General features: G+C 41.6%; 1 protein-coding gene across 1 annotated transcript; it reads right to left on the bottom strand.

The window, feature by feature from the left end:
- Positions 1–51,568: 51,568 nt before the first annotated feature.
- On the bottom strand, positions 51,569–133,544 carry ZNF516 (zinc finger protein 516). The gene is made up of 6 exons (XM_042048743.1): positions 133,523–133,544; positions 108,734–110,755; positions 65,778–67,247; positions 60,787–60,891; positions 59,812–59,879; positions 51,569–53,244 (listed from the first exon to the last, which is right to left on the bottom strand). Exons 2-6 carry the CDS (start codon positions 110,541–110,543, stop codon positions 53,185–53,187), a joined length of 3,513 nt encoding a protein of 1,170 aa, XP_041904677.1. The 5' UTR covers positions 110,544–110,755; positions 133,523–133,544; the 3' UTR covers positions 51,569–53,184.
- Between the last annotated feature and the right edge of the window lie 10,635 nt (positions 133,545–144,179).

Here is a 144,179-nt window from a genome sequence, read left to right as displayed (position 1 = left end):
CAATGTGCTCAGTGCAGCAGGTGCTGGGAAACTTTGCTGTTAGCATTTTGATGGGACTTGAATGGAAATCACCTTGGGATTTCCATGGCTTGAGCTTGAGGACTTTGGTAATAATGCTACCATTGAGAGCTAAATTTGAAACCACAAAAATCTCTGTTTATATGAGAAATGTCCTGTTTACTTTAACATAGAGAACAAGCAGGAAAGGGAGGGGAAAAAAAAAAAGTTGCCCAAATCATGGATTTCTTAAACTCTTTGCTCTAAGACACATCCTAACAATAGAAATCACACCCATCTTCTGGTCTAAGCATAAAAAAGGGGTCACATATCCGATATTCTTCTATGCCAATGATAGGCTAAGTGCTAGAATACCAACCTACATAACAATTTTACTTTCTCTTTATCCTGTTCATACATATACGCAAATACTAAAATAAGTCAAGGTTGCACAGCAAGCACCCAAAAAAGTCCAAATTTGCCTCTCTCATGTATATCATACACTACTACTCCACTCTTGATATCTGTCACCTTTTTCTTTCGTGCCAGTCCACAGCAGACCTTTCCCAACTCACAGAATCTGCTCTCAGCTCATTTTCCCTTCCAGGCCCTTCCTATTGCCCCATTGCTTCCCCCACCTCTGTCTTGCACAACCCATCCATCCCATCTGATGGAGGAAGCATCTCTACTGCCCTGGGCTCTGCTTCTGTGACATTATCTGGTGAGAGGACTGGGTGACAAAGAATGGGTTTTATTTTGCCACAGTCATACATTTTGGGCTCTTGGAACCAAAAACATCTGCACCACTTCCCAAACTCTGAGATTACAATCCTGCCAGAAGTACTTTGGTTCAGTAAAGAGAAGCTTTCAGGTAAGGGGAAGGCAGTACTTCTAAAAGTAGTAGTAATCTACATCTTGTGTATCAGCTCACACCTTGTGCTCTCTTTTGAGCTGATGAGACCATAAACATCAGCATTTAACACTCATTCACCTCATCCATGGACCCCTGCCTACAAGGTACCCCTGAACAGAGTTCAGCCAAGCTGATGCTTGAGTTGGACTGTGCCATACTCCTCTCCCTGCAGCCTGGCCCCAGGCACTTTTGCTTGCTTGTACTTGTGGAAAGGGAAGGAAGAAGCACAAAATGCAGGCAGAAGGTTAAAAAAAATATTAATTTCCACATCCAACAACAAAGCAATTTTGTTTCACTCCTACCACCTCAATCTACTCCATTTCGCATATGGAGGAAGTGAATTAGATTGAGCCAAATTCACTCTTTTAAAAATCATCTAGGCACTGCCTTTCAATTTTCAGTGTCTTTTCCTCTTTGATGTGTTCATATAGTTCCCACTTACACTAGGCAAGAATCTCAGATATTCATGAAGAAGCAGCTGGGCCAACTCGTCTGTCATTTCACTCTCTTTCACGCTGCCCTGACAGCACGAAGCAGATGAACTCTAGTGGGTATCACCCTCTGGAATATTTCTCTTGCCTGATGGGAGCCCTCTGTTGTCATCAGGCTGTTGGCCAAAGCACTGACTTGGGAGGTGTTTGCCTCTTCCCAGCTGGCATCAAATTACTGTTAACAGCCTCTCATGTCTTCTAGAATAAGTAGGAGTTCAGGATTAAACTCCTGCCCTCTTTGTAAAGACTGTATCCAGAACTGCATTTCTTATATTCATCCCACCCCTAGGGTGAGCACTCAGATGGAACCAGGTTGTGACACGCTGTGGGAATTCATCCATCCGAAGTGCTAGCCCTAGGTTCACTGTGCTGCCTGGATGTCTGGGAGCACCTAGCTGAGCAGCCCCATACCCAAAAAAGTGAACATGTGCCTCTCACTCCAAGGAGAAAGTCATTGAAAGGCAACCTCTGACCTTCTGGAACTGTACTTGCACTCTCAATTGCTTCTGCAGACAGAAACATGGTCTATACTGGTCTGTGGACCATTTTACCACTCCGTGGTCTTCTTATGCAGTTCTAAGGGGGCAGAATAGGTGGACAGACCTTGCTCCCAGACCTTGCCCCGAGTGCTGCATGCCAGTTTGTTCAAAGTATTAGGTGGTGAGAGACCAGTTAGGGCTCTAACTATAATTTCCAATTCCTTCATTCCTTTACCTTAGCGGAATCACTCTTAGTTATACTATATTCTAACTCTTTTGCATGGAGAGTAAACCACAAAAATCCAGTCTGGCATTTGTGATTGTTTTGAATTGCCTTTCCAGCATTTTTTAGTCTCAAGTTTATGCTTATTCAAATTCTAGTTAGTCTGTTTATCAAAATCCTATGCAGAAAATATGCTAATTGGCAGATAAGCCCTCTTTTCAGTGTCGGCTTGCTCACACTGGATTCCTTACAAATGGAGCCGCAGTTTATTTTCAGGATACCTCACAGCCCACAACTTCCTCAGGTACCTGATGCAAACCAAGATGCTCACCCAGCTGACATCCTTCTGGGCTCGAGCTGATTCGTGGGGTGAAACCACACTGTGATAAGTGCACTGAAAAGATTACTAAGAAGGAAGCTTCTCAGAACAAGGCTGTAAATCGTCACGTTGCTTTTGTTTTAAAAAAGCTAACAACAGAAAGTTGCCACATTGATATAACTCTTCCGAAAATTGGCGCATGTCTGTTCTTCAGGACCTGTGCCGTTATTGTGTTGCTTGGCTGGTAGCCTGCCTGTGGAGGGCAAGAGAAAGGGAGACAGAGAAAAGCAAAAAAAAAAAAACCCCTAACTTAGGAATCATTTCAAGGCCTGAGATGTGGACAGGTTTGCCGAGAGATATCTTGGAACTGTACAAGGTAAACATGGTCTAAATCACCTGCTTTGGGAAGATAAGTACCACGAGTTCTCTAAGCTAAATGTACACCACTGAAATTTGATTGAAAACTTTGCGATGTGAAGACTGAAAATCACAAGAAGGAGGCAGGCAGCATTTAATCTCCTGTTGGATGACAATTCAAGATAGACTGATAGAGATACCTGCTGCCTGATAAACCAGTCAATATTGTAGATGGTAGATACTTGCAGGAAACAGACACTGCAAAGGGGGAAAAAATTCTCCGTATTTTTATATTTTCATCCTGTTCTCAGCTCCCTGCTAAGCAGGATGAGACTTGTATTTTCCTCTGTTAAGTTATTGCACTTCAAATGCTGTGAGCACCCCCATTTCTTTTCAAGGGAATGTTGTTTAAGGTAGAGTAACATATGTACAAAATGTATGCATGAAATCCAGGGAATTCTAAATGCCTGGAAATCACAGCATGATAGAAACCAAAGGTGACAGATCCAGCTACGATTCTGTACTAATTTTTTATCTTGTCTTTTACAGAAGAATTATTTGCCAACTAACCTACTACGAACTGAGTGGTGGTGTTTAGTATAAGCAGCAGGTCTTTCAGACAAGTTTACCTGGGTGTGAGACCAGAAAGAAAAACATGTGAAGTTTTAAAAAGCGTGGGGAAATCACAGACAAGCAGAAAACACTATTTGCACTTCTCTTTGAAAGGACTTGGACAAGTCACTCTATACATATTCTCACCACAACACTTCAGACTTTGTGTGCACCTATCCTTTGCTTTATGTTTATTACGAGAGCTAAGACAGCAGGCTTTCTAACAGCTCTCTGCTGCTGCTGTCTTACTATGATTTTCCTATCTTTTAATTAAAAGTATATTTCACAGCCAAGCCAAATGTTTCATAATAACAAGAAGGAAATGCAGAGAAACAGCAAGGAAATCTTTTGACCTGCTGTGGACTGAACATACTTCTTCTTGCCATGCAACGAGACTAAATCATCGCATGTGTTGCTGATGGACATTCATCATTATTTCTTCCCAAACTGAAGGCATATTTCATTTTCCTGAAGCCTGGATTTTCTCCAAGTTTTCCAGGGAAATGTTGCTGCCATTGGAGCTTGTTGCTGTGTGTCACCACCTGCTGGCAAACATCAGTTGAGGGTTTCTGTCTTGATTGCGCAGCTAAAACAGTGTAGACAAGGACTTTCATCTTCCTTGATAGAAACAGATAGGTGGCCGCAAACAGAACATATGTTATTTAAACAGATTTTTGGTCTTGAGTGCATATATTCAGACCAAGCTTGTTTGTATAACATGCAATCTGGATCCTGCAAACCATTAGTCAAGTAACTAGCTCTTAATACAGGAGAAAAGATGCAGTTGCATAGAAAAGGTTACCAGTATGGGGAAACATTCACAGACAAACCTGAGCAGAAAAATAAATAACTAAAAAAATTAATATACATGGCAAATGCTGCTGCAATATTTAATTAAAAATAATATCGAGTGAAAACTTACAATAACCTTCTAGAGACAGTCTCAGGCTTAAATTTCCTGATCTATGATATTTATTTTACAGGTTTCATGACCTGAGTTTGGGCTTTTCTCCTTTTTTTCTTTTTCCCCACAGATGTTTTTAAGAAATCAGATCTTTGAATATGAAAGTATATTTTGAAGCATATAATATTTATTCTATCCACTCTAATAGGTAAATGTGTGTTGCAGTGTGGGTTCTAATGCTGATAATTCATATCATTAATCTGATAGATCAGAAGCCATTACGGCCTGTTGTGTAAATTCATATTTTGGCACTCTTTAAAAAGTGGATTATTATTGACCCAATAGACCGTAACAGCTCCAAAGAAGCCATTACTGTCTATTGTGTAAGTCCTTCATGGCGCATGTTTTATTGACCCTTTGGAGCCATCATGGTCTGTCTTGTCAATCCGGATGCCATACGAGCGTATTAAGGCTGCCTGCGTAATATCCGTACAGCGTCGTAGTCGCATTATTGATGCGTGCTCCTACAAAATTACATTTTGAGCCATGTTGGCCAGCCGGTTTCTTCCTCAGGTTTCAAAACACCTATTGTTCTGGTTCGCATCCTGAACTAGAGACAAGGGCTACAAAAATCGCCTGAACGTAATGAAGCCATCACTCTTTTCCCTTTAAAAAAATAAAAAAAAGAAGTGAACATCAGGGTCTCACTCACCATGAAGAAAAGAGAAATGGCTGTGGGTGGTCAGATCATCCCAGTTCTTCTCCATGACCCCTTCTCCTCTCCGACATGTACAGGGCCGCACTGTATAGAGGAAATGTCCTTTCCTCCCTTAGTAGTCCACAAAAGCCACCTCATTGGACAGCAGAGTGTCCAGCTTGCCTGTGCAGGGGGAAGATGACCAGGGTTTGCCTTCTGCAAAAAGATTACCATGCTGCACAAGGGGCAAGCAGGCTTGCACACAGCCCTGGGCAAAAGGGTTCTTATGCACCGTGTGCACTGAGGGGCCTGGATCTGAGTGCTTTAATGAGAAACAGAAGGACAAAAACGAGATCCCAGTGGAAAACCTGTCCTAAGGGAGTGCGTGCCACTGCTTCCAGGCTGGAAGTAACTCCCTGGTCAACCAGGAGCAAACAAAACTCCTGCAAATCCTTCCTCTCTGGCTGACCCTTCCATTAGGGAGTACACAACTCAACCCTGAGCATCGTTGTGCCCAGCACACATCTGTCAAGGCAAACATAGCTCAGTGTCAGAAGCCTGTTACCTGCAGACTGTGTCACTCCTTTTCTTCCAAACAAAAACTATACAAAAACCACACAGCCTGAGCCACCTCCAAAGCAATGTCTTCTGGGGCCAGATCAAATTCAGCTGAACAGCCAGTGGGGTTAAGTTCAACCTGCAGCTGCCTAAATGCTTGAATTATTCCCATGCCTGGCATAATAAAGATCTAGTGTTGGCAGTGCTTGCTTGTCTTATACATTCATAAATATTTATCCAAATATTAATGAGCAGAAAAACAATTTATTTCTTTTTTTCCTAATTGTAACATCAATTCTAATATATTTTGTTACTTAGTCACCCCACAAGTATATTGATTTTCTTATCCACCAATAGGTATTTAAATGTTTTACAAGTGCATGCCAGGATCCTGAAATCAGAACTGTGTTTGGAACTCATAGCAGGGCTGGTACTTTTAGATTTATTTGGGTTTTTTTCCTAGCAGTGGGAGCTATGCAATAAAAATTCAGCATAGACAATGGATAGTGGTTTCATGCAATATACATCTCTGAAGGCTTCTTCAGACAGTGCACAAATGCAATGTACACGTGCACAATGCACACAGTGTTGCAGAAGAGTGTTTGCTCCTACTGCTCTTCTACACATATTTTTTTTCTCCTTTCATGCCAACACACACGTACCCCATTCTTGTGCATAATATTGACATAGTTTACAATCTCTGGTTGCAAGTGTGAGCATCTAATTTCCAAGACAGCATTCAAGAACTTTAGTTGTAATTTAGTTTCAAATTCAGCAGCCTACTAAAGCACACGGCTGGTTGAGTGTAGGCGGAGAGTCCCAGCAAAACCTGCTTAGCCACCTTGCTAAATTGAGGCCTCAGTTTTGATAGATCTCAATGACTTTTCATCACCCCCCTAGATAATGAAAGATGCAGGTAATCTGACCTTGCATAGTAACTGAAAAGTTTTTCAGCAATATTACTTGTGACAGCTATATATTTCCTCAGAGGGGAAGATAAAGCCTTTGGTCTCTGAAATTCACTAAAAGAACACTTTTTAGTCCAGCATTTCCTTGTGTGTGGCTGGAAATTTTATCGGGTGCTCAACAACACCCTACTGTGCATTGATGCAGAGGACCACAGCAAATAACCTCTGGTGCCAATAACAATTAGTCAGGAAACCCTCTTCTTTCTGCATAGGTACCCATAAGCTCTCTAGGTGGCATGTACAAAAGATGGGGATTGTCTGACATTAATGGAGTTGCATTTCTGATCCAGGAGGTTCATCTATTTCAGGCAGTTCAGAAATGACTCTCAGTGCCCTTCCAAATAACAAAAAAAAAAGTGAAAAGTGAAGAGTCTTGTGTGTCTTTTGTATGGACATATTTTGTCAATGACTTTTATCCTGATAGTGGTTTATTTGTCATTATTGTGGCAGAGAGAATAAAAAGGTCTCCTGATTCAGCCAAAGTATGCAAAATCCTTCTGCCTTTTCCTTAATAAGATCAAGAAGAATTTAGGTAGAGCTGGTATCGATAAAGTTCATACACAGGATACAATGTTTACCAAATAAACACATTTATTTTATAAATGGTAGATTTACTTCTTTTCTAATTCGCTTAGTTTTAGAGATAGGAATTGATTTGTTCAGAGGAGGGAATAGCAGCTTCAGCACCAGCTTCAGGGGAGTTACATCCAATACATACTGTTGTAAGCACAGGCAAAATTTCAACCCAGTATCCTTGGTTAAGGCCTCCTTTCCTTCTCCTCACAGGTTGCCGAGACAATTTGTGATGCTGCCAGATGAAGCCCCTACAAAGAGAGGGCATGGGAATCCAGCAGACCTCAAAGTCTATGAGAGAGCCAGGTCTTAGTTTAATTCAGGAATAAGGACTGCATCCTCTGGGCATATCCCTCTGGTCCCCACGTTAGCTACAGGTAAGGGAAACTAGACCAGGCAGCTTCATCTCAACACTGCAAAAAAAAATTGCGCTCATATAATGCCCCTACAGTTCAGATCAGAAAAATGCACAAACACCTTCAGCAACCATTGTCAGTTTTTCATGGGCAATAGTAGGAACTTCCAGAATCTGATCCAGTACATAGCCTTATATATGAAAAAAAAAATGGTCAGGGGTTTTGTATTTCATATTTCCATTGTAGTGTTCCAGTTCTGCTCACAAAGCCATGGACAAGCAAGCCTTTGCCTGGCTTTTTCAGGGCACACAGCTGATGAGCTGCCTAAACAGCAGGGCCACTGAGAAAAAATACAACCAGAATGTTCAGCATCAGGATCACCTCACTCATAAACTCCTGACAGACTGAGTACACCAGGGCTGGAATTACTGGAAAGATGATGATTTACCTTTTTCCCAACTGCAGACAACTCTGAATCCTGCTACAAAAGGCAAACAAAAAACCAAGAAAATATTTGATGACTTTGTGTTTTTCTATGACAACCAACATCATTTATGACCCATTATGTAATGACATGAGCATTATACATTGAAAAGCTGTCTAGAAAGACATTGTAAATAAACATTTCTGGTTTGCAAACAGGAAGCCAGAGATATTACTGTGGAAGCTGAGAGGATGGGGTTAGTTTCTTGAAACATGAGTGATTTGTTTTTTCCTTCCATTTCTCCCAAACTCATGGCACAGTCATATTGTTATTAGCTAATGCATGTCATTTTCTCTCCACTGCTATAGCTAAAATACAACTTGGAGAAAAGATGAACAGCAATAGGAGCACAGACTAGATAGGTACAAGATAAGAAGGAAAAGTGGCAAAAAACTAAAATAGGAGGTATAAAGTATCTGAGGCTACAGGGATTCAAACCAAGTGCTGGAAGAGTCTAATATCCAACAGTGGCTCATTGCAGTGGCTTCAGCCAAGGCACAAAATCACCAAGAATTAATATTCCGATGAGGGAAGCATCTTCAAATTCCACATATTGCATATGAAGGTATGTTCTGCCTTATGGGAGGTGTTTTTCAGACACGAGTAGTCATCATGGCAGCTAGAAGGGTACAAAGAGAGGTAATACTTTATACTAGCCTAAGTTTTTCTGGAAACAAATGCAGAGTTTGGGTCTCAAAAATTTTCTTTGAGGCTAAACCAAGCAACAGATTTCAAGCTAGGCTTTGCTGATTCCTTTTCAGACCTGAAGAAGGGTCTGTACACTCAAAATCCTGTCTGGTTTTTGAGCTATGTTTCTCAGTCCAGTAACAACCTCTCCACAAACCCTGCTTGGCTCCTGTCCTTAAGCCATTACGACAACTACAGCACTACTAACTACCTGCCACTGGCTTGAGTGACCGAGCAAACTCCAGACAGCAATAGGTTTTAGCTGGCCAAAGCACACACTTTTCTAACTGCAGCCCACACAGGGGGTCACACTGCTAGCTCCTGCCCAGCCCTCTGTGTCCAGTGAAACATGGCCTGCCAGTCGACATGGGAGTTGGTGGCAGGCTCGCCACCAGCTTCCACCAAAGCAGGATTAGGCCCTTTCTCCTTCTGACATATTTCAAAACATCCCTTTTTTTCTCTGCTAACTGCTCATAACAGTTGCTCCATCCAGGCATCAAATAAACACCGGGGGTTTTTTTATCCTGGCATTGGTGTTATTGTGAAGGAAGTTTTCAGTCAAACAATACCACTGAATAAAATCTCCTCCTACCGATGTCATGCAACAATTTTTTTTTTTTACTTTAACCTGAATTTCTAACCCATTTTAATCCTGCCACTTTTTCACACATTAATGGGAAGAAATACTTTTTCTTCTTTTTCCTATTTCTCTGTCTTTTTCCCCCCTTCAGTAGATGAACTTTAAATGCAATAGTGCTCATCCTAAGTGACCCTGCCTGCTGGGAGTAATTGTCTAGAGGAGAATAGAAGAATATAAGAGCTTTTGTGCAAGGGAATAGAGAAGACAGACTTTATTATGATTCTGAATTGTAAGCCTGCTTTTTTTTTTTCTTTTCCCCCTCTTTTTTTTTTTTTTGGGGGGGGGGGAGGTTCTAACAGCTGTTTCCCATCACAACCGGTGTTTGAAAGACACAGCAAAATTGAGTGTATCAGTATCACAATTAGTTTCACAGGCGGCTAATAACTTACTTGCCAGCCATGCCTGATTTAATCAGGACAGTCCTGATTTATGGTTGTTTGTCCCAGTGTCCGATTTTCTCTACCAGTTCCAACACACAGAGATGCATGCAGCCTGCTCCTGCACTCCGTCAGGGCCACCAGTTCACTACAGCGGGCTCACTGCACTGGAGGGGAAAAAGGAGGAAGCAGCCGAAATGAGAAGTCTGGAGTCCTCTAACACAACCCAGGAAACATATTCTTCTTCCTGTGATAAACAGAGCAGCTCACACTGGTGCAGGCATGCCAGGCTGACTTGTAGGGGCTTGTACATTTATCAAGGTATCTCACAGTGGCCTGCTACCCCCCTCTTCCCTTGTGACCTGGAGGAACCTCCTGGGTTAAGGTCAAGAGGTGATTTTAGCAGCACATTATCTCGAGCCTGCAAGGCCCTGAGCTGCTGCAAGTGAGTCTTCTGTCAATGGTGCCAAATTACGCGTGGCTCATTTTTGCAAAGTGATCTACTGCTGCTGCTCATTGGGGACAGAACTGAGACCATCCAACTCATTTTTCTTAGGACTGCAAGCTGGTCTGGAGGAAGTCCCAGCAGCAAGAGCCCGCCTCATGCCTTTCTCACTCAGCAACTCTACTCCTTGGAGCTGAAAAAATGTCCATGAGAAGACATTTAATGGATCAGTTGCAGCACTTAAAAGATGAGATCTGAGGCAGTCTTGCCTGTGGCCACAAAAGGGTAGGAAAAAGAAAAGAAGAAAACAGGTTTGTAGGAGGCTTTTGGCTGAGCTGGCTATACCACTGTTCTTCCTGCTTAAAGGAAATAGGCAAATCTTTTCTTTAAAGAATACAGAAAACTAAGAAATGCTGTGTTATAAATAGGCTTCTGAAATAACACCCATAGGGCTCTTCAGGGTAGATTTCTCCAGTCACCTGCAAATTGCTCCAGAGCTCTCCTTCACATCTCTCCTCAGCACTCTCTGCACTGGGACTGTTACAAAACCAGAGCAGTGACTAAGCCGCCACTGAGCTAAGTCCCCTGCCCACTGGTGTCTCACTTTCACCTGGGGCTCCCCAAAGTATGGCAAAGTTAAAGGTCTGTTTATATTCACTGTTGCTCTCTCATCTTTTGGTTTGGTTTGGTTTTGCCCGTATTTCTGAAACAGAGAGAAGGTTGAGACCCAAACCCATAGCTGCAGTTTCTAGATGCCACTACTGAAACAATAACCCTCAGGGATGTCTAATCAGAAGAGCTGGAGCACATTCATGTCAGAGGGAGTCTGTGCACTGTGATTAAGAGTGTTTTCAACCTGCGAACAGAGGGGTTTTGCTTTAGTTTGAAAGATTGTCATGGAAAATCCCTTGTGTCACCTGTTTTAAAAGATGTGCGTTACACTCCTATAGTTAGCTCTGAAACATGTAAGACAAGATGGGCCTTGTCATCACCTTCTAAAGTCAGGGATCCAGAAATCTCAGTCCCCTGGTTCGAAAGGGGAGGTGCAAGCAGATGCTTTGCACCTTCCATGTATGCAATGGGGAATCACACAGCAACGGCACTGCTTATGGGTGCCACACAGTCCTGGTCCTTGCCCTAAAGAGCTTGCAGTTTGGGTAGGGAGGCAACAATCTCATTGGGAGGCTTCTGTTGCGTTGTTTTGTTTTTTTTTTTTTCCTCTTTTAATACCTTATATATGGCATTTGGCAATGTATGACAGAGAACATACATCTTGGTTAGCTGTTACCTGAAGCATAACAGCTAACCAAGCTACAAGGGAGGGTACTGATCAGTTTCCTAGAAGACAAGACACGAGCAGAGGTCACAGTACACGTTTTTCTCCAGCTGAAAAAGCTGAATCTACATTTGCAAGCCCCTATTGCCCCAAGGAGCAAGAATGGGGCATCTCAGTTGCAGATTTCACCTAATTTTAAATAGAGTCAAAATGCAAATTTGTATTCAGGTTTTGTCATTGAGTAAAAGATGTCTTGCACTATGCCTTTTACAGGAGGCATTCACAGTGCTTCACCTGGAACATTCCCGTGCACCTCCTGGGCTTCCTACCAGCTATTTCTAGCTGGCCCTCCCTTGAGTATGGAGACATGCCGACTTGCCCTGTAGCAGGGACCCTTCTCTCTGTAAGGTCCATTTTGGGAGACTTAAGCTTTTCTCAAACGCCTTTAGAGGGGACTCATGCTCTTCTTTGCTTCAACCTAAAGGGGACTTGAGGCAGTCTGGAAATCTTAACTGAGGCAGAAACCTCATTTTTAGGTTTTACACTACTTATCTTAGGTCCTAAAGCAGAACCTAGGTCTAACATGTCCATACAAGCACATGGATTTGAGTCTCCATCGTCTTTCAGAAGGACACACCACTGTTTTCTCATTAAAGGTGGCAGAAAGTGAGACTGGAGCTGCAGTGCCTCCAGTGAGAAATCGAAGCTTGGGATTCCTTCCTGCCATTCTCTTTTCTCTCTCTGTTTACACAAAAGACAGACCACATTCAACAGTATCAGTGCAACCCAACCATGATACTCATTGAGCAGTTAACACACACACAAATACAAAGAGAAAAAGAAAAAGAAAAAGTGGCAGTCTATCCATCTCACTTGGCATGTTTATATGTCCTTCTTAACCATAAAAAAGAAGCCTGTTTACAAAGTGGAGTGTCGGTAACATTGTGTAAAGGAACACTTATCTGAGAAACTTTGATCTCCTTCTGAAGCACCATTACTCTGAGACTGAAGGGCTAATGGCTCTTTGGGTGGGAGAGAAAGTTTTTCAACAGAAAAAGAAGGAAGTTTATTGTGCTATCTAGTGGACACATTTAGAAAATCCTGCTCCTTGGAAATAAGTCGTGGCTGTATCACTGGCAGTCTTATCCCACTTTGCACAGGCTGCTGAATGGGGGGGGGGAAACAAGACATTGAGGCCTCCTGTAATGGGATAGTGGGGAAGTTGTTACTCTAGGGCAGGCCTGCTATCTCACTCATTTAACTAATGGACATATTAATGGAGCTGAGAGCTAAACCAGACACAGAGCCCTGCCTATTGAAGCAAACGTTTTCCATTTACAGACTCCGGGACGCATTTTACCATGCTGATTCACATTTTTAGGTCCTACTTGGGTGAGTAATCATATTGGCTTTGAGAGCACAAGCAGAACATTGGCCTCAACAACAGGAGTGTAACCCACTGCCAGGAGAGTGATGGTGTTGGATCCTAAAACATCTAGTTAGATATCTCTAAAAATAAAAATATGATTTTTTTTTTTTAAAGGGATTGAGGATTCCTGGGATGCAAAAAGCAAGTTGAAAAACATACATAAGACTGAGGTAGATTCAGTTTCAGAGAGGTCTGCAATCCTACAGGAACAGCATCATTCACCCTACTGCCTTTGCAAAAATAGCATAAAATCTTGCCCAATCCTTTTTTTCTTCCTAATTTCAAGTTTTCCAGGTCTCCCTTAAGACACTGAGCTTCACTGCAGTCAGAGATCTGGGTATCTCTAATCTTTCCTGCAAACACATTTCTCTAAAATGTTTGTTAAAACGCACTGTCAAATTGAAACTTAATAGCACAGACCTTCGTCACAAACATAAATAGCACCTCCGGAGGCTCACACATCACTGCTCTTCGCTTTCATCTGTCCTGCTGCTCTCCATTTTATTTCTCCGCGCTGCCGCTTGCACTTTTCAACTTCTTCTATCTGTCGCTGAGTCCTTCATTCAAAGACCACTGAAATCCTTGGGAGCCCATCCAATACCTGCCGCTGGCTTTGAGCCCCACCACAGCAATTCTGCCCTGCCAGCAGTGAACACTTCCTTCGAGGCACTGAACAAACCCATTAACTAATCTCGTTAAAAATACTCCTTCACTAGCCAGCCTTTAAACAGTGGCGTCTATTATATAAACGTGTATTTCTCTTATAAACAGTGCTGGGGAGACAATATAGAGATAGGCTGGAGCTGCCTTTTGCCAGTTGCTTGGCCTGTTGAAACAATTAGCTTGAAAGACAGACTTTAAAAGATGAGGGGTTTGTGCCTGCAAAAGAAAAGCAGCAGCTTCAAAAGAGTGTGATTTATTCGAAAGGGAGAAAAAAATAAAAGGAAGCAGAATAGTTAGGCTCATTGAGTTTCCATCCTGTAGTTTCCTTATTTTGTTAGGCTGTGAAAGACCGCGGCCAGGCTCTATGGAGCGTGCACATTTGAACCCAGATTTACTAATGACTGATACAGCAGTCACGAAAGTTCAATTTATGTCTTTCTTTTCCCCCAAAAACAAGGCATTCATAAGCCACCATATTTTTTGGTTGGAGACAAATAAGGTAACTGTTATTGCAAGGTTTTTAAAATAGATAATACCTCGTTTGGAAACCAAGATGAAGTACCCTTCTATCTGGCATACCCTTGAAACATTTACAGAAAGCCTTTTAATGGAGATTTAGTGCACGTATAATAATAACAACACAGAATTTGATACCCTCTAGGAAAAAGCTGCCTGGCACTCCCTTAACAACCACAATTACTGCACAACTTGTTATACCTAAAGTTAATAAACCAGAATTAAGGTTGTGAATAATCTTTATTAACCAGTAGGAACCTGTGTCTTCTCCCCGTTGTGACTGTCCCACAGGCACCAAAGACCCTATGTGTGTCCTCTAGTTTACCTTTCCTGGGGTGCGTTTACCTTTCTAGCCCTGAAAGCTCTGGCAGTGACTGACACATACTGGGGCTGAGGCAAAAAAACCAACCATAACAAAACAAAACAAACCCCCCCAACAACAACAAAAAACCAAACCAAACCAGCAAAAAACCACACAAAAAATCAAATAAAATATTACAGAAGGAAAATAAAGATAAAAGAACAAAATTAAAGAGGAAAGAGAAAGGGAAAGGGAAAGGGAAAGGGAAAGGGATAAAATAAAATAAAATAAAATAAAATAAAATAAAATAAAATAAAATAAAATAAAATAAAATAAAATAAAATAAAATAAAATAAAGGACAGCGATTCCTTCCCTGCCGCGCGCGGCCCCGCTCCCGCTCCCAGCGCCGGTGCCGCGGGCGCACGGAGCGGCGCGGGTGACACCGTGTGGCCGCCGCCGGGACTGCCCCCGCCGCTCCCGCCCCGGCCCGCGGGGTCGTGAGGCGGCGGCCGGGGGACACCGCCTGTGCCGGCCCTCGGCCGCCCCTCTTGGCACAGCCACACCCGGGCTCTCCAAATGCTCCGGGCGAGGAGCCCGCTTCTTCCTGTTGGAAGTTAAATGAGAGTGGGAGACAGAACTTGCCTTAAGCTAACTCTGGGTGCAGCCGGGGGACGCATCTGCCTTTACGCTCCATTTTAGGCAGCTGCGGGCAGGGGGGGCGGGGTGGAGATTTGCAGGAATGGTGCTCTTCCCTGTGTCAGCAGGCCGGGGAGAGGGAAGGGTTCTCCTTTCTCAGCCCTGGCTCCTCACACCGGCCTCTTTTGGAGCCAAAGTGCCAGAGGAAGGAGACGAGCACAGCGCGCTCCAGCCTGTGCCCGCACATTTCTGGGTTAGACATCCTTGCAGGGAGATGGTTTTATTTAGACAGAGTAGGTGGTGATGAGATACCGTGTGCTGGGCCAGCAGAATTACAATGCATGTGGTTTAGGCCTTTGTGAGTCTGTCCTCAATTATTTTTGTTTGTTTTGGTCCTTCCCCAAGTCTTTCAGATAGTGTCTTCACTCATGTTTTTGTTCTTCCAGGAACAGACACGAGAATCCAAACTCCAGGCCTTGTCTGACAGCACATCCCTGTGCCAAAAAGGCCAAAGGAGTTGTAATTGCTGTCAGAAATGAGCTTTCAACAGGCCCCTGCGAGGAGAGACAGTGAAGAAAAAAACAATCCTTCTTTTCCTTGGCCCCAAAATGCCTGTAAACTTTGACCTCCTGACAGAGAAAGGCCAGTGGTGGAAAGGGCGTGCTGTGGAGTCATGACCTCTGCTAATAGACCTCCTGCTTGTGAAGTTGTTCAGTACTGCCACCTGCTATCCCCAGAGGTATTAAATAAAGCATTAAAAAGTTTTGTAATGTACCAGTTCTCACCGGTAGAAAAAGGGGACTAAATGCTTCATGCTCCTCAGGATGCTGAGGATATTAAATGTAAGGTATATAAACATTTCACGCATAATGGCAAATCTCCCAATTAGCCTTTCCCTCTATTAAACACCATAAGAAAATCTGAGGTTTCTGAACATAGATTTCTATCACTATTTTACATGCTGTGGGATTTCCAAAATATCTTCATGACTCTGAAAGAGATTACAAACGAGTTGCAGAAGATCCATATCTTTCCAGAGAAGTGGCTGATTGCCAGGTAGGTGGTCAAGAGCATAGAATCACAGGATGGTTTGGGAGAGACCTTAGAGATCATCTAGTTCCACCCCCACTGCCATGGGTAGGGACACCTTCCATTAAACCACATTTGTCAGAGCCCAAACCAACCTGGCCTTGAACACTTCCAGGGATGGAGCATTCACAGCTTCTCTGGGCAATCTCTTCCATTGACTCACCACCCTCAAAGTAAAGAATTTCTTCCTAATATCTAATCTAAATATCCCCTCTTTCAGTTTAAAGCCATTACGCCTTGTCCTTTTACTACATGCCCTTGTAAAAAATCCCACTCCTGCTGTCTTGTAGGCCCTCCTTACGAACTGGAAGGCTGCTGTAGGGTGTCCCCAGAGCCTAATATCTAAAATGACACTAGAAATGGATGTTTAGGCAACTTTATCACACCCACGTACCCAACTTCTTTTTCCTCATAACCTCTTTTAGGTACAGACACTCAAGAAATCTGGGTTCTTTTAAACATCTCCAGCACACAGCTGAAAAGAACACATGTGGAAGATCACCAAGAATCAGGTAGTATTTGAATTAGGACAAGTGAGGCCTCTTTGCTCATGCTCCAAGACTTCAGCATGGATTTTGCCTGCAGTGGAAAAGTCTTCTCCACAGATTTATGTCCTGTTCCCATAATCCCTTAACTGACCTTATTCATTGGGTGGGAGGAGCATAGACATTTCATGGCCATCAAAACCCCATCTCAAGCTGTGGACACCAGAAGACTATCCACCTCCAGCTGTAACCAGGTCAAACAAAGCACACACTGTCCATCCAAATCCTGCCTGTTGCCAGACTAACTTTAAAGAAAGGAAATTACTCACACTCCAGCAAAATGTATTTTCACTCCAGCAAAATGTAAGTTGAGATGCTCACAAAATTGGAAACAAGGTCACGAAATAGAGAAATAATGAAGATTATTTATAGGTATGGCTTTTCAGAGCAGAGCTCTTCTCTAACACCCAATGTCTAGGTGTATAATGGGAAAGCCATGTTATCTTTGGATCAACGTAGAGAAACTATCAAAGTATCTTCTAAAGAAACATAGTATAATGCCATATAATACAATATTATAATAAAAGAAGACTAATATAGGAACTTACATTATTATAGTTGAGTTTAAACTGCCTTCCCTGACTGGTGATTGATCTACTTACTGGCACAACAGCAAATGCCTTCAGTTTATGCCATGATGTGAAAGGAGAAGCAAGTGTCGGCTCCTAAAAGTACCACAGAGCCATTGATTTTTGCATTGGTGTTTGTGGATCCATCAGGAACACATTTGCCTGTTCTGTGTGGTGTTTTTTCAGGAGTCTGGTAATTCAGGTGATAGAATTCTTGCAGGAGGACTCCTGTTCTGCTGGACGAACACCTGGAGCTTGTGCTGGTTGCCTGGGAAAGTGATGGTATCCCTGCCATGGGACTTCTTCCCTCCCTTTCTTGACCCCACTGACACTGACTCCATGCCAGACTGGTCTGCTTTGATGTGCTCCTGGGTGGACAGATGAGTGTGGCCAGCTGGAGGAAGACAATCATATTGTCCGTTCATTTTTATCCTCTCTGTCAAAGCAGAGATGTCACAGAGATATGATTACCCCAGCTCTTTGGAGAGAGACTGATGAAGGCCAGGACAGAAAAACAGAACAGTACTACAGATACTGATGTAATATCAGCACTCGACAGCTTTGATATTGCGGACGGAACCATGATGTTACTGATCAATCATATCATGATGAATTGTGATACCAGTTCCTCACCTCCTCCATGTTACTCTCCATCTCAATGGCAAATGTGGGGCGAAAGGCCACTGAATGCAGGGTTCCCAAAAGTGGTTTTTTTTGGCTCACCTGGAAGGTCTCAGAGGAATTGGTTGAGGGCCTAGAGGTCAGTGCCTTCAGAGGGCTGGAGCAACCCTTTTATCTCAGTAATTGGTCTTCTCCTAACTCTTAGCCTGCCTGAATTTGTGCTCTGGGCTAGAAATAATGTCATTGGGCATGAGAGCTTTCAGGAAGTCTGAACGATGAAATCAGCCCCTGTTGATAGATTTGTGGTGAAGGAACTCCTTGATATTTGCTCTTTCCTTCTGTCTGTGTCTCAAAGCAGACAGTTGATAACGTCCAGAGTTATCACAATGTAGCTAGATCACTAAATGGCTTACACTGCTCTTCCAATCCCATTGCTAAGAAACATCTAGAAACCCATCAAAGGAGAGGGCTGCCTATCTAAGCATGGGGAGGGAGTTTCAGATTAGTGAAATCAGAAGCTAGAAAACCAAAGGGGAAAAACTTACAGAAGAAGGACCCTTCAGAAACCTTCCAAGTCTGGACTTGTCTCCCCTTCCTAAAGAGCTGTGGCACCTCCACTGCCAATCCCAAATGTACACCATGGCTATCTTCACACAAGGAAGAGCCTATTCCTTATTAAGGAGCTTTACTTAGCTAAGTAAGCCCCTCAGCTACGGAGATCTGCATCAGTGAAAACCAGAATACTGACTCTAGCTGAAGACTGACTGGATCCCAGCTCAGACACCAGGACTACCAACACATGGTTTAAGACCCCTAGTACTCTGCACTGACTTGACCTTTCTTTGCAAATTCAAATACCATGTATTCCAAAGTGTCATAAACATCAACAGTCATGCCATCTCAGGAAGGAAAAGTGATATGCACTGTGTTTGTCAGATACAAATTAAACCATTATTCTTGATCACAGCCACTACCTTGCAAGTGCAGCCTAGAATTTAGCAGTATGTAAAGGCAGCCCTAGTTCTGTGGCTGACCAGTTCTTCTCCCTCATCTGAGCACTTGGTTTCATGTAATTAAACATGCCAACAGAAAAAAATATAGTCCTTTATCAGATTGACAGCTAAGCCCTGACTTAAAACCATAACCTCGAGTGTGTTCAAAGCTGAAAATCCAATCCGGTTGACATTTTGTCCTTTAACACATGCTGTCGTAATCCCAAATTAACAGCTGTCCTTATATTGTATCAAACTAAATCACACACATTTTGGAAACTTTTGCATGTGAAGGAAGCATAGTGCTACATAAAGATGGTGTCAGACCAAATTTTCAGCCTTCTTTGTTGGTGTTTTGGATTTTTCTCAGATCTTCAAGGTTATATACATTTCATGGTCTAATTTCTGTTATTCCCTAAGGCACTGATGCATATTTACCCACTAAAAAAAAATAATTTGCTTGAAACATGATAATTTATAATAGGCATATTATGATCCTTTCAGATTTATTGTGATCTAATCACTAGGCACGTATTTAGGAAATATAAAATCCTTTCAAGACTTTTACCTTGAGACAGGCTAAGAATGCACAATGCACAAACACACATTCATAACAGCTCCCAGTTTGGTAAGATGATCCATTCTCCAAAGCCATATATATCAAAAAGTTAACTGAACATTAGCCACCTTTCAAACCTTAATTGCACAGCTTGCTTAAAATAGAATAGTTTGCAGAAATGTTTTTGTAAGTCAAAGGCATGTTCAAACTGCACAGAGAGAAATGGAAAAAATTTTGGCCAGATTGTCACTTTGGTATGATTTTATGTTTACATATCTAAGGCAGAATCTAAATGCAATTCAAATAAAAATGATGGCCAAACTTCAGGAATTTTACCTCAAATTAAGAAGACTGCCTTATCACCATATCTGGTATCAAACCTAATTTTTAGTAGTTTGGTTATTTTTCCTGTGAGTTTGGTGAACTCTCAAGCAGCCATAACCCCTGTTCAGTGGAGCTGTACCAGCAGAACAAAGTCCTGGTACACCACATCATTTTTGCTCACAAGATGCTTTCTATAGTAGTGCTACACCAGCCTGAATGTTCCCTGTTCCTGCTAAGGGATTAATGATGATAAATTAGTAACTACAGTAGGGCAAGTAGGTGGTGAGAGCTAGAAAATTTGGTAAAATGATAACATGCAGTTTGATATGATGGATGGCTTTATTCAGTTATTTCATGTTTTGGGATACAGACTTGATTCTTCAGTGGATGAACTTGAGCTGTGACTAGTGTGAGGCAGAGAAACTTTGTGACTGTAACGAGTATGCTTCTTACTGCTAGTAAAATATGTGCTCCCAACATTTCCTTAGTGAAAGAACCTCTTCCGCCAACATCTCATAATTAAACAATACTCATAGGGTGTCACCACCTTTTTTTAAACTTCCAGTTGCAAATATCTGCCAGGATGTCTGGCAGACACATTATTTTTTGAACCTAAATTTCTAATTGTAATGACTATAAGCTAAAGCTTGAAAGCATGAACACTCAAGATTATGATGCCCACAGATAAGTAAAATAAATCCAAATCTTTGCAATTTTAAAACCAGTTCTGTAATCTCTTCCTTATCATCTTAATTAAAATAATTCTTTTAAAACTATTCTTCTCTGAAAACACACCTAGTCCATTATTTTTGTTTGATATTCACTAGAAAAAAAACAAACCCAAAAAACAACAACAAAAAAAAAAACCTGATGGGCTAAAAGGTAGGCATTTCTTATGAAACCAGACAATTCTTTTGCTGGTATTGCCCTTATGTAGTGAAGGTTAAACCAGAGGGATGGGTAATGGTGGTTCTTTAGTCAAAAAACATATCCTAACCAATAGTTTGCTTTTCCAGGTATTTATACTTTTTTCCTATTTAATCCATACTCTGTAGCACATAAGAAAATCCTGAAGCAATATTCCTTTTTGAAAGCATCCCACCAGTCTCACCATCCCTTATTTCTTTATGGATTGACCTGCCCTTGGTGGGTCCATGCCATGCTCAGCAAGGAGAATAAAGCAACTTAGAGAGGGACTTGATAAGTTTTGGTGCTATTCAAAGTTCTCCAGTGCTCTCTAGGGCTATACTAACACTGAGTGCTGGGGAGTAGGAGGGCTGTGAAGGAAACGTGGGAAGAAGAAAAGGCAGAGAACAAGCCACTGGATTAGGTGGGGGGGGTGGAAATTGGAGGAAGAAGGACTGCTCTACAACCCAGCCATGGCTCCAGCTCTGGTTACCTAGATTTCAGATGTAGACATGGTTATGGGTACCCCAGCTGTGTGTGTCCATTTTGAGCTACTTCTTAGTGTCCTAAATAAATACACTGTGTGTAAAGGCTCTTTCTATAGTGTCATCAGATTGTCAGCCTAAAGCTAAGAACATTACTCCTCTTGATACCAGTGAGAGTTGTTCCTGCTGGTTTTTTTTTTCCTGTGGGCAGGAACAGGAACCCCATTAAACTCTAACCAAAGTCCATGGAAACTTAGATGGATGTTGGATAAAACCTTCAGTGACAGAATTAAAGATAGATAGATAGATAGACAGACAGACAGTTATAGACAAAACAGGGCTTTTTTTTCCATAATTTGAACTTCCATTATAGATAGATACTTCCAGGTTAAACACATACACAAATGTCCTCCCCTCCTCCTTCTTCTGTGCAGCCCTGTGGGATAGGGCATAGCCTAACCTTACTCCAATTTCTCTGTTTTCATCTGCTGAGGGACAGTGAACAGATCAGGAAGCCTGTTGTTCCAAATCTGAAATTCCAAGTGCATTACTTGTTCAAATTAAGCCATGTGATACTGTTTTAGTTCATTGATTTGACAACTGTGACATTTAAAACAATGTTTCTGATACAGAAACTGCTGAAAAAGCAAATGAAAAATGTCCCAAAAGCAAACTGTTGTGGAAAGTAAGCACAGCTGGACCTTAATTCTTTAATAAATTGGAATGAATATTCCCAGAACAAATTTTCTGGTTTTAGCTGTGTTTTTAAATTGCAAGACTTCTGAACTTGCATGACACCTGGACAACATACCATCCTCTCTCTCTCTCCACAAACTGAGTATTTCAGGAAATTTTCCTGTCTGTACAAGGAAAAGCCTGTAAGTTCAAGCATGATTATCCCTAATTTTTAGGCATAAAGTTTAAAGCTACAATACACTGAACTTTGAAGTAATTCTATCATCTAATGATAGAAATATTTGTTTACTGAGATGTTTAAAACTACAAAAGCTGCTTAAAACACCGCAAAAGTATGTGGATGTGTCACCTGGGGACATAGTTTAGTGGTGAACATGGTGGTGCTGGGTTAGATATTTATCACACTGACTTAGAGGTCTTTTCCAACCTTAGCAGTTCCATGATTGTATGAAAGTGCATTTTAAAATGTTGTATCTGCTTATCTGCCTTCTGCCTTTCCATCTCTTGTCTTCTCTTGTCCCATTGTCTCCATTGCCAGCCTTTTTCCCTTACTTTCCTCCAAATGCCAGACTAAAAATATTTCCCTTCTGCTTTCCCCACCTAGGTCTCAGCACACTGACCATATCTTTGCCTTGATTCCCAAGACCATTAAAAATGCAGTCACTGAGGGATATTGCTGCACAGCTTGATCATGTAAGCAAATACAATGCTCTAGTGCACCTGTAAGATGCAAAGACATTGTAAAAATAGAGAGGGGCGAAAAAAATGCTGTTCTCATTCCTCCCAAATGAAGTAAGAGGTTGTCATAGGAGCTCAGTTTCCACACTCTCTCCCTACCCAATTTTTTGGCCAGCCTGCTCTTCCTTCCCCACTCATCCGTGAGGAGTTGAAAAGGGCAGAACCGAAAGCAGCATGAAATGGGAGTGAGACTTGTAAAGACAATGAAACAAAATGAATAGACATAAGTAAAATAATCCTAAAACAATGACAGCTCTCTTTATTGTAAAAACCGAGATGATAAAATGGATAGTAAAACTTTTAATCGCCTCTTTACCGCAGTGCAAGACTGCTGCTGTCAGAGTCCTGCAGTCAAGCTGTGGCCAGACTGAGCAGGTTTTTTAGAGTTTCATTCTTCATCTGCAGATTTCAGGAATGAAAGGATTGTTCCTAAGAGAGGAAGTTAAAATTTAAATTGCCCAATTTCTTCCTTAGGCTGGCATAAATCAAAAGTATCAATTGAGTTAGGCTGGTTGGGAAGAGATGAAAATCTGGTCTTCAATGTTTAAAAGAAAATGCATTTCTATTGCATATTATTAGAAAACTAATTTTTGTTGCCTCTATAAGACAACAATAAGAAAGGAAGAGAAAATAAAATGTTTTAAGTACTGTACTATGTCCCATGGACTCTTTTTGGAGTATCAGTCAGTCATCAGTCCTAAAATAAAGTCCTCCAAGGCTGCAAAGAACTCCAGGTTTGCAGGAATCCCGAACTTGTGGCCAAAAGCCCAGGGTGCCAACAACTGACCAGGAAAAAAAGGCAGACTTCCACCACAAATCTGTCACACTTGAAATATTTCTATGAAGCATTTCAAGTTAAACTAATAGTACACCTTTTTGAGTTTTGTCCTGGCTCTACTCAGGGGGCCTGTAGTTGTGCCAGAAGGTTTCTGTAAGAGAAGAACAGGAAAGCCTGAATCAAAACCATCCAATTTTAGATAAAGATGATCTACAAAGTCCTGTCAGAGTCTGGCCTGAGGGGTGTTCCAGCTCTTCATTTACCGTTTATAATTTTTCCGTTACATTTATTTCAAAAATACAATCTCCTCTTTTGGACTCATTTTGTGAACTGAAGGCTGTCTGCCACTCCTGATGACTGACTGATGAAGTCTGCTTCTATTTCTAAAATAAAGCCAGGACTAGACTACAGCATGCCTGAGCCAGGCTAGAACGAGAGGGATGCTTGAATGAGAGGGATGGTTGCAGTAGAGAAGGTACAAGTCAGACATTTAGGCTCTATGTTTCTTGGGCTGGTGATTTAGGACAGACCACTTTGCCCTTTACCAATAAAAGACGAACAAAACTACCACTCTTCCTGCTCTTCTGCTGCTTTATGGCACAGGAAGCGGGGAAAGAGAAGGATGTATTTGTTTGGAGCATCCATCCACCCTATAGATCCTGGAACCCACACCCCAGTGTTATGCCCTGGCCACACTGCTACATCCCAGGAACAGCCCTCTTGGGTGAACAGGAGGCTGCTGGCTGGTGCTGTATGTCTGACAGAGTTGGAGGGCAAACTAAGATGGATTTGAAACTTCTCCTCCTAGCGCAGGAGGGAAAAAGATTAAAACAAATGGGCTACAGGATGGCTAATGGTGCTGGTACAATCACTGGCAATAGCAGCTGTAATAGAGTCAGCCTTGAAGCGAGCTGCAGAGTGGTGATGTTACTTTATTCTTTGTAATGATCATTGTTAACTAATATTTGTCTGCTGAATGCCTACAGATCTTTGTCAAGGATCAGGCCCCACTATGGCTGGTCCTGAATACAACCTAATAAAAAGCTGCCATTCTTCAGAGCTTGAAATTGAAGCACAAGTCAAAAGACAATAAGTGAATTCTGCAAAGAAACAGGTGGGCCCCAGGGTAACAATGAGACAAATGTGTGATGACATGGCCTGAAAGTGGCCAAACAGTTACATGCAAGAGAATGAGAAATGCTGCTATTTCTGTTAATTTGAAGAGTCTCTTGGACAGTCTAAGTTAAAGTTGCCAGGTCTTTTGATGCCTTTTCAGAGCTGAAGTCCGCCTCCTGGTAAGCAGCTGTCAGGAAGGCAGGGAAGAGGTAGCCTCTCTCTCAAGGTGACATGAAGTGAATGTGGGAGCAGCAATGTTGATACCTAAGGCTAATTCTCTGCACACAGTCCATTTGAACTGCATCTTCCAGAAGCCAAACCGGACTTCCCAGGCAGCTAATAAAAGGGATTTGTCTTCTGTACAAACTGGCTGCTGCCAAATGGCCACTGCAGAGTGAGCAGCCGGTCCTTCCCCAGGCTCGCACTCTTCAGAAAATAATGATGGCTTTGCTGTCTCTGCTGACCAGCTCTGTACCGAAATGGGAAAGGTTCCATATGTGTAATAGGAGCTCAGAGACCATGGTAATGAGTATGGTGTAAAAAATGATAGATAGGTGGATGGACAGATACCTCTTTATCATTTTTCCGAGCCATCCAATTTCCCCAGGCACAGAGTACACCCCAGAGATTTGGGTTTAAGGCAGAGAAAGCTTTACACGATGGATTGAGTGTTGTGTAAATATGTAAATAAAGAATAGCTCTTTAATTTTTTATGAGGAGTGCATTTTAAAGCCCTGCTTTGGTCTTCTTACTCAGGCTAAATTGCCACCTAACAAAATGGCAGTCATACCTGAACAAACATAACTATGTTCTGCACAGAAAACACCTGTATTAAGGATTAACTAATGAAAAAGTATTTGGATATTAAGAAAAGCAAAAAACTTGTGCATCAGACAAAAGCTTCCTGGGGTATGAAGTGCATTTGGCTATCAAGATGCTCTTTGTAGGCCACATGCTGCTTGATGACATGCCTGAATCCTAAATAAACAGACTTTATAAAGGGAAGCTAACAGGGTTCAGGGGCAAGTAGAGTGTCACAGGCATCCTAGTGCCATGTGTGACGTGTCTGGAGGCAGTCTGTGCACAGCAGTGTGTAGTGGCAGCACCGTACAGGACTGAGCTGTTCAGCAGCAAGACTGGCACCTGAGCACCCAGAAGATGCAGGGCCCGCAATATGACTCTGGCAGGACTGCCAGGAAAGCCTACAATGGGATTTAAGCACACAAGCCCCCAAACTGCAAGCTGGCAGAGGGAAGTGGAGGGCTAATCAGTGCCCTCTGGCACTGTCTGAGCTGGCTGTAGGGTGCTGGGTCCCAGGCAGGCACACCTGCACCCCGTGTTTCAAACATACAGCCTGTGCCTCAGCACATCAGCTCAGGGACATCTGATGTGACCCCAGTTTTTGTGGTTTCTTTTGTCCCCACAATCCCTCTGCCAGCTGCAGTAAGGAGACCTGCACGGCTCAGCTCCCAACTGCACAGAGAACAGGCATGCTCTTGCCTGCCTGCCTTCCCCTCTCCTGGTCTGCTCTCACTCACGGAAACCAGGAAGGGAGAGGAAGGGAGCTCCCAAAGCAATGCATTGCAAGTGATTTACATGGAGAATGGCTAAGGCAAAGCAATGCGTGCATCTGGGAACAATCCTGAGCTGGTAGGAGCATAGACAACACAGTCCACTCACAATTGCTCTATTCCCCCTCCAGGATCTCCATCAGGATGTGAAAGGTTTCAGCAACTGATCACCTTCACTCAAGGAAAAAAAAATTACAGAACTCTAGTTCTGCATGTATATATGAAAAAAGATCTTAGAACTGTTTTCCCGCAAGAAGTCCAAGTGTAAATATCATCCATGAGAAGCGACTCTGCCATTAAAACCATCCTTGCTTTGTTCATACCACCAAAGACACAGTGTTCTGCCTAACTAAAGGTCACAAAACAGCAGAAATTTGAATTCTTCCATCAATGCTTCTAGCAATCCAGGAGAATTCACATAAAGCCTATAATCCATTCAGTAAACATATCTACATGCATACATATATACAGATGTTTATATACACACACAAACGCACAATGAAGGAGGAAATACTCCCTTTAACAGCATGACCTTGTTGTTTTGTACCACTGTTTAAGAAAGGGATTATTAATGAAGCTAGCAGAAGTGCAGCAGTGTTTGTTAAGGCAGCGAAAACACCCATTCCTCCTTTTTTCAGCCGAACTGAAACCCTCACATACATCCACACTCTTGCAGTGTTTAGGTGTAAATAACACCCGGTGTGTACAAAGCTCCCCCTTTCATATTCATTACTGTCATAGCTTTGAAAGGAAAAAAGCAGAGGTCATTTATTAGAGGTTACTTTTCATGCAAAACACCCTGTGGTTGCTGTCATTCAGAACTACTTAGTCTACGCCCTCAGTCATCTATTAGCAGGGCTTCAGGTCATAACCTTTAGTGGCATTTGGAATCCCAGAACCTCTGATTAGTGCAGGATTTACATATCCTTCAGTAAAAAAATGCTCAGCTATAGAAATGCATGAAGTGTTGTAAATTTGTTTGGCCTTTTGTCTGGAATACATATGAACTCTGCATTCAAAGCAGGGTGCATTAAACTATAATTGTTTATCGTGTTATAGCTCCTCCGTTAATGTGGCGTCCGTTAACCCATTAAAGACAAAGTGTCCTTTCAAAGTGGGCTCATAATTGAGCACAAAGGAGGTGGACGCCAGTGCAATTAATAGGTTCAGATCAAACAAGCCAACTGGTGGTGCTTCTTTAGGCCTGATCTGTTTTTCTCAGAGAAGTAGCCCTGCCTGTATGAAGTTTGATTTAATGGTCTCTGCTGGGATCCGTATCATGAAATTTTACTGGAAGGTGTGAAAGTACTACTGAGTTGCTGCCTTGGCAGATGGTAGCAAGGTGTAACCAATCACACATTTTTGAGTTTCAGTAGCATAGAAACATCATTCCTTTGCAATATAGGATCAATACATATTGGGGGGTTTTGTTGCTAGAATTTAGAACCGAATTACACTGTTCTTCTAACAGAAATGCCATTAACAAGCATTAGCATGACTAATTGGCTCAGCAGAGAGGATTTGTCAAACAATACTAAGCCAGTTTCCCAGATACTTGAGTACTTGGGGTGCTCTTCTATATTCTCATGTATTTTGAGGAAGACATTTTTAAAGGGTATAACATTCATGGCACATGGCTGGAATCAGTCATCTGTGCATTTGAGAGGACCTCAGCTGAACTGAAGTTCTCTAAGTCATGCACAGCGGGACACCATCTATGTTTTATTCAGGTTGGTTATGACTCTCTTGCCTGGATGTGAATTCTAATAGTGATAACAAAAGTGGTACCCTGTGCTGTGGGGGCTTCTGTATACCATCACAGAGCTTCACCTGGACATTCCAACCTTTGAGTCAAAGGAAATTCCAGCCAGAAGACCATTTAGCCTGCAGTCTTCCTCCTGGGAAAGTTAATTTGGATGTCAGTGAGCACCAGTGAGAGCAGAGCAAACAGAATACTTGACAGGAGTATTTTTTACATATACATTATGACTTTGTGTGGTTATATGTCCCCTCTAGGTAAAGCTGGAGATATTTTCACCATGAATTTACAAAAAAAAAATATTTATAAATATTATTAATACCTCCTTACACTAAATGAATACATGGCCATGCATACAGGCTGGTGGACATCTCTGGACCCCAGTTCCTTTCAAATTACAATCCACCTGAGAGGTGACACTTACAAGTCAGTCTCAGAATTCTTTGTTGAAAGAGCAACCTCAGCTGCTTCTCTGCCAAATCCATCCTTATTTCTGCATGTCTTTGTGTTTCATACACTCAGATGTGAGAGGAACTCCTTGATGTCCTGCAAATATCAATGGGAGATACAGTCTGAAGGGACACTCCCCGCATGGATAAGCTTTGGCAGAGTGATCCATGGTCAGCAAAGAGGATATCACCTTTGCATGTCTATCACATGTCAACATCCAAATTCCATCCAAAATCCAATGCTGTCCAGCTCTGTAGCTACTCTTTGACTTGCCTGCAAGTTGAGAACATCAGAATGGCCTGGCCTCTGAGTATGAAACTTGACTTTTGAGGTCACATCTGTGCATTGTTTCATTCAGAGGCTGCATTTCTGGAGGTGTGAGGTCAGGTATTTCAATGTATCTCCTGGTTTAAATTAAACTCAGTGATAAGAGGCAGAGAGACCCCACATTTGGGTGATTTGCTGCAATGGCTTGGAACCAACCCAGCCCCCAGGGGAGCAGAGGGACACAACCTCATCTTTAAATTGGCAGCAGTGGGGAAAGACTGTGAACCTGCATCTCAGGTGATTATAGTGAACTTGACTTTTTCAGTTCAGGAAAGTATTTCAAGGCATACAGGCTGAAATTGAGAGCTCAGATCTAGACACAGCCCAAGAAGAAAACCTGGCCCTTTGTCTCTTTCTTACCACAGAGAAGCAATACCTTTTCAGTTACAAGAGACATCAAAAGGTCTATCTGTAACAGACAGAAGGCTAAAATACTTACCTAGAAAATGTCATTTTCCTGCAACATCAGGTTCTGGCATGGGTATCTTCACTGATCAGGCTTTATAACTCCTCAAGGTTACCACACTCTTCAAGGTGGAATCACGTGTGCGCATCTTATTTTACCTTTCATATTTTCAAACAGACCCAGAGGAAAGGCAGAGAGAAATTTGCCATTCTGCAGGATCAGAAAAGAGAATGACACAGAGCCAACAATCACATGAGCTTAGGAGCAAAGCTGAGGACATTTCCTATGGGAATGTGAGGCGGAGAATGATCAACCCCAAGACACACTGAAACAACATCAAGGTCCAGCCATGTCTATTCATTTTTTGAAAGCCTGAAATGCTACCGATTCTCCAACATTGTACTCAGAAGTTGTAGGAGGCAGGACACTGCCAGGCGAAAGTAACATCTGATACACCTGATCCACACAGAGAGAAATGCACAGGAAAAGCTCTGTGCCACTCATGTCTAGATGTGCCACTACCCCAGTGCACATTAATACCTAGACTAAACAACATATGAAAAAGTTCATTGGTAGGTGTCAAGGTTGTTCTACAGGGACACACATGAGAGATGGTTTTCAGAGCTTTCATGGGATTTCAGAAAAAAACTCATCAGTCAGCGCCTGATGACAAAAGTTTCGTGCCCGGGGCAGTGCTCACCACCCACAGAATAAGAGCCCTGGGGGACATATCAAGGGTAAGGAAGGATTAATAATGGGAAACAATGAAAAGTAATAGAGAATGGCAAGTAAGAAGCAGTAAAAGACATGGAGGAATGGAATCGAAGCAGTAAAATCACTTCGAAAGCAAACTTTCTCACATGGTCGGTTGAAAAGAACAGATGGCACATGGACACCCCTTAACTTATTACAGCTGCTTGTCAGAACAGGTAAGAAGGCGAGCCTACAGATACCTCTGAGCCCAACGACTTCTGCCTGCCTGTGGCATGCGCATTTATTCAAAGTTAAATGGTTAAAGTAGCACTCTAAAACAGAGATTTTTCTGGTCACATGAAGAAAGAAAACTGGAAACCTCTGTTCCACAGTGATAAAAAAGGTGACTAGCTCTAGCAATTCATAAGAGAATTTGCATTCTTCTACTATTTAAGTCGTTAATCTTCATTCATCAAAGCTTTTACACCAACCTTTAGGCTTTTTAACAACAACAGGACTCTAGCCGACCTTTAGTTAAGATGGAATACAAATGTTATGCTAAAATGAGATCCAAGGAAACCATTGTTTACATAGAACTCAGGGAATGCTTTGTGGCCACCTTCAGTGAGAGAAGACTGAATTCCATGTTGCACGGTTACAAATTGTATTTTTAAAAACAAGTTTCATTTAGAAATCATTTCATTAAGATAAATACCATTTTTCCTCAAATAAATCCTCTATCCCTTGTTTTCCTCCAGATCTGGTTATATGAAAGTACAGTATTTGGGAAAATATTTGAAATACTGCCAGTGTTTAAACTGAAGGTGATAAATAAATTCAAGCATTGATCTGTCCCTGCTACTGAACAGGAGGAGCTGCTGTTGAGGTCAGCACTGAGAAGAGTTGTCACCAGATCCCTGCCATGTCCCATCAGTTACTCATGCACTTTTGACGTACCAGACACCCACTGTGGTTTAGTTAAATTAGATGGGTTCAGCTTCTGTTGGACCTTGAATGTGAATCACATATTCTCAACTAAATAAGGAAATAAAATTAAATACAATTTTGGTCAACCCTCTACCACAAATGAAAGTTTTATGTTTGTATATACAGATGCTTAAATCTCCATGCATGCATACAATTTTTAGTGGATTATTCAGATTGTCTGCCTTACAGCTGCAGCACATTTGCTGTGTTTAATAACACTGCGACCTTCCCCTGCATAGGAGACTGTGACTGCAAGAGAAGATACATAGACACATCCATATGTTCTCCCCTCTGCTTCTCCCCTCTGCTTCTCCCTCCTCTGCTTCCATACTCCCACACATCCTGACACTTGCCCAGACAAGAAGGTCTGATAGTTTTCCCACTTCACAGGTTAACTCATTTCATTACTCCACCATTCTCCAAAATTCTCCACCGCTGCCCATGTTTGCAGTGCCCGTGCACTGCAGCACCTCCAAATATAACTCTCCTCGGTCTTTGGGGCTTGTGCACTGACCTTATCAACTTCCCTTGGAAAAATAGCCATAAACAGCACTTTAAACACCAGATTTATTTAAAAGCAAAGTGATCAGGAGAACACAGCACAACCAGAGCTCAGGGAACGTGTTTTTTCCCTCTGGCTCCCCCACTGACTGGCTGTTAAGACTTCAGGCAAGTTACTGAGTCGGTCTGTGCTTAAGTTCAGTGCTCAGACATGTTTCTCTGTAAACTTCATGGTCTCAGAGACAAGGCCTGTCTTTTGCTCCAGATGTGTAAAATGACTGGCACAGTAAGGCCTTGTTAGTAGCTGGGGTCTGTAGTTATCATGGCAATACCACAAATGCTGTTAACATTTCATAATCAAATACTGCACTGCAAATGCATTTAGCACCCGACAGTCAAATAATGTAATAGGTCTCTGCCACATAATCAAGGTTAGATTTCACTTAAAACAATAACACTAAAGAAGTCATCTGGGTGTGGAAATTGCAGCAGACTCAAGATACAGCCTCTGTGACATTTCCCTGGCTTACACAAGAATTTTCTGCCTTCCATCTGAGCTGCCAAGGCCTGACTTGTTTGCTCTCATAAGAGAGGGGGTGGTGGGCTTAGGTTCATGGTGGCCCTAGGGCTTTTTGTCAACCCAGCACATGGGCAGCGTGGATGCCTGAAAAAGGTGTTGTGGAGAAATATCCTTACTCAGCAGATAACTGAGAGAGAAGCTGCTCAGCAGAACACAAGGTGAACAAATGGAAATGGAGGGGGGAGGAAATCACCATCTCCTAAATGACCCTGCAACACCCTGTGCCACGCCAGGACTCTGCTGTCCCCTCCTGCGAAGAGGAAGTTGCAGTAGCTATGCAAACATCTACTGACCTCACTGAAACACGTGGCAATGATAAAGTAGGTGACAAACAGCAAAGGCATCATTTCCTAGACAGCCATATTTATAATTTGTAGGCATACACACACACTGTAGAGCAAAACTGGGATCTAAACAATTTGTGTCCACTGATTTTCGTAGTAGACTCAAGCTGTTCAGTTCACCTCTGACATCTCTTAGCAGAATTTTTTTTTAAACTACCATGTGACACGAAGTGAAAAATCCCTGTTGAGCTGTCTCCATCACAAGTGTCTTCACCTCACTGAACTTTGCCAGTAAAGCATCCAAGAAACACAATGATGCCACTTTTAGTCATTGTCTCATTTTCCAGCTGTTGGTAATGGACACACTGTGCCTTAGCCTGTAATGACAAAACTGAAAGCACACTCTGTGTTTTATAGGCCTCTGCTCTTTTGAATTTGTGACATCTATGCTAAAATGGGTCTTTTTGGACTACAGCTGGGAAAATGCACCAGTAAAGTACTTAGCTGAAACATATTTTGTCGCAAAAAGGTGAGGATTATTTTTAACAAATTTAATTAACAGAATTGTGTATTTTTATGATTTTTAAATACTAGAGATTTATAAAGAAAAACAAAGTAACAGTTCTATAGGGGTTTTGTCTTTCTGTATCACAAGGGAAAATCCTTTGAAATGTTTTAGTTGTAGATGCTGCTCAGTGAAGTATCTCCTAAAGTGGTCAGCTTGAGGATTTTTTTGGAGAGGAGAAGTGCAAACCCAGCAAATCCAGCCAGAACAATGTATTTATATACTGTGTGTGAGCAAACCACAGTGAGCAGGGACAGAGACTGCCTGGTGAAGACTAAAGAAAAGGCTGTAGCCTGGAGTAGGGAGGACACCTCGAGGTCCTCTGTTCTTGGGAGTCTCATGCATTGCCATAAATGACCATCTGAAGGCTTTTTCAGAAAGACAGACAGCTGAGGTAGTGGGTGGCATTTTAAAATCAGCCTGTGGCACATTCCCACCTGAGGGACTCCAGCAACACGGTGCTGATGAGAGAACCCCCTGGGTGACTGGGTCACACTTGTGACTACACCAAATTACAGCAGAAATGAACTCTCACTCACAGTAGGCTGAGATTTGGGGGACCTCAAAAAATATAATGAAGTGGCCAGTGCTGTGCAGCCCCCTGCCCCAGGCTGTATCAAATGGCCTTTGGGATGGAATTCCCCTGCCAGGCAGAATCGTTTTGAAGGTGTGGTACCCACCAGAATTACCCCCCATAAACACTGTCCTACATTTATCCCTCCTTGTTCCACTACCCACAAGAGCAACTGCAACGCATTTGAAGGAAAACTTCCAGCTCTTATTCAAAAGCTACCAGTGATAATATCTAGGAACTGCCCCTTTTGTTTTCCCGTTCTTATATGCATCACAGTGGGGATAACCAGGAGGCGGGGATGGGAAAAGAGAAGAGAGAGCACCAGCTCTTTCCCAGCTGATCTATCTGGAAGATGTTTCACACCTGGGAGGGAAACCGCTGGTGTGTGAATGGCAGTAGTTACTTAATCCCTACACCCACGGAGAACTGGAGCAGAGCATAAAGGCTCAGGCAGTTCTCTGCTTGTTCCTATTGCCAGCCCCCGTTTTGGCAGCCCAACACCATTTCCTCCTTACCTCGCCCCTCTCTCCACTCTCTCACCCCCATTTTAAGCTGGAAACCAGTCAAATGTTTTACTTAGGCCTGCAAGTCTAATTCTTCGTAGGTTTGAGTTGTTGGTTTGTGTTGGGGTTTTTTTCAAATGAAAATGCCTAGTTACATGTAACATATGGATTTTATAAAGGTGGGTATGTATTAAAGGTAAAACAGAAAAAGAAAGAACAAAGTTTATTATTTTACACAGTGGAGCGGACACCTCATATGGCTAATTCTTGAGTTAAATGAGTTTTCCAAGAAAATGTTTAGTCTTCCATTGAACAATTATTTTAAATACTTTGCCACCATGAAGTAAGGCAGTGTAAGTTTTATGAACATACATCTTTTTTTTTTCCTTTCACGGAAACATTTGCTTGACTGATCCCTTATAGTTCCAGAAACAAATACAAGTGCATTTGCTTAGAATAACAAAACCACACACAATACTTAACTCACTAGGATGATTTAGCAGTGGTTCAGTATTTCTTTTGGCTGAGTGCTCTGGATGAGATCCCATGTACACAGTCTTGTATTTTACACTAATACTTTTACTTCAGGTTATACAGTAATCTCTGTCAGGCGCTGTGCCCCAAGTACAGTATTAAAAGCTATCTGCTGATGGAATGTCTCTGTCAAAAGGGCATGTGCAAAATAGCTTCTAAAAATTAAACTTGTTTAATGCATTACACTTCATGGGTGTTAGAGCGGAGAATTAACTGAGATAGTAAACCCATACTCCCCATCACTTAAAAGATAAACACAGTCACTGAGCAAGGGATATATTTGTAACTACGAGGAAAAAAAATTGCCTCAGTTCTAGAAAAACTGTCTCAAACTGTCCTCTTTCCTTTTCATGCCTGACACACATAGAAATTAAACCTGTTAAGTTGTAAATTTAATTAAAAGAAACCTCATAAAATATATTAATACAATCTCTAGGAGGACTCCTCTGTACCAAACTTTTATTGCCTTCCCTTTTTATATGCCAGAACAATCCTTTGTGAAATTTCTCCTTAAATATATTTAATTTATATCTCTCTGGCCGGTGACACTCACACTGAATATCCCTGCAGTATGGAGGCAGCTGGCTGTACCCTACACACTGTGCATCCAGTGTGTGGCACGAGCTTTTCCAGCTGAAACTTGCCAAATGCTGTCCTGTGACCCCACGCTCCACTGCCTGCTGCTTGTGACCACTTAGGTACCAAAAAGTTACTTTGAAGAAGGGTGACAGAATCCTGACCTAAAGAAGACCATGTATTTACAGGTCCCATTCTGCCATCCTTCCACAGGTTTTTAATGTTTCTAGTTTCCTACTGGCTTAATTAGAGCTGCAGGGGAGCTTCTAATTTTTCTGGTCACACTTTATTATCTTCTGATTACTAACCATTAGTCTTCATCTTTCTCTAGGGCTTGAGTTTTTTGGATTTTTTTTTTTTTTTGGGGGGGGGAAGGGGGGTTCTTTGGGGTTTCTTTGCTTTTTTAAAAAACAGGGTTTTTTTAAATGGCCAGGAATGAGATATATGTTGAAAATAAATTTCCTCTTCTCAAAGTAATTGCTAGCTGGGGATGATAATTTCTTTGTTCAGAGCAGATACAGAACTATTGTCTTGGCCTCCTAAATTGGTACGCCATACCCCATGCTGTCTGCAAGCATCAGTGTGGAGCCATGCACAGGAGATGCTGAATATCCGATATAACGGTGGTGTCCCTGTCTAACAAAAACTAACTCCTTCTCCTTTTTTTTTTTTTTAATGGAAGAGAAATAATGAGACAACTGCACAGCATTTTAGTCCACATTTCTCTATTTCCTTCTCATAAAAGGTCTCAAAGAAATGCAAAGCACCATTGAAGAGTTCAAAGACATACCTCAGAATGTGACTGCACATTCAAGGCACACTGACATATTCAAGACTGGATAGCTCTATTGGAGGGGGGGAAAAAAAAGAGAAAGAAAGAGAGAGAGAAAAGAAAGAAAAAGGTTCAGCATACAAAACACAATACACAATATCTACTTCTACTGTGTGAAACTCACTGCATTCATTTTGCTCACTGAGCAAACTAGGTCCCAGAGTATAACACACACAATAAATCGAGCCTTCTTTTTTTCCATAGGAGCTGATTTTAAGAGAAGCTAAAAATTACCCAGTGTAAATGATGCAGAGGCTGATGCAGCTGAATTTATAAATTGGGTTGAAAAGTTTGACATGCTGAATTAGATTATGCTATATAATGCATCACTAAGTAATTGATATGTACATTACGTGCAAAGAAAGCCCCGCTAACTCATGTGTAACTTTCCTTTTTTTTTTTGCATTATTGTGTAACTTGGCCATTGGCTCATTGTCAGTTGAACAAATTTCAAAAGGAGATTTAGTCCCTTATGAGCTGAATAAAATTTTTGTTCCATTCTGGTACTCTAAAAATAGAATACAGGATAAAGATACTTTTTTTTAAAGTAGAAAATACATAGGAATGCATCAGAGCATTTAAAGCCTCTTTTGTGGCCTTTTTTCCATTTTTAGGAAAGTTTTCCTTACATTTGTTCAAGAAATGTAGAAGTCCAGATGAAAGATGTGTAATACCAGCACCAACTGGAGAGGTCATCAGGAATTTAAGGGAAGGGGGAATATACCATTTCCTTAGAAAAAACCAAACAATGTAACACTGATTTCTGTCTTCTGGGAGTGCACCAGAAATTTTTTTTTAAAATCATACCAGACAGAAATTTCAGTTTTATACTGGTTGTTCAGTATGTTTACAGTCTTCTACTGATGATCTGCATTTATTTCAAGAAGATGAGAGCATTTCCCTCTGCAATTACTAGCATATCTGCTCTGATCCAATGCTGATTGCAGCACAGGGCCTTAAATCTCTGTAATCTGTCTGAAATGTTATTAAATATTAGATTTCACTGTGATTTGTTTTCTTATCACTTTACTTGTAACTTTACAGCCATTCACTGCCAAGAGACCTTGAACTGGAGGCTACGGCTTTAATCTCAATTTGTTATACTAAAATGCAAAATTAAAGAAGAATGAAAAAAGTTGAATATTACCAAGGAATGTAATTGATAGCATTGTGTCAGTTTTGAGTTTTAATATTATAAACTGTATTTTATGATACTCTACCCTAATAGTGACATATTTAACATTTTAAGACTGGATATAATAATTTTATGGGACAAAATGGGTATTGTTAGAAGGTTATACAGTAGTACTTTATCAAATCCTTGTATATTAAATACCAAAACACTATGATAAAATAATAGTAAGTCTCACTTCTCCTTGGAGAAAAAAATCTGTCTTCAATGTCTCATCTCTAGTTCAAGACCTCCTGGAGGTCTCTGGTCAGGAAACAGTGCCACCAAAGCTCTGTGCACAGGGGTATGGACAGACAGCATTTACAGAGTTCTGGCAGTTTTCACTTGAAAATGCAAAGCAGGGAAATTTTTATATCCTGACAAATTCTGCTTTGCTTCCAGGAAATTCCAGTTTGGTAGGTGCCCAAAGGACCTATACCAAAGGGAACAGGTATGAGCATGCTTTCAAACAGTACAGGAGCAGCCAGGAATAGATGATTTTGGTTCTCCTCCCCTGTTTGACCACTCCCCAAAACAGAGGTTCTCTCTTCCATATCACCAGCCAGAGTCAAACTTCCTTACATCCAAGTCCCTGTAATGCACTTCTGGCATGCTGCTGGTTATAATGCTTATTAATTTGCATCACATTTTCCTTCCAGTCTTCTCTTCCCCTGACCTCCATCTACCTCCCTCTCAGCCCATCCTTAAACTGTGGAGAACTTGGAATATAAAGAAATAAGAAACATGTAGAAATCCAAATCCATGTTTTAAGTGAGCTACCTTGCCAGAATGTGGCAGGATGTCATCATTTGTAGCATTGGTACACATCTGTCATGGTAAAAAAAGGCAACTTTCTGGACTGGGAAAAGGGAATAATTCTCTCTTGCCAGGAGTCTGAAATTCAGACAATGTCCAAATCCAAAATAAAACTAAAAACCAAAAATATATTGGTAGAAATATTAGATGTTATGACTGCAGTATGGCAGCAGCTCTGGAGATGAAATATAATATGTGAGGCTACAGATGTAACAAGAGGGAGGATAGCACAGGACTTTCAGCCATGGAAATATCCAGATCAGGATACTAACCCAGCAGTTCCACTGTGCTTTGCCTGTCTGAATCACCCCAGCAATGTCCCTCCTTAACAGTCTATCCTTAAAGTGCATATAATAAAATGAGGCCACTGAGACTCGTACATGGCTGGCTCTCTCCACTGATTTTAATTCTCTAACTAGAAATGCTGCACAAGGTCAGTTTATGTGGAAAAAATCTGTACCAGCAGAGGCTCACATTGACCCTTCTTTCAGAAGAAAATCATAGGATTTCAAATTGGGGTTTTGTATAGATTGGGAAAAGTGTCCACAGAAAAGAATGGCGACTGTGATTTTATACAGACATATATAAAGGACTTGAAGACGTGCCAAGTTTTTGTTAGTTATATAGGGCTCTTCCATGAGCCACAAAGATCTAAACAATTCAAAACTGTCAAATAAAAGGGGTTTGGGGGAGTTTTCAAGTCCATTCAAGGCAGGAAAGCAGGCAGGAAGGCAGGAAGGCAGGCTTATACTTTGGATATCCCTAAATATGAAAAGACAATCTAGATACATTTGATGTTCATGAATGGGTTAACGTTAGAGTTGGTTGCTCTAGAAAGTTCTGTCCAACAAGCTCAGGTGTCCCTGATGTGGAGCCCCAAGCATAACATTTTATTATATTTGTCATCTCCTACTGGTGAGATTTAGGGACAGAGTTCTTGTCCCAATTCATCCCCACAAAATACAGATCAACAAAGGTTTTGTTAGCTGCTGTATTTTCCTGGTTTGCTTTCAGATTCACATTGCAGATGAATATCCTAACACTTGCACTGCCTGTGTCCCTCTCCGTCTTTGTGTGCATTTACAAACAAAGTGAAACATTCTTCATTTTAGTCTGTCAGAGATATATATTATTTTCAATTTTATTTTTTAATTCTAGAATATCACAGGATTGGAAAATGTTAAGAGTAAAGTAGGCATGGCTATCTATAGCAAGAGAAAGCCTACTAAAACCTTCAAAAATATAAAGGACAACATTCAGCCAAAACAGAATCCAACTAGATTCTCCCTCCAGCCATGGACAGTCCTGGAAAGAAAGGTCATGATCATCTTCCTCTTGGAAGAGGATTACAAAATAATTTTTGTATTGACATTTGAGATGTTAGTTTCAAACAGACATCAATTACTCTGCCTGCAACATTATCCCAGGGCTCAGTACAGGAGAGAAACATTTATTTAAACATGCCAGCTGTGTTCAAAGTGAAAGAAAATTCCCGTAAAATACTTTCAAAACAGAAATGAACATCAATTTAAAAAAATAAATAAATAAAAATCAGCCCGCATTTATGAAACAAGAAGAGAAATAAAACCTGTCTGATCACACTGCAGAAGTACATGCACATTTTGTAGTAAAAAGAAAGGAAGTGAAGCTGTAGCTAATTTTCTCTGAGTTTTGTGTCTTTTTTTTTCTCAGAAAAGGAAGACACCAAAAAAAGGAAATAAAAAGTGTGGTTGAAAGTGGGCAGGGAAAAGGAAACACTCTGTCACAAGATGGTTCTCTCTAATTCCACCTTTGGAGATGCCAGCAAGCATGGAAAGCTGCGCCGGCAGTGGGACAAGCCGTGAGGAACGCGAGGAGCTGCAGTTGGCACCAGGCTGAAGAGCCAGGGCAGCTGTGAGCCCAAGCAGGCGCAGCCCCGAGGCTGCCGTGCCCGCAGCCAGGAGGGCAGAGCGGGCAGGGGCTGGGCCCGCGCTCGGCCAAACCGGGCTGGATCCACTGTCCCGGCACCGGGGCACTGCCGCGAAAGGAAGGGACTCGGTGTGCTTCCACGCCGTGGGGTGCTGTTCTGAAAATGATTCTTCCTGACACATGATTGCTGTGATTTGGCTCGCTGTTCTATCAGAATAAAAAACCAAAATAACCCCCCAAAAACCCAATAAACAAACAAACAAACCAAATTAAAGGAAAAAACCCAAACAACAACAATTCAAAATCCATTTTCTAGAAAAATTCTGTTTACGTTCAACCTGGAGACAAAAGCCAAAACACCCAAGAGGTCCATCCCAGAGCCACAGCACCCCAGCAATAATTAAAGGGAACATTTTTGTATTATGGCACAATACAGTCGTGGTGTTTGGACATGTCAAAACAAACAAACCATATTCAGGAAAATCTGTGGCACAAAAGAGCTAAACAAATCATGGGGTAGAAGCAAACATGGCCACACCATCAGCATTCAAGACCTGAAGAAAAGAGTGGAAACTTTCAGGGTCTGAATGCGGGAGTGGAAAAGCTAATTGAGCACAAATGAAAGGATCTATTACGGCTGAAAGAATAAGTGAGAGTACAGGCAGGACAATACTCTCATTTATGATTCAAATGCCCATGGATAGTGCAGTACAGCTTTAAATACAATTTACAGCCTTGATTACAAATGACTATGTGCATCAACTTGGAAGCAATGCAAAGACTGCGAGCAAGAGAAAGAGGCTGCCTTGTCAGAAAGGAAGGAGAAGGGGATAAGTGACGGCAGAGCTGGGCTGGACACTCAGAAGCAATTGGAATGTGCAGAATTATGAAATAGGGCTTTTAAAAACCTGAAGATGAACTGATTAGTGGGCAAGAAGGCTCACATTTAGAATAACCGAATTGCACAGTGATAAGATTATAAAGGGAGATTTATGCTAGATAATCACAGTGAGATCAGGGGCAAGGGAGTATCATTCTGTCCCTGTGTCTTCCAAAAGCAAAATATAAATATATGAATGTGGTAAAAATAATAAGTACTGGAAATGAAGAGCAAGGACAGCCTCTTATTTTTATGGAAAGCAGCAGCAGCTTTTTTTCTCAGCCTGCATGAGACCCAAAACTGACCTGAAACCACCCAAGTTGTGAATTACTTTCTACCCAGAAACTGGCTGTATCCTCACTGCCTTTTTTTTTTTTTTTAAGCTATGTTATGTTTTATGAACCAAACATTACTTCTGTTAAATTTCCAAGAGTTGGGAAATTCTAAAAATCTTATGAAAAGCATAAAATTATTTGGGCTGTGTAGCAACAAAATAAGCACTGGATGGACATTGGCACCAAAGACAGTGCACCCCGAAGTTCCACAGACTGTATATTTTCATATTTTTTCTATTCCACATCCATTCTGAGCTCCAACCATTGCGTACCACAGCAGCTAACAAAAGTCAGGAAAATGCCATCAACCCTCCATAGGTCCCACTTTCCGAATTCTCCCAGAGCCTGTCTGAAACCCGAAACTCACTAAAAAGCTACTGGTGGGAGTAGACCTCAGTGACAAGGAGACAGGCACAAGCAGAAGCAAACAGCTGGGTGAAGGTGTGGCCTTCACACCTGCAGGAGGGCATCAGTACCTGAGAACTCAGCCCTGCCACGCTTTCTACTGGTAGTGGCTAAACAACTCAGGTAATTACTTTGCATCTACCTCTTCCCCTAGGTGGCCCTGAGACATTTCTTCCAAGTGGAAATCACTCTCTCAAAGAGATCTGTGAGTCCAGGACTGTCAATCTTAATCACAGGCAGTGCACCATGTGCTCAGGAGTGAAACCCAAGTTCAAAAAGCCTCCATGCCTTGTGCAATATGCAGCAGTCCCTTGACTAAAAATTAAGGAGTGGCTAAATAAAATGAAGGAGAGCTGTACATATATTCCTGCAACGTTCCAACCCATTCCCACCGAACACTTGTCAGAATCAGTTTTCAAAATTTACAAGTAGTGAGAACAACCAAACCTCAGGAACTAACCCTCCTCTCATAACCAAAAGCCACAATCTCCATAATTATGTGCACGGGAGACTGGAACTGTGTAATGAGGAGGAAGAAAATGAGAGGTTTCTGATGGCTGATTCAAGACAATGAAGCCCTCATCTCTGAGCCCAAAGAGTAACCACACAAAGGACAAACCCAAAGTCTCTTCTCTTTCCCTCATCATAACCATTCACTGCAGAGCACAATAATGCTGGGGCAAGTGTGTGTATTTTTACTTCTTTTGTAAGGGTTCAGCTGGCACCTTTCTTAAGCAAGGCAGTTAGCATGAGTAGCCCAACACAGCACCCTTTCTCCACAGTTATTAATTTTTTAAGGACACTGTTTTTGAAACAAAAAGAGAATGAAACTACACGGCGTGTACTCCCAGTCTCCAATTGGGAGTGGAAGAAAAAAATGGCCACATACTGCTATACAATTAGGTCTGTCTTGGAATGAAATTATACTGATGTTTTTCTAAGCAATGCCAGGTGGTTTATTCACCAAATAATGAGACACTAAATGGATCTAAAGATTCTTGGCAACTGGTAAATGCTTACCTTGGACTTCCTATTCCTCTCTTCAAGAAATGGTTTGCTTTTCCCAAGAGCTTTTTTAAGTAGCTCCTCAGCTGTGATTAAAAGCAAATAACAGTGGTCTGAAGGTTGGTTAACTAACACTTGTTTAATGATACAGCTCAGGGAACTGCAAGCGCACCTCAGATACCTCATTGGTTTAGTAAACAGCTTCAGCCATCAGAAGACCTTGTTTTTAAAGTCCATAATTCCCTTCCAGAAACAAAAAAAACCCAAAATGTTGTAGCTAACTTTTCTCTACTTGATCACTGCCCAAAATTCTATTAGAAAAAAAAAAAATTAAATCTTAGCTTCATTATTTGCAAGAGCAACAAAAACATGGAATCTTTTCCCTGATACTGCAGGAGGAGGGAAGACAAGCTCTGGGAGCAGGAGGTGGCCACGTGTGGGCAGCAGCACAGCGAGGACCGGTGGTACCCACAGCCCAGCATGGAGGGCCAAAGGAGTCAGGCTGCCTCCAGAGCCGAGCAAAGAAGGGAGAGACCATATCTCAACAGGCTTATGCAGCCTCTGGGCTCAGCATCGGCTGTGGAGCAAATCAGAGGACAAAGAAGGAGTGGACCTGGCTCCACCACTTGCCCAAGTAAAAGCTGGTGGGGCAGCCAAGGACCTCAGAGCCAACACAGCAGTAGCTCCCAGGGCCATCCCGTGCCCCTGGGGCAGAGAAGTACCAGCTGAATCATCCCACTGATCACTGGGAAACACGATGTTTCAACCACAGCTCTGTCCCATGATCCAATCCCCATCCTCTGCTGCTCCATCTTTGAGAACTAGAGAGTGCTCCAGCTCCAAACAAAACTGACCTGGGGACAGGAGCCCTCCTGTACAGGTACAAAGCAATTTAAATAACCCTGGGGCTGCTAAGGTCAGGCTTAGGTGCAGGCTGCTTTTCTCCCCTGCTGCATTCGCAGGGGTGGACACAGCCTGGTGGGCGGGGGTGGACACCAAGGTCGGCAGAAGCACCAGCACCCAGCGCTGGGATGTCACTCAGGAAAAAGGCTTGAAAGGAACAAGCCATTTCAGAACTATCAGCAGACAGCAAATAGAGCAGCCAATGGATTTTGCTTCCCTTTCTTTTTGTCAATTTAGGGAGAGAAGCACATTATACAAATATTAATAATGAAAAAAAATGCTGTGAATAATTCTTCACTTATGGTTTCTCCTCCAAATATTTAGAATTAGTATTGCTTTGACCATCTTTGTCCGAAGATCGCTTCCATTTCAAAAGATGACTGTTCACAGCCAGAGATTTAGAATTTCGTTTATGTGAATACAAATTGATATTTATGAAAAATCCTACATCTAAAGTACATCTGCTAGAGTCATTTTCTAGAATATTCCACAAAATTCTAAACATACTGAACATTGCAAGGCTTCCCAAGAAGAACTAATTACAATGCCCAAATTAATATTTGAAGAAAATCTTGAAGCACTGGCTCTGTTCTCATTTAAATACGTGACTACTCTCTTTATAATGTGCAAAGCATTATAACCATTTATATATGTTCCAAGTGATATATTACTGAGTTGAACCTAGATTCCCCTTCTTTTGTTCTGGGTTCATAACCTTGCTGTATTATCTTCCATAACTCTATAGCTTGCTAATGCATAATTCAAGCCTCTCTTATTGACAAAAGGCAGCAGAAAGAAAGAATATTTCAATGCCACTTTCCCACGTAGATAGTATTGCTTTCACTTCAGCTAGTATAATTTCCATACTAAAGCCAAATCTTTTAAAGTACATTAAGTATCATTTTCATTGCTTATTTGCAATTGATTCACTGGGACAACTACATCTGTTTACCTCCATCTTCTGAGACAACTTTACTGCAAGTTTTTTGTTGGGTTTTATTGGGGTTTCTTTTGAAGCAGGTTTCTTTCCAAAAGAAGAAACTTCAGTTAAAACATTATGCACTAATGTATGACATCAGCTTCACACTAATCTCTTGATTTAACTAGAGCTTGGCTTTAGGACTAGCGTCACAGTTTCCCCAGATGCAGGTATGGAGCAGAACCACTTTGCCATCATCCTGCAAACCCTGTTCTACCCCTTCCCTGTGTAAAGTAACTGTAAACAGGCATGTATCACGTTCCCATGCATCTCTGACTGGAGGTCAAATTTGTCCTCACAGTCAGCCATGCATCTATGCAAAAATCCCACTGATGCTAATGCAGTTCCTTCAAATACACACAGGTGGGAAGGAGAAGATAGTTTCCCCATTTTCCATGTTGGCAACATATATGGAGAACTCCAAAGGCTTTCAGTCTCCTCTGAGAAACAGACTGCCTCCTTCCAATGGTACAAAAGTGATACAGCCCACAGATAGAATAATTACAAACAATTAAATGCTCCAAGAAGCAGCCAAGTATCAACCCTTCCTCATCATTACTTGGGCAGGTTAAGACTGTTAATTCTTGTGTCTCCACAGACCCTCAGCTCAATGTCCTCTCATTAGAGCATTCTTTGGAAGCCAAAAAGGACACATCTTCCTTTACAGAAGGCTGTAGGGCAGCGAGCAGCTACTCTCTCTCTGCATCAGCCCAGTGGATTGTCAGCACACATTTCACACAGTCCCTGCTGCATGTGGCTCAGCACACTGCGCTGTGCACCGAGCTGTGCAAGGCGAGGCTCCTCTGCAGCCTTCCTTCTCACCTGTGCATTTATCTGAGCTGTGAAACTGAAACCCTGCTCTCATCTAACTTCCCCTGGCACTCAGCCTGGGCTCAATCTGCAGCCAGACTGCCTACACATGGCACCTGCCCTTGTGGCCAGCAGTGTCCATCACCCAGCCACATTTATTTGTTCCATCTCTTGGCTGCAGTAAGAACAGAGGCTGGGGCAGATTGGCCAAATCCAGAAGTGCCAGGGCCCATCCCCACAGCAGGTAACGCCTTTAGAGCACAGCATGTGTGCCCTGCGCACTGCGCCTCGCTTCTCCAAGCTGCAACTCGTTTGCCTCACATGCAGCTGAAAGGCATTCAAGCAGGGAAGTGCCGTGGTCAGAGGGGGAATTTGCCCCCGAGGCTGGTGCAGCATCACTTCTGCACGGCAGCCCACATGCAGCTTAAGCATCAGGAAATGTCCCTTACCATACAGTGCCCAGCACAGATGGACAATCACCTAAGACACTCTTTATATAATGAAGGAAACTGTAATCTTACTAATTAATCTGCCAAAAGTGGCATGAAAATTTATCAGAAGAGGCTCTACAAGGCACCTGGACTCCCTGTAATCGTATTTACCAACCAGTCTTAGTAATAACACCTTCTAGCAACATTTATAGCTCTGGTGCTTCTCTCTGTGCCACCTCAGCCACTCACCTGTTCCTTGCAAGTTCAGCTTCCTGAAGCATTGCAATTCTAGCTACAGTCAAGATGATTTCTCTAAACTTAGGAGCGTGTTTATTTTTTTCTAAAAACTCTCAAAGACTCATTTTCTGCAAAATACTCAGAAAACACAGCTTGAGAAGCAAAATTCAGGTGGGTTTAATGGTGCCTCCAGCTGTGCCTCATTTTAAAGTCACTGTTTATTCAACAGAATCAATGCAAAGGAGAATTAACTTGAGTTACGAAATACTTTAATGTCATGGTCTGAAAAAGTAACAGTTTAGGAGAGTAACACTGCTGCCACTTGGATTATTCTCCTTCTACTTGCCTCACCTTAAAGGTCATGGAATTTCTCGTATCATATGCTGTCAGAGGAGAAAAAATGAAAATTACTTATATAACTTTGCAGGGAATTCCATATGTTTGTAACCCTGAAAGCACTAGAACTTTAAGGGGCTGTGTAGGAAATGGTGCTGTGAAGTAAATCATCAGCCTTGTCAGCAGCAAGTAAACAGCCCATGTCATTTTTGACACTTGCTTATTGCCTGTCCTTCCCCCTGGAATTTCGCTTAGGTCTGCTTGGATTTAACTCTAGCACTTGCATTCAAGCTAGCTCAGAAGTTCCTGCAGCTCTCATTGCACCAGGGATGACCTCTGGCCAAATGCAAGGAAGGCCCTAACTTGCAAAGGATGAACACAGAGCTGCAGTGAACCTTTCCAGAAGTCACTGCCTAGACTCTCAGCTGTTCATCACACGCAAGGGCCCCAGAGAGGCCTGAACATCTCCCCAGCTAAGGGAGTACAGGGCTTCTGGATCCTGGGCTGGTCCCATTGCATGGTTGGTGCAAAACCAAAAATGCCAGAACACAGCTGTGCCGAGACCATCTCCTCAATGGCAGGGCTGAGACCAGCCCCAATTCCCTTCACACCTCTGTCCTGGTGGATGCAGCTCTTGGGATGTGAGAGAACAGAGCTTCCCTGTTTGAGGCTGTGAGCTGGGAAGTGAGCAGGTCAGGGAAAGGAGTGCAAGAAGAGCCATGCACGTGTGTCACTGCCGGGGAAACAGCGAGTACAGGCCCTCCTTCACCATCCTGGTGCCAGCCCAGGGCCACTGGCAGCAGGCAGCCTTGTCCTCTCAAGGCACAGGGATGGTGAGCAACCTGAGACTGGGCACCTAAGCAAATTTCTACGTAATTTCACCTTCTTGTTAGCAAATTTCCAAAAATCTGTCTTTGTAAAGAGCTCCTAGAACCTACCTCTAGACCTACAGTTCCTAGAGATAAAAAATGTGCTTCATGTCACATCTACACTAAGCTTCCTCCTGACAGTCCCTCTAACAATGCAGTCAAACACTCTAACAAGAACACACCCTACTCTTGTCAATATTTGGAAAAAAAAAACCCAACAAACCTTGGGAAAAGCCAATCATTCCCATATCCATAGCAGGCTCTTGCACATTATCAGGAGCATGGCCACACAACTGATTTGCCATTTCACAGGACAAGCAAGTAGGAAACCCCAGCAGAGGGGACGGGACTTGGCAAGCTCCCGAGGTGGACTTCTTGTAAAAGAAGAGAAAACTCTTGCCAGCTGCCTGTCCCCACCACTGCTCTGGAGATATCACCTTCTCTGTGGTGCAAGCAACCACCCACACCTGTCTTCTCTGAAGGAGGAGACAAACACGTGAGGAAGAAAAATTTGGGAAAGCAGTACCAGCAAACTGGTTACCATTTTATTTCCATGGTCTTCTGTGGGTGAGGTGACTGCAGCAACCTCCCACTGCTGGCTCCCACATGGAAAAACAGACCCCGTGTCCCTGCAGCAGCAGCAGCATGACTCTCATGAAAACTCGTGGTAAAAGCAAGAAATGGCTTGGTTTGTGACCTACCTTTGCCAAGGGAAGCCCCTCACAGAAGAACTGTGCTTATTGGAGCACTGCTCCAGCATTCTGTGACAAGTTGTAGGTCTCAGAAACCACCACTGGCTCAAGAATTGTCTCAGGCAAAGCACAACATTGCCCTGTCCCAGAAAAATAAGCTGATTTCTGGGAGTAAGATGAACGGGAGGGTCAGTGTCCCTTTTATGTCATATCATAACAATGAATATTTAAAAAATAAATAAATCATTTTTCTCTGCTTAGAAAAACCTTCTGAGGTTCCTGTGGTACTTTGGGTTGATGATGATGAAAGATGACATGCACAGATTTTCACTTACAGAAAGGCAACATGGGTAACTCACATTTTCTAAACTCCTGACAGGTAACTCACCTGATGACACAGGAACAAACAAATCAAGCCATCTGTACCAATCTCACATGAACAACTTAAATCTGAGATACAAAGGATTTCATGAAGGAAAGAGCCAAGTGTCTAAGCCATTTTAATATTGGACATTTTTTCTTAACAGCTTTAAGCATCTCCAGCTCTTTTATCCAACATACTACAAGGCATCTTAAAACATTCTGTATTACAGAATGCTATCTGAATGTACCCTCTAGCATCCTCAAAGGATTGCTCCAGTTCAGCATCTGCTTAAAACACTAAGACTTCTTGCCTGCCTTTTTCTTCCCCCTCCTGCTTGGGGCTAATCAGCTTGCTTGTTTCTCTAAAAGAGCAATATGCTTCTCAGAATGCCTTAGGTATTGGAGAGACCCTTCAGTCCACCCTCAACTACTCATAATTACAGTTCTACCTCTGGTTCACTCATCAGTCAAGAAAGCAGAGATCAAAATAGGCATTCCCTTATTTTCTGTCAGAACATCATTCACCCTAAGAACATTTTTGCAGGATAAGATGATTCACTAAGATTAAATTATGTGCTTATTTTCAGAATTTTCCAATCCATCTTCCCAGAAGCTGCCTGCACATTCCTCCTCCCTTTCATTTAAACAGAAGCACAATAGGGACACACCTCATCTGGTTAGGTTTCAGAGTTTCTGCTCCATCTCCAAATCCTTTTGTCTCTCAAACTGTTGACTTTGCCCTTTTTGGCAACTTTTCCACTCAATGGCAATTCTTCCCTGAACCTCTTGCTCCACTTCTAGCCTCTCCTTGGTCCTGTTCTCAGCTTTGCCCTTCCTCAGAGACTGCTTTCCATCTGCTTCAATTTCAGAGGGTCAAAACTTAACCCCTTACTGATCTTCATGTGCTTTCGTCACCTCTCTTTCTCTATGGCCCTGTGAGCAATCCAGGGTATGTGAGTATCCAAATCCACAGAGCTGGGCCACGTTGATGCTCTTGATGCCACTACTTAAGCCACAAACAAAATAAACCTCTGGTCTGTGCCTGCTCACAACATACCCTTGCCGCTCTCATTAGCAAAAGCATCCCTTACTTTGACCAGTAACTGGTGGTCAATTTGGAAATACTTGCTTATATCCAACACATATGGATTTTTTTTCCCATGTACAATTTACTCTTTGACTACCAGCCTTGAACAAAGGGAGTATTTTTCTAGTGTTTTGGGGGGATTATGAAAAACCAAGCAAAAGTATCTTTGAAACAGCTACTGTCTACCTGGAGATAGCTAATGATGTCATCACATGGTTACAATCCCTCTCAAAAAGCCAGCATTCCCACAGCCCCATGGAAAGCGGCTAATAGGGGAGCATGTCTATGCTTTCAATTATCTTCAACTGCTTTACATCACTTGCTGCTCCAGAAACAATCATTTCATAATTTGTAATAAAAACCTGAAGTGGAAGGTTTTTTATAGATCAGCACACTCCATTTCATTTGTGTTATCTTCTAAAATAGTGGACCAGGCTGGTGTTCCTTACCTGTGAGCTCTCAGTGAATCCACTTGTTGTCTCTGAACACTGGACTGCCCTGAAGTATGGAGTTCCCAAACACAGCAAAAGAGAAAGCAGAGAGCACGAATGAGGAGAGAAGACTCTGCAATTCGGTGCTTTGCTTAAAAATAGTGGCTTGCACGGAGGTTGGGAAATTTGACTTGTCATAAAATGCAACCTTTTCCACTAATAATCCAACACATTTTACATAGTAAGAACCTAATGAAGAAGTTACCTCTTGCTTTGTTCCAGGTCTTGTGGCAGATTGGTTTTTCAAGGATAAATCCCCACCTATGTCAATGAATTCCAGCACTCCTGGTGGAGCTGCTGAGATATACTTGAGGTAGCCTAGCATGGGAATATGGCTTGGAAGAACAATACCAAGCACAGGCCTGGTCAGAAACTCTTTGGGCATGAGAAGGAGTGAACAGGGGTGATGCAGATACTCCCAGGAGAGTAAGAGGACTTTGTAAGATGGCTCCGAACGGCAAGCATGCTCTGATGCCTCCAGCAGGATAAACGAAGACACCACACAGCTCCCCAAAGCATGAGAACCCAGCAACACATTTACTGGGATTACCACGAAACCTGCAGGATATCAGTGCCTGGAAATCCCCCTAGAGAGAGATTTGTATCCTACAGTTAACAGCAAAACACTTTTTGCACCTACCAGCAGATGCTGTTTTCTAAAGGATAACACCCAGTTGTTTTCATTAAAGCTGGGTCTTCTATAGGACAGACGCAGCAATTTATGGTAAGGTTTATCACTAAGGACATTTAAGAGGTTTTAAAATACAAACCTAAAAATTGTCTTGGCTTTCCAACTGGCTTAACTTTTTGTAGAATGCACCCATTTATACACAGCATTTCTGACAGAAGGAACTTCAAGAATGCAGCATGGTGGCAATGTAGTAGCTGATTAGGCCTGTGGAGAAAGTTTCTCCAAGTTTGACTTCCGGTCAGCGTACAACATCCAGGATACAAAAATACTCTGGTGAAGGTGGTCTGTCTCTTTCACTTCCACCATAATAAAAGAGATCTCCTATACTTCAGCTATAATAAACCACACACAAACCAGAGAGAGAGAGAGAGAGAGAGAGACGCAGAGAGGGAGAGATGGCAGATACACGGAGAATCTGCAGCGTAGATAATCAAACCCTTTATTGTCTAAGTTACATTAGACTTGCAACACCATAAAAACCTGTTAAGAAGAAGAAACAGTAGATTGGTAGAGGTAGTAGAAAGTCCCTGTAACAGTCATAAAAGGGCTTTACAGGAGTGTGTCATGCCAAAAAAGCTTATGACTTTGCTTAAAAGAGCTGATCAAAGCCCATTTGACTAAATAAATAAGAACACAACTCATTTTAAATACTATGGTCTAACTAAAATAGCAAATCAATACAATACAATGATAAAGAAAAAACAGAAATCGTGGGATTCACTTCCAAAAACAGATGGTCCTTAAGGTTGGTTTTCCCCCACCCACTCTTATTTCTTGCTTAATTAAGTGAAAATCTCACTTCTGTGCTATACACAGCATATAATTATTTAAACTGATTTCCCCTACTGTTGTTCTTCATGAAGCTAAATTATGATTGTAAACTTTGCTGATTAGTACCCTGGTAATGGCAGTGACAGCACTAGCTTCTGTGTGAAGGATTCGGGAAGAAAATTCCAGAAAGAAGGTTTGGCTCTAAGTATTAACTCAGATTTTCTAGTTCTAGTTCAGCTTGCCAAAAAAATACAATTAAAAAAAAAAGAGAGAAATTACAAATGTACACTACACTTCCGTGCCATTTTGGGTATGGAAGAGTTTTTAATAACTAAACCACAAACAAACAGGTTAAGCAACTAGCTTTTGTGCATTCCTGAACTGTCACCATTACGTTCTCTCATGGAAAATATGACTCAGAAAAGCAACAAAACAAAAGAAGAAATCAACAAAAAAAAAAAAATCAAAATTAAAGCTAGTGCAAACTCAAAATGATAATCATTAAGCAACACAGCAAAATATTTAATTTTTTCTTTTCTTTTTTTTTTTTTTTTTTGGTGTACAATGGAATGTGTCTATGCGACCTCCCTCAAAATAACTTCACAGAACAGTTAATTACAGTCACTTTTAAGTACTTGCACAGACATTCCTAACTACACCGAGACTTACAGAGAATTCTGGTTTACATCTCGTGTAATAGCATAAGGAAAATCTAGTTTAAAAAAAATACGTAAGAAAGTTAATTTGCATTGTTGCAAGTGTTGCAAAGTAACAAAACCTGTCAAGTAATTTAAAACAAGTAACAAGTAGTATCCAGACCAAATTACTGACTAGATTTTTTTAAAAAAAGGAACCCCCCCTGCCCGCCAAAACTGTTAGAACAGAAAGATCACGTTTTAAGGTTTTTTCTGCTTTTTTTTTTTTTAAACAAATCGTTTGTCAGAAGCCCATTTCTACAAAAACAGCACTATTCCATTACTGTATTAAGTAAACTGTGGTCTCACCTGTATTAAAGGTTAGCATCATTTCTGTACATGTAAAATTATTGCTTTTTTGAAAAATATATTTAGCATGCTAGTTGTTTTTTTAACTCCATTTCCTGCCTTTACAAACTGTTACAATTAAAAAAAAAAAAAACTAGTAAAGCTTTTGCAAAAAATTTCACAGAACATTTTCTTTCAAGGCAGCAGTAACTTTTGATAATGCATAAAATTATATGTGCAAAATCTGAAACTCTCAGAAATATTACCATCACACATAGTGTCACAGCAATAAGAAAAGAAAATATTTATATCTGTGGAATACATTTTTAATTGCTTACACTGCATGGTTTAACAACCTGTTATGTGCCACAACCCCACCTTGAAAACTTGCAGTTAAAGAGTTACTGTAGAAGAGGTATATAAAGCTTTTTTTTTTCTTTTTTTTCCTAACACCACCAGTGATCACCAAGTACAAGACATGACACATTTATATGAACATTAACCTGCCACCACAAAAGAAGTTCCTTGTCTTTCCAGAACATCAGCGGGCCCAAGGAGGAGTGGCAGCTGGTCTGCTGAACCGAACTCAGGAGCAAAGAGCACCTTATGGCCCCAGGGCTGCCTGAATTCGTTCAGTGACACCTTTTCTCTTCTAAATAGACAGATCAGCGGTGTTAGACAGCTGAATGTTTTATTATTTCCATTTTTTTTTTTTCATTAAGTGAAGACTTCCTTTGTGACCAGGTTGAAGAAAGTAGCCCTGTTAACAAAAAAAAGGTCCTGAGAGTAAAACACAGAAGCCTGGTTTTTTTTCTTAGTGTTCAACTAGCTTTTCTTTTCCAAAGCAGAATAGAAGCTTTTCTCTGGAAGTGTTTCAATTTCCATATTCACATACTATTAATGGTGCGCAGTCAAGAGCAAGAGCACTAGAAATCCAAGTGGTCCCCAAACTGTAATGAAACAAACCATTGCAGAATGACGGTCTTTCTCTTTAGTCCCTTTAATCCTTCATCAAGCATTGCTTTCTCAGCACCGAATGCCACCTCTTCCCTGCACCCTCCATTCTTCCTCTCTCTGTTGTTTTTTTTTTAATTTGCTTTTCAGCATGACAGGCAGTGGCAGTTTCATTAATTAATACTTCTCCAGCCCTCAAATCCACTGCTGTTTTTCAAATGTATCAAATAGTCATTGTGAGCATCAGGGAGGTTTTTGTTACAGTGCTTAACTTCTTCATGCTGTCCAAATCACATAAAGTTTAATTTTTCCAGTGTCTCAAACTTCTCTTGATTAATATAGATGCCTTGTGCCGCCACAGCGCTTGCCAACTCCACTGTTTATTATAAAGGAAATAAGGAACCATGGGACTGATTAGTACGTCAATTTATATATATCTTGTGTAGCATCTTCATTTATTTTAAGATGATTAACAGCGCGGAGGAGGCACCCCCCTCCTGGCAGAGCGCTGCTCCCAGCCTCGCGCAGCAGCTCCGGGTGCGGCCATGGCTGGCAGGGGGATGCTCTGGAGCGCGGGGGGCTGCCGGGGCTCCTCCGCCCGGGATCTAGGTTCCCTTCCGGAGATGCAGCGTGTGGGTGACCTCCGCGCCGCCGTGCTCTCTCCCCTGCAAGAAGGACAACACGGGGAAAAGCTCATTCTCGCCCCTGCTCCCAGGCACGACCCTCCAGCAAGTTGTGCCGGCATTCGTTACCCTTTATTAGCATCACGTACGTTCATCTTGACCCACCACGTGAGAACACTTTGGGGGGTTTTTTTTAAGCATCTCCCCCAAGAGCAAAGCGCGTCAGGCCCATATATAAAGTCCCTGACGGACTAGAACAAGAAGTAACAGGATCTGGCGGAGCAGTTCAGAGAAGGCTGAGAACAAGGAGGGAAAGAAGAGGCCTCCAAAAAGTGGAATTTTGTGCTAGCCAAAAGGGATTCATAACTAGATCAGTGCTTTAAAAAGGCTGAAGTTTGACATCACAGAGGCAGCTAAATGAAAAAAAACTGAATTCTTGTGCAGGTCTGTCAAATGCTAAGGCAGCTTTTTTCCCCCCTTGTCATCTTCCTTTTATTTTCTTAGCCAATTTTCATGAATAATTACCACATTGAAAAAAAATAGCAGGGATATTCTAAAATCAAGTGAAATTAAAGATAACATCATGAATAAGTGGGAGCCTGCAGCTCCCAAGAAAAGCTTTAAAATGACATTTAGAACATCACTGTCGGAACAATGCAGTTTACAATCCTGATCCTAAAACAACATGGCAAGATTAATCTTACATAAATGCATTATCCTTAAGCTAAAGTCTTGATGAAGTGAAACAGACCATTTTAAATTAATGCAACATAAAATACGGCACCCATGTAAAATCCAAGCAAGTTTCAAGCTGTGCCTATGGCAGCCCTCGAAATAGCTAAAGAAAGCCCAGCTCTGGTTGACATAACGTATTAAGTGCATCTCTTTTGTTAATAGATTTAGAAAATTCCTAATTAAACCTGGCCTGAGATTCATGACATTTACCAGTCAAAGTTTGGTTTTAAGGTGGAAAGATTTGCAACAAAATTAAAGAAAAAAAAAGCTGCTGTACAGACCGCAGTATATTTGAAATGTAGGAAACAGTAACTGAATGAGAGATGTGATAAAACTTCCTTAGTTGGATGCTGAATTTCCTGCAGTAAACTAAGAAAGATGCTTTACATTTTTGCGCGGCTGCATCATGCCTGAGAGACACAGCCACAATTCCAGGAGGAGGCGTTCATCATTGGAACGCCTCGGATCGAACCGGCTCCGTGTACACGGGGGAGCACAGCAGAGCTTCGCGGGGCTGGCGAGGAGGGCGGGAGGGGAGGAGAGGGGAGGGGAGGGGATGGCAGGCACCTTGTCCCACTTTCCCTGGGCAGGAACTGAAAAAGGGGAGTCATTAGGGGCGCTCTTTTGCAATGGATAGCCTGCAAAGTGGTGAAGGCACGCCCTGCATGTCATGGATCACACAAAACAAGGGATCCAGGAAAAGGACAATCCATCCTCCCCACCTGCAAGGATAGCGCAGAGGGGATGGAGGTGATGGGTGGCTGAGCCCCTTTCAGGCACAGCTGTGCTCCCTGTTTCACCAGGGAACAGCACCTGAGCTTCACGAGTGCCAAAACCCACTCAGTGGCTCAGCCCCCTGTACTCACACTGTCCCAAGGTACGGTCAGATTTTGAACCAGCTGATACAGAGTTGGATTGAATTCTTCCTGAAATAAAAATGTTTTCCCTTTTAAAAAGTAGGCTTTCTTCACTTTCAATGAAGTGGCAGATCTTTACGTGAAACCTACAGCTTCCATGCCAAAAGCTGCTCTCATAGCAACTTCCAGGGCTTTTCCCCAGTTAACAGGAAAAACCCAGTTTGTGTGCATGTTAATATGCTGGAGACAGATTATTGCATGACATTGAAGTAAATTGCAAGAAGCACAAATACCACTGCAGTTTGCTGGCAAGGGACAAGTGTTGGGACAAGAACTACAGCTCCTAATCCTGTCTCTAATGCTCATAAAGTAACAGACATACAGTACATGCATATTACTCAGATGCCAGTACAGCAGCCTCCATGGTTCCTTGATTGTTTGCACTATAATCTCCATATGTATGAACGAGACAAATTAGGTTGCCATTTATTTGTTCATTATCTATTATTTTGATTAATGGAATTCTTGTTCTCAGAATAACTATTTAAAAATAACATTTGCAATAATGAGGACTGAACTATTAATCATGATCTTCGGAAGAAACTCTGCAAGGAACTGGGGCAAGACATTTCTTATGAACAAATGTCATAAATACGACTTCTAACAGACAGTACTAGAATTTTGAGTGCAAGAAAACCCAAACCAGGCAAACTCAGAAACCAATAGCTTAAATAACTTTTTAATCTGGGTTAGGTTTTTTGCCTCCTCCCCTTCTCTGTAAAGTCGCTTTAGGACATGCAGAGCTATAGTGTTGCTGGACTATAAAAACATTACAGGTAACAGATGTCCCCAGCTTTTCCCCCAAGCTCCTTGACAACACACACATATATACATCTACATCTACATATATATATATATATATATATATATATATATAGTGTTTTCTTGATGGTTCTCTCCAGCCCGTCAATCCCCTAAGTTCTCGCTATTCAAATTTATGCTATTTCAAATATTGAATGCTGCAAGAAATATTTTAAAATTCTTAGAGTGGAGAAAATGAAGGTTTAGGGACCCCTTAATGAAGGTACTTTACCCTTGTCACACAGTAGGTACAGGACCTACTGCACACCCCTCTCTTCAGTGAATGAGGCCCAAGAACTGTGCTGTCCAGAAAGAAGGACAATCAGTGCTTTCTGGCATGGGGAAAGCTTCAGCCAGAGAATTCAGGATACCAACAGCTGGGTTTTTTCCCTGGGCTGCAGCTTCTAATTAATTTTCAGTGAATAAAAGGGTGTTTTTCTGGAGAGGACAAAGGTTGGAGCTTTGGGGGTTTTCCTTGTTTCGCTCACACAGAAGATGGAGAACTTGGGTGTCTCTGACTCCAGTGCTGCAAATATAGTTCATATATATATATATATACACTCAACTAGAGAGAGCTCTCCCTCACTGCCAACCAGTAAATCATGCCTTCTGAACACCCAATTTCTTGTCCCTTAAAATTTTTAGAGCATATTGATTGACACTGATAGAGCATCAACTATATTCCTAAAGTGGGCCAAGTTTTTATACGGCTTTAAAAACGCAGAAGGAGAAGTCAAATGCACGGCGTATGCCTTAGAAACTGCTACCGCTGCTGTCACCACTGTGAAAAAGCAGGCTCCAGACTGACTCCTGTACCACTGGGAATTGGGCTTCTGGCTGCAGTGCTGCAGCATCAGGCAGTGTCTCTGAAATGACCCCACGCTTTAGGAGAGCCTTGCTTTGAGACACACATGGTTGCAGGGCCCCTTCTGAAGGGGAGCCAGCGTTTGTCTTGCCATGTATATGCAATTGAAGCGCGCTCCCCAAATTCATGCCTACTAAATCATGTCTCTGGATGTCGCTTAGACTATGCCAAATTAAGATACATATTCATTGTGGATAAGCAAGCTTTATTATGTATATACTGGGATATTTAGCATTTATAAAAATATTCAGAATATTCAATATGTTTAATATGGCAGCTTTTCAAGAGAATCCACATGACTTAGCACAGATTGTATTGACTTGGGGTATGTAATGAGCATTTTTTGTCCTTTAGATAAAGAAGAGTAGGAAATATTCCAAAGTTCATGGGAAATTCATTTTATGTAAAAATGTCATTCTGGTTTGGGTTTTTTTTAAAGCATTCAGGTAGAAATAAGAAACCACAATAAATAATGTTATGAATTAGTATCTTATTTCCTACATTTTATTTATATTTCATTGGTGCTGATAACAAAGCATGAAACACACGTTAGCTACTGTTAGCCCAGTGCTAACAGTAGTAAAACTGTGTGTGTTTGATCTTTTTTATACAGTGCTATAGGTGACCTCCTTTTCAGTGATGCTGAACACCTGCACCTCCTGTTGGTGGTTCACTACCCTAAAATAGGGTTCTTATTTAGACACCTAAATATAGATTTAGCTGGTTCGTTTTTGAAAAAGCCTGGCTGTAGACCCTATTTTTAACATGCAGAATTAGAATTATTCTGTGATAAAACTGCTATTCAACGTAGCACTGTTGTAAGCTACCATGCTGGGGGATTTGAAAAGCCCTACCTAACACTGTTTCATAAAGGAAACCTTTAGAGATGATCTTCTGGCTCACTAGAGAAGGGAATGGGGGAACCATGAAATACTAATGTTAATATTTTTACTCTTTGGCAGACTACTCAGGGGAAGATATTTTACCTGTGAGGTGGAAACATTATGTAAAGTGAATCATTTCCACTTGACATCAAAAAAACCCCTCTTTCCTTCTCAAACTACCGTACATGGTAACTATTGCTTCTTGCTCGGAGCACGTGCGTGGCACTTCTGTAACTTGAACTGACTTTACACCATAAACCCTCACGAATAGATCTGTCCCCAATTAAGAAATGAAATGAAGACATGGAGTGACAACGTTTTAAGTGGGAAATGGTAATGTTAACAGAATGCTGCAGGCACCGTTCTCAGTGAGAGCTCATTTCTGTGCTTCTGAAGGCCCCTACAGCTGCATGTGGAAATGAGAGTATTCCCTCTGTAACGCCCAGGGACTGTGCAGGTGGAGTCTTCTGGGGGAGCACAATGCCTGCCCACCACGCGAGCTGGCAAAACAGCAGACAACTGAATAATCCTACCCGACACAGACACTGACAAATTGAGACAAAGGCTGGTACTGAGGAGCAAACAGGACAAAAGAAAGGGAACTATCTCCTGCAGAAGTGATCACACTGCATCTTCTCTGAAAATACTGACTGGCATGAGATGAAGCCATTCAAGAAGCTAACCCCTACTCGGTGTTCTGCTGTATTGAGATGCTGTAATTTAATCAAATGCTTTGAAGGCAGACTGGCAGATAGCACAAGCAAGCTACCTTCACCATGGAAGAAGTCAGCCAATAAATTCTGGCATGACAATAGTTTACAAACACAAGATTATGAGTCAATTTATTGTGCAGTAATACAACCCAAATTACAAAAAGAGTCCAGATGTGGTCTGAGCTACCCCATTTCATTTGGGATATATATGGCCATTTCAGAATTTTTTGGAAATGTATTTCCAACTTTGACCTTTCATTGTCTTCTAGAAGAAGAAAGCCCAGATGCCTTCAGAATGTGATCTCAACTACACATGAGAGAAAACCATGAGCATGAAAAGATGAAAGAGCGTTTTAAAAGATGCTTAGGTTTACTAAATCTACATTATTGAACTGATGAGAACCAAAGACTAGCTGAGCGAGTTGGCAGAGCTGCAGTGTTTCACTCTGACACACTCACAGTGTGTCTCTGTCATTCACTCTGTTACTGAGAGATGTGTCCTTGCACAATTTTATCAGATAAGCATCATAAGGGGGACACTACAGCATAACTTTTCAGCTACTGTCCCGCAAAAGCAAAGTAAACATTGCCCACAGCTACAACAACTGAAGTGCTATGCCATCTTGGAAACTTTTATGAGAACTGTTGGCCACTCCTATGGCTTGGTGTCAATCCAGATGCTCTTGTGACAGAGGCTGGGTTCTCCATGCAGCCTTTGGGCCAGAAAGATGCAAGGACAGAGAGAAGGTGCCAAGAGTCTTCATGAAGGGTGCAGCACAGGAACTAGGCAATGTGGTGGTGCCCAGTGAGAATGTTTAATGAGCAAGTGGAAACCAACCCATAAACTTCATAATGTTGGGAGTAGCACAGAGATGCATTCTCTAAGCATGGCTAAAACATCTGCAATAGTTTAGTAAGAGACAGGAGGACAAGGGCTGCTATAGTGAAAATTAAACTAAAAGTGAGGATGAAAGGAAACGTGAGTGATGCTGAAGGCTGTTTCACAGTGGCAGAGAAGCGCCCAGGAGAAGGTGTGCTCTGAAACCCACCTGCCAAGCTGCAAATGGAATAGGAAGGTCCAGGCTATAACACTATTCTCCAAAGACATAAGATACATGAAACAAATTCTGTTTAACGATTTTCTGTGTAACGGCTTTGTCATGTATAATTCAGAGCTCTGAGAAGTGTTTGTTAAGACAGGAAACGATATACTAGAAACAGGAAAGCACACTAAGAGAGTCCAGGGAAACTGGTGGATAAGAACTTTTCAAAGGCCAGATACTGGATAACAGGGTACAAATACTTTTCAGAAAAATGAAGACTAAACATTAATTGTCTTATTGCAGCAGAAAATGTGTTAATTGTAAAAGCAAATTTCCAGGAATTCTTTATGTACTATCTCACTATTACATGTCAGGGCACATTACAGAGTTACCTATCCCACCCAGTCCCCAGTAAGCCAGTAACATGTTTATTTGAACACTAACTACCTGTTTTACAGTTAACTGATGCTCTATATATCAGATTCTGATAAAATGCTTAAAAAATTTAAGATTTTTTAAAAATTAAGCAATACCATTATTATTTATACATGTTATAAAACAGTCAGTGCTCTAGTGATGAGTATCATTGTGCAATTTTTTTTCCCAGCTACCACATTAAAAACCAAACACCCAATTAATTGTAAAACATACTTGTTTTGAGGCATCTGCGGAGGTGGTGTGAACTTCAGTACCTCGGAGTCCATTAGACTCAAATACCACTGTGGGAACAAGGGGGCTTGTTAACAGATGAACATTCAAGCTTCGTTAGTGTGTGTACATTATTTGAGACCATTACAGATTAACCACGTTCAAAAAAAGACACCAGCTACTAGCCTGTGGCCGGAAAATACCAATTTACCATAACACTTACTGGAAGAGAGTGTGCTAATGGCAGCCTAGGGCCACTGCCCTTTTTAATTCAGACTTCAGCACTGAAGAAAGCAATCACTGACAACATTAATTATCAGTGTATGTGTAAAGGGACCCTCTTCTTGCATTACTTACCATTTGGCTTCTGTCATTTTGCATCAGCCTGGCTTATGTATGCATCATTCACACTTTTGAGGAGGAACCCGCTACTCTCACTGTCTCATGCAATGCTCAGGAGGTCTCATGACACCGGTGGCTTCAGCCTCCTCCAGCCTCAACCACAGACCGTGTCAGGTTAAAAATGGTTGATAGGGATTTACCATTTTAGGGCTGACCAGTCTGAGGAAAAATCTTGTTTCCCACAAAAATGTTCCTGTCAACAGCAACGACGAGGCAAAACAAAGCCTTATGTTGTGCTGAAAGGGGTACTTTGATTTCAATTTGTGCTGGTGGCAACAGAATTCATTAGCATATTCATTTCTGAGTACCCTACTCTCTAATTAAAATAAAACATTTGCAAATAGACTTATCTTAAATGCATTGCAATTTTATGGAGTTTGGGCAGGGATCAGGTAAGGAATACATGGAGAACAAGAGCAATAGTCATAAAAATAAAAAACCTGTCTATTAGATTTAGGTACTGGAATTACTTAGGTTAACATGGTATGTGAAATTGAATTCTTGGCATTTTGTTAGCTGAACCTGAAGGCAGGCAAGTGGGAAAGGGAGAAAGCAAGAGCGAGTGTGAAAAGGTACCTGCATGGGACCTCTGATGAGTCCTGAGGTGGCTGGGTTGGGTAAAGCATTTTCCACATTCTCTGCAGACACAGTCTCCTTGGCGTGTTTGTGTCCTGAGCATCCCTGTAGTCAGGAGAGAGGGAAGGAAGGAGGGAGGAGGGGGTGGACGGGGGGGGGGGGGGGGGGGGGGAGAGGAGAGAGGAAAGTTGAGAAGAAAACATTATGCCAGAAGAAAACATCATTAGTATGTCTAATGTGTCATTATGTGAGGCTACCTTCAGGCCCTGGATGACAACTGTCAGCCTTCATCTAGGCACTGGCTGACAGGCTAGGCACACACAGGACTGCAAGAATGCATAAATTACATTGAATTAAAAAATGCTCCCCATGATGTGCCCGCACCAGGACTGGCATGTCAGGTGTGCGCTTTTCAGAGCAGCTGGATCCACTTCTCAGCCATCACCCAGCTTTGTCAAGCAGTACATCAGGCAAATCAAAGTGACTCCAGCGTGGCGGAGACAAGTCACATGGATAATAGGAAGTGAGTAGGACCAGAGCCCGACTGTCCCCCCCAGGCGGCAATACCTCAGAGACAAATGCAGAGCGAGCAGAGCCATCGCAGACTGATCAAACCTTTCGCCCCTGCCTACCTGCCTGCCGGTGCTGCTTTGACCCCGGACCTCTGAGGCACAGACGAAAGACATCTGTGAATGAAAGTGTCATTCCGGACATTTTGAGCTGGTAGCAGCACAGCAGCCTTCCCCAGCCCTGGGTAAACATGTTTTCTAGGCCATTAGCATTTGTGGAAAACCATTCAAACCTCTCCTTTTTCTCCAAAGGTCAGTTTACAGCATCTGACTTAAAGGGCTGGTCTTCGTCTTTTTGCTGCTGATCAAAAAAGACACATTTGACTTTTATTGGGCTTTTTTATTATTAAAAAAAATGTCTGAACATCATCTTTTCTATTTTGGTAAAACACCCTCTTCATAAGAAAAGAGTCGATGTTTCCATTTGCCACTGGAATACTTCGGCTTTTAAAGAAATTCTGAGAGGGTTGTCAACAGAAGTGAAGTTTCAGCTTTTCTTTCATATCCCCCCTCCCCAGTTAACAGCATTTAAAAAGAATAAAATTGGAACAAAAAAGTGGCAATAAAAAAACCTCCACACAACTGAAAAATTTACTGCAGGATGCCACAGGATTCATCCAAAATATGGATGCTGCAGCTGAAAATGAATGGAGAAGAAGACAGCTGCAATCTACTCTGCTGGTATGACACCAAGCATCCCAGGATGGTTTCCACCACACCATATACTGCAAAGAAGTGTTTTGCTGCAAAAAAACTTCCAAACAAACACCCCACTCACAGACTGTTTTCTCCTTTTATAATAGCACCTCCTGCAGATGGCAGCACAGTCTGCATAATACACCTGAACACTCTCGCTCACAAAATTAAGTTTCTGGCAGTCAAATACAAGATCATGATTTGGGGGAAAATCCAGATCAGATATACTGACACACACACACACAAAAGCAAAAAAAACCAAACCAAAACAAAAACAAACAAATAATCAACAACAAAAAAAACCACTAACAAAACTATTTTAAAACATCATGTAAGTGTCCTAAGCATCAATGAGAACCTTACTGAACTATAATGGGAGGAGTTTGCCTTGTAAGGCAGTCAAGATTGAAGCAGGATTTCTGAGCTGTTACGAGTATTTTTCCCCTCACTGGCCAGAACTGTAGCTGCAAGCTGGAAAACAAAGCTGAGGGAAGCGTGTGGAGGAACCAGCTGTGGTCTTTGCAGGAGTGCCATGGTGACTGCTGGACAGGCAGGGACTGGCACAGCAGCTTTGTGAAGCCCAGGAGAGCTGGGTTCCTCCAGTCATGGTTCTGACACCTCTGGAGAGACATTTAATCCCTCTATAACCCACGTCTCCTTCTGCTGAAGGGGAATACATTTATCTCAGAAGCCATCACTAACCTGATCCAACAGCCTTCATGGAAGCACTGCTCCCACTCATGAGGGACAGTTGAGGATGCTGTTGTAAGCCAATGTATAAACACGCAGGGTGAGTGGGTTAAGACTTCCACCTAACCCCTCCCTACCACTCACTTTATGGGAGCTATTCAAAGCTGGTGGAAAAAATGGATAGCTCCCAGGTGTATTTGCCATTGTTGCATTTCCTAAGTAGCACCATAAAGCTTTTGATAGTTCAGAGCTTTGAGCCATGGGCGTGGCTGCTGAAAGACAATGACCCTATGAGTCATCACTCAGGGTATCCTCTAGGTGAACAAAGGTGGATAACTACAGGTGTTCAAAAATTAAGGTAAATGAACAGGACTGTGTGAATGGAATTCCTGTGAAATCCATGCTCAAAGCTGGTCTCAACCCTGAAGAAAGAGTGCATCTGCTGCCATAACCCACCCAATACCTAAATGGCATGAATAAAATAAATAACCACTCTTAAATATAACAGTAAGATTCTCTCTACAAGCATTTGGGAAGACTGGGCAGTGTGAAACAAACCTAGCCTAAGCACAGCAAGCTTCATGTTTGCAGCTGTATCACAACAGTACACACAACAACTCTCTTCCAAGGACACACTGGAACAAACACGAATGTAAAAGAAAGGATCCCAAAAGTAAATGTAGCCACTCAAAAGGAAGTTGAGCACTGTACTACCACACACTAAAATAGTCTATTGTGATCCAAGATGACATCATATACCAAAAAAACCCAAGTAAAGTCTATTGGGAATATTCAACTAAGGAAAAACCATGACAAATAGTGTACCTAAGCGGGATTTTGGGCTGTCCTTTATGTCATGATTGCCATATTCACATTACAGTATTAAGGCTAAATTGAATGATGCATACTGACTCAGAGGACCCAGCCTATGTAGAGCAATATGTTATTTCAGGCGAAGTTCAATTACCCTCCTCTGTTTGCAGTTGGTAGGATCTCATTCCTTTTGCCTGAAGCAGCTTTTTATTTGAGTGCTATGAAAAACAGCCATCATGCCAATTGGTTTGGAGAAACATCAACAACTTGGAAGTTGTATATAAAATGAAGACAAGCTACATTAAAAAAAAAAGAGGTTTCAAATTCTGAAAACTTGATTGCTGTAAAACACTTGGAATGAAAGAAGAGGTTTCAAAGCAGAGATGGGCACTAAATAACTTCCAGTTAAAGTGTCTCTAGAAATCACTGCCCAGCAAAAACATTTTGGCAATAAAATTCCTCTTTAAAAAGCAGGTAAATAGAGACCTCTTTAGAAACCCTGCCCCTATTTTACTTTGTTCGAAAAGTCATCATGAATTTTCTGGTCCTTGCCTTCACTAAGTCAACTTCTATTTCCTAGCTTTTACTGTTTCTCTCTTACCCCTCCTAACATGGCTGGGAGCTCACTGGATCAGTAAGATTTCTCTGAGCAGGCTGACACAATGTAATAACATCAAGGAGGGCACCCACATGAAGGTACCCCAAGTTGGGGGTGGAACAATGGTGGAACTGGTACTTAGAGCAGGAAGTGGGCAGGGAGAAACTTTAGACAACAATCCACTGGGATGGAGAAAGCAAAGCCGGCAGGACAAAAAAAACTCTAAGGAACGCTGAAACTGCAGTTTTAGAAACTAAGCAGTCTTCCTCTGCTTCCTTAACAAAACCCAGGAGCCTGATGTTGGTTAGCCCCTAAGCACCTGCGAAATGATCTGCTCAATAAATAACAGGCCCCTACACAGCACCACCTTTGAAGTGACTGAGCAGAACTGACAATGGGGTGGCTGAAAGGTGCAACTCACCCATGGACTATGTCAGACAGATTCTGCCTTCCTGTCTTCTCTAAAAGGGCCTTCCGCCAAGACCTGACCTAACGCTCTGGGCTCCTTCCTTGCCTCAACTTGCACACACCTTCTGGGCACTAGACCACAGCTATCCTTAAAACTAGCAGCTTCCAAGTGTCCTGGATTTTGTACCACTTGCAAAAAGCTCCATTTCACACATGCTTTTGACAAAAGAGAGCACATTATGTCAAGTGAGGACACCGGAACACCAGCCTGGAATGTGTGCTCTTTTCATGTGGAGTTGATTTGCACAACTTCTACAAAGAGAAGAGTATAAAAAATAGCATGGTTTACAAATGGTGAGAGGTGAGACTATGGCTCCAATTCACCTCTCCTACAGACACACACACCTCTCACGTGTAATCAACCAGTGTGATTTTCAGTTTCCACTGAGACAAACTAATTCTGGCAGATCATCAGAAGAGTATGGTTTCAAACGCAAATATGTAGGTGTATTTTTATTTACATGGCAGTTGAGCTTTTTTAGTCCCTGAACTTTTAAACTGGCTATTTGCACAACTGATTTTTCTGCTTATGTGAATTAGTAGGCACATATTCAGCTCTACCTCTTTTTAATTATAAGCATACAAACAGATCAAAAGACTCATTTGAAAAATATCTAGCAGCCTTTGATATGGACAAGGAAGATCTTAAGACTTTTGTCAAGAAAGACAAAGGACAGTGACAAGTGATTATCCCTCTGTGTTGCTGGAAGACTTGTTTGCAGACAAAACTGAACAAAACCTCCAAAATAACATCACAGATAAGCCCCAGAGGACGTTTATTTCGCCTGAAGCAAAAAGAGGATGATGTGTGCCAGCACCAGCATATCGGGGGATCTTCCTGTGACAGCACATCTGTGTAACTCTAGCCTGCTTGAAGCAAGAGGACAAAGGAACAGCAGTACTCCAGGTGGAACCAGATACATTTAACCTGCGACAGAAATGTCACAAAGTGCACAAGGGGGGGATGCTGCAATGTTAAGAGAGCAGTAAACAAACCTATTCAAGCCTATCCAGCAATGATAAAAACAGTGAACTTGTAATCCTAACCATTAAAGGAAGAGAAGGAAAACACGGGGAAACAGCATGTCATGACTCCGAACAAAGAAGGAACAAGCAAGCTATGTCCTCAGCTATGGAAGGCCTTGTGAAAATCGTACCTGTGTGATCTAGGACAGGGCTGTTGGCACCACAGGTTTGGTACAGTGAAGCAAGGTCCTTTGGAATGTATGTTTTAAAGATATTTAAAATGTCCAAATGTTTCTCATGCCCATCTGATCCCAGATCCTGTTTGCTGGAGTGTAAAGCCGGAGCAACTCCCACGGCACTAGGCTGAGGCTGCAGCACTGGACTCACTCGTGCTACCGCTGTGCAGTTTGCCAATGTCCTGATCTCATTCCCAGCCTTCACGTGAGGCTCCCTCTGAGGCACCGACGGCTCTTCATGTTTAGGGTACTGCTCACTCTTACAAAGAGGATGGTACTGCAGCGGGGGGTTGTATTTGGCCTTCATGGAGTCAGATGCACAGTGCTTACCTGGAGAGGCAAACCCAGTACTTCCTTGGGGAACCACATACTTTTCCACTTGCTTACTGTTGGTGGGCTGTGTGCTAGGCCTGGATATGACCGTTTGAGTAGGTGTTACGCTTCTGCCATAGGTTCCCATTTGCGTAAGTTTGGAATTCGTTTCGTATTTGCTTTTTTGTTGTGCTGCTATGCCGTATTGCTCCTGGGAATGGTTTAACTTGGGCTGCCTGTACCCATCCAGACCTGACACGCGTGAACCACACTGGCCGAGGGCATGACTGTCCTTTGATGGATGCGTACTCACAGACTTTGCAGTCATCCCGACAGAAATAGAGCTGGGTCTGGAACCTGGCAATGCACTTAGCACTTGAGTACGTGTAAATCTGGCAATGGGCAAAGGCTGGCACTCCTTACCACCGAGAACTGGAGGGGGGCCAGTGCGCCCACTCCTTGCCAGAAAGACCAGGTTGTTTTTAATACTCTTGAATCCATTCTGTTGAACCCAAGGGGGTACCATCGAGTTACAGCTGATTTTGTGCAAAATTCTTTTGTGCATCCACAGGACTTCAGGGTAGTAGGTCTTGTGACTGCAGAAAGGACACGGGTAGACAATTAAAGCAGCTTGCAAGGATGTATTCATGTATTTATTGCATGAATTATCCCTTGTTGATTTTTCACTCAAATCGAGTGGAGCTACCTCTAGAGCTTCAGCACTTTTTTCTATCAGAGGATGCTCCCTGTGCAAGTCCAGCAAATTTTCTCTAGCACGACTAGCCTGCACTTCAAGTGATGTTTTCAAGTCCATGACCATGTCTGAAGATGTCTGGCCCACACCCGAAGCAAAGCTAGCAATGTGACTGGAGCAAGGAAGCCCTTGGCTGTGATGAAATACTGGCATCTTTATGTCTGCAGAACCTTGGTATTTTGAAAAGGGTTCCTTGATGACACCCTCCAGTGCTGAGACCAGAGCAGGAATCTCTGGTTTAGATTCCCTGGCCTCATTTTCTCTGGCGTTGCGGCCTCCCAGCTTTGGGAGTTCATCCAACTGATACGTTATCATTGGGGTTTCCTCTTCAGGGAAGTTGCAGCGGTATGGCTTTCCATCTGAATGGGACAAACAAAAAAATATCATTGTCGTTTTACACAGAAAGGAGCCCAAAAGACAAAGCATAATTCAAGATTAGAGTAAGATAGCAGGAGAAAAAGGAAACTTTGGTATTACTATTGTAATGACGTGCTACAGACCAAATGTACTGCATGAGCAAGAAAATCTTGAAATAAGACACAACAGCTCAATTTACTTTTAAAGACGACTGCGGAGTCTGGATAAACTCTCTAATACTGCATGTTCATGACATTTTGAAGAAAAAACAATTCAATAACATACCCATGTTAAAATTCTGGGACTGCGAGAAAAATAAACAAATCTGCAACCATTTAATGCTTTAACAAAAGCAAAGATAATGGAGCCAGATAAAACTGACCTAGTTAAAGGTCTGTCAGCTCTTCCATTACAAGCCCCTATTTTCAAAGGGTTTATAACTCAGCAATAAAAATTGGCTCCACACGGAAACCAACCATATAAAAGCAGGTACAGCATACAGAATAAACTGCCCACTTTAAGGGGGACTTTTGCAGCGGCCAAGTATAAAGGATGAGTTGTAGAGGATGCAAATTTTTAATTTTCTGTCCTTTAGTTAAAAGCAGATGTTTTTCTTTTGTTTTTTAAATTTGTTTTTCTTTGTAACGTGTTTATGTTTCAATCAAACTTTAGGAAAATTTTGTGACTGCTCAATCCATAGGAAGATAAGAATTCAACACTTCAGCCATTTAGATTACAGAGCTCAAAACACTCTTTTCATTTTCCTCATTTTCATTTCTCAGATCTCCAGAGTAGATTTATCCACCTAACATATGTCCTGGAAAGAGAACATAGTGGGCAGCAATTAGAGCTGTTTAGGGCGAAAGAGGAGAGTAGGATTTGTTTTGCTGGGAGCATGGCTACCTCTGCCTGCTCTCCTGATGCTGACCTCTCAGAGCCACTGCTGAAGCCAATGAATCCCTTCAAATCAGTTCACAGATCAATTCCACAGAGATTTTCATCGCAGCAGTAATGCTTACTGCACTGAATCCATTTAGCATGTAACTGAATTGAATCATCTGACAAACTTTCAGTTTCAATTAACACGCAGTTAATGAGCCACTGCCAGGCAAGTGTAAGAAGACCGTGCTCCATCTAAAACATCACCAGTCCGAAGTGATCACCGCATCTGTAGGAGGGGTGAGAAGGGGGAAGGAGTGAACTGCTCTAGAGCTGCATATCCTCTCACATCAGCTCAGAAAAGCCAACCCTTCAGAAAATCGAGCACTGCTCATTAGCGCAGGGCACTGCCACGGGCGTTATTCTGCACGGCGCAATGGAAGAACCACGCTGTTGGCTGGAGCTGCTCTGCAAATAGAGTCTACTTAGCCTCACCTTCAATTCAGGCAAAAACATTCTTAAGCTTTTGTTTAATTCGAGGTAATTAGGTTAAAAATAACCCATAGGTTTGCAGCTCCGCAGGGCTGAATGCTCACTCTGCTAAGATCATTTTCCTTTCAAACTCTCCAAGGGGGTATATTCAGGGGCTAAAAAAAACCTCACAACCCAGAAACTTGTTTTTCCCATATTTCAGGGACAAGGTTTTGGGAAAGCACATGCCCAGCACTACTAGCCAAATTTACAGTTTGAAACAAAGACACCACATGCAGCAGTGAAATCTGACACTGCACATCTGTGTTGTTTTCAAAGCATATCTGTCAAAGCCCAAAATATTTGTGCTCTTAAATAAGATTTTAAGGTTTCTTTTTATGATCACAAGGAGTGGCTGCTTTGATCATTGTAGTAAATAATAAAGCAAAGCAAACCAAATCCTTTGGTTGCAGCAGTACTCCGTGAAGAGAGAACCAATTTGCTGGCTGTGCTGGGCAGAGGAGGGAGGCGGGAAACCACTGCCAGCCCCATTCCAGGCACTGCAGAGCTGGGAGGCTCTTGGTTCACCTGTGCGGCCGAGATGAAGGGGGGAATCAGCAGATACCTGCGACTCCCGGGTTGCTCTGTGTAGCACAGACATCCCTGAATACTTTCTTGCTTGGTCAAAATCAATGTACCAAGCTGTTTCAGCAAAGAGGACATGGTCAGACTGCGAGAGGTGGCACATGTCAGATCTGGGCTTGGTCTTTAGGTCTGGACTGTTCAGTTTAGGTCTGTACTTGGGGAGGGGAGGAGGAGGAGAAAACAGAGAGAGCCCACAGTCCCATGTGCCCCAGTAAAGCCTGGGACTGCAAACTTTGAGGTGGCTGCAGTCCTTTTTGTCCTATTTTCTAGTGCATCTGTCTATGAAAAAGGGATTTTCCAGGTGGAAAATCTAACACACAGCAGGAAAACGATGAAGGCATTCCTGAGGTGTACCTAGGCCTGCAATACTGTCAGTGCATTAGATGAAAATTAGTAAGGCTAGTACAAAACACAACCTTCTAACACCTCTTAGTAATGTCTTGCTAGATTAAATTCCTCTGATGCCTCACAAGAACAGTAATGAACATACCAAGAATAATTTTAAAGCTTAGATCAGGAGGCTCAATAGCAGTATTTGTGCTAATTGCTCAAGCTGTACTTAAAAAAAAATTAGAAACAAACAGAAAAAAACAACAACAAATGAACAACCAACCAAAAACCCCCAACCCCCTACACCTCTTTCCCAAGATTTGGACAGAAACAATTTTCACCTGCAGGCCAACTCAGACTTCTTCATCAGTACAAAGCACAGCCTATGCTCTTCCCTAGCCCCATCCTGCTCTCCACCAGGGATCCAACACTACAGACCTCAACACCCAGACTGCCACGTGCCATCCTTCCCATCATGGCAGGTGGTCCAGGCTGGGTAATGAGCAGGTAACAAAAGCCAGGTGGAAGAGGGGATGAAGGCAAGAGCAAGAGAAGATGGTAAGCATACCTAAAATATAGGTAAAGTCTTTTCAGAAAAACAGATAAAATTTATTTCTGCCTGCTCCCAGCCACTTGCCCCAGCTAAAAAGGGTACTAATAATCCTTTTAAATCACTGTTATAAAATATCATTGTAATCAGTGCAGTGCAGGCATTACTGTCACCAGAAACTTTCGGAATTTTATTAGGGCCAGGTCAAAGCAAAAAGCTATGAATGAGATGCCTTCTGCTTGATCTCCAGGGACTATAAATCATACTTCTCATTGAAAGAGTTCTTTGCTTAGCATATTCTTGCTTTTTATCCTACAGTCTCTATCATCTCTTTATATTTATTTTCTCTCAATTCCTTTGTTTCTTACCCCAAACAGCTGTTTATCTGTTTCACTTTAGAGTGAGAAAGGTCCTTTTACCACAACCCTGAAGTGTTACAGCTTTTCTGTGTCACAGATACCTGGGCAACAGCTAAAGCAGAGGAATTCTCCAAGGTGCCCAGCTACGAGGTGGCTGCTGATGCCACCTCAGAACTTCAGTTTGGCTGCAGCTTCAAATATCAACAGCATCACAGGCCACAGGGAAAAACAAAGCAGGAGAGTGCAAAACACTTAACTATATGAAAACCACAGTCTAGAAACAAAGGAACATTCAGGGATGTTGAGCAGTTCCTGAGAAATATACCTAATGGCATTGCTCAGTTACTCACACACACAGATAAAAGAAACTCCCCTTCTACCCACACACATATATCCCCCTTTCTTCCCCTCACATGCATAAACTCCACTTGTTTTCTTCCCAGCACTGTGTCTCCACAAAACCAAATTTCAGAATGGGCTACACAGCTGTTTTAATTCATGAGGCTTCCTATAAAGTAAACCAGGCTACAAGGCAGAGGACAATGAAACCGTGATTTCTATTCAGAAGAGCAGAACTGGCTAGAAATTGGCCCCTTTTCTGGCTAGTGTTACAGCACTAGGAGTCTAAGGAAAAGGAGCAGATGTGGTGTGTTTGATTTTCAGTAAACATTTGATAGTGATTTGCACTTTGAGATGAATACTGTGGCTTGATTTGAAAACCAACTGCAAATAAATCATGATAAAAGCAAAGGATAACATGGGAAGAAGGTGCAATATTGCAAAGACCTGTATTAGGTCCTATTTCAGTTGGTATTTTCTTTAATGTTCCAGAAGAGATTCTAGGCAGCATGCTAACTTAAATCTCCAGGAAACATCACATTTGGAGGAGCTGCAAAAATAATGGGGATGAGGAAATAATGCACAGGAACTCAGAGAGAATAGAAATGCAGTCTGAAAATAATCAAATGAGATTCATTCTGGGGAAGAAAAGCAGGCCAAGACAAGTGAAGGGAAATGATCCAAAAAAATCCATGCAGTGGGAAGGCAGAATCTGGGAAGAAATAATGTTGAAAATAACAGATGTTACAATAGACAGCAAGTTAAATATGAGTGTACTAGATAGAAGTTCTTCAGCTCAGCTTTCAGAAATAAAAGTACACATTATAAAAACAAAAAAAACCCTACCCCTCTGAAGAAGACACAATGGCCATGCTGGTCACAGGGGGTTTTGAATATACAAAGTATATGAAAAACATATATAAAAAAATTTATCTATATAAATATATATACACACCATAATAATGGGCAATATGTAAAAGCCCACAGTAAGCATAATACAATGGGACCCGGCAGGGGAAAAAAAGCAAAAAGCAGTTTTGCAGCAGAAAATCACGTCTTTTATTCTGTGAAAGTAAGGTTCAACAAAAACAGTCCATGCCCCTAGAATATCTGTGCAGATCTGCAAGTACAGGTAAATCAGAAGGAGTTCAGAGAACTGACACAGAAAAGTAACCCGCCAGAAAATAAAGACAAACAGTTCCCCCACATGGCTGAGGGGAGACAGAAGGGTGACAGGCCAATGTCTGCAGCCTCCCCAGGAGTTCAAGCTCCAGAAGAATTATGTCATCCAGAGCACTGGAGTTTATCAACAACAATCAGATACACTTGCACACAGAAAAACTCATGATTAACAGTAAGAAAAAAAAAGATAATACGTATTTGTAGCTTGAGGAATAAATGTCAAGGGAAGAGGCGAAACACCACTTGGACTGTAAAACCTGTATGGACAAAAACATGGACTATCAACACATAAAAATCCATCTTTTTCATGGGGAGGCAGAAAGCATGACTTACTCCTCCCCTTCGCTTTATCAGCACAGCAAAGCAAAACCCTGCATTAGCCAGTATCCACACATTGTAACCGCTTTACAGACATATGCCAAAAAACTAGCCTTCCTTTCAATTAATTCCAGACACAATTAGCTTAAGAAAGGACTTTTAGAGCATTCAACAATGAGCCCATGACACTCCTTCGAAGCAGGTTTATCCTCTGAGTGTAGCTCAGGCTGTTCAAAGAGACCTAGTATCTGTTTTTCAGAGGAGGATTTGTCTTACCCGAGCCATGCCCCCTGTTCCAGCTGCCTGTGGGTCAAGTTTTTATACTCCACACGCTGTCCATCACCTCCCCTGCTTTCTGATCCAGTTGTGCTGATGCCTTAGGTTTTAACCTTCATATTTTTCAAACCCTGTGCTGCCTACTGTGTAACTCTGAAGTTTCTTGTAGCCTGTTAACTTCTGCTCTCTCGTGCTACGCCTGCTCTCCAAGGACACTCAGACCGTCCTAGGCCCCAAAGTATAAACCAAAAGCCTCTAAAGGGGGGGCAAGCTTGGGGAAATTACATCATTAACTGAAGCTTTAAATGGAGAATTAACCCTGATACGCAAATGAACCAAACTTATAAAAGCGTGAAGAACTTGTGACCTGTTGTCCACCTTGGGGTCCATCTTGGCAGTAGCCTCTGGCTCCCCAGACTGTACCTTTGAAGGCCTTTCAAATAAATACCTACCTTTATTCCCTTACTCCTGCCTAGTCCCTGTTTTTAGGTGGCCACTTCAGGCATCAGTGCCACTCAGAGGATCCCCAACGTGGTGGAAACATGGGCATGAGGTGAGAGACAACTCCTACAAACCCTCTTAGGTTTTCTTACACCACAAGGCCACGTGCCACAATGAGACACTGCTAAGTGAAAGTTACGCTGTTTTGATAAGAGATACAGCTTCTCGTCTGCGAAGCTCCTCTTGCTTTACACGTTGTTAGATGTTTTGAGGGGCTCCTATACCAGCTCCCCAGTAATTCAGAGAAAAAGATCAAGGACTAGACTGAAGCACTCAGCACCACAGGACGGGGTAGGTTAGCAGGTAAGAGGGTGATACTGAAGGGTAGAAAACACACAATCAACTAATATCCCTGCTTTCTCTCCAACTAATTTTAGAATTGACGGTGAGTGGTTTTGGCTGAGGTTTGAGGTTTTAACAGGGCAGAAACACAGCACAGCTCTTGATGCTGGCTGATACAGATGGTTTATCAGTCAGACAGCACACCCTGATCCACAGAGGTTTCCCTTCAGCTACATGAGGGGAGTAATGCCGTCCCACACCACAACCCAGGAGCACATGGAAAGCAAGTCCCAGGTGCCCCAAGAAGTCCTGCCTTCACCTGGTCATGAGCAAGATGCTTCTGGTTTGTATTACACTGCTTTTTCTTATTACTTTTGAGCATTTTTTTCTCTTATTTTTGTTGTGGCTAGTTGTCAGGGAGTTAGTTTTGCACTTCCACGCAATCACCTATACATTTCTAGCAACACTATACTTCTTCCATCCTTAGCCAATAGACCCAGGCCATGGGTTTACCAACCAGAAGTAGCAGCCCTTTGGTACAGTTTGCATTCATTGTCTCCCCATTCTCTTTTTCTACATCTAAATTTTCATAGTTCCTAAAATGATTACCCACTGACTTTTCAAACTCCTAGCAAATAATTTCAAGCAAAGGATCCTCATGGGAACTCTTTACTTTCTACCAAATATTTCTTGGGGAAGGATGATGACTATGAAAACCCATGATCTCACAAGTAGAGACGTAAGAACTGCTGTTTTGTTTTGGGGGGGGTTTTTGGGAGGGGAGTGGGCCTAGAGGTGAAAAACCATTATCTCATGAAAAAAATTTAACTTTTTTTAGGCACTGTCCTGGTTTTGGCCAGGACAGGGCTAATTTTTCCAAGAGCTGGGAGGGGGCATGGCCAGGACCCTAATGTCATTTGATACCACCTCAGGTAATTGCTGGGCGGGGGAAAGGGACACTCTCTCACTGCCTGGGAGAAGGGAGAAACCTGCAGACCAGAAAAGTCCTGTATTTGTTTGTTGTTGGGGGTTTGAGTGTAAATTGTTTTTCTTATACCTCTTATTATTAATATTGTTGCTGTTACTGTTTTTTTATCTCATTTCTGTTTCCAGTAAATTGCTCATCTCAATCTGTGATTTTTGCTTTTTGCGCTTCCAACAGGAGGGGGAGGAGGAAGTGACCAGTGGCAGCATGATGTTAGTGGTAATACCAAATTGGAGAATAATATTCCTAAATCACAACAGGCACCCTAGAGTAACGAGATTTAACGTTTTTTACACCATTTACTTCCCAAACAGTACTACTGCTGTTGCCACAACGATTATATGACTAATGGTCGGTGTCTTTAATTCAATTATTTTTATGACTGTGCTATTTTTCAGCTGGTTTTCCTCTTTTTTTTTTTTTTTCCCAGGCTTCCCTTTATTCCTGGAACAGCAATGAACTGATTTATCTCAAAGTCCTGTTTCCTTCATTTCACTAACTTAACCCTCCACAATTTCTAATTTTACCTGCAAGTTACTTTTTACCCTCGCTGTCAAATGCATCATCCTGCCGAGGCCAGAGACTGCAAACAGCTGAAGGGCCCCATTGCATTGTTCATATCCTTCCCCCTGCAGAACTGGGGGACACTGCAGGGGACAAAAGCAGGACAGGCCAGCCGAGCCCATCACTTCTAATGCTTCCTGGTCTCCATTTGACTGATTTGTCCAGTATGACACCTGCTGCTTGTGAAAACAAAATCCACAGAGCTCTTACAATCCAGACAGCAAAAAACATGAGTATGTGACCATCAGACTTAATAAAGTTTGTTCACTTCTGGACTACACATGTTGAGATTTCTGAATTATTTTAGATTATTAGTGTTGTTATCATCAGAGATACTGCATCAGTTTTGCATTTCAGAAAGAATCTCAAATGTCACCAAAGTGAGTGGAAAAAAGCACAGAATTTTAGTTGATTACATTTGATACGTAACCTTTTAAGATGAGTGAAATCTGAGTCTGACAACAGTAACAGTACAGCACACAAAAGACCCCTTTTGTGGTATTCCCTAGCTCAGTAAAATTACAAATTCCTCTGCACAGCAGAAATGCTTTAGAGTTATGTCACACTTCAAGATCACTTCTTTTTTTGCAAAAGAAAAGGGAGGTCTGAAACCATCCGCACAGCTACAGATGCAAATGCCAGCAAGGTTATTGGAATTTCAAGCATAATCAAGAGAATAGGCACCAAAAAAGTAACTAAGGAACTAGGTTGTAAAGGGTATCAGGTCCAAAATCTCTCAGAGTGAAGCGCACGTTGTTAGGTACTGGAAAAACAAGCCTGAAAGTTCACAGTGAACTTCTCTCCGGCTACTTTGCCTACAATGTTTTCTTAAAGAATATTTGGCTTTGTTGTTATCTAGGGTACTGATGCTACCAGCCTCCCAGAAGTCAACTGGTTGAAACAGCATCTCCATGCACAAATTATTCCAATATCCTCTTGCACAGTATCTTTTCATCACCCTCAGCTTCGCACCAGTGTGCCTCAGGTGCAAAAAGCTTTGTACTGAACCCCAAACACAAACCCTCTTCTAGGGCAGGTGCTTTGGGATCTGTCTCCCAGGTACCAGAGTCAACACAGACTTGGGGGTTATGGAAGGAACCCCACAAGCATCCACAGCAGGGCACGTAATGAAGTGAAAGTGCAAATGTGGGTAAAATGGCTGCTGCTGGCAGCATGCCACAGACACAACATTTACAATGTTCATCACACTTCTCTGTACCTCCTCGGTGGCATTTTTTTGGCAAGTCATTCTATACATGGCACATAGGAATTCTGGGCAATGGCAGAGCTAGTCATGACTTACCAGTCCTTTCACCTGTGTATTTCTCAACAGAGGTCCATGAGCCTATTCTCTGCCCAGCAGCAGGCAAAAAGCCCCACAAAATAACAGGTACTTATCTGCAGGTGAAGCTGTAGCTCCTGTTATCACAGCATTTCCAAGTGCCTTTTTCACCCTTCATCCATATTGTATCGACCCAAGGGTAGTAGTGAAGACTTCACTGGGACTTTCACCATTTGTGAACAAAGTTTGTTGTCTTTTATCTAGAGCTGAGGGCAGGTGACACTGGTCTGACCAGTTCTACAAAGCAAGGCTGCACCTAATGCATCTGATCCCCATCCTGATGCCACATCCTGCTCGCATCCCCAGCATAGCGCCTTCTGGGACTTGGGATTGGACTTCCCGGTCATGGCCCACAGCCCCTCTTTGCCCTCTTCAAGAGCATCCTGATGTCTTCCCATCTCACAGAGGGCTGCTCTAGCTACAGTCTGGGTCCTGGAAAGTGGTGAGGGAATGTAACTACTTACCTAAAAATCGTGGGTAAAATAAAGGGACAGAGCAATACCCACACACAACCAATACAAACACATTTGCAGGGACTGCTTGCCAAAATGAAACTGTACCATTTGGTATTGCCTTAAATGTTGCTGCTCATAATATACTTAAAGAAAATTATGGGATATAAAACCCCTGGAATGCTCTGCAAAATTAGGCAGTGATTAGGCCAGATGATACCAATTTGACTCTTAACACAGCTTTGTCGTAATTTCAGAGTTAACAGCAATAGAAGTGGTCCAAAACCTAGGCAGAATGCCTCCAGTACGCTCTGTAGCTGCTGCACATTTCTCCGTGTGTGGCCTGCCTGTGAAGTTTGGTGCAGGTAGATGGAGGAAAAAGAAAGGGTGTAAGACCATTAACACAGCAGGATACATAATTAAATTTCAGAGGGTTGGATTTGAGCAAGGGCTCTTGCGGTTTTTTGGGTATTGGTACTTTTCTTTTAGTTTAAGGCACAGGAAGAGAAGCGCAATTGGCTTTGATGCATCAAAAATACTTGCAGAGGAGATGGAAAACTATGACTCAGATTTTTTTAAGCAAGTGGCAGCTTGCCCGTACAATCCCTCCAAACACAGACCCAAACAGTTGTAAATCTTCCTGGAGATTTTCCCTTTCATTCCAACAGTCAGATTTGCCACAATGTCTGCTCCACAGCATCTTCTTGACCACCACCTGTTCATCTTCCTTCAAGTGCTTTAAAAAGAGGAAGGCTTTCCAGGCCAGGACTGTGGACTGGCAGCCGTCCCACACAGCTTAACATACCTCATCCAGTATTTCATTTCTCCCATCATTTATTAAGCATGGGTAGTGTACTGCCATACATCATAAAGCCCTTTACTACAGCTACTCAATCTAAAAACAGAGGGTACAGCTGTGCTGTCAGCCAGCATTCTGCAGAAATACCTCAGCTACAGCCGGCAAGCCCAGTGTGGTAACAGAGGCAGCAGTCACAGAAGTAAGGAGCTCTGCATGACCTAATTTACCTTGTTTCTCCTGCTGAAGGCCATGCGACCATAGCTGGTGACTCTGCAAACAGACTTAAGGCAGTCGAGAATCTCTACTGTGCATGTCCATCACATAAAATACAGGAGCACATGACAGAAAGGGGAACTTAGATGCTAAGTGTTACACAAATTTAAAGATTCAGTAGTTACGCAGTGCTTGGACAGAAAATATGCTTTCTTGAGCTTATTGTTTTTCTGGCCTTCAGAGGAAAGAGGACTTTGAAAAGAGAATGGAAGAAAATAGGGTTGCAATAGGGAAAGAAGTACACCTTATTAAACCCAACACATAGGCTGGACAAACTGAACTATGATTCTGTGACCACCACTGGAAACTAGATGATCTTGGCGAGGTGTGATATTGCTGGATCATAACTAGCACCATTATGGGATGCCGCAAGCACGTGGCAGGAGAGATGAGGTACCGAGCCCAGCAGTTTTCCTCAAGGCAGAAGAAGACCCTATGCTACTGAAAGACCAAAAGCTGATTTGAACAGCTCTTCCCTGGATGGACCAAAGGGAACCAGGGCTCCTGAGGAGGACGTGACTGTAGGCACAAGGGCAGCCTTTGGTCACTCAGCGAAGGCCACTGACTCGGTACCCACTGCAGCTGAACTGCCCCAAAGGTGCTGTACATGTGACACACAACCGGCAGCCCAGCGCCAAAGGCCTCAAGAGAACGGGCTGCAGGTACCAGACACAGCTCCCCTGCAGCTGCCTCTGGCTTGGCACTGGCAGTGTTTGCCCCTATTGACTGCACAGGACAGGGGTATTTGCAGGTTGGTTAATGGCTAGGTAAGTACCTTCCCTTTCCCCTTCCGTGCACTGTCCTCCTTGCAGTAACAATAACAATGGAAGGCTTCCAGAAAAGTAAATGGTCCTTCAGACCTGGCTTGAAACTACTCTGTGACAGCCTCATGCAGATCACTAAAGACATCAGCCATTTACTGGCAACTTCCATAATCTCCTTGAAGAGCTGATAGACAAAGCAGGCTGGAACCTAGCACCACCAGCACAGCAGCAGAAAGGGCAGCTGTCTGCAGGCAAAATGCACTCTAAAAGGGATATGGAGCTTTAGCATTTTTCCTGACACCATTCCTTTTACACCAAGAATTAAATTAGAGAGCTCACAAGAACACCAGAGTTCTGGGTTCACTTATATTCTTACTTTTTAAATTCTCTTCTGAAAAAATGAGTAAAGGGAAAAAAATAACTTTTAGGATGTCATTTAAAAGATAAAATAAATAAATACCAACATCTATTAAACTCTGGTGGAAGAGACAGAGGAAGTCTTCTGTTTGGGAAAGAAGTCAGATGAGAATCATCCCAGGGTGCATCATGTAACTCAGAAAGGTCAGGAGACAAGGGTCTCAAAGACATCTTGAAGAAAAGAAGAACCAGCTGTAAACATGTTTTAATTAATCCTTCAAATAACAGAAACCTTGTTATACTAAAGGAGGATGGGAAAGAGAAATCAAATCCATTTGAAAAATGGCAATAGAAACACATCACTTAAAATAAGCTTCAGAGACAATGAAACAGTAATTCTGCACCTGTGAGCCATGAATCTTTATATCACCCCCTCCTTTTAATAACAGCTGTGTGAAAATGCTAAAACATTATTAAATCTGAAACTAACTACTGCATGTAGCACATAGGAAGCTTCTCCACTTTCCAATTAGCACCAAGGCTTAAGCTTTAAAAGCAGCAGAAGCAAAAGAAATGCTGAAAAACACTGCCACAGGCTGGCTTAATTTGGAACTTCTCCTTTTCAAAGGGATTAAAAGCAGAAAACCAAACAACCAAATACACACATCCAGAAGGGCAGGAAAGTACTTCAGATCTATTTCCTTCCCCCAGCACTCCTTTTATCGCATTCCTTACAAGTGAGCAGGTAAGTATATTTAAGGGCAGCTTAAAAACTTGGTTTGATAAAAAAGAACTTCTATGCATGTACCTGCAGCATTTTGCAAACATCACTTTGGGCCAGGGGCTCTGTTAACCATCTCTCACCTCCATATTGAGAGCAAGCCCCACAAAAGATCCCTGGGCCTGCCATAGGATGAACAGAGGAAGATTTTAAAATGTCAATGATCAGTTATTTATGAGGTGTCCTTAAACACAAAGATGTCTGACGCTTCAGTGCAAAGGCTGTCTGCTCAGACATGCAAACCTGGCAGGATGGAAATGCATCTCACTGGGAACAAGGAACAAGCTGCACCTTGGGCAAGGGCTGTGGGTTGGTGTATTTTTGTAGGAAGCAGTACTGACACCTCTCCTCCTGAGGAGTTTAAGTGTTAATTATTCCCCGGTGCTAAGGACTTATGGGGACCTGATTTTTTGGAATCTCAGGAAGGCCATCTGCTTTCCCAGCAGCACACAATACGTCTGGTGAGAACAACTCTACTGGGGAGTGGATACACTGGGGAGGGATGAGGGGAACTAAGGTAACCAAACCACCCCCACTCCTCTGCTCCAGACGTATCAATTGTAGGGTCTGTTTTTATGAACATAACACTCCACAGGGAAAAAAACAACAAAAAAGAAAGATTAATTTACTAATAAAGAAGGCATTCCTCAGAACTCTGACATCACTTCCTTATCATTTATCCACACCCTTCTGTTACAAATGGCAGCACACCACTCATCCCAACCACAGTTGGCCCCTTAAGACTGCTTCCAGACTGAAATAAAACTTGTCTACAGAAGAATGGGCTTAAGAAATTAATCTGGTTAATTCAGATTCTTAAATAGTAGAGAATCATATAGAAAAACAGGTATTTGCCCAGATATTTACAAAGAGCATGTGTGTGTGTCTTCCCAGTATCACCACATAAAGAAGTACTTAGCACCACAACTACTCTGGTAAAGATACAGATTAGGCCAACGTCACAAAAATAAAATGTTTTGAAAATCCTTCTCAAAGTCAGAGTCATTTTAAATCTATTCACTAAGAGGCATTTAATCCGTGACTTAATCCACCGGCACACCTGACTACACAAAAAGTCCAGGTGATAACTAGTCCTTATGCACAGATATCAATCCCACTGAGCCAATTTCAGCTTTAGTTCCTTAATCAGAAGAAACACACAGCCTCCAAAGGGACTTTAAGCCTTTGTGAGGGAGGTTCCATAGCGAACGGAGCTGCCCATCCCCGGGAGTTCAGCCATGCGCTCTCGGCACTACTGAGCTCACCGTGGCACCTTCACCTGCGCACAGGTAAGCGCTCAGCTGAAATCCCAGCCTAGGGCCCTATTGCCATGTGCAGCCCAGTCGGCCTTCCCCCGCCACCAACACCCCCACCGCAGCTCCCCAGAGAGCCCAGGGAAATCAGTTTGTACAGCACATCGCCTGCAAGAAAGCTCTCATATTTTCACTGTCACTAAAGGCGCAGGTATTTTCCCTGCATGCCGATGTCAGTGCCTGGCTCGGCAGCGAGCGGGCAGCTGCGGGCTGCTGAGCAGGAGAGCAGGCCGGGCAAGAAGAGGAGGAGGAGGAGAAAAGAGGAGGAGGAGGGAGGGAGGGAGGAGGTGCCGGCGCCGGCCGCTCCGGCTGTGGCCGCCAGGTGGCGCCGCCGCCCAGCGGATGATGCCGGAGCCGCTTCCCAAGGCACCCCCACCGCCTCGCTGGCTCGAGTAGGGGGGCCTGGTCCGGGGGCTGCCCCAGCCTCCTGCTCCAAACCCTACCCACGGCGCAACAAACCTCCAGGCAAATAAAAAACAAACAAACAAGAACAACAACAAAAGAACAAAAATACCCGCCAGAAAAAGGCGGAGGCGACAGTGCCGCCCCCCACCGCTGCTGCTCAGGACCACCGGCTCTAAGCATCGCTGACCCAGCACAGGAAGAAACCTCCCCTCCATGCGCATGCACCCCTCCTGGCACCATCGGCACCTGTGGCCTCAGCTCAGTCTCCTGCACCAGGCAACGCTGACAAGTTGGGGAAAAATCCCAATAAAATATTTTAAACAGAAGTTACCAACTAACACAACAGCACCACCACAAAAAAGAAGAGGCTGACCCCACAGAAGCATCCCCAGGTGACAGCAGTGCCATAGGGGACACAGCTCGCTGTAGAGGCAGCTGTCAGAGGGATTCCTCCTTGCTTCAACCATCCACTAGGGGCAGCCCCATCCCTGTACTGAACGCGATCATACAGCCATTGCCATTCGTGTGAGCGCCCACCACCACACTTCCAAAGGATGGAGACAGATCCACTCTGCAGTGCTCAAACGGCCACGGGACCAGGAAGGGGCAGCCAGCATCCCACAGCTCTTCCCATTACATCCTGGGACAGCTGTGAATTTGGGAAACCTGGTCCCCACTCTGAGTTCACCATTCCTCCTGCCACCCATAACCAATTGCAGACGTATCACTCCACCTCCGTGTAATAGGGACACAAGTCCTTTGGTGAACAAGTGCAGGGCTCCTGTCAGAGCTGTGGGGCAAAGAGAGGCTCCATCAAGCGGCAAATGCTCCCTGCAGGACTGAGGTGGGCTGATGTGTTTGATGGTGACAGACAATTCACCCTAGGTCGAAGTGTTTGCTACCATCAAAAAAATAAAGCTGTGTTGAGTCCAGTAACTTTGGGTGTAATTGCAGGAAGACCAAGGGTTTTCTTAATGAACAGTATGATGTAATTTTTCTTTTTTTTCTTTTAAAAAAACAAAAATTCTCTTGATGCAATTAGTTCCTAACAGGTTAATATAGATTACTTTACAAGGTAGGACCATGTTTGCAGATGGTAGAAAGGCATTCATTTTAGAGTAGACAAAACCTCTAACACAGACGTTTTGACTTTTGTTCGCTGCCCCTACTATGTAGAAAAATCCCTGTCAGAACAGGCTGAAGTTTGGGTGGCCAGCAGCAGGATGAGATAATGCCATACTCTATCTTTCTTTACAGAGTGTCCTTCTTGATGCATGGTAATCAGTTAGCCCACATGTTCCTCTCCACAGGAAAGGATGGCTTGAACTTTCCTAGCACAGCCACTGGGGAAAATACAGAAACATGGCAGAAGAGAATACAAAGACCTCACAAATGCAAAAACCTCTGCCTGCCAAGTGCTAATTGAGAAAACATTCTTGCCAATTAAAAAAGTGCTCTGGTAGTGGGAGAAGCTAACAGCTAACAGGAAAGTAAACTAATAAGCAGTAACTAGCACAAGAAAACAGGTATCTGCGGAGATGGTCGCTGACATTTGCAATCAGGTCAGTTTTAAACTACTCCAGACTGCTGGTTTGTGGTTACAGGAGGGCAAATTAGGATGTTGCAACAACCCGTTATTAAATTCAAAATGTTTGCAGAGTGCACGTGAATAAGAACTTCAGATTTTGCCAAATACAGCAAGGAAGAAAAATAAGTACAGTATTATGTTCTGCATTCAACTTAAGACAAAGACCAGGAGAAGGATAAATGGAGCCAACTCTATTCTCAGGAAAAAAAGAATTCAATTATTTAGAGGAAGGAGTCCTGAAATAAAGGCCTAGGTTTTTTGAAGCAATGCAAGATTTTGGGTACTCCTGCTTTATAGCATTAAAACATACTTCATATGCTTTCATTCGCAAGCGACGTTCCAGACGACAAGCACATTTCATCGTATTCTGCACTGCCACTGGGCACCCAAGTGCACTTGTTTCTCTGGCATTTGTTTTCACTTCCAGCCTATGAAGAAATTAGAGCATACCACTGACTCTTCCCTAATGCCTCACTTTTCTATTTGACTATCTGGGAATGGAAAGCAACAGTAGAAGCCGAGTCGGAACATGCAGTTTAAGAATGTTTTAGCAAAGTTTTATAAAAGCCAGCACTTCCAAAGTAAATTCTCAAAAAAATTGTCTTCGTTTAAATATTTAGGCTTAATTCACATAATTCCTTCATTATTTCAGAATGAAAGTTCCCAGAAAAATATAAGAGCATAAATGAGCACTGAGTTTACCAGGGACTTTCCAAGGCTCTGTCATAATTTTGTGTATTTGTTGATGAAATACTGGCTTTCCCAAGCTCACGGCTGACAATTCCCCTTTCCCTTGGTTGTTTTGGTTTTTAAGAGTCTTCAAAGTTTTCTTCTGTCTATAATTAAGAAATCCTGCACTATGAGGTACCTCCTTTCATCTTTTTTTAGGCTGTGCAAGAAGGCTTCCCATGAGAAGGGAATGCTTAGCATGGTTTCTAGATAAGCCAGGTCTGTATTTAGGGTCACAGGTGTGAAAGCCGCCCTTTTTAGCGGCACACAGAGTTCAGCAGCGAAACTTTCTGCCAACTGAGAACCTGAGTCAACCTTCCAATCTCTTCCACTAAAGAACTTTACCCCAACAGTTTTCTCCTTTGTCCTTCCTGTCTGAATCTTCCTATCTTTCTGTATTTTTTTGCCTGTGGAAAAGTTCATTACATAGGTGTAATGCCTTTTACCTTCACGAAAACTATAAAGATGCCTTCTGGACCTCTTTTCCCCACACCCTTCCAGTATCTTCTGAACACATCCTTTTTGCTAGTCATCAGTACTCTTTCTCTGTCCTTTTGTCTTGCTCCATTCTCTGCTTCACAAGACAAAAAAATGCATCTCAGAAGGCGGATGGTTTTGTAGTTAAAGACAACCAAAGACATTCCAAGCTACAGTTTTTGGGTTTGCTACATACTTTATGTCCCATAAACAACCATGAGAAAGTTGTTCAATCCCTGGGAGATTAAAGTTCTCTATCCTCTGGAGGAAGAGCACTGTTACTCAGAAGTGAGAGTCTCTTAGCTCCAACTAACTGAGAAGATTTGTCTTCTCCCCGACTCAGCTCTCCTCACAGAAGTCTCTGTGTTAATTTCAGCTGTGGTTCCTTGATCACCTGCCCTGGCCAGGACAGAGAACTTAATAAACTGGTACACTTCCAGTTTTGAAGATGTAACACATTGAAAACAGCCTTGCTGATCATAACTCCTCACCATATCTAGTCCTCATCATTTACTACAATTGAGCATTTACATCAGAGTTTGTAAACCCTTATTCCTTCTTTTGGTTATTCCTTCTTTTGACTCTAGTTAACTAGTTGCGGGGAAGCTCAGAGTAATTATGTATGGCAAAAAAAGTCCCAGTCATTATGAAAAAACGTAAATTTAAAATAAACAAACAGCCTTCTACATTCTCCTTGCCTTTTCCCTTGTCCCAGCATCTCTGAACCCACTCTTTAGGTCTTCTCAGTTTTCTTTTTACTTCCAGTGCATTGTATTTGCCCTTAGGCAAAGTCAAAGAACTTCCTTTAGGCAGAAACTCTTGCCCAAGAAATTCATGCTCCCTCAACCTAAACCCAAAATTCAGATTTCAATTAGCCTACTGTGAATTTCATACAGCTGAGTATTACTGGCACTTACACTGTGCTAAACGTTTTCTTTCTGCTTAGCGTTGGACTTCAAAGTGAAGGACAGTTTTACCCTGGAAATCCTCTCAACAGACACAACTTAAAACTTTTAGGACTATGGAGTACTTTCAATATTGTGGTAAAACACAATCCTCATTTCAAACAAATCAAAAGTGTGTCACAGCAGCTCTTCTAAAAATCTCTTCATTTGGTTTAGCTAAAAAGTGCTACTGCAGTGTCATACTCCTGTATTTACAATGAGAAGTACCTTTAAAATGGAGCTGAATTTTTTATGCATATCCTATTTTGGTTCAAAATTGATCTACTGCTACTAGTAACAAATTTAAGTTGTAATGTTGAGAACATAAACCTATATTTTTAATAGAAGTTGTTTCTATGCAACCTAATTATCCAGGTTACTATCTGAGTCATCTTGTTACTAGGCTGAAAAAAAAAAACCAGAAAAACAAAGCAATATTTTGTCTAACATAACTGAATCACAAGAAATTAATTATTTTCTGTGGAAAGCAGTGGTTTTAGTATTATAGTATCACACTGCTGCAAGTACTTTCTGCAAATGGTACTTCCAAAATAAGCATATTTAGATCTCAGACCCATTATTAAGTAGCTTTCTTGAAATTTTTCTAACCTTCATTTTAAAATTAAGTATGAGAAATTTAATGTATCTGAATGAGCTCAGTTAAAGTTGCCTCCAAATTCTAGGCTGACGGGCTCTATAATCCAAACTGAAATGCATGAGGAGGGGTAGTGGGGGGTTTCTCTATCCTTCTGCCAGTCTTCTCAAACTCAAATCCTTGCCAAGTTAGTCTTCTCCATTCCACAGACTTTCTCTGCAAGAGGTGGCTGCAGCCTCAAAATGGAGAACCACCACTGAAAAAGTCTCACCTTTTTTAATTTTTAAACTCCCTCTGAGGAGGTTTTCCATTCCCCCAAAGCTGGAAACAGACAACCAACACCCCCTTTTACCATAGCTGTCTTCTTGTAGGTGGGTGCCATCCTACCTCTTCTAACCAAGCTCCTTCCTGCATCTAAGAGGATCTAAGAAATCCCTCACTTGATGTGGCCTGTCCTCTAAGACATGAAGACTTGGGGTGACAATGGGTCAATACAGTCTAAAGATAGATCAGCTTGCTCTAACAGCTTAATAGCTCGTTACAGGCAGCTGTAGCACTCAATGAGGCAAAGAACAACTCCACTCCTTTGAGGTTCCCAACTGCTGGGAGTGGCATTTGCCAGCTTGGCCAAAAAAATAAAAACTACAAAACAAACCAAAAAATAAACAAACAAAAAAAACCCACACAGAAAGAAGAAGAAAAATCATCATTTTACTACTCATCACTAAGTTCATCTCAGAGCTGATGACAGTATCTGCATATCCCAGATGCAAAGCCCGTGTCTATCAGGTGATGCTGGCCAGAGATAGCATAAATCAAGTCTGCCTACTCACTCACTGAACTGGTATCAAGATAGGCTCTCCCAGCAAACTGCTTGAAATGGATGCCACCTCCACCACATTTGATCATCAGTTTAAAGGGAAAACAGGAAAGCTGTTGGACTGGCAGCTTTTTCCTCTTCCCTTGCTGAAGTCCAACACCAGATTACCAGCCTGGCAGACAGTTACAGGGCATCACCCATTCTCAACCTACATGTTCTATCAAGCACTGCCAAGGAAGAGCCCTGACACTACACTGCAGCCTCGGGACACACGGTTTGGAAGAACACAGAAGCTCGACCTTCTTAATTAGTTAATTCCCCAGAAGGAGTTCATTCCATGAACATCTGCTGTTCCAGGGAATGTCAAGCTTTGCTGGAAGAAGCAAAACCAGTAACAAATCCGCAGTATACATAGGACTGACATTTTTAAATAAAACTTGCATGGCAGTTACTTAAAGGGCCTTTTTCTTTAAGCAACCTTGTCACATCTCATCAGTTTGGGACCCCAGAGGAGAGCTACCTACATCGCTGCTACATGGGTACTCTTAATACATGCCATTTTCAGATCTGAAAAATCTGCAGGTTTGTATTTTGCAGTGAAGCAGTAGGAAAGGAGATGCTAGTGTAGGCATATCTAAAAAAAAAGGGAAATGCTAGTACTGCTGGATCATTGCAGATATTGGGTTCAAACTTCTTTTCACATTAAAAAGTATAATGATATTTTGGACCTGATAGGAAATAACCAAAATTTCTTCAGTGCTTCCCCTGTGAGCCAAATGAGTCAGGAACAGAAATGTATGAGCCACTGCCCCAAGTGCTCCAACGGCACTTTGAGGCGCATCAGACTGTGCTGAGCAGTGAAGCATCCCTGAAGCGCTATAACTTCAGTTAGAACTTGTAATTTAGAAATCTCCCAGTGACCCCATTACCAGTGTAGCATAGAGAAAACAGGGCTGGTCTTGGTATATGAAGGCAATGACTATTCAGGGAGCTTTAATCAGAAGGAATTTAACTGAACAAACAGCCGTGGCTCCCAGAGAAAGGCTGAGTACTTTTAAAAATTGAAAGTAGCTGAGCGTATGCTCTAGAACAATAAGATAGAATTATTACACTAAAACCCTTTAATTAATGCATGCGACAGAAGCTGTGATTTTTAAACCCTAATCTCCCTGTCATTTCAGTTTTTAAGAAATAGTAAGAAGCACCCATCTGCTCAAGCTGCCACACAAGGCCCAAAGTTCTGTTCTCACACCAGTTTTGTGCCGGATGTCTCAATAAATTCATTGCTTATTTACATCAGCCAAAATGGAGAAGAAAGCTGCTGATCTCCTAAGTTTGCCCTCCTGCTAAAACAGACAAGATGTATTTTGCTGTTGCACATAGCATTTTTCCCCCTAAAAGCAGGGGCTTGTCTCCCCCTCCCCCAAAAAAAGAAAACCCATAGGGCATTTCTAAAACCCTGACAGATGTTTAATTACAGAGGCACTAGCAGGCATTATTTTGAGAAGCTCAAACACAGAACGACTGTATCTGACAACCAAATGGCTAAAGAGTCTGCTGTACCACTAGCGAAGCAAAAACTCTGCTAATCCACGTTTTGCTAATTCAAACACCTAATAATTCATATGCAAGCAAAAAGCTGCGGGTAGCACAACACATCTGAATAACCATTTAATAGGAGGAATCTGTGGTGTGATCTCATGTTACCAGGGGTGTATTAGGAAATACAGCAAACAGCAGTCAGCGCTATGTTGTGAAATATCAAACCCAACTCTTACTCTCAGCATCTAAGAACAAAGTACCTTTTGTAATGCAGGTTTCTCCCCCATTCTGCATTTATTAATTCATTAACTTCATTCACTTAAATAGGTCCTTCAGTCACTGATGTAAATGGAACAGGGAACCACAGTACGCCTGTGGGCTGTGTGGCAGGAAGAGAAAAGAGATGGCACTGCCGTCTCCACTGTTATTTCCAGCTGTTCCTTACAAATTTCTCACTGATTCCCTGGAAGTTCTCACACTAGGTACCAATTAAAAAACTTTGTTTTATTCAGACAGAAAATCCTAGTTAGGCCTGTTAAAAAATAAACAAAACCCACAAATCCAGTCACCCAGACCTTTGACTAAAATTTCTTGGCTATGCCTCTGAATGGAGCGGAACCTGCACCTTCTTTGCTGAGTCAAATTCAGTAGTGAATAATTTTCATCCTTTATCCGCCCTCAGAGCTGAATGAGGCGTACGTGCCTTGCTGTGCTGTAGAACTGTGTACTGAGCACGCAGCAACATGAAATATTGTCCTAACAGATTTAAGCATGCCTCAAAGCACATTGTTCTGACAGCGCCTGGGTCTCCGTCATCACTCTCGTAACTATCAATGATTCTGGTTAATTTTACAATCACAAGAGGTACAAGCCTCCATCTGGTTAGTCTACATATTGCTGCAGAGTTGGAATCACACTGATCAACAAAATATGTTGGCTAGTAATGCTCTGTTAAGGTGGACTGATGAGTGGAGAACAGTCCTACTTTCAGCTACGCTAAAGACCCACAGCAAATACAAGGGAGCAGAGCACAACGATTGGTGCTCCCTAGGGAAAGGTGCCTGACACACTAGGGCTGCTGGGGGAGAGGCCAGGCAGACAGATCAGGATTCAGATGTGCCAGCAGGTCTGCTTGGTAACCTAACACACCAGGTACAGTCTCCTGCAGTGCATAAAGCAACAACTGCCACAGCTCTTTCCCTGGAAAGAAGCTGAACGGAAGAGATTTCCTGGTTTAATGCCTGTGACTGAAGCAAACTTGTGACCACAGGTGGCAGGGTTTCCAAACACTTCTTGTTTCCTGCTTGTGCAAACCCCAAGTACAACAGCACCCTCACACACAAGGGAATCGTGGTGTAGCTGCTACTACAGAGCATGTCACCACCATCCCTGTCACCCCTCACTAAGAAGCCCTTGCTCAGGTCTTAGGGGATGTCAATGCATGGATCCTCACGCCAAGAGTAGCAACATTACATCCATGCCAGCAGCCAAAAACCAGACATCTATGTGACTGTCAGCATGGATGGAGATACCCTGGGCAAGGCTGCTGTTTGTGTTGTCACAGCCCTTCCTCCAACCCCTTCCTCAACACAAAACCCAGCTGGAAGTGCCACTTGGTAGTGCTGCATCTGCACCTGGGGTCCCTTCCACCAGACCTACAGGGCTCAAGGGGTAATGCTGCTTTAAGCCTAACACACCTAACACAGACAATTCTGTTGGCAGAACCTGCAACACAGAGTGCATCTAAGTCACCTTGAAACAGGTACTTCTTGCTTATCTTCCAATTTTGGGTTACTTTTGGATGTTGTCACAAACTAGGACTCCCCTCCATCCCCTTCTGTCTTCCAGCACAGGGGCCAGTGTTGATTTCTCCCAAGTCTGACTCAATTTTATTCTTACCTTCTAAAGAGGCCGTTTCTATGAACTCCTGGTAAGCAGCATGTTTAAATGCAGAACTAAGTTTTTACATATCTTTACCTACAGCTCTTATTATATTTGCAAAAACACAAATTACTGTGTTTATATGCAATGTACTCCATAACCAAAATAAATTAAAAATTCAAGGCCTTTTCTCACTCTGGACTTTAGAAAACACTTCTCCAGTAAGACCCTGAGTAAACTGATCTAAATGCTCTTAAAACTTCAGCTTATTCTGAATCACTAGATTTGTATTCGAGGTTCTTCACAGCACAGTATGCATAATGTAGGGTTAAACAATGGAACTCCCTTATGCAGCAGTTAGGAAGCAAAACACCTCAACCCTTGTATTTCAACCTTCTTTCTTCATTAACCTACCAGGCGAACAGAAGCAGTCCATGAGCAAAGGGCAAGCAACATTTCTTTCTCTGCTTTTGTTGAGAACTCCCCTTCCCATAGCTCTACTCACTTCTACTCACCATCAGCCACAGCACAGATTCCCCCAACCACCTTTCATTTCATTCATCTAATACTATTCTAAATATGTACACTAAGCCTGTTGTGATCCCAGTGAAATCCCCAATGATACAACTACTAACCTCAAAAGAAGGAAAACCAGTCCAAAGAACACAAATAGATAAAAACCAGTAAATTCAGAGCCTCTCCTAGCTCTGGACAGTAGGAGTTTTAAAAAACCCAGTGGGTCCATAGCTTAAGCAATGAAAAACAGGTTACAGAACTCAGCAACAGGAATTAATAAAAATGACCAAGGGTAATCTATCAATCACTATATCGTTTGCAGTTCATATTACAGCAGAAAGGTATGAATGTTGTCAGTGTTATACACTGGCTACTCAGATCTATGATGAATAATTGATAGAGGTCATCCATTTGAGTCCCAGGCTATTAGTCAAAACTCTAAACCTGCTGTTCACCAACAGCAGAGCACTGCAGATGAAGGATAGAGGGGCATTTACAGGGAACTATTTTCAACAATGCAAGCAATTATAAGGGAATGTAGATGATCTGAAAACAAAAGCCGACTTTTTCTAAGACCTATGATACTACTCTTAGTGAATCAGCAGAACAGCATTTAATGTATACCTACTTTGTACAATTTATTGTCAAGAATAAAATCCATAAGGCAAATATGAACTTGAGGTTTCAGTCTTAAATCTCTTAAAAGTTTGAGAGCTTTGAGAGTGTTTTGAGTTGAAGGCTGGGAAGCGTATTTGCCTCACACTCCCTTAGATATTTTGCACTGAGCATCTACTATGTCTCATCCTGATAAAGTGACTTTGAACTAAAATCAAAGAATAAAAAACCTTTGTGTTATGGCCCAAAGTTTTGATGTTACTTTTAAAATGAGTAAATAATACACCAGGAATAGCTATATTTACGAACACACTGGGCGTTTGAGGAACTAAGTCTTGCAACATGACCCACACTGTATTAACCCTGACAGAGACATTACCCAAGTAACTTACTCCATGATGGTATTCATTCTAATGGTAGCAAATGGTAGCACACCTTTGAAATTTGGAGAAAGGTTAATACAACAAATAAGCATCTACTAACTACAAACAGTCCTATGTACTAGTGCCTTGTTTATTTACTTACAATTCACCATGACTGAAGAATCACCATCCTGACTCCCTCAGTCCATACTGCAGGGTGCAGAACAGATCACAATTTCATTTTAGATTTAAGGTCAAGCTCACTGAGCTGCCTCTGTATGGTTTCTAAAGGCAGAATAATCCTTTACTACAATGACACCTGAGATATGGAATAGGATTGTCTACGAACAGCAGCCCCACTTTTTAATCTTTACAACAGCAGTTCAGCAGTGGCATTTGAAACAGCCATGATATAGTTACGTCCTGACAAGCAACACCTGACATGCCTTCCCTATCTTTGCACATCCCAGGAATCAACAAAATAGGTAACATTTTCTCCAATAACTATGAGAGGCAGGTAGCCAAAATACAGTTTTCTCTGCAAATTTAGGGATATCAGAGCCTGCTTTTAATTCCCTTTGCTGAAATACAAGGCTCTGTCTAGACACCAGCCTTAAGGCACTCTCTTTGCATATAAGGCAGGTCAGAGTATACTGGAAGCATAAGGATTGTCAAAAAACCTGTTTGGGCTTTGGCAAAGTAGTAGTACATATTCTGTAAACAGCACAGTTCCTAGGCTTCTGTCTGACAGAAGCAAAAAAATGCTAAAGTATTTCTGACAAACTCAAACTTTCCTTGCCAAAAGCCATCCTCTCCCCAGCTCAGCCTGTTAGGAAACCAGCCTGAAGAAGGGTTTGTGCAAATCTCCACCTTTTCTTACCCAGAGATAAATTTTGTTTATTTTGACTGAGTTTTGGAGCCTGCATACTTTGGACTTGCAGACTCCAAGATCAGTAATACTGGTTTTATACTTGACTTTTTACAACCTGCCACTCATCTTTTCCACCAACTCAGTGGAGCCACATTTTGACCAGAAACTCATTAACATCCTGTCTGAACACACCAGTAGAGCCTCTTCTCTCACGCTTCCTGTAAACAGCAAAACCCAATCCTACTCCTATCTTCACTTTAAAATATTTTTGTCACACCAAGCTCTTGTTCAACAGCTTGTGTGCAGTGGTCAGGCTGTAGACACCTTGCACATGTAGAGTCAGTAGTTGCTTCTGATGGGTCAGACTCTCAGCTATTCCACTCCCAAGGCTTATGGATACAGACTTCCAGGCAAGTCCTGAGTTTGGTTTGAAACACTGGTTTGGAGACAGGGCAGTTGAAGAGACCGGAGAGTTTCCACTAAGAAATTTACAGCTGAATTGGCTGAGCCGTTGGTTTGGTGGCAGGGTGAAGTGAAAACAAGACAAAGAGGGAAACAGATTTGATAGCAAACAAGTAATTTATCACTAACTTCACTCCATTGCTTCCACGTAATTCCTCAGCTAGTTTAAAGGCCTGTGTGATACTCGACATAGACAGGCAAATACAAACAGCAGCATTTAGTAAATCAGTTATGAAGATTAGCTTTGCCTTACAACAGCTGAGCAAAATACAAGATATTAAGCTCAAACAAACTTCATAATGTAGGAAAATAACTAATTGCACTTTAAAGAAAGCGTAGTAAAATTACTACACCATCAGAAGGGAGTAATTTATTAATTATGTGATGATCATGTACTTCTGTTCTTTTTAGCTGGGCCTGGAGCTGAAATATGAGCCTTATATGGAAAGAAGCTTTGATGACAGCCATTTATTTGGGAAAGCTTTTCCAGCCTTTTTGTTTCACACAAATGATTTGAATGTTTAAAGTATTGAAATAGCTTCATATCTAGGTATTAATAAAGAGATGTTGTCTTTTCCATCTTTCATATTTTTATTAAGCTTTCAGTGAAAAATGCTGCCGTTAGTTTATAAGCAATTCAAAAATAATATATATACAAGCAGGCAGCCATTTTCACAGTCTGGCAAGTAACAGATTTCCATAAATAACAAAGAATACAGGGTCATGATATCAGCTGTTCAGAAATTTTAAAAAGTCAGATTGCTTCTATTTTTGAAGTAACTATTTGCTGGATTATTTTTATTTATGGCTTGAAGCTCAATCTAGAAATGTTTTCCATGAACTTTAGACACCATGCTCCTGATTGACTGGCCTTCTCTCTGCTGTTTTCTCACTTGACTTCCATGCATCTGTGTCCAGTCTGAGGAAAGGGGATGGCACCAGCTCACAAGCCAGGCCTGCAAAGGTCTGTGAACATCTGAATATGCGCCTCATGAATTTGTACGCCCAGATTGCACAGATGCTGGCTTATTTGCTCACATAGGTAGTCAGCTGCCCTGTTACCTGGCTCTTCAGATGCAGCATTAATTGCACTGTACATCAGTTTTAGGTAATTAGACACAGCTGTACGTTTGAAAATGGTAGCACGCAGCGGGAAATCCTTCTGGAAGACTTTGGTCATTAACACTTTCACAATTCTCAGGTATACCATTATCTACTCCTTAATTCTCTGGTTTGATCCCTGTTTAAAGTTTTCTTTTTCTTTTCCCTTGGGGACTTTGTCAAGCTTTCCACTTGAAAATGATTCTGCGACATTGTGACTGTGCCTCTTTCTAACAGAAAAAAAATCACATAATTCTGTGAAATATAATACATATATATACATACATATAATATACATACATATAATTCTGTGAAAATGGAAGCCGTGTTCTTAAAAGATCCAAGAAAAAAAGAAAAAAAAAGTATTTTTGACCAACAGAAGTTGATGGACAAGATAAGGTTGCTATTTTTTTTTTCTTTTAAATGACATATGAAATAATGCATTTCACATACTTCTTCCTCCCCAGAAAAGCTGACCATTTTTCTAGAAAGAGACAGGAAGCTCCACTTCTGGGAAAAAACCTTAAAAACAACAAACACCAAAATTGTCTCAGATCTGCTCAATTAATTTTCTTCCACAAACACAGGTTACAAGCCGTGTTAGTTTAGAACTGGATTTTGACAATCTCATTACCTCATGATTCAGGTAACTGAAAAAAATTAAAATCTATGCTACAGTTATTCATAAAAATTATGAGACTACTCTTGTTACTGCTTATCTGAAAATATAAACAAATTGGGTCTCAGACATCTTGAAAAAAGGGCTTGTTTCATTTTGCTGTATTGGGGGTTGCAAATAAAGAAGGAAGAGATTACACTGGTGATTGTGAAAGCATGAAAACTCTATGGGCACAAAGGCATACACAGAAATAAATACAGCAAAAATAAATACAGCAGAATAAAATTAAACAGGTTCATCCAGTCTGACTGCATCCCAGAACCAGAGTACAGTATTAGTTTAAGACAATGATCAAGCGATTTCTTCTTTGGTTTCAGCAGTCCAGCAAGAAGAAGAAGACTGTAAGAAGAGCAGTGATAACATGGTAACCCCAGAAATTAGAGAAGTGTGTGTATCACTTTAATTTTGATTCATGAGCGAGAATTTCTTTTCTTCCTTTTTTTTCCCCCCTAACTGCCACTAACTGTATTTCTGGTGTTCTGCTTCAAGGGAGCACCAAGCTACTAGGGGATTTCCTAAGTGGGATTACCCGTGTTTCTTCAGTTCCTGCTGGCTGCTTACAGTTGCACCTGTGACAACTTAACCAAGTTGGCTGTCAACGACCTGCAGCCAAACATGACGATTTAAGCTCTCTCAGAAACAAAGCACATGGATGAAACGTAACCTCAGGGTGGGATTTCTTCGTTTGGCTGAAATCAGTAACAACTTCTAAGTCCTTAGAAGAAACAGAAAGAACACAAAATCTAAGCTTGCCTAAAAACTTCCGCCTTTCTGTCAAGAGTCTTGTTTTTCCATTCAGCTTTTGCTGAGGTATAGTCACAGTGCAGAATATAATTAACTCCTGAGTAAGAGAGGAATGGGAAAACGGTTTCCCTTCTCTTCTCAGGAAAAAACCTTTTGGGGTGGGAGGGTGGGCGTCAAAACAGAACAGCACCACAGCTTAAAGTAAAGAGAGACACAATTAAGCTTTCATACAACATCTGTGTCACATTTACACATGCGCTCACTTCCAGGGAAGCAACAGACATCAAACTAATGGAGAACATCCCGACTCTCCAAATGCAGGAAGAATGCTGCAGCTTTCCCAGCTGTGCTCTTGGGACTGTAAAGCAAGAGATCAGCAAAGGAGCCTTTTTTTATTGGTTTTACTACTGGTTTTGGCCAAGTAGTGTCACGAAGTTCTTAAACACAGTTATCCTACTGCACTATGAGAATTATGTACACCAGGACTGCTGGAAAACAATAGCTGCAGAATAAGCTTCATCATCTTCTGGATGTTATGCACAGTAATTGGTTCCAGGGTCAACTCTGTGATGCTACAACAAAGGGCTGTAGCTTAAGGGAAAAGAATAAACAGCAGGAGTTAATGGAAGTTCTGTTAATATATAAATGCCCCCCAAAATGAAAGAAAGGCAGAAAATAAAATATTCTGTATAAACAAAACTGATTATGAATCCAACATGCAACCTTAGCTTTCAACAAGCTGTTAATTTCATTGAAGAAAAGAAACAGAGCAAGTACTTTCAAGTCACTGTAACAAGAAAGCAACACATTAAGAGTTTGAAGCTAGTCTGACAAACATTGTGCTTGCCATGGGTGCCAGTTTGTGTGAAAAATACAGACAAAGAAAGGTGTCTGAAATTACAGTATTATTCACAAAATATCATTATTAGGGTATAGGCCACTTTGTTCAAAACACCATGTGTGATTGCTCCACTGAACCTAAACATCTGGGGCAAGTTACCCATCTGGCTTTAGCGCCTTTGAAACGACATGCTGCATTTAAGCTAAGAGGTCCAGTCACACCAGTTTTGAATAATTGTGTTTTCATAGTCCAGCACTTTATCATTTTGAATCTTCCTATTCAGTAACACTTTTGATAAAAATATATTTAATCCTTCTCCCTGCATACCAGGAAAGTGAAACAGATATAGAGGTACAAATGTTTTCTAAGTATTTCGCCAAATATTAACAATTATCTCCTGACACTCAAGCACTCAGATGAAAAGGTACAAAGGAACATCTTATCCTTGTGATTTGCCAGGTGAAACACTAGGACATGCAACGTATCAAAACGGAATCCCTCATTTCTATGTTTCCCTATCATGTTTCCTTCCCTTTTCCATTTGCACTGTTCTCAGGACCTGAAAAACTTTCACCTGTTTTTCTTTCACCTGCTCTGCTGCTATGCACAGCTTCAGATGCTGGGACTGCTCATGCAGGGTTGTAGCAGGCCCACTGTGTGACTCCTTCCCCAGTTCACTCCCACCCCCTAACGTGAGCAGGATGACACTGAGCTACCAGCACCTTCTTCCTTGGTGCTCCACCTTCTCTCCATGGTCACTCATTTCCTTTCTTTAAACAATACTCTGTTCCCAAGTGCCAGCTGTGCCCACACAGGATGAGTCCCCACAGTGTGCCAACCTCCCTGGCACATTCTGCTCCAGGCCATGGCTATCGTCGTGGACCTTCTCCCATTAGTAAGCCAACACTGTGACACTATTTATGCAAACACAGCATGCTTTTATCTCCAGCCTACTTCCTTCTGCCGTTGACTCAGCTTTTTTCCAAGGCTGCTCCTAAGCCTCCCCACTCCTACATAAACCACCTATGGTTTGCAGCTGACAAGAGCCTGAAACCCAGACCCTCCAAGACAAACTCTTCCATCACTTCCTTTGGCTTACAAACACACGATGGTTGCAACAAGATGGATCAAAGGAAAATACCCCCAGCCAGGTCCCATCTATCACCCAGCTCTCGGCAGCCCCAGCCTGAGTGCCCTGTTCGCCCACAGCAACACTGGGACACATCATGTCACGAAATGGCACTTTGGCTCGCTCCCAGTTCGGACCCTCAACTGAAGAAATACAGATTGGTTATCTTACAGAGGATATGCTGTGAGATGATCTAGATACCGTGCATCAGATCAAACGTGCATGTCAGAAAGCAAATTCACAGATAGGGCAGTTACTGCAGAAAACCACATTTCTGGCTCGTGCTTTTGCATGGCTCCCACTCCCCACTACAACAGGGATCTCTGGAGGGCTGTCAGTAGCAGAGATCTGCTTGGAACTATCAATGAGCTTCCAGAAGAAGTTGTTTACATCATTTGGATGCACCTCTAATAGTAACACATCAGCCCTTTACCATTTAGATCTATTTATCTATACTTGCTACATAAACTCAGACACTTTCTGAATTTTTGTCTGTCCTTTCTCAAACCTTTTTCTGCTTGATGGACTTTTTAATTACATGATGATTTTGGCCCTTTCCAACCCTTCTTTCCTCCCTAGGTATCATGTTTCTATCCTTTTGGCTTCTAAAGGCCTCAAAGAAAGTTGCAAAACTGGAATTAGAGGAAATACTTTATGAAGAGTAGTTTCCATGATGCCTTGGTTAAGTCAGTGTTTCAACTTACTGAATATATATATATATATATATATAAATATAATTTTTTTAACAGAATCTTGCTCTAATATAATTGACCAAGTATAGCAGAAAATCCTACTAGGCACATAAAAACTTCATTATGAATTCACAGCACTTCATTTCCATTATGAGCCTTAATATTAAGACACTTGCATGCTCATAACACCTAAGATAAAAAATCCTAATAACTTGCGAAATGAAACTATTGTTTGAATTATAACTAATGTGTCATGTCTGTGTGTATTAAACTAATAAAAGCACAACACTCCCTACTTCCACACAAATAACAGCACTGAGGCTTCTCTGTCCAATATATTTAACATTACAGTAGCAACTAAGTGATCCTCACTTATGCGCACCCATTTTGTTGTCCCAGAACAATCCAAGTAAGGATTAATTTTTTCCTGTTACAACATTACTTGTCATTCTGTGTTTGGGTATTTTTTAAGGCTTCTCCAGGCTTCAACAGTACTTAAGGTTAAGACATTTCTGGGAAATTGCTGTGCATGTGGATACAGACATGTGCAAGGACAAGAAACTTCTGCAAAGTATTATAAGGGGTTTAGGATTAATATGTTCCATGTGCAGTGTAAGCTGTACTTCCTGAATTCTCTTTTAAGGGAAGAGACAGATCTGTTTGCTTCATTATCTAGTAAAAAAAGACTTTACTACCTACTGAATAAAGGTTAAATCACGGGAAACTGAACGTACCTTTGGTTCAATAGTGCTACACACCTACCAAAACATACAAAAGGCAACAAGGAAATGCAGCATCTGCTCCACTACCTTGGGGTACCACAGGCATAGGAAGAGATGAAGTCTTTTATACCCCTTTATCAACCCGAGTCATTGCATTCAGTCTTTCACAATCGTGACACTGGTCAATGACCTCTACTGTCGAAACACCCAGAAAATATTTCACAGGAGGAGAGGAGAGAGAGAGAAAAAAAAAAAGCCCTTTAGACCTGAGATTCATATTTCCCAAAGAACCCATATATTTCTGTTGTGGTTATGCTTTTTTCCCCCCGCCAAATATTTAGGTTTTGCTGACAACAGATTGCCTCGAATGCTATTTAAGCAGTAAGACATCACAAGACATGTGCTATCCTAAGATAACGCACACCTCTGAAGTGCTGTTAGGTATAGCTGATGCCTTCAACTGCCTGATGAATTTGTTATCTCAAAGAAACACAAGGTTTGGGAGTGCCTTATATTAAAAACTAACCCCAACTTTAGTCTTTAAATAAATAAATAAAAACTGTGATTTTGCATCCTTTAAAAAAAAAAAAAGGAAAAAAGAAGAGATCTGACTTGGAGTAAACCCTAACTTCTGGCTCCCAAACAAAACTAAACTTTTTCGCTTTATCCCTGTGATATCACAAAAACAATCATTTTAATGGCTATTTATTTTTCTGTTAAAGTAACAGAGATAATGAAGTAATAGCTGAGGTTTGAGATTACCAACCTGGAAAAAAAAGTTCTGAAAGAAAGAGGGCAAATCTTCCCCCATGCGTCCTGTACAAGGATGAGTATCTCACGCTCTAAATCCATGTTAAGTAAGCACCTGAATCAAAGTTAAAAGTACTCAATTGATGATTATTGTGTCTTTCACATGGACACTCTCTCAATAGAGATTCTGCACTTAAAAAGGATGAAGGGTTGGATTTTTGCCCTCAGCATCACTAAAGTGCAACCAAACCCATCAACAGAGTAGCCACAAAAGACAATTCTGAGACTTGCTCCTCCCCTAGTCTTATCCCCTGTAAAGTTTGCATGCTACGGTACATTTCAGGATATGCAATTTACATTGGCATTGACTACAGAAAAGAAAGATTTCTCTATTCTTCTCTAATCTCAGGCCATTAGGTGCCAAGTGGCTCAACAAAGCAGTTAACAATGATTCCAATCTGACTGCTCTTATGCTTAAAATCAAGCCAGCAGTTATAACTATTGCTGTATCAGGGCCAAAGTATTCTGCAATTTTCCAGTCCAAACCCATGCTGTCTATAAACAAGAAAAACAAATTCACCATGAAAGTAAGTTCCCTACACATTTACAAATCCATTCAGGGCATTGAAAATATTGTCTAGCTGTCAGTTACAAAATATGGGACAGTAGCAATCACACACCAAGTACAAGCATTCAAAAGTCTCATTCAAGGCCTAAGGCACTGAAAATTATAATGAAAAACTCGAAAGTTTTCCTCCACAGTTTCAATACAATTCACTATATGCTTATCATGTCCCTAAAAAATACAGGCTTACTGATGATAAATCTTGTAGGCAATCAAAAGAAAACTGAGAATAAGAAAAGTTATCAATGCTCCCATCGTAAAGGGTTCCCTTAACTGCAGCTAAGTTGCTCTTGACTTTTACTGGTGTGACTGGTACCACAGTCAGGTCCTTTCACAGTAAAGTAATCCAGTGCCTGAATGAGACTACTGGGTTAAAAAGTAATAAAGTGAAGTCAAGTGAGACCTAGTAAAACTTGTATTTGTAAAACGCACCTGCAGAACACAAATTATCTATCAATGTTAGGCCCAACCACACATTACTTTTATACCCTGTGCCACCCTGGGACTCCCCCACATTTCAGCTCCTGCAGAATTTAGCCCACTCCATCCCCTGAGAGTGCCTACTGCCAAACTTAATGCATTAAAAAAGCAAGTCTGACTCTCGATTGAGGGCAAATGGTGAACCATAATGGTAAGAACAGCAAAAAGATTTAACATTAAAGACATTTACACAAGCCCCTCGTTAGCAGTCATTTACAGATCAGTAGAATCCCACTAAACAGTCATGGAGCTACGGAAGTATTTGGGAATCAGATTAAAACACTACCATCGCCATTTTCATTGCCTGAATCTTGTTTTACTAGCTGGGGGGAAGGCAGTCCTTGCTCACTGATCGGAAACTGCTTGAAAATAAAAGCACTACACAATGTGATCTTTTGACTATAAATGTCACAAAGCAGTATTTCACAGGCTATAGTTTGATGTAACAGAAACATCCAGTACAAAGAATTACCAGAGATGCTAAACTGACTTTTACAAGGCAGCAAGGCCAGGGTAGGTGCCAGGAAGTGAGGGGTTTTTTAAAACTGAGGTTCTATGCAGCTGGATTCCCAAGCACACATCCCTACGTGCAGACATTTATAGTATTTACTGAAGAAGAGCTAAAAGTCTACTATGAACACTGGAGTCCCTGTGCAACTGACTTAAAAGGGTATTTTTGAATGCACAAACTGAAACCAAGTAGCCAATAGCTTTCCACACCTTTGGATATATTCTTTTTAATACGCTAGTGCGCATGGTAAGCGTGGAATGGTGACTGACAGCTCAGGAAGGACTAAACATAGACACAAGCAATCCTTTGAAGCAGCTGTTGGGACTACATTTCCAAAAACTGTGGAAGTAGTAGTATGAAGAAATAATCTTGGGCATCTTCTATAAGCTTCAGGGCAAAGCATATCCTACTATCACCTGTCTTTAAGAAACCACACTCACTTCCTTGCTTCCTAACAGATAAAATAAAGGCTGGGTAAACCTATCTCTCTTAGCATCTTGTACAATTTTTCTTCCAAGCTGAGCTGTGTTTTGGTTGCTCACATCACAGAAAGACAGCTACAATAAACTGCCTAAAAAATACTTCTATCTCACTGTGTTGCTTGTTATTGCATATGGTAACCTGCAAAAAAGGAACATCAACAATTAAAACTAAATAGAGTAGAAGTATCTTTGACAGGCAAAAAGCTCTCCTGTACTTAAAACCCCTACTGAAATGTTTACAAGGAATAAAAGCAGTGCTACAGTTGGTCTAATAACTTCAAAATGCTGCATAAGAAATTGTCTCTGAGCAACAATAAAGGCAATCTCTGTCACAAGAAGTCATTAATCTACTGAAGTATCCCAAATTCAGCCAGCAGTCCTTAGTTCTGACTTGAGCTGACCGTGTGTTATCTGCTCGTCACCACCATGCCCCATTTCAAGAGGAACTGGAATTGCTTTTTAACACTCTTGCTGGCCACCCACATTACATGTGACTGAGTAAAACAGGCCTTGGTAAAGCAGAGCAGAGTGTGGTAATCAGGAGCACAGTGGAATTTACCTAAGATACCTACAAGGCAATGGTTACATGTTCCTTAGTCGGTATGATGTCAGGTTAATGGATAGTATTAAAGGGTACGGAGACTGCTTTGTGCCAAAGCATTGCTGCCCTGCTCCAGTCAAACACTTTTTGCATGAGTTTCTTGAGGCATAGCTCCCATCATCAGCCTAAAATACAGACGGGACAAGCAACTTCATGTGTGTGAGGTGCACCTGCCAAGGGAGGCTTTAACCACTTTTTAGATGTCCCATGGTTTTTCTCTCTTCCTCTCAGAACACACTGGATTGATCCTGGCTGCCAGAATTTTTCTTGCTATCCATTTTCTTGGGACAATCAGCGTAAGTTCTGTTTTGTTCTGTTTCCTCAATAGTTCTTCCCATTAACATCAACCCACAGTTAAAGAGAAATAGAAGCAAATACTACTGCTGAGGGCAGCACCACAGGAATATATTTACTCATATAGGAGATTTCATTTGCAGTCCTGAGGAGAGTACACAAATCCAAAGGGGAGGAAAAAGGGAACTAAGTGCTGCTGTGGAGATACACACAGGCCTGTACTGGTCAAAAACGATGGTTCAACCTGCAGTGATTTGCAGAGAAACCTCAGATAATGAGAAAGTACCACACTGCATATGGCTTTGCTAACATGCATCAGGATTGGACTACGTGCATTACAGCAAGGCAGATAAGAAAGAGAAATTTCTAAATGGTATTATTAGATGTGTTCAAACTAGGTAACAAACTAGGTAACTGATCTAGTCCAAATTTGATATAAGGAACAGCTGAACTCTGCTAAGTTCCCAACCAACATTTAATGGATCTCTTACTGCTAGCACAGTGTCCTTGCCTCTGCCCAACATCCCCTATGATTTGAATCATCAATTGCTTGTATTTCCAAGTCCCAGAGTTCCATTGATCCCAGTGGAGTTAAGAATCAAAACAATTAGTTTTAGTTGTAAAGCTGAGAGGGTTTTATATTCCAACAACCACCCCTCAGCAATGCCCAAATTAACTGGTGAATGTGTAATCACAGCATAACACTCTTATCTTCGCCGTTCTGAGACACTGTTCCTTCATGAAACTACCTTATATCTTGGAAGCCTGGGGCAAAAGTTACCAATTGTCCAGCACTGAAACATTCTCCAGTTTGTTATATGCTCCTTCAGCAAACTAAATATACTAAATAACTTAAACATACTTGAGACTGTACATACAGAACAAGGTATCGTTTGGTGTAAAATGCCCCAAGAGCACTGCCTTTAGCAGCACGATACTGTGGGATTTCCAGTAAGTGAGAGTCTGGCATGAGAAGTATCTGAAGTGTAATTATTCTTGATATGTAGTAAAAATGTTTGCTTTTTAGATAGTAGAGAGACCTCCCCTTGCACACAGAGAAACATTTTTTCATGTAAGAACAATGAAGTCCTGGTACTGGATACTGGCAGCTGTTCATACACTCATGCTAGCAACAGAAATCATCTACTAGGACTATCTCTCTCTGTTCTCTGGAATTACTGTACATTTTTATTTTTCTAGTTTCATTTGCTTAGCTGTTTTATTCTTACTGTTGTTTTCCTCCCCAAAATTACAGCCTTGCTTCTTAACTAAAATATTAAAGCAACTCTAAACTACTTTTACTTTTGAATTATGTTACATCAAATGACTTCTGAAATTACACACTTTTCATTAAAGTCCCAGGTCTTGCATTTGTTATAATTAGTATCTGAGCAAAACAAAGACCAAATTTATGCTTCATAAATCTCTCCTACTCTTCTTCCACAGAACTTGCTAATGTTCTTATGTTTCTATTCAAGCATTCCAGTTTACATATAGGATTTTCTTATAACATGCCTGGGATAAATCCCAGGTGTTACATCCCCAAGATTATATATAACCTGTATGCAATTCACAGGCAGCTGTCTCTTCTTCAGTTTACTAATAAAGATACTCAACCAGTCTCTGGCCATGCTCTTCTAAGAGTTTTCGAAATGTAACAAACACAAGGGAAGAGGTCCAGACCTTCTGGTTTTCGCATAGAAATCCTCTGGGAGTTATCCACCTGTGCACAGCACATCATGAGCCTTTACAGCTTCAGTGCAAGCCATCCAGCATGCTGACACTGCCTTGGAGGGTTTGAACCCCAATGCCATTGCACACCTTTCTTCAGGCCCCCATCCCCTCTGAAACCTCATCACATGGCACAGCTCCCTTCACCGAAGTCCTGCTTCTCTCTGCCTTCCCCCATTCTCCTTACTCTCCACCCTGCACCTTATTCCCAACTCATCCCACATGGTGCTCATGTTCTAAGCAAGTCCCACCACACCACCAGTGATTCCTGATGTAGACCAAGTACAGCCACACACCACTGTTTTGAGGGTTTTTTATATTCTGCAGAGTCTAGAGACTTGTGTCCACTTCACCTAGTCAGGCCATGAGCTTCTTGGGCTGAAAGCAGTATTGGTACAGAGCCTGGCAAAACAGTCCTCACTCGCAATCAGCCCCTTCCTGCAATGTCTAGTTTAGTAGAAACAGCATGTGTGCAATACAAGTGGATCAGTCTCTCCCTGAATCATTTAAAAAATCAGAGGAGTCTGACAGAAGGGGAAAAAAAAGGCAAAGAGAAGGGAGAGTGGAGGCAGGAGATAAAGGAAATAGAAGAGACAAGATGGTTTTCACTGGAAGCAGCATTCTGAGGTGCTACATCCTTTCCCTGATGTCCTTCCCTGACATGGTCACACTAGAAGCAGCATTCCTCTCCTTCATTCCTATGTAACACTACTTTTCTTTTCTTTATTTTCCTCTCCTAGATTACTTTCAACATTTACTTCCACTCCAGTCTGACACCTACACGCAAGAAGTACCATGTTTTTGGAACTCCCTCACTGACTGGGCTATCACAGGTCTGTGCTTTAACTACATGCTTGCCAAGAACCAAGAGGTATTTAAATTCTTTTCACTTCTTTTTTTCATCTTCCCACCTGACAACAGCAGTTGCAGCCTCAAAAATTATTCTTCTTCATTTCAGGACTGACACAGAGCCTAATGTAACAAACCCAAACACCTTCACTGCTAAACACACCATGGCGATGAAGGGGCTCATGCCTTAAAAACACTGACCACCAAATTACTTTGAGATATCTAAAACTACATTTTAAGTGAGAAGCTTGAAGATTAGAAAGATAGTGCTTTCCCTTCACTTTTATCAACATGTATATATCCCTCTCTGCTCTCTCAGTCATATCTCTAGGGTTCCTTTCAGGGAAAAATGAAAATCACAAAAAACCCAACCAAGAACCTCAATCTGGGGAAGAGCTGAGCAAAAACCTACAGATGGTTCACACAGCTTTGGATGCAACTTGGTGAACATTCAGGTACAGTTTCACCAATGGCTTGAATGATAAATAAAAATGAAGAATCACCTGGGGCAGGAATACCCCAAAAATATTCAAAGTTTGGTCTCAACAAAGCAAATGCGCTCTGGGCCACCTCTTCCCACGTGGCTGTCACACAAAGCACAGATACTTCATGCATGATCTCTGCATGACAGGTATCACACAGCACACTATGTGTAACTCTAGAAAACTCATTTTTACCCTCCCTCCAACCAGATGAAGTACACTTTGCAATCAGCTAGCTTACCCTTGGCAGCTGATAAACTGAGTTTGCAACACTACACCCCCGGTGCCTGAGAAATCATGATGTTACTCGACAAAGGCAGCAGCGGCAAATTACAGAAGGGTTAAGAACAAAGGAGTGCCTACCCTAGAGGCTCTCAACCCCAATTCTTGCTCTTCTCCCAGTGAGCCCTGTCAGTGCTCTCCAGCTCCGGCCACCCTCAGCCCTGACAACCTGCTGGCCCTAAGTGACCACAGAGGTGCACTGCCAGCTTCCCTGCTGTGAGATGCTGTGCATCAACAGCACTCCTCAGATTATTAAGAATTAAATGCACAAAGAAATACTTTCAGCTGAGTCAATGTCACAACATTCAATACTTGGCAGTCTCAAGGCCCTTTTCTGACACAGGATAACTTAGTAATGCGTCAAAGGGGGAAGGAAAGAGTAAAGATAGGAAAGTAAAAAAAACCACAACAGATATTGTATAACCTTATGAGTAGCACGAGATTTTCCTGATTATGGCCTGAGTAAAAATAAAAACTGCAGTAAAAAACTGCAGAAATAATTTCAGGAACAGGAACCAAGAGCCCAGCTTGCCTGCCTCCACTGGAGAGGAAGCCTGTCCATGGGGCTGGAGCTCTATTCTTGAAGGAAAAACTTCACCTGGAAGAGTAACTAAAAAAGGCTGCAGCAAAGGATAGCAAACTACAGCAGTTCTAGGACAAAATGCACTTCAAGGCCATACCAGAACACCTCATTTTTGCAAGCACATACATGAGGGCAGAATCTGGCCTATATTCCATACACCTTAAGTTACTGCTCACAGAGGAGGGGAAAAAAAGCCTCTGGAGTTACAGCAGCAATCTGCAAAAGAGTAAAATTAATCCTACAGCTTGCTGGAAAGAAGGACCTCAGTTCCTCAGAACACAATATAAGGGCAGTGCCAATAAACTTGCATATCAGAAAGAGACAATTGGGAAACTTTAGTCCTGAACACTGACCTACGAAAACTCCTTTTAAAAATAACAAAACAAATAAGCAAAAAACCCCTAAACTTTCTTTCAAATAAAAAAAAACCCTGTCACTTGTAAAAAATGTTCCCTTCATTGAGACAGTGATTTGTGTTAAGTAACCTCTAATAATAGGTAACATTTCTCTAGCAATAAAGTGTTTCTTAGTAGCCAATTAAATACTTGATTAGCTCTTCAGCTGTGATGTTAGCAAATATAAAATTCAGCAGCCACCCTCCTGGCCCATCATTGCAAACATATCCCTTTTCCAAAATGTGCCTCTATTCAGGCCCATCAGTTTGCTGCTTCTTTATAGTTAAAGAAAACAAGGACCAGTTTGGTACCCAAAGAAGTGAGTTTCCAGTTGCTGGCATCAGTTAAGCCAGAAACTTTAATTCCTGGGAGAGCAAACTGCAGTGTGACTCTAATTCTCCCCCTTCACTCCTGCAACAACGGCTCAAAGCTTGAGTTGAGGCAAGAAGCAGAACAGGTAAAGATACGAGACAACTTCTCTTGTTAAAAATAAAAGGCTTAATATGGAGAGCATGTAAGAACAGTTCTCCTATCTGAACACCATGCGAAAAAGTGTTGCGCTGTTTTCAGCCCGTCTCCAGAGAGATGGTTTTCCACCACAGCAGTTCTGATTACGGCACTGTACATTCCGCTGGTGAATCATGGCAGCCCCATTTAAATCTAGACAAAGCTGCAATTTTATCACCACACCTCATGTCAGCTGTACCGAAGTGTTTCAGGTGGCAGCTGATGGACTTTCACGCAAAGTAGGCACACTCCCATAAAGAAATTTAAGTGTTCAAGAATCCAACAGCAGATGGGAAAGCCAGATTCTGAGTCTTTTAAATGGGCAAGTAACCATACTGCAAATATTTAAGAATCTGTAAGAATCTAGTTCGTCACTAGACTTTTTGGAGTTGTTTTTCTATGGAAAGGTAAAAAAGCATTTAAAAAAAGTGGTGTTCTTGGATTAATTTTAATATATCCAACATTGCTTCAAAAACTTATGAAAAACATGTAACAATACACAGTTCTGGAAAATTTTGCTTTGTTGCTGTGGGGTCTGAAGTCAGGAGAAAAGACAACATTATATAATACCCTGAAAGAGCAAGGTAATTGAAGAAACCCACCCTCTTCCACAATGGTGCAGATTACTTCATCCACGATGGTCGTGAAAATGAGTTTAACTCTATAGATAACTATGCTCTTCACAACAAAAGGAATGAAAATGAGAGGAAAGCGTTTTTGTTCACCAAACAGAAAACAAACAAAAACCAGCAGAAGGGCTAGTAAGGAAAGAATGGTTAATCTCACATTTCTAAAAGGGTATTATAAACAAAGCATGGTGAACAACAAAAATAAAGGATTTAAAAAAAAAAGATACTAAAGTGCTTAATGGTGTTCTTTTAAATATTTACTTTGCTGCTATTTGGAGAATAATTTGTTCCATTTAGTAGCATTGGGCTCAAAGGACCACTTTAATCCAGAGAGATTAATTATAGCCTTTGGAGTTATAAACACAATTTGGGAAGTGAAGCGGAGAAGAGGAGAGAGACTCCTCTCACGCTGGCGATTAACAAGTTTATGTGCTTTGGGGCTACGCTACGCAGGCTTCACCTGTGTACTGCAGGCAGAACATTACAGAGGACACCCATGAATTGTGGAAAAACAGCCCCCGAGATATCCAGGGAAGACACAACCCTACCCTACCGTGTTGCTATAGGCAACTAAAATACTTCTCAGGTATCCTTCACCAAAATACAAGTTCACCAGCACATTACAAAAACATCTCGCTTTTATTACCTGCACCAGAAACTAGCTGCCCCACTGAGACAAGCAGCGGGCACGGGACCTTTAAAACCTCTCACATGCTTTCATGTATTTCTCCCTTTGGCCATCGCTGTGTCCCAGACCAGGAGACACAGGGACCTGCAACAATTACCACGCAAAGCTAGGAGCGATCTTACCTAGCAAGGGGTTGGCTGCTCCCTCCTCCGAGCTTTCCTCAGCCCCCTCCTCTCCCAAGCCAGAGGTGGCCGAGTCCTCTGGGGCGGATGCGGAGCCAGGGGTGCTGGGCCCGCTGACGGACCCCGAGTCACCTTCCTCACTGCTGGAGCCGTAGCGGTCCGGCGGGGCGGCTGTCCCGCTCTCGCTGCAGCTCCTGCGCTCCTTGCGGTGCACCCGCGAGTGCAGCACCATTTGGTGGTACGTGCGGAAGATCTTCCCGCACTCAAAGCACTCGGTGGACTTGTTCTGGGTGGCCCGCCGGCTCTGCCGCGAGGCAGGGCGATAGTCCAGATCCCCTGGGGCAAGCGGGCAGCTCTCCCCCGCTGGGGCACTGCCAGTTTTCTCCAGGCGCCCACTGGTGCAGCTCTTCTTCTTGGGGTTGCTGGGTGAGTCCTGATCTCGCTTGCGCTTCTCCTGGTTCACAAGGATATACTCCCTCTTATCCTTGTCATAAGTCACGTCTGCATCTGCCAGGGCCTCATCCCATCCCACATACTTCACATACTCTGAGGGCTCTACTACTTTTCCTTTGGTGGCCAGCTGCCAAGCTTGGTAGCTACTGACCGGATCCAGCTCAGCTACTCTTTTCCCAGGCTGTCCTCTCGTAACTCTATCCAGCCCTACAGATGGCCGTAGATTCAGACACTGCAAGAAAAACTGCTTGGTTACTGAGGAGCTCAGGCTCCCATCAATCAAGCCCTCAGCTTTATCCCCAGTGCTGCCTGGCTGCACACGGTAGTGAACAGCATTATGCACTTTCAGGCTTTCCATATTTGTAAACAGATTTCCACACTTGGTGCAAACTTCATACAGAGATAGGCCTGTCACAATTGTCTCCTCTTGTATCACATCATTGATAGTGGCTATCAGCTCCAAATCATTTTTTGGTTTGTTTTTGTTCCCGGACCTGGGGCCATGCGACTTCATGTGGTTTTTGAGAAACCAGGGCTCTTTGAATCTCCTGCCACAAATATGGCACCCATGATCAAATGAGCCCTTGTGCTTTTTCATGTGAGCTTTCAGGAACCAGGTTTGACTAAAGGTCTGACCACAGACTTCGCATGGGAACTCGCCTGCATTCAGCTCACTCTTGCAGTTCTCAGTGTAGACCTCCCCATTGGGGACCTGGGCTGTTATATGGTCTTTCTCTATGTGGTTTAACAGTGTCTCCTCCCTCAGGGTCATGTAACTGCACAACCTGCACTTGAACGGTTTGTGGACCTGGTCCAGGTGTTGCTCCAGGTCCCTCTTCCTTTCAAATTTGTTTTTGCAGAAGGTGCACCTGTAAGAGGTCAGCTTGCCATCCTCCTCAGCTGGTGCTGTCTCTGTGACCTCCTTCTTGCTGCTTCTCAACAAGATCTTGCTGCTATCGACCTGAGCAGTACCGTTCAAGATCTTGTTGCAGGCAGACGTACTTTTAGTGGGGCTGGTGCACCCGCCAAGGCCCTCTGAAACGCCCATCTCCCCCAGCTGCGCCTCTCCCATCTCTGCCTCATGCCCCTGACTTAAAGTGCCTGTCCTGTGACTGCGGATGTGAATCTTCAGGTTGCCCTTTTGGGAAGCTCTGTGATCGCAGTAAGGGCATTTGTAGGGCTTCTCACCTGTGTGCTTCCTCATGTGCTGCGACAGGGAGCTCTGAAAAGGAAAACTTTTACCACAAATGCAACAACTGTGGCACATGGTCTTGTCAGCATCCATGTCGTTCTTGCTTAGCTTGCCAGGGCTGGAGGATCTTCGTAACTCCATTTCTGCTTCTCTGCTATGATCCATCTGTATTACTGCAACAGAGGGTAAGCGGGGCAGGAGGACAAAAGCATGTCTGGCAGCAGAGGAGGGCTGAACCGCGTTTTCAATCACACGGTTCTGCAGAGAGGTGTTTTATTGCTTCATTCTCAGGGTAGCATTTCTCCTTTCAGCTGCTCCACAGAGTCCAAAGCACCAATTTATTTCCGTGTGCTCTGTAAGCAGATGGCATAGATCACCTGAAACAAGAACAAAATCATACAAATGTACAGATTCTTAAATATATTCAAACCTATTCATGTTTTGAATTCAACAGCTTCCATCACTCACTCCGCATTCAGAAGTGCACCATATGACAATCTATTGCACCAAAAGGCAGTAGTTTCTCTTTCTGTTGATATTCTAGACTTCAGTGACAAGCATAATTACTAAATAAGTAAAATCCATAAAAGAGCAAATACTCATTTCCATACACTGCTATCAGTGTCTTGAAGGAAGTGCAAACTTGAAAAGTATTTTTTGTTTTAAAACCAGGCAGAAGTGGCTAAAAATACACCTTAAATGAGGAAAACATTTCTTGTGGGGGTTATTACACTTTAAATCTGTGGCTTTACCATCATGTGTAATTTCATGCAAAATACTTACTTGCCAAAGATAAAAGGCTTTCCTAGAGACTTTAGCAAGTATCATATTCCTGCTGGCAACTGCATTACTTTGTGTCTCAGACAGCTCTGCTGTGCTTGAAGTAGCAGGCACAGAACAGGCACAAAGGCTGAGGACGCTCAGTACTTTGATTACAGAGCAAACAAGAATGCAGAGCCTGACAAAGCACTCATGAAAACTAAGTTATTTCCTGCTGGACAGTAAACTACAAAACTCCTCCAAGTATAAATTTTAGTCTCAAACTAACAAAGCAAAGTGATAATGTATGGATCAAATTACCTGAAATGTGAGTGATTTATGTCAACATGACACACAGGAAATGACACCACCACCCACCTCAATGAAACAGAATTTTAACCATAAACAAACAAGCAAAACAAGAAAAAACTCTGATTAACAGAATAGATTAATAAAAGTTTAAATGTCTTTTTATCTTTTCATGATTAAATTCAAGGGTCAGTATCTTAGTGCAAGATGGAACACACCAGCAACTCCCCACCCTGTATACAGCAAAAAACAATGATCAAAATCCACATAGGTTGTTTCTTTTCCAATTACTACACTGTGAAACAAAATCTTCCCACCCTCCTATCCTCATTAAGGACTACAAACACCACATGACTAAGATCAAAGAACACAGCATTCTCTAATGAAGAGAACTGATCTATTGCCACATTAAGAAAACATCAGCTTCTCAAAATGTAGCTAAAAATATGCAGAGCACTAACAAGACCATATATTCCCACATCCATCACTTGACATCTATGATTCAACCAAGAGCTACAGATCTACAGCTGCAAATTTTAAGGTTTGTCACTGTATTCACCTCTGAGCCTCTTCAATACGTACATAAACAGTCTAATCACATCACCAGCACAAGCTTAACAAAAAGCAAGGCAAGACTGTCGCAATTCTCATCTCAGTCACAGGCTACAGAAGAACTTCATTACATTTAATTTAATCTAGCCCTCTTATTTGCTACAAAGCATTCATTTCTGGGTTGGATATTCTGCATATCTAGTATCCATTTAGCATGTTAGGAGTTATCAAACAGCATCAAACCCGAACTACCTTTTCATCAGAGAGCTGACAAGAACATTTAAGGGGTGAGTTACAAAAGCAATTTCATTTCTTGAATGAAGCATTTTGTTATTAATAAAGAAAAAGAAGAAATAGGTATCACAAATTCAGAAGTCCATATGAGCAGGAAGTTTACAAACTACAGTATCTAAACTAACCTTTGAAATTAGTAATTTAAAACCAAACTGAGGGACAGCCTCAGAAGAAACTTTCTGGGTGAATAAAGGATGTGAGCCACTGAAGTTGTGGCTGCACCAGAAGGTACAAACACACCAAACAGCAAATACCAGTGCAGTTTATACTGCCTATCAGTGGATGAAATAACTTAGAGTAACAACATCTTATTTATCTGACCCACAATCTAAAACTGCCAACTAGCAACCTATACTCTTATAATCAAAGATTTAACCTAAAAGTCATTAAATCATAAAAGAACCCACCAGGTCCTTGTTCAAGTATACTATGCTAAATGCAAGCAACAGCTTCTTCTGAAATGTTCCACACCATTGCAGAAAAAAACCAGAAAGCTTTGGGAACAATTTTCTTCATGTGTTTTATACATTCATAATTTTCTACAGCTTATACCAGTGAGAACACTGCTTCTATTGGCAGGCTAGTTTTTAGTCTAACTACTTTTTTTTTTATTATTTTTAAATGTAGGGCCCATTTTAACTCAACTTTCTGCAGTGTTTCCTGTCTGAAAGTTCAAAAGAGCTTTAAGAGCCAAGCTTAGACAAGAATGCTGTATGCAGCAGTCCAAGCACATGTAGATCCAAAGCTTCAGAGTCCCTTTGTTTACTTGGCCACAGATTCCCTGAGCTTAGTCCTGACATATTTCACTTTAATTATTTATAGCATTTTCATTAATGAAACTTAGTTATGAAAATGAGGCTATGAAGAAAGCATTACTTATAAGAAGGGTATTAGCCACTCACAGGAGATCCCCCTAGTCCCATATTAAATTAGGCCTGAGGGGGAAAAATGTCAGAGTTAAAAAACTACTGAATAATTTTATTAGTCTAAAATACTTAATGGAAGTGTTATCGTCTTCACAAAAATATTCTGAGAATTTTTTTTCATCTTTATTACTTTATCTTGGCCAGTGCACTGCAATCTGTGACTTTAATAGTTGAAATAAAGTATTCCTAGACTTGGATTATTTGAGTTCATACGCATGTAAGACTCACAAAAATTCACGTCTGATATTCCACAGACAAAACTCTAGGGGGATGAAGGGTGTTCACCAAACCTGAGCTTGCTTTACACGGTGTGTAGAGGTCAGCCTTAGGCTTTGGTAACTTGACTGACACAAACAAAAACATATAAACAGCTCACTTCTTGCTCCTCATATCATTTGAGTGCTACTTAAAAGTAACTCTTCTAGAGGGGTCTCTGCAGAACAGCAAAGCTCGTTGTTCATTGGAAAGTGCAAATAAAGTAACAACTTTTAAAAAAAGCTTCAATTTAGAGGACTGAACTTACAAAATAAGGAAAAAAACACCTGTAAAGAATCCTAACAATAGAAAATAACATTCTGCCTTAATAATTTCTATCTCAGGATTAATTACTAAACATCAAAGGTGGCAGAATGGATGGAAGACATCAAATGGTAAATCCAGCAACACCGGTTACTCTTTCATTAGGAGTAAAATTTTGCCAGAGTTATCTGTTTCTTTCCGGCTGTGATGATAAACATAGTTGTATTTTGAAATAATTCCAAATTTTAAAGTATTCTGAAATAATTCTCTATCAGCATGCATGGAATGCAGCCATCTCCAGCTACCCTCAGGCTACCAAAAGTGTTTCACCTCTCAGTAATTTCAGGTGGTAACCAGTAGCCTTTCACTGCTTGGGTCCAAGCTCACCCAGCAGTTCCGTAGCACTGGCTCATCACACAGAATGCACAGCAGTCACACCCAGCCTGCGGACTCCTGCCAGACTGTCACAGCAGAGAAATCCCCACTAGCAGAGAGGCAACCCATAAGAAAACACAAGTAAATGTAAATTGTAAATTAATATGTAGTCTTTTAAAATATTTTGTGTGTTTTAATGGCGCTGCAGTCTATGGCAAATGCCATCCAGCTACTTGGAAGAGGTGTGATACTCTAAGGGGCACAGGAACTAGATTCAGTCTATTTTGTTGAACGAGGAATCAGCAGTTCGTGTAAGAAGCAGCTGGCCGGTATAAAGGGGCATTTTCAGCCCCTTTAAAATACAGCTATCATCACTGTTTACATGCAAGTTTGGTATATAAAGCAAGATGGTAAAGAAACATGAAAAAAAACCAAAAACAGGAGGGGTGTTGTGCTGAGAAATGCCTTTGCACAGCCAAATATTTTAGTTATAAGGTTTCTTCCTGCACCATTGCCTCACTAGATTCTTTGCCTTGACCCACATGGGAATAAATACTAACAAACTTTTTTTTATCCCCCTGGTGCCCCTGAAGGGAAAACAAGCCTTCCTACCCTCTTAAAGCAACTACTTGTCAGAATCTACTCTATTTCAAACATTTAGGCATCAAAACTTCTCTGTTTTTTAAAATTAACTCAGACAGAGTTGCTTCCTTTCAGAGAAAGCACATTTGACCAAAGTGACTTGTTCTCACCAGAGAGCCCCAGCATCTTTTCCATCATCATCTGTGGCTTTCCCAGTGAGGCTGTGGTAGCCTGTCCCTGCTGGCAGCTCTGCAGGTACTCTGGTGCACGGCTGCATCATCCTCACAACTTCTGCAAGACCCTCATTTAGCTTTGAAATGAAGCATGCACAGAAGTACAGGGAAAGAGCACTTCGTGTAACGTCAGAGAACTCTGAAATACACATTTCTCTTCATCCCACCTTAATACTCTGGAAGAGGACCAGTTACTGAGGACTGCCCACAGGGAAGGACAGAGCCCCCTAAGGACCTTTTGTGCCTCTTGGGAAACAATTAGTAAAATGAGAAATTGAAAATAAACAACACAGGAAAATTGGTGAGGGGGGATAAATCAAGAAAAGAAGAATTCAAAAGATACCACACTGAAAAAGTAATTGCAAATTCATTTCTTACATACAAATATGCTGTGCAGTGCAGACAGAGAAAAACATACAAAATTATTCCTGTTCCAACATACAACAAGCAAACATACATTTCTTTTAAATTTCTCTTCAATTAAACATGATTTTAAAAATCATACTGCATGGTCTATAGTAGCAAGAAGGGAAAACTCTTCAGTAAGTAATAAAGAAGAAAATACAATTTGGGAAGCTACATAGACCTATTCAAATAGCTCAGTGTATCTTTTAAAACAAGCTGCTTGCAGTCTGGGTGTATTTCAAGTCCCAGCTGAAAGATAAATGCACTGGAGAAATAATCGCTCTTCTAATCTCCAAGAGGTTTGAACATATACTGCAATCACTCCACCATGTTCTTCTGCCAAGAGCAACAAGGACTTAAAAAAAAAAAAGAAAGCCAAGGGGAATCATGATCTTGTGGAAAAATATCTTACTGAAATTCCTTCTAGATGATGAAATGATAGGACATAGCACGTAAATATCGAGGTGAATTTGAGAAAGTTGTGTATTTCAAGAACAGCCACCTGGAGAGAGGCTCTCTGCTGATTTGAGAAGGCTCAGGTTGCCTCAGAGCCTAACAGGCTTTGCCATTCAGAGCAAAGAGGCCAGAACAGAGGAGACAAAAGACAGAGAACATTTTACAGCAGCCCTACCAGCCTTCAAGCTCACTGAACCGCAGAGACCCTTCTCCCCCTCCATGTCTTCTTCCCAGGCTACAGACTGTCCTCCACACACACCAGCCTTGCCCTACCTGCACACCCTTCTCTTCACTTTGGGAGGGGACACGGCTTCTTCCGAACAGCCAGATCCTACAGGCATCATCAGTCCATCACCCTGACTAAAGGCTCAATCCTGCCATCCTTATTTACACACCAGTCCTACCTAAATGCCTCTTGTAGACCGTATCACCAGACTATGGACCACAGACTACACCAGAGCACAGAAGAACAAGTTTATCTTTAAACAGTCAGCCTGTACCTGAATTTGCAGGAAATTCTGGCACTCTGCAACCTATAACGGTAAAGGCAGCACAGTTCTGAATGAATTTTTTGAGAGTAATCCAAACTAACCCAGTAAAGCCCTATGAAAAAATCCCAAGAAGACTGACAAATTTTCCAAATATATTCAGTTATTAGAAGTCGCAATCCTGACAACAGACCTCCTGAAGTCTGTTTAAGCGTGCCAAAACTGACACAGGACTGAAAAAGAAAAATAAAAAGCTTCTGGAAAAACAAACAAGAAATTTCTATTAATCTATTTCCACTCAGGCTTTTAAAATCCTTGGGCAGCATTTTGCAATACTTTTTTTGTCTAATTATTTTCAACCAGCCTTCCCCCCCAGCTGGTGAAGCTCTTCCCGTTTTCAAAGTTTGCTGTCTGAACCCTGAGATATTATTTTGAGCTTCTCCAAATACATCATGTGTTTTTGTGTCTTTCTCCCTCCATGAGCTAATGACATTTTGCAGCAGGCTTCCGAGCGGGAGCCAGGAAAGCAGAGTCAGGCCTTTCCCAACTGATGCCCCACCCTTAGCACAGGAACAAATACATGAAATAAAGGTAAAAACACTGATGCTGAAAAAAGCTGGAGGTATGCATTTGCAACAAGGTGATCGCTCTCAAAATGAAGTCAGCAAAACCTCTGTAACCCAGATTTTTTTGTGGGTCCTCAGGAATCAGTTCAGGAGCAAGGCAGGGTGGGGGGAGTTTGTTTTCTCACTGCTACAGGGTATGTTGAGAAACACAGAGCTGTCACCCACTCAGTACATATTTTGTGTTTTAGTGTACTGTGCATGTTTGTCTTCTGAGAGACAAAGAAATGTACTTTACTAGTTACACTGTAGTATTCTAAGCAATGAATTGAAATGTATCATTAACATCTAGGACAAGCTTTATCTTGCTACCAAAACAAAGGGACTATTCTTTGAACAAATTGAGGGGGAAAATCCCATAATGACAATGAAGAGTTCGTCTCCCTAAAAACTGTGCTGCACAAGAGTAACAATTACAGGCTTATATTCTACAGACTGAGGTTGCGAATGGCTGCATGAAGCGATGCATTCACTATTGGGAGAGTAAGTACCATTGATGACAAGGCCTTGGGGCTTCTGCTGTTCGCAGACCAATCAATAATCCATTATGAACAAACTACATTTCCCCCTAATATGAAGAAATGAATAAAAGGGAATCAGTAACACTAGTACTTTCATGGAAAAAAACCCAACAATGCAGAAATCACAAAATGCCATCACAAGACTTAAAACTATTGGTGATGTCTAACACTGACAGAACTACCCACAATAATCCTTTATTTTACAGCAGTTGCTGGAGACCATTACATTTTATTAAAAAAAAAAAAAAAAAAAAAGCTTATTTTAACAGCAAGATTTTTTCAAGGCTACTTATTCTGGCTGCAGGACAAAACAAAAAGCAACATTAATCTTTCAAGGCGAGGAGGAGAATATGAACTAACTTCACCCAAACATCTACCAGCTTGCTTCAAACTATTTTCTAATGCAACGTAAATAAGAACTTCTAATTAGAAATAACTGTCCAAATGTGACTGGTCAACCATAACAAGACTTTATTGCAGCAGCTGTGTTACCATCCAGACATGAGGCCCTGAAACTGTTGTTCTCCCATTGTAATTGTCAGATGCTACAATACAATCAAGAGAGGATCCATTTAAATAACACAACCATAGCAAACCTCAGCACCCTGAGTCCAGTTTTCTACTCAGACCTCTCAGCACAGCAGCACCAGAAGGCAGAAGAGAAAAGCTCTCCCGAAAAATTACAGATAAAGAACCTAAATTAAAAAAAAGAAAAGTTACCGATTTTTTTGATGGGTAACAGTAAATTAGACCCAAAGGAAACACTGAGACTGATATTACTAATGCATAAGGCAGTCTATGTCCTTTTTCTGAAATGTAAAGACTAGTAGTTAAAGTTGACCTCGCAGGGTGGGGGGCTAGCGGGAATGAATGCACAATGCGATTATTGATCAGCCCTAGAAAAGCCAAGAACTGCACTAGTGCAGATGTGATTTTTCTTTTCCTAGGGCCGTTAATGATATATACCGGCAAGTCAAAAGCTCTTACTTTGACATGCTGTAACAGTATCATTAATTCTGAAAATAAGCATCAACTTAGGTTCAATTTAGGTTTGAACTTAGGTTCAAAATAAAAAACCCCCCACTTAAAAAACCCCAACAACAAAAAAACCCCCTCCATTTTACTTCAGTATAACAGTAATGTCTTCCTATTTGGCCACACCCACCAAGGGCGTTAACTTCAGTGGCTGATTATTCCCAAAGCCTAAGATTTAAACATTGAAGAAACATTTACTTTCCTGATAGTTTCAAACAAAAAAATAAGTTCAGTTACAAGCAGAAGTCACCTCAATACTGTGTATTACCTCCTTATTCAAATCGATGGCATTGATGCTGTCTATTCATGCATGTCTATGGAGATGCATATATATATGGGCAGCACAGTATTTTCCCAGCATCCAATAGTGCTTTTATATTTAATGATCTTGTTAGGGTTTCCACTGCAGACCAATTTACACAGGGTTGTAACATGGCCATTTTAAATCTTCAGTGTGGGGGGGCTGACTTCAAGCTCTACGGGTGGGGTATTTTTCTGTCAATATGCTCTGTTCCAAGCTCAGTTTGTATCTTACAACAGTAAAAAATTTTAAAGTATCTGTTTTTATTTGCAGTGTCACGACAAGGAAATACTTAGGGTTTTTGCAATTTTTACATTATCTGTATAGAAGAACAGGGACTGGATCACCAGCTGGCAGAAAATGCAAGAGTGCAGTACATGGCACACACAGACACATACCCACCCCTTCTCACTGCCTCTTTCCTCTGCCCCATCAATGCAAGCTACACACAAACCACATCCTCAGCTGCCATAACTGCACACAGTGCCATGAAATCAATTTGTATCAATTCAGAAGCTGTACCGTTAACTAAAACTGGAATGTCTTTGTGCTGTGTACATCAAGACCTGAATGCAAGAAAAACATGAGCATAATTGAAGGTAAACATTTTGAATTGTTCATTTCCTACCCCAGCAAAAGTTACACAAAGCAACCTTGCCCTAAGAGCCCATATTCTGCTCTGTCACAACTAACAATTACACCAGTAAGGAACAAACTTCAGTGCTTTAGTAGATTCATGCAGTGCTGTAACAACTTGTCCATAGCAGACCTCAGTGCATAAAGCTGTATGTTTAATACCAAACAAGTTTACTAGCCACAGTTATGTGTTCACCAGGTCAATGGAAAGTAAATATTATTTCTATACGCCACTGCTGCAAGATAAGCTGTGTGAAGAATTCAGAAATTCAAGGTAATAAATTAATTTCGCTTATACCTAATATATCCTACAGCTCAAACTACAACAGTAAAATCATTACCTTACAAACAGAAGTGTTGCCAAGCGTTAACCCATTAACAGACTTAGAATTACAGCACTGTGCTTTGATGAACTACTAATTTCTTACTGTAACAAAAATTATTTCTGAAGTAACACCACCAAGTTGTTTGCTTACTTATTCCCCTTCCAAAGTATTATAAAGGAATTGTAAAGTAGTGAAACAAAAGCAAGAAGAGTGCATTGAAAAAAAAAACAAAAAAAAATTGGGGGGAGGGGAGAAGGAGTGGGACAGAAAGGGCAGAGGGACTGTGCCCTGAAATACAAGGAGGAATAATCATATGCAATAAACCATAGAAGCGTTCTCTTAAACATTACCTTCTGAGATAGCATTGCTTAGCACTGAGAAGCAACACAAAACTCACAAAACACACATTTGCAGATGTTGGGCTAGTTTTTTGTGTGTGTGTAGAGATATGTATGTGTCTGTATGTGTGTGTATATATAAAGCATTTCACTGTAAGCTCTTGTAAAACACAAAACAGCATGGACAAGCTCTATTTTAGGAAGCTTTCTTAAACGTTTAAGAACTTAAGCAGGTAATTCATTAAGACTTTCAACTACAGTTTTTCCACACTCTGCAGCATTTCTGAATTTCAAGCATGCAGACTATGCCCAGGCCCAAGCAAAGACACTGCACTTCAGAGATCCCACACCAGCCAAGCTGAAGCTTGCTCTACACCAGCTGAGACTCAGCACTTACTGCGCTGCTTAAATCGCACACAGCTTTGGCTCCATGACACCACCCGTCCCAAACTGGCAGAGGACAGTGCTAAAGGCCAATCTGTGGACAGCTGGTATCTCAGAAATACCTTCATTTCACCTTCTTTAAACTGAAGTACACAGTACCCCTGAAGATCAATCCATCCATAAGTGTAATTTGTGATGATGAGCTTATCTTACACGTAGCAGTAAGACAGCTGACTGCTAGCAGTTTAAAAGAAGGATCAAAAGTTCCTAAGTTCAGCATAAGTTTTAAAGAAGTCAGCTGTTGCTGCATTACTCCAACAGTTCATTTTAGAGTTTTCTGCAGTTATCATCATTAAAAGCCATTTCCATTACATATGTGATAAATCCAACTTTGAAATATACTGAAACTTGTATTGGCCCTTCCCTGTCAGCACAGAAAAGCAAACAGGTATAGCCAGTACAATGAAAGTGGCATAACCATAAAGCATGAGTTGATTTGCACACTGAAATAACTACTCTTGTCCTCTTTTCATTCATATACTTATTTAAACACAAAGGGAAGAAAGCAATATTCCTGTATGCCAAATGAATACAAAGCACAGGATGACTTTTTCTGGATTTCAAACCTTCCAGTCAGGAGAAAAGAAACTAAACCCGAAATCAAATCTTTCAGCTGTCTGTTGGCCTGGCTTATTTTGGTATGAAGTGCTGAACTATCTCTGTGGAACATCACTGTAATGTATCACCTAAAAGAGACAAACATTCCATCCGGTCCTTATAAATACAATTTCAAAGCACATTTTACCAACCCTGTCAACTTTGCTCACATAACAGCACAATGTAAAGCATGCTTCAGAATTTGGCAGGTCAGGACATTGTGGAATCACAAGATGAGCCCCGATAACTCTGTTCGGAACTACTCTGTACATGTACTTCTCCTTGCCATTTAATCAAACACTTGGAACCTTTGGGCCAGTCCTTCACCTACAGTGTACAAGGCACTTTCCCAGAACTCCAAAGATAGACAGAAATTTACCCAAGTGCAGAAAATGATTCTGTGTTACATCCTCTGTGAAAAAGAAGGGCCTGGATGGACATCAATCTCCAAAACCATTCCTGAGCTCGTTGCTGGCCTTGGGTACAGGAAGGTAGAGTTAAGAGCAGAAAAAAGTAAAGGAACAAACCCCACCCCTACTTAGATACTCTCTTAACAGCCTCAACACTCAAATGCTGAGCAACTACTTCAAAACAAAACCTCTGAAATGATCACTCATAGCATAGCAAGCAAGCAAGCCTGTAAGGAAGAAAGGTCTGTTGCACAGGCCGTTGCTGGTTTATCTATTTTTCGATACACTACAACTAAAACTTGCAAGACAAATCTATCAACTGGTAAGAAAAACATGAATTACATACACCAAGAACACCAATCTGTTTGCATCACAAAATATTAGTTAGACTTTATTACTGATTTCAAAGAAATGAGTGTGTGTACCACATGCACCCACCAACACCCGCTCCCCTCACCACCCTTCACAACAGAGAACTCAACACACCACCATCACTGCACATGTCGCTGCACCTTCCACCGCAGCCCACGTCCCTGTCCATCCCACCCGCCCCCACACCACTTCTGTGGCACTGACCTTCTTACTGCTGCTCTCTGACCTGGCTCCACCCCACCTCCGTCACCACCATGCCTCCCAGCCCCAGCTGTCCACACACACTGCCTGCCTGTCAGATTCCTTCTGGATCACCTGAGGCCAGATGCCAGGCTCACACTCCCTTCCCAGCCACTGCCATCCCGCAGATGTAGTTTGAAGGCCATGACTTTTCCCCACTCTTCCCCATCTGTCTGCCTGCCCTCCAGCCCTTTCTCAGTTGTCCCCAACACTTCTGCCTCTTCCAGGAGCACTTTCACTTTCTTCTCTTTCCCAAACCTGTTTGGGCTCTTCATGACTAATTCTTCCATTTGGGCTCTCCCTCATTAGTTCAGTCCCTGCTCACTGGCTTGTTGTTTGCCAGGACATTCCAACACACTCACATGCCGTCTCCTTGCCCCTTCTGTCCTCTTCCACAGAAGAGGCCCACTTTTCAAGCTTTTATATCCTCAGTTACAATAGAATCATCTCTAGCCACCAAGCCTGTAACTTGCCCCCCTGTCTTCTGCTCTCCCAAAAATCAAAGGATGCCAACACCCATGCCATATGCCTCGCATGTTACGTTCAAGCACCATTCTTCAAGGACCTACACAGTTCCACCCTACTCTCTTTTGTGTGGGCAGTGACTCACCCTCCCTAATACATCTTTTATATCGGTTTCCCACTTACGAGCTTGTGTTCTGACACTGTATTTAGACCTGGTTTTTCATTACATTTTCATTCATTCTTGAAAGCATATTTTCCAAAAATGACTCAAAATTATTTTCCAAAATTAAATCCATCACTCAATTTTGTATAGTTCCTTGCCCCTAATACATAATATGTGTACTATATATTGCTATGTTCTAATTGGTATGTATATTCCTCAAGGCAGGAACTTGAGATCTTTTATACGTGCTCTTTTATGTACTTTTATACAGTGCCAAATGTTCCAACTTCAAATAATTTCTAAGAGCAAATTATCAATATAAAGTCAAGATTCACCTTTTCAAAGAGTCAAAGTCCCTCTTTTCATCAGAGGTACAGACAGAAGTTGAGAAATACCTTCTTTCCCATGAGCTCTGAAAGTAAACTAATCCCCTCTTCTGCCTACCCAGAGTTCATCTCTTAAGTTAACCAAAAGGACCATCAAATAAATGGTAAAGCTAAGCTAGTAAGAAGCTAACACGGCATAAATCACGTCACTAACCTCTAGCCTGTCTGCCTTTCTGAAACATACATTTCCAGCCAATGTTATGCATTTACATTTAATAACAAACAAAAAGCATAATGACAAATAGAATCCAAGTGCTGCACTTCTCTCTCCATCTCTTCACAAGCAACTGGAAAAAAATTAGGCTATGCAGAACATGAAATTAAAGGGTAAGATCCTTAGAGGTGATGCTCACTTCAGTGACATACTCTTCTTACAGGAGTTAGTCTCTTTCTACACCTGGGACTGTAGGTATGATTTGAAAGCTCTTCAAACTCACTTTCCTCCAGCATGGGCATGGTGCTTTATATCACCCATTTTACCATTCTGCAAATAGAAATACACTCCTTCACCCCTCAGGGCAATGCTGAAGTGAGTAGATTTTCCACTAGAGAAGCACAACATAACTGTGACTCTTTAACTCCAAAAGCAGAATTTGAGCCACACCACTAAATCCTTAAACCTGTTACACAACAAATAAGCATGGATTACAGCGTGGCTGGTTCATTATGGGATGTTTGTGATGCTATTCCTAACACACAAACGCCATTTGTCTTGGCCACATACATAAAGACCGTTCTCCTATTTCAAGTTATCCATCTTTACCATCGCTTTCACTTCTCTGCATCTCACCCATTTATTACTCATTTACTCCCTATTTAATACATTTCTACACCATAGACAGTGCTAAATAATCATGATGTAACAGCACAGTATTATACTTGCTCTATATATAAATGACTGCTAGACTACAGTTACCTGACACTTCTTACTACCAAAACAAACCATTTATAACTATATATTACCTTTAGTACTCCATGGCTATGCCACTTGCAGCACTAAACAAAGAGCATACAAATAAAAAGAACCAATCTACACCAGGGAGGTTTGTATTTCAGTAGAAATAGCAAACATAAGTTGTAGAAAATGCCTGACTAAAAGCACATTTTTAGGTAGGTGTAAAACAATTTTGGCAGGTTTACAACAGTCAGCTACAACGTTTGCTAATACTTCAGAGGATTTGGGATTTTGGTTTTTTTTAAACAGGTTTAGATAAGCACACCTGTATTCACTTCCTTAAGTAATGGGTACATTTATCAAAGCTACTGTTTATAATCTGAAGAGATGATTTTCTCACAAGAAAAATTTTGCCATATATATGTAAGAAAAAAACAGCCTCAATTTCACCAGCAGTAAAAACCCACAATCTTGAAAGAAAAACACACACATTGTTACTACCATGTATGGGGTCAAAAGTACACCACCTTATCTATAATCAAGTGTTTTGTAAACATAAGGAAACTTTTTCCTTAAACCCTTGTATCAGGTTTGTATTCAAGCAGGACGACTCCTTTCAATACCATGATTCTGAAAATACAGGTTTACAACTAGAAGTATTGTTCCTCATTCTGTCACATTTCTTTTTTGACAGGCTTTCAAGAATCTCCTGAACTTGATTAATTCAAATGTGATTCATTCAATTAACATATAAAATCAAGGTGTTAATTAAATACAATATCCAAAACCAGGTATGGATAAAACTTGCACAGAAAGCAAAATTGAAATGGTTATTATAGTACTGCCAACTCAGAGCACTAAACCTCATGGGTCAAGTACTCAAATATGGTACATCCATCGACTTAGGAGAGGTTTTTGACTGTATCTTGGCTGTGGATTCTCTTATTTGTCTTTTGAGCTTTTACAGTACACTCAGTCATATCTCAAGCTTCTTCCAACAACCACGAAGTCAAGGAACTTTCTGTTTTCACAGGCTTACATCTTCTCTTTTAGAACCTGGACTGCAGAAAAAGGGGCTTTAGGAAATGATCCTTACCTTCTCCACTGAAAAATTTTAAGTGGGAACATCATAACTGAAGCAAACAGGTGTGGTATTCCTTTGCTCTGCTGCTTCACTCATAAAATACTCCTCAGAAGGTTACACCAGCTCACCTATAAACATCTAATGAAGGGGGACAGAACAATCCCTCCATATGTGCATTGGTGGATGGATGGTCCAATTTACAGAGCATGCATAGTCTCCACTTACTCCACAGGATGTACAGGCAATCAAAAAATTAGGCAAAAGAAAGATCTGCCAGAATGTTTCTAGTGTAACCCTGAATATAAGTAGCATAGATGTTCATGATACCTTTGTAAGATAAGACAGCTCTGAAGGAGGTGACAAACCCCGCTATGTCTCACTGGGTTTTTCATCTGCAAAACTGTGTCTGTCCTGGTTACAGCTAAAGGCAGTTGCAGCATCTGCTAACACTGAAACCACTAAGAGGTTGTTTCAACCCAAATTAAGAGGTATCCCATAAAGGAGAAGTCAACAGACCAACCCTCTGAGATACAGCAATAATGCTGGAAAATAAGGTCCAGAATAGCCTCTGTTTCACCACTTATTCTCTAGCATATTATCAATTTGGAACTTAGGAAGACAACATTCCTGCATATGCTTCAGATAACAAACCAAAGGTACAAAGACTGGTCTCATGCTGTTACCTAGATGCTTCCTCATGCCGCCTTCGACATGGCTGGACCAACTGAGGCTGGTCCAGCCTCTGCAGTGGAGTTTGGCCACCAATGGGCCCTGTCACTGGTCATCATGATACCTCTTGCATGCGTCAACTGCTTTTTGGGAACCCCATTAGGGCAGCTGGATACAGGTCATTTAATCAACAAGTTTCTCTCATCTCGGGACTTGCAGAAAGACTGCCAGCATATTAGAAGTTTAGACCCACTCAAGGCTTCAGTTACAAACCATGGGTCAAATTCTAACCTAAGCCAGACAGGTGTCCCTCCTGACTTACTGTGACGACTTTAGCACCCACTGCACGCTTATACCCATACAAGAAGGGAGACACCAGCCCTTCAGTTTTTGTTTTAAACTGGAAGGCTGACATTTATCTTTCTTACACATTTAGAATTATTTCCTTTTGCACCAGAATTCTTTTAAACCCTGCCTGAGCCTACAGGATGTACATTAGCTGGAAAGCAAGGCATCCAAAATTTTAAGAAAGTACCCAATTTACCTAGCACCTCACCACTATCTACCCAATTCACATAAAGCTTAGTATTTGCAAATGGACAAATTCCAGAAAGAAAAGCCCATCCAGGCTAAGAAACCAAGAAGACTCAGATATGACCTCTAGCTTAGTCACTGAACTGCAAACAGGTCAAACTGTGGGAGCACCCCAAGAGGCTTCTGATGCTCCTTCCCCAAGCAGCTGCCACCAAGCACTGTCAGAGAAAAGATAAGGGATGGGGCACATGAGTCTTCGGCCTGTCCCAGTTCAGACCCTCTTATGTTCCCATGACTATTAGTGAGGAATCCAAAGCCATCTGCTGCTGTACGAGAAAAGGGCAAAGGCCTCCCCACATTCAGATGTTACAGCCCAGCCACCTCCAGTCAAAGGGTGGGGAGTCACTTTTATGTGGCCGCAGAATTTCAGGGCAAGGCTTATCTTCCACGGCAAGTTGCAAAACAGCTGGCGCTGCAGCCACCCAGAGCACAAGCCACCACCTCTGGCACAGCAGCAGAAACACGCCTTGGCAAGGTAAAGAGGACTCCCTTCCCCACCTTTTTATGAACATCTGTGAGAGGTCAACAGTCTCCGAAAGAGCTGACAACACAACTTTCAAACTGGGAAGGCAAATAGTGCAGATTCCCTGGAACAAAAACAAAAACAAAAAAAAAAAAAAGCTCTAAAAGCACACACATCTCCCACTCTGCTACCTGCTCTGTTTGCACGTCACTACTTCCCACCACGCAGGCTGCCAGGAACACAGACACCTCCCTTACTACAAACCTGACACTGCCATGGCTGCCTGCAAGAGGCTTCAGAGACAGCCTCCTTGTGCCTCCATCGAATGACCAACTCACACCAATTATCTTGCATCCAAAGGGAAGGAACAAAAATCAAATTAATAAACTTTGGTAACTAATGACAGGGAGTTTTTACATCTTAAATCATGACATACAAAAAGATGTCAGTAAGATTTAAAGTGCATTCAGTACAGATTTTCTGAGTAAAGGGTATGCTACCATGAAGAGAGGACATTATCAGTGTATTGGCACACACACCAAACTTCACACCTTTCACTGTAAAACCAATAGTTTCTCTGTTTGAAACAGTAAAGCTCATCTGTAGAAATTTTGTGGCTAACAAACATTTGATTTCACTTTCCAGCAACAATACAGCCATCGTATTACAAATACCATCAAATAAAATTTTAATTATTTTCAAAGACTCACTTGGTAGCTGTTAATGAACGCAAACTGTTAGGGAAATCCTGCCAAAAGAAAGTAATGACCAGATGTGTACCAGTGCAGCAAGGTCTAACTTAAATGAATAACAACTTTAAATCATTAAAAAGAGTTGGACTCATCTGTTATCAACCTTCATCCCAACATTTATTCTAAAGTCTTTCTTCTAACCCAGAATCTATATAAGCCCTTGACCAAAGTAATTTAGAAATCATGAAATACATGTTAATATCTAAATAAGAGAAAGAGCATTAATTTTACATTTAAATCTCACATTCTTTTAAGTAACTTCCATTAACCTCTCTTTACAGCTTTTTCTGAGTTCATAATGCTTCCTGCAGACAAAAATAAAACAAACTGCAGAGATGTCAGAAAGTTATAGATGTACACTTTAATTACCCTATATTAGCAATGTTTGTCATCTACATTAACATTGTAAATGAAAACAACACATGCAGATCCAGAGATGTGCTTGCAATAGTTTGTACCCTTGGCCACCACGCCTGTGCGGCGGCAGCTAATTACAGGGGTGAGCTATGCCAATATGGAGCTTGTGCTTGTATTGCAAAAAAGAGCAATTCATAGCCCAGCTTAGTTTTAACTGCACAGCGTGGGGCTCAGAGAAAAGACCCACATTTTGTACTGGTATTATTAGAGTGGTGTTTTTCACAAAACAGAGAAGTATTTTTCCGTATACATCAAATAACCCAAAAGTGCAACACCTTGTATCATGTTGCATTTCCTTATAAGGGATATGCAATCCAAAAATATTTAAACCACTCCAATAACCTCCTGACATGAACATACTAAACTCCAAGGCATAAAAACACAACATATCTTTAGCACAGCACAGAAATACCAAATTTAAAAGCTATTTCATTTGTAAATGCATCCTTATTAGAAGAATGCTTATTGCTTCACTGGTTCATATTCCCAAGTCTCTGGCCTATTGAGCAAGTAAGTGAAACAACATCTATGCATTTTATAATTAAGTTATCTCCACATTATTGTTTTTGTTCTGCACTGATGAAAGCACTAAAGGAAGAAATGCAGCTGCTGAGCACCAAAGGCGCTCCTCATTTCAAGTACCTTACAAAACAAAGGCTGAAGTCAAAAGTTGGTCACATTCATTCAGCACAATAAAATCTTTCAGGGAGAGTCACCACAATAATCAAAAATGAATCATAAAATGTGCACAAAATCACAGTTCTTCACCCTTCAACTCTAGCATCCACAGGCAGATTTTCTGCTAGTGTTACAATTATTTTTATCTATAATTATTTGAATCAATTCTCTAAAGAAACATAACCCAACAGCTGAAAAACTACATGTAAGGTTTTAATTATTCTCTTAGTGTCTTGCCATGAAGTTTGCTCTAACATTTTTCCAGCTGGCCAAGAAAAGCAAACATGTGTCAAGGTCAGAGAGAAATAGTGGTTCTTGCTTCATTTGAATTCCAGTTCTGGGCAACAAAAAAATCCAGCAATTTAAACAGGAAACTGTCTTAATAGTTCTGAATTCATCTTTTCCATGAATGGAGAAGCAACATGCAGTAAGTCTGTCTGCTTCTGCTTGTTTCATCATTGAGGGAAAGAAAAAAAAGTTTAAAAAAAAGCCTCAGATTTGGTCTTGCTGAAGCAGATCTGCAAGCAGTGGCTGGTTTAACAAAGCTAATCTTCAGAGAAGCACATAATACGTAAATTGCAGACCACAGCAATGTGTTGCTTTCCTAATACTGCAGTGTTGGTTTCTAATATGAACTGGAACCTCTTGTACAAAAATTCTCAGGACAATCAAGTGCTGCCAGGTCATTCCTTGTCATACAATTTAGTGTAGTTTCAGTAACATTGCAAGCATTTTGTGGCTTTACTAAGGCTGACTAAGCTTAACTGTTGCACTGGTTTTTTTAAAAATCAATTTTATCATAATAAGTTCCCTTTTGCGACACACACTGTTCATATTTGGTATCAAAATAACAGAGCATGCACAATCATGAGGATATTTCCTTAAAATCTGAGCCACTATAGCAGTGGTTCAGATGAAAAAAACCCACTTTTTCTAAAACCACAGCCATCCTTCATCTTAAGAAAAGCAGTAAGAGATGAGACCAGTACCCCAACTTCAGAGGGCACAAAGTGATTTCGAAGTAGGCAAGAGCATCCTTCTTTGAAAATGTGTCTTCTTCACTTCATGCTTTGAGTAGCCCTCTTATGCCAAAAGTCATATGTCATAACCTCTCCATTAGTTAGCCTGAGCTGTAATGTTTTACTCTGATAATATCTCGGCATAGTGAGTTCCACAGGTCAAATGTCTTTGAGAGGTCAGCTCATTCTGGCACCCAGCCACATGAAGACATTTCTTTTCACTCAAGCCTCACTCCAACTCCTCAGACTGTGAATAGGCAATACTGGGTTTGAATAGAAGTTCAACGTAGAATATTGGTGAAATAACCTGAGCCTAAAGCAATCTTTTGTCAATGACTACATTTAATTTGAAACAGATGTTTAGCCAGTTTTACCATACAGTACATTCTATATACTTGCACATGCAGAGATGCCCAATGCAGGCAGATAGGGAGAGAGGCATGAACTGAAATTTTCAAAGTAGCTGAAGAGTCTTAGAAATGTTGTTATGGAGGTTCCTTTGAAAACTTCAGCTATGCTTTTTGTAAGTCTCCTCATCGGGTTTTTATACAAGAGTTAATCAGATAATTTGGTGATAAGTACTCAAGAATGCAGAGCTAGAAAAGAAAAAAAAAAAAAATCTCTTACACATAGGAGGAAAATGGGGAAAGACAGAGGGAGGGAGATTACAGTGTGTGTTTTTGAGGGAAGTACTTTTTGGTCTACCCTTTAGTCCATGGGAGTTAAGTTTGCTTTAACCGCTACTTTGAAAATGCCCCAATTTGTCTGCAGAGCAAACTAAAAACTGTCTGAAACCATCAAACTTTCAGGTATTACCCAGAACAACTACAAAAAAGGACACATAGTGAATCCTGCTTGAAATTTAATAACAAGAAGTATTTTATATTGTCTGAGGAAATCTAGGACATCCTGAGCTTCACAGCATGTCCATAGTGTATGGAACTATTTCAGGATGTATTTAAAACTGATCATTTATGAATACACCTTCCTAAAGACATGTAGTCTTAGCATTTCCGTATTTTGTTGTATATTGCTTGAACAAAATTATCTGTTGCACATTATTCACGGTGTCCTAAAGTGGCCTGCATTCGAGAAAGCCTCATTCGTGTTCTCGTTCCACATAAAACCATTAAACTGCTGCAAATGGTAAAGTCATCATTTTCTAATTATAACTCTAAATTAAGGCTTTTGTGTTGTTAATTCTCCAGGAAAACTTGCACCTATGTTTTACAATGAAAGGAAAAATATCAAAATACATCCTACTAAAGGTTTATGAATGAATCCATTGTATCACTGATGAAACATGCATGAAGCCAAAATCCGTTCTATTTCCACATCAATTTTTTTCCTTGTACATGAAGAGAAGATGACCTAAAATGATTTTCCTTTCTGAAACCAAATGCAGTGAGTGAGCTGTGCTCTAAATACAAGCTTTTCAGACATCTTAAAAATAAAATTACTAAGAATGGAACAAAAAGAAATTTAAGCCATTAACTGAACCTTTACACAAGTCCCAGTTCTGCAAACACTTATGCAACTGAGTAACTTCACACACATAAATAATCTGCTTAAATCCAGTGGGGCTACTCTTATTTTCAAAACTACTCATACCTTTTAAGTGTGAGTAGAATCATGACATAGTAGATTTAACAAAAAACTAAATCAGAGATTCCACTGTGAAACTTGAAAATTTCTTCCAAAAAGACACTACTTAAAATACACAATCAAATTCTAGTCATCTGCTCTAAGCAAAAATACCTACAACATTCAGAATTATTTAAAACTAAACCTGAAATTTCCCAAATGATGTGCAAATATTTTTCAAACACTTAATTGGCTCTGGAGATACTAACTAGGTTACTAATTTAAGTAAAGAATTTTCATGTCTCGGGTATCTGTACAAACCATCATGCTTAAGTGCCTAACAAGGAAAGCTTGCTTTCCAAAGTGCTTATTATTGCATTTCCCGTTGACTGCGATGGGATTTCCAAGTACTCAGCTCCTCTGAGTAAGGGAATACTTAATACCAGGACACAGGAGTGCAAATTAAGAAATCTATAATTAGGTCTTAGTTTTTACCTGAATAACTAATTTGTGCATTGTACTAGAGATGACAAACCATCAAACACACAAAAACAAGAAAAAAAACCAAACAAAAACAACCCTCTAGAAATTATGACACAGTAAAATACAAAGCACACACCCTTGCTATGAGAGGATGCCAATAAAAGACTGGAGCTTTGATCTTCTTTTCAACAGTCACACATACAGTGGCAGAAATATCCTTAACCCTCCAAAATATATTCAGCCAAGACTACAAGATGGTAGTGCTTTCTCAATAAGCATTAAATAGAGGATGACTTCACCGGAGAAGTCCTTTAATCCTTCCTGTATTACTTTGTTGTCTAAGCACATAGCAAAAACCTTCCTGTCGTACCTCTCCCTGGATGAGCGGAGAGCATTCTCTACAACTTGGATACAATAGACTGCAGTTCATTTTCCAAGTGTGGAATCAATATTGTTAAGTGGGAATCTGGGGGGGTTTTCCTTCCCTTGTATGAATGCTTGTAACCATTATTGAATCATTTCTCATCTTCTATCTTGCATAACATCAGTATTTGCTCTTTCAACTTTCATCTTTGTTTCTGCTGCATCTCCACTTTCAGAACCTGCTTCCAGACTCATTTTGGAAGCATTTAGTCATAGCAGGGTGGTAAAATCACTTCTTTGGGATGCTCATTTTGCGCTATGTTAAACAAACAAACAAAAAAAAGCACACCAACATACTATAAAAAAAAAAAAGTCACTTCCTGATACTTCCATTGATTTTTTTTCCTCCTAAACTTTAGGGTGTTAGTGACTCAGCTCCCAAATGAAACTGATGCTGGAAAGCTGTCAGGAAACTATTTATATCTGGCAAGTTATTAAGTGTTGCAAATGTTTATGTTGTAATTTAGAGAAATTATCTGTTACCAATACTTCAATCGTCTCAATCACTGATTTCCTAACATTACACACCCATAACCGAAAAACAGATCAATATGCATTTGATAATCACCAAACATAAACTGCCCTTTTATAGTATTGATCAGCAGCTTTTTCTACACGTGCAGTAGTTCGAGGGAGTAACAGGCACTTGGCAGTATCAACACTGTGCTGACAGAAAGAGAAACTGGCTGGCACTCATGCAACATCGTGTCAGTAGATACCACGTCCATCAAACACTGACAGTTTGGCAGATCAGATGCTCTCTGCCATAATGTCATAATGACTTCAATTTACTTCTGTGCAGCACCCAAAGGCTGCGATTTTATGAGCTATCCAAGTCTCTTCTCTTCAAGAACAAGACTCTTGCTTTTGCAACCTTGACAGCTTCATATATTTCCTTAAAGTTTCCTAGTAGGCATAACCAGAACAGTAAGAAACACAAAGCTGTTAACTGGTTTCCTCATAATTTGTATCAATAACTTAAGTTTTATTTAGCAATTAAAATTTCACGTGCAAATTTCAAACACTGGCAAGTTTCAATTACTGAAAAACAAACAGAAGCAGAAGAAGGAAACCTCATAAAAACCACTAAGGTAGCAATTTTCATAAGCCCAAGCTCAAGAGGGCAGCCTTCACTCCTAACAGAGAAGTAAGATGCCAGCGTTCAACATCCAACAATGTGCTTCCATGCATCAAGAGAGGCAACAACAGTTTTAATCAAGGATAGGCAGCAGCACAGAGGTGAAGCCTGGTGCTCACTCCTGTCCACTGTGGATAGAAGAAAGCCCAGGCAGCAGCATGTGTTCAGGCACCAGTGGGAAAAAACATACCTCACTGCATGAAGTCACCAAGATACCATCAGCAACTAGGAGATACTCAGGTATTTCCTCACAGTTACTCAGATGCAGAAACAGGGGCAATGATTGTGTCAGTCAACAGTTGAACTGAAACTGCTGTTTGAGTTTTGGCATAAAAAATGCTACAGGTTCCTGAATCTGCACCAGCATTTTTAATTGAACAGGTATTGTTTTCTCTTCCTTTCCACCTCCCAACTCCCCCAGGTCTTCTCTGTTCGACAAGACAACGACTTAAATACTTTACATGGTCTTGAATAGCACAATTTGAATCCTTTCCTTTAAAACTTAACAAGTGGAACAAAGAGAAGTTCATCAAACCTATTCTTTTGTAAGAACAGAGAGACTTAGAATTGAGAAATCAAACATGGCTTCCTGCATGCAATTTCTGCTTGCCACAGGAAACATTTTGTTCTTGTAAAGTACAGGCAGCTAAACCTACACTTCTGGTAAAGTGTAGGTAGAAAAATCTACCCACCTGAAAGCTAAGACGGGGGGAGGAGGCAGGCTTTCCACCGGAGGACTTCAAAGCACTCCCCAACTCAAACAAAAATGTCTCAATGATTCCATGGAGGTGAGCCAACACCTCCAGGCTATAGTCCTGCCCTCAGGTCTCCACCTTTTCCACCCCTACCCCTCCACCAGGGCTCTGCCCTCCATTGCATGGCCACTACGAGAGACACCATGCCACAAGAGACAGGAGCTCTTTCTTATGAGATTTGGCTACTCAAGAAGTCTGGCCCACTGGGCTTGAAAGAAGAAGAGACCCATACAACACATGGCAGAACTTCCATGTTGTTGAATCAACATAAAGCAATAACACCTTCACTGCAATTTGCACCACTGCGATGGTTACATCCTATGCACAGGGGGAAAAAATAGCTTGATTTTACCTTCAAATTTTATTTAAAAAAAAAGAAAACTCAACTGACTTTTCATTCACAGTAACAAAAACAATCCTAAAGAAAAGTTTATATAAGCTACCTCCCACCACAGTAAGTGATTGTTATATAAATACAGAGTAATTACATCTTAAAACCCCTGCTTTAAGAGACAGATCTCATTAATCTGAAGTAGGGTGCAAACTCTTTTTGTTATGCTGCAAAACCACTCCAGATTACTAAATCTGTAAGATCAGCTACTGTATGACCTAGCTCAAACATGCAGATGCCTGCTACACTGCAGGATGCCTCACCTGTCAGTAACCACAGGAAGAGTAACTAAGCACAGGACAATCAAATCTGACTGCACCCCGGTGACTGCATCCAGTTGGTCTTACCACACTTTAGTATACTTGCCAATTGCTACATCCCAACCAAATCCCTTCCTCCTCACCCTGGCAAAGTGACATAGGACATCTAGTGTGTTAATGATGTTTCTCAGCAGACCTGGTTTTCACAAATGTCAGTGTCACCACCACAAAAAAAAAAAAAAAAAAAAAAAAAGGGCAATAAAGCACATGGATTAAATCCAAAAAGAGACCCAAAAAACCATACCTCTCAATACTGAATCAGCCACTCCATACCAAACCTTTCCGCTGAAGGAAGGAGTAGAGTAGGCTGGAACCCACCCGGGCCAGGATGTCTTGTTAAGGTCACCTCTCCACAAACAGGTCCCAATGAAGGGCCCAAGTGCATATACTGATGTGTTTAAAATAATTTTAAAAACCCAAACAAAAAAACAAGAAACAAACAAAACACAAAACAAAATGTTAAAATACCGTTTTGGTTTACCCAAATCATGTTATACTTGCAATACCATGCCCTGGATCTGGAGCATTCCAAACCCAATGTTTCATATTAAAACTAATCACCTCCTCCCAGATATATTCAATGATGATACACATTTTTGTAACATTTCTGCAGTTTTAACGAGGAAGAGTTAGGGTTTGGTTTCTTCAAAGAAAATAAAGTAATTCTCACTGACTTCTTTGCTTTGCAACCTTTCAACCACACACGAGAGAAGAGTTGTCTTTGCAGTGACACCTGCAGTGACTCCTTCTAAGCACATATGCAAGATGGCAGTGTCAAAACATGCTTCCTAAAGTGATGCCTGAGAGAAGTTTTCGGCCAGAAGACATCCATACAGGAGTTGCAACATGAAAACTTGCAGAGGGGAGCGGATACGTGCTACCCTGCTCAACCGCCCCAGCTGCCACAACGGGGCATGTGGAGCAACCGGGCAACAAGATCTCACCTATGCTATGTCAGCACTGCATTTATTAAGCTGTTTTTCATTTATGCAAGTTGGTAATTCAGCTTTCCTAAACCTTCTTTCCCATTCCCCTTACTGCTTCAAGAAAAATCCACAGGAACAAGGAACAACCATTCCTGCCTGCTCCTTCTGTTCCTGACTTTGCACCTGTGGTTCTGCCATCCTTAAGGTACCTGGGCAGAAGCATCAGCTGGGGCCTGAGCCCTAGACCTGCAGGAGGGCTATCCTGCACACTGGTACCGCATCATATGCCAAACGAGGCTTTTTAATCATCCTGATGATGAAAGCTTCCCTTAGGGTAACTTCAGTGGGCTGCCTCAGTCCTCTCTGATTGAGCATAAATCACAGCTGACTTGGGAGGAGAACCAAGCACCTCGACGCCTTGAAAAACACAGCCAGTGGGGAGCTGTAAGGATGCAGACACTTTATAGATCTGAAAACTACATCTGAACATCAAATGCTAAATCTAGTGCTCGGGGGCACTGCGGATCTCTGACACTTCCAGGAGGACACTGAATGCATAAACTTATGGATGGATTACACACATTACACCAGTACACAAATACAGTGGTTTCATGCAGCAGGCAAACTGTTTCTCCTGCCATTTAACATAAACTACCTGCTTTTACACCCTAGTTAAGAACACTTCAAAAGAAGCACGGATAGCAAGCAATTATTTGAGCTCCAAAATTAGGCAACAGTGAATCACTGTCTCTGAAACTAAACCCCAAATTGTACAGACTGACCCACATGATCAAATCTTTGCAGTCAGTTCAATAGACTTCCAAGTGGCCACCAGCATCTGCCTACAGGGATCAGCCTGCTGGACCCTGTAGGAGGAGAGTTAAATTACCAGCTTTGTACTCATGGCAAGCATGTTGATTAAATAAATAAATAAACAAATAAAGATCCATTTTATTATTGGCAGCATGGCATCCCCATGCAAAAACTTCAAAACCTCTTTTCATTTTGAGCTCACTCTAATATTAGTTAAAAAACTATCAAATCAACAGCATCTTTTAATGTTTAACCAAACAGCTACACTTGTCCCTGGTTAAACTCTGCCACACTGGAAAAGATCCAGAGATTAATTTGGTTGAATGAATTTGGCTTTTAACCTAGACAATAAAATTTACTAGTATAAAAGCTTAAATCCCAACTGGCAATGTAAGGATGCCTTAGGGTACACTCTGCTTCTTGCCAACACCACATATCCACCTTTAAAGCTTTAAAATAAATCTCTGACTTTTGTTTCCACATGTATAGGCATATACTATGTTTATACTACAAAAAATCAACACTAACTTGCAAGGGTTAAAAATATGATGCTTGCTAATGTATAACCTCAAAACTATAGAGGACTACAAATAACCTACTTCTACAAAACTGGAAATAGGAGAAGGGAAAAAAAAATTAAATCTGCTCTTTACCAAGGTAAAAGAAGCAGAAATACTGAATGACTACAGGATTATGAAGTCACTCTATTAAATTGCATTGCCATCTTTGGCATTAAGCTCATCAAACACTTACTACTAGTCTAGCAAACACCTTTTTTTAACAATACTTAGCTAGGTGTCTTCTGTCATACTCGAGGAACTACAGAAAACAATCTCTGTTTCTAAAACCATCACCATGACAGTATTGCCTTCATTTTCCCATTACCCAGCAAGGCATATACCATCTTCTGTTAACAACTGACCTCTTGTTTAAACAAATAGATTCAGAGCATGCAGGTCTATGTCCTGTATAAACGGAGAACCAAACTGGCCCGGCCTACACCCCAGAACTGATTGGCAGGTGGAGATGGAGAAGAGTTGAGGAGAATCCAGCCCATAATGTCACGAAGGAAGCAAGGGGACAGATGCACATCACGTTGCACTGTCATAAACACAAAGTCTTCCACATCATTATGTGCAGCCAAGGAGGCACTTGCACCTACAAGGGCTGCAGGTATTCTGTTTGCTTGACTTGAAACAGCACCAACAACAGACATGAAACCAACAATTTCTTATTTTTCAAATCCTGGCCTGGTAACACCAACACCCTTTTTTCTTTTTTTTTTCTTTGTGCATGTGTGTGTATGTGCCCGTGCCCAGGCAATGCTAAGCTTAGGGTACTTGAGTCATACGATCACCCTGTGGGGCCAAGCTGGGCCACCATTGCTAACACTGGCAAACTCCTACTCACAAGAAAGTGCCTCTCAAGTCAGCAAGACTCCTCAGATGAGTAACAAGTACTCACTGATGTCAGTAAAGATTACCCAGTGAGGGCTTTGAAGTCGCTATTTTGTAGTGGGGCGTGTGTATGTGTATGTGTGTGTGCACATGCACATGAGCAGACATGACTCCCTGAAAGCCATGAATTCATCATTGACCTACAAAGCAGTATGGCTTACTGAGAAAAGCAGTCAGAAAGTGAGATAGATGACCCTATGCCATGACCTCAAGGAAGGAATAACCTGGGCGTAGGCGGTACCTATCGATACCAGGATTAACATGACTCAGGGAGTACAGGGCTGAAATAAAGTATACAGAGGAACAAAATAGACGCCATGAGCACACCTCCTTCTGCCAGCCCAGTTCCCTGTCATCCTGCTCCACTTTCTATGCCACAGTGCATATTCAGCACACCTAATGCCAAGCTCTAGCCTAATGTATGCTGATGTAAATTTAAACTAACATGACCAAGGTAACTGGAGAAACACCACCAAAATGCACAGTAACTGAGCAAGGTTTACTCGCTGGGGTCAAGTTGATGCAATGTCCTAAAGTAATGGAATTTGTATCATTTTCTGACCACTGTCTAGAAGAAACTACAATGCCATTTACATGTCCACAGCATGTGGCATTACTTCACTTCCAGCTGCACTGCTCAGAAAATGTATAAAAGTAAGCTTTATATCTGTGTATATTTACTATGCCACACAGCTCTTACTAATAGGCTAAATTGCCAAAACCAGAAAGTCGCTGCTGCTGTTTGCAAAAGGAAAGAAGTATCTTTGCAGTGAAAGAGAATTCCATACACAACACTTTTCCCCAGGGAAGAAAGCTGTACTCACCTGATTATACCCATGCTATATGGTATGCTGAACCTTTTCCTCCTTGGTCACTCATCTCTTGAGTGACTTTTCAGTACTACCCCTCTGTAATGGACACAATGAACCATCCTAGTATTTTCCAGGTAGCTGGCAGGCTAATTTCTGGAATGACCCAGGGACTCTGGCATTGACCACATTTCTAGGCACCCATGGAGTGATGCAGAACCAGAGCCCCATGGTGCTGTTTTCCTGCAAGCCTGGGGCAGGACTGGTTCCTGCACAGAAACCAGCTGAGTTTGGAGGAGAGCAGAGGGCACTTCCATAGGACCACCATGCAGGCAGCCTTCAGTACCAGGAAGATTGTGGCAAAATTTTGCCTCGTATTATGCACACACATTCAAATGCCAGGTGAGGATCAAACGCCAAAGTTGGCTTCCCCCCACTGCAGTAAAATGCACAGTAAATTCAATTCTAATAACATATTATTGTGAAGAGGACTGTGATAATTAACAGTCTTTTATTAGCACTTAATTTGACAGCAGATATGCTTTGGAGAACTTTAATGACCCCTTAATGGATCCCCACAACCACATGTACACAGACAAGATACAATCAAGTCCTGGGACTTATTCTCACTGTGTATTTGTACACATCCCAGAACAGCAGCAACAGATCATCCCTGCTACTGGGTGCCACCATATGACAACAGCTTATAATTATACTCTCTTGATAAATCATCATCTTCTGTAAGCCTAAACCGCTGACTTTGTGTCAGATAAAAACAGATGCCTGCAGTGTTTCCACGCACCTTTACCTGACCATCATGTTGTGGTTTGATGTAGAGGATGATTGTTAGCAAAAGGAACTGATCAGAGCTACAAAAGCCTGGAAAAGGGAACTGTTCCAAGTCCTCATTTTATCTCCTTTATAATGCTAAAAACATAAAGCTACTACTTCTTTTTAGGAGAGCAGAAACATTATACCCAGCACATTCTTTGCAAAAGTAGTCAGAGTTAAGGCTGTAGCAGTAAAAGTCATGTCTAGAAAATGTGCTTTCAGGACAGATTCATGACAGTATTCACAAAAAAGACGGGATGAACAACAGACTTCCCAAGTGCTTTTTTTCATGGCTGTTTTTGCTGACATGCATCTTTCACAAACCCAGCTAGTCCTAACAAATTCTATTCATTAACAGTAATTTCTTTGTTTCCTTTCTTAAGGAAGTTTGCTACCAGTGCTAAAAATTAATCAGTCTTAGGTGGCTGTTAGCATCATGCCTGACATCCTCCCAACCCTTCTGTGCCAACAGCCTGGTTTTTCAGCATAGCTTCATCCTTCTCACAGGCCCCTTGCAACACCCGAATCGCTCCTGTTTTCATTCTGAACACAAACCTGCTCCACTTCATATTCCTCCTCCAAAAACTCTCATGCTCAGCATGCCACATCCACCCACTCATCCCAAGTCTCTGCCACCTTCAAGTTCAGAAGTGTGCAACAGCCAGGAAAAAGGGATTGCAGAGCAAAGTACACCTAGGGGACAAGAGACAGGAAAGAAGTCTACAACAAACGGTGATTTGTGCAGAAGAACCAAGTCTTAAGTCCCTCCAAGTAACAACACAGAAGAAAAATTCAGTTACCCTATGCATATGCAAACACGTGCTTGACCAACCTCCTCTTCTCTTTCTATTTAACATCTCCTCTCCACAACCACCACCACTTTAATTTCTCCCAGAGCCTTGATGAAGCAGGACTGCACATGCTAGGCACCAGACAAAACACCAGGTATCTCCCATATCCTGCTCGTACACAACTCTGCACACACCCCATCTCATTCTGGTGCTGCTGCAGGACGGCAGCGACCACCCAGCAGACCAGTGCCACAGGAAATAAAACAAATCTCAGTCAGACCCCATTAACGCATCCCAGACAGTGACATCCAGCAACACTGTTCAGGGACGAGATGACCAACGGAGCCCTGGCCACAACCTCAGCCTCACCACTCATGAAGAAATGGATCACCAAAGACAATGATTCTTCTGCTACCTTAATGCAGGTAACTACAGATTCCTGCCATGGTGATTTCTGATGAAACAAAGACGCCCACCTACAGAAACTCAGTGCCCCTAGGTACAGGGGAAAGTGGTCCTCCACCTTCAACAGTCTTCCTGGACACTCACAGCTCCTCCAAACATCCATTTTCTCCTCTTTATTTCTGTACGATCTTGTTACTGTCTTTTTTCCTTTAAGGCTGTGTTCAGCTCATCACACCCCGTTTTCCTCTCCTCCAGCTTTTGCTGTGCCTGCTGCTTGCACCAGCTCTTCATCACTTCCGAGCGAAGAGACCAATGCTGATGCCAGACGTGAAACGGCTGAGAGATCTTTATGAGTGAACCAGCTCATACTGGCACAGCTCCGCTATCCCAAACACAAGGTGTAATTATCTTACTTGTGGGTGGAATTACACGAGGAGTAGTTCTGGTTATCTGGTCTTCAATAGACTTCACAGAGCTGCCGTAAGATTCCACAAGAATTGAGTTATGCTAGTCAAAATCCATAAGACCCTAACAGCATGGGAGGAAAGTAGGGAGGACTGTGTGAAGAGCATTTTTATTATTCGTCTGCTAAATTATTTTCCTACCTTCACATACTGCTACACTGACACAGATATTTTCTTTTTAAAAGAAGGGAAGATTCAAGCTCAAAACTTCATTTTGCATATTAGAATGAGAAACTGATATTTAAGCCCTTCAAATACTGTTATCTTCTTCAAACTGTAAAATACAATGAATAAAGCAGAATAAACCAGGTTTGTAAGAAAACAAAAATCTGTCTCGTCTAGCATCTTCTTAGCTGTCAGACTCTCAACTCTGATCATCTTGGCCTTTTTCTTACATATTGAAGAGAGTTTAGTTTAAGAGAGAGTGCTCTTCTTCCACGCGGATCACAGATGACACAGACTGTACCAAGCAATGGGTTTTTTTTTCCTGTTCAGAGGAAGTACCACCTCAGAGGACAGCATTCCCAATCCCACTGAGCCAGCAGGACAGCTCCCTACACACTCCAGACTAACCTGCTCTGGTCTGCAAGCTGAACTGCAGGAGAAAAGACTTGAACCAAAATTCAGACAAACTTCTTGACCCTGGTCACTGGCCTGGACCACTTGTCCTTCATCAAGTCCATTACACTCTCTCTCCCATCCCCCAGGAGCACAAAACTCAAAGAGCCACATTAAGCAGGTAACCATCTGTCTTCCTCTCCAGCCTGGTGATACAAGTCTTGATCCTCGGATACCAGTGACAGAACCTGCAGGAAGCTCGGACAAGCCTTCGGCAAGGACATTAGAAGACCTAGTCTTTAGAAGGGTAAGAATCTCTTATATCTCAAGGTTCCCATTTCTTTCCCTTTCACCAGCCTGCCAGACCAGCCAGTCCCCAGAGGATTCCTTTTAAGTTCATATCTTCCACTCCTTTAACAAAAGAAGTCAGCATTTCTCTTCTTAAACTTCTTGGTCTCCCCCTTATTTTCTGTCAGAGCCAAGGACACAAAAACAATTATGGTTCTCTCCACCAGTCCTGTGCAGTGCTCCACATCCAGCTAAAAAGTTGCAGAAATGCTCACCTGCTATTTCATTGCATTTCACTTGGCAAGTATTGAAAAGCCAAATAAATGTCACTCGGTTATCTCAAGCTGTACGTCAGGACAAGGTAGCAAAGAGTGTGAAAGTCACAGCATCTCCCAAGCTAGATAGCAGAAGATAAGAGTAATATCTAAAGGGCTCCATCATGGCTGTCATCCTTTTATGAGGACTCAGAGGGGATGGCCTGGTTTGCAACTCTATCCCTAGCTCAGAGACAAATGTGTGATCTGCAATAAACAGGTCGGAGTTAAAGGATTTTGTCATGCAGAGGTACACACAGTTTTTGTGCAGGTTAGAACAGGACACACAAAAGCCTCCAGTCTGTTGCATAGACTGCACATCATACACATTGTTGTGAGCGAGAAACGCCCTGGGTTCTGCACTGAAACAGGAGACACAACAGCAGGCAACTCAGCAGCAGGCATTTTAAGTTTTCTTAGCGGCCTGCATGAATTTCACAATTATTGTTTTGTACCATTTTTCAGACTTTTAACAAGCCAAACCACCCCTTTACAATACCTAGGCTCCTTAGACATCTACTTCAGAATGTAAAAATCTGAGGGGAAAGGCTGCCCACAATCTAGAAGCCACTTTTGAGCTCCAGACACCCTCCTTATAAATCCATGAAACTTCGAAGTGAAATATTAGCAATCCTCGCCTTTTGCACTGCTTACTTTTGTGATGGCAACCTATAATCCCTAATCAACCTAGAAAATAAATGACCGATAAACCAATCTGCTTGTAACCCCATTAACAGATTCTGGCTTCAGTATAAACAGGGTAATTTGCTGAGACTATTTTTAATCCCAACTGCTAAACCATTAATCCCACAATTTCCACATAGTATTTCCACCACCCCCCAAATTTACTCAAGGTTACCAACAATTTTGCAACTCATTAAAAAGCAGATAAATAAGTAACATTTGCAAATATACACCTCCTGGCACTGGAGAACTGACAGACTCCGATTACTTGGTTGATCCCGTTAAAGCCATTACTTTCTAATTGGAAAGAGTCATTCAGAAGCAAAGCTGTGTGTCTGGCATGTCACTTGACACCTGGTATGTACCGCTCATGATAAGATGAACTCTCCAATATGCTTGCCACAATGAAAAGAAGTGGGTTATTTCATCACACCACTGATAGTCACAGCTCTCTTCTAAAATCTGTTCAAATTTATTGGGACCAAGGTTATCAACATAAATTGCCATGTTTTCTCAAACTGGCTTTAAAATATTCTTCAACTATCATTATTAATGTCAATATAAATTATGCATTGAAGATCACAGCATTCATTACTGAGGTAAAATTTATCTGGAGGGAAAGAAAAAAAAAAGAGACAGAGCAAATCTAATTAAAGTATTTACAGATTTCATACAGCTTTTCTCTTTAGTGATGAAAACACTTCTTTAAAAAAGGTCTTAAAATAAGCATTCACAGAGCCATCAAAAACAGTACCAAGAAAGCATTGTGTTAATCAGCTAAAGGTACAGTTACACACAGGATGTTGCAAAGGGACTGATGTGATGATAATACATGAGCCTGGTAGTTTATCCAAGGATGTATCAATGTGCTAGCACAACAGTCTGGAAGACGGACCCTTGGTTTCAAGTAAGCAGCTACACACAGGAGGAAAAGCTGTATTTAGTGTTGGAAGGGTGGTGTTTAATGTTCCTTTCAACTTCTGTAAATTACAACGTCAGCCATTCCTAATTAGTATACATTAGTATTCAAACACCACGTTG

The sequence above is a fragment of the Corvus kubaryi genome, unplaced genomic scaffold (genome assembly GCF_017639235.1).
Source record: "Corvus kubaryi isolate FWS band 111438036 unplaced genomic scaffold, C.kubaryi_AGA036_p1.0 68, whole genome shotgun sequence".
NCBI classification, from domain to species: Eukaryota; Metazoa; Chordata; class Aves; order Passeriformes; family Corvidae; genus Corvus; species Corvus kubaryi.
Note: the sequence above shows the minus strand (reverse complement) of the source record. Positions and strands in the feature narration are given on the sequence as shown.

What these genes read in the sequence shown, in the direction of transcription:
- ZNF516 (XM_042048743.1), bottom strand. Translation starts at nt 110,543, where the DNA reads ATGGATCATAGCAGAGAAGCAGAAATGGAGTTACGAAGATCCTCCAGC. An exon ending in AGCAGCCAACCCCTTGCTAG is followed by an intron (nt 67,248 to 108,733) that starts GTAAGATCGCTC and finishes TGTCCCATTCAG; the next exon opens with ATGGAAAGCCATACCGCTGC. An exon ending in CCGCAGATGCCTCAAAACAA is followed by an intron (nt 53,245 to 59,811) that starts GTATGTTTTACA and finishes TCCTTCTTGCAG; the next exon opens with GGGAGAGAGCACGGCGGCGC.